Source organism: Pteronotus mesoamericanus, unplaced genomic scaffold (assembly GCF_021234165.1).
Source record: "Pteronotus mesoamericanus isolate MK-2021 breed Mesoamerican mustached bat unplaced genomic scaffold, CSHL_Meso_final contig_25, whole genome shotgun sequence".
Classification (NCBI taxonomy): domain Eukaryota; kingdom Metazoa; phylum Chordata; class Mammalia; order Chiroptera; family Mormoopidae; genus Pteronotus; species Pteronotus mesoamericanus.
In genome coordinates this window covers 19,490,062-19,617,149 of record NW_026555105.1, presented here as the reverse complement: position 1 = coordinate 19,617,149, position 127,088 = coordinate 19,490,062, and the positions used below count along the sequence as shown (strand labels likewise).

General features: G+C 45.8%; 3 protein-coding genes and 1 non-coding gene across 5 annotated transcripts; 3 read left to right on the top strand and 1 right to left on the bottom strand.

Annotated features, from left to right (window-relative positions):
• Positions 1–11,460: 11,460 nt before the first annotated feature.
• Positions 11,461–49,602, top strand: DNMT3B (DNA methyltransferase 3 beta). Of its 2 annotated transcripts, XM_054573437.1 has the most exons (23): positions 11,461–11,535; positions 26,368–26,530; positions 27,515–27,576; positions 29,104–29,208; positions 30,143–30,268; positions 30,950–31,159; positions 32,142–32,300; positions 34,119–34,226; positions 35,090–35,234; positions 35,770–35,829; positions 36,925–37,053; positions 37,205–37,249; positions 38,388–38,467; positions 38,804–38,916; positions 39,376–39,559; positions 40,105–40,189; positions 41,333–41,478; positions 41,713–41,803; positions 42,138–42,286; positions 43,140–43,225; positions 46,376–46,445; positions 47,172–47,290; positions 49,461–49,602. In XM_054573437.1, exons 2-23 carry the CDS (start codon positions 26,374–26,376, stop codon positions 49,600–49,602), a joined length of 2,571 nt encoding a protein of 856 aa, XP_054429412.1. In that variant the 5' UTR covers positions 11,461–11,535; positions 26,368–26,373. The 2 variants fall into 2 exon arrangements, with proteins under 2 accessions (XP_054429412.1, XP_054429413.1); XM_054573438.1 differs by lacking the exons at positions 11,461–11,535; positions 35,770–35,829 and adding an exon at positions 26,142–26,171.
• On the bottom strand, positions 41,149–41,272 carry LOC129071043 (small nucleolar RNA SNORA3/SNORA45 family). Its single transcript, XR_008529203.1, has one exon. It is a non-coding gene; the product is annotated as a small nucleolar RNA SNORA3/SNORA45 family (small nucleolar RNA).
• Positions 49,603–58,654: 9,052 nt separating the features above from the next.
• Positions 58,655–90,301, top strand: MAPRE1 (microtubule associated protein RP/EB family member 1). Its single transcript, XM_054573891.1, has 7 exons — positions 58,655–58,747; positions 63,227–63,350; positions 75,999–76,144; positions 78,335–78,542; positions 80,845–80,966; positions 86,108–86,260; positions 88,201–90,301. Exons 2-7 carry the CDS (start codon positions 63,230–63,232, stop codon positions 88,255–88,257), a joined length of 807 nt encoding a protein of 268 aa, XP_054429866.1. The 5' UTR covers positions 58,655–58,747; positions 63,227–63,229; the 3' UTR covers positions 88,258–90,301.
• Positions 90,302–98,871: 8,570 nt separating this feature from the next.
• EFCAB8 (EF-hand calcium binding domain 8) lies at positions 98,872–108,708 on the top strand. Its single transcript, XM_054574155.1, is given in 4 exon segments — positions 98,872–98,940; positions 101,381–101,547; positions 106,798–106,944; positions 108,597–108,708. Coding segments are annotated over 4 exon segments (495 nt in total).
• The last annotated feature ends 18,380 nt before the right edge of the window (positions 108,709–127,088 follow it).

Genomic DNA, 127,088 nt, shown 5'->3' with positions numbered 1-127,088 from the left:
AGGCCCTTTGCTAGGCGCTAGGGACATGGCAGTGAACAACTCAGACTACTGCACCTCCCCCATGCAGCTCACAATCTAAAGTGGGGGGATAGACTGTATCTGAAGTACCTCAACGATATCACAAAGGGATAAATGTGAGGAAGGAGAGTGGGGGGTTGTGAGTAGGTTCAAATCCTTGGCGGGGGGTGGGGGGTGGGGGGAGGGGCGGCAGGAGAGGAAGCCAGGTGTAAGTAGACCTAAAAGATGATTGAAAGTCCAGAAGAATGGTCAGGCCCTGGACAAAAGAATATAACAATCGAGAGGGAAGCCCTGGGATCTTGGGCCTGTCATCCTGCTTTCTGCTATTACTCCTCAGGTCAACATAACTCAGTACAGTAGTTCCCATTTATTCATGGCTTTGCTTTCTGCAGTTTCAGTTGCCCGTGGTCAACCACGGTCTGAAAATATTAAATGGAAAATTCCAGAAATAACCAATTCATAAGTTTTCAATTGTGCACCATTTTGAGTAGCCTGATGAAATCTCGCGCCATCCTACCCAAAGTGTGAATCATCGCTTTCCCCGGAGTCTCTCTAGGCTGTGTATGCTCCCCCCCACCCCCACCCCCACCTTAGTCACTCAGTAGCCATCCCTGCCATGCTTCTGTTCACATAACATTTATTTTACTTAATAATGGCCTCAAAGCACAAAAATAGCGATGCCGGTCACTCGGATATGCCAAAGAGTCGCCATAAGGGCTTTTTTCTTTTTTCTTTTTGAAAAGGTGAAAGACCTTGACTTAATAGAGAATGAAAAAAATCATGCTGAGGTTGCTAAGATCTATGGTACGTATAAATTTTCTATCTGTGAAATTGTGAAGGAAAAAGAAACTTGTGATAGTTTTGCTATTGCACCTCAAACTTCAAAGTTATAACACTGCATAATAAATGCTTAGTTAAGACGGAAAAGACATTAAATTTGTGGGTGGAGGACATGAACAGACAACATGTTTCTATTGATGGCAACGTGTTGTGCCAGAAAGCACTTGAGCCTGTATGAAGACTTCAGCAAGAGATACCCTGAAACAAGTGACATGAAGCTACAGAAGAGTGAGTACAGGACAAGATACTTTGAGAGAGAGAAAGAGACGACATTCACGTAACTTTTATCACAGTATATTATTATAATTGATCTATTTTATTTTTAGTGTGGTTAATCTCTTACTGTGTCTAATTTATAAGTTAAACTTTATCATGAAGTGTGTATGTATAGGAAAAAATGTAGTACAATGCAGTTCAGTACTATCGGAGATTTCAGGCATCTACCGGGAGTATTGGAATGTATCCCCCAGGAATAAAGGCAGGGCGTGGGGAACTACTCTAATAATCACTTTCCAAAGCCTGGCCTGCAGGCAGGGTTATCAGCATGCTGTGTATATGGACTTCCTGAAGCTTTTGGGGGAGAGGGCCTGCCCAGAGGAGATAAGGACAGGTCTGGACAAGGTGGTTCATCCCCTGTGTTTTATCCAAAACAAAAGAGGAGGTGGAGTCTGGGTTCACAGCAAATCTAGGAAGTAGAATCCGTCCTTCCAGCCCCTCAACAAAAATGACAGTAGTTATTACTACGTATCAGACATTGTGTTAAGCACTTTCCACATGGCTTCTTATTTAAAACTTGCAATAAACTTCTGAAGCAGATACTAGTAGGGTCAGGGAATTTGAGTGACCTTTCCAAGGTCACACAGATGTCAGGAGCCAATGTCCTAAGCCATAGGACCTCTTCACCTTCAACATCTGAGCAGCATTTCAAAACATGTATTTCCATGTACCATGTAACTTTTCATAACAACACAATGAAGAAAACATTGGGAGCCCCCTTTTAAGGAAGGAATCCAAGCCTTAGAGAAGATAAGTGCTATAGGTATGTTCCCTGACTCACCAACAAATATTTACTGAGCACTTACTATGAGCTAGGCCCTATTCTAGGTGCCCAATAAACAACACATAGCTGTGGTCAAACAGATAAATCATCCGTCTCTCATAGAGCATATTCTTGTCAGGTAGACAATAATAAGTAAGTAAATACATATTGGATAAGGATAAGCGAAAGGACGATGGGGAGTACTGGAAGAGGAATGTAGAAGTTTGCTATTTTACTTATTTATTATTAGTTTGTTGATTTTTAGAGAGAGAGGATGGGGAGAGAGAAAAGGAAACACTGGCTTGTTGTTCCACTTATTTATTCATTCACTGGTTGATGCTTGTATGTGCCCGAACTGGGGATCAAACCTGCAACCTTGGCATAGCCAGAGGATGTGCTAACCAACTGAGCTGCTTGGTTGGGGCCATTGGTTGATGTGTCATGACCAGGGATCGAACCCACATGATGCTCTAACCAACTGAGCTACCTGGCCAGGGCAAGGCTTACTATTTTAATAGGGAGGTGAGAAAAGACATCTTTAATAAAATGACATTTGAGCAAAGACCTGAAGCAAATGAAGAAATAAGACATGTACTCTTCAGGAAGAATTCCAGGCAGAAGGGGCAGTAATTGCAAAGCCCCTAAGGTTGGACCGTGCTTAGTGTATTCAAGTAAAAGCAAAGGGGCTGGTGTGGTGAGAGCCGAGGATGGAGGAGGGGACTGGGTGAAGACCATGAGGACTATTGTGAGCCAGTCCTCTGAGCGAGATGGGGAGCCATGGGAAGGCTTTCAATAGAGATGAGGCACAGCTGAAGGGCTACAAAGACTCTTCCGACTGCACTGGAAGAGGAAACCCTAAGGGACAAGGATAGAAGCCAGGAGTCCAAGAAGGAGGCTGGTGCAGTACTCCAGTCGAGTGAGGAAAGTGATCGCTGGCAATGGTGGTGGCAGTGGAAGGGGGTTGAGGATGAGATTTTGGATCTGATTTGAAGGAAGAACTGTCAGATTTGCTGATGGCTCTTCGGTAGAAGCATGAGAGAAAGGAGTCAAGAATGAAACTGAAGTTTGGAGCCCCATCCCACCCTATATCATGGGCCTCATTTGACAGTGGAAGCAGGTTACTGGACACCTGTATTTCTCTGTCACCATCACTACCACTGTCCTGGTTAATGTTATTTCAGGGAGAACTCCAGGCTGCGATCTTGCCAGTGTGCCTGAAGATGTTCATGATCCCTTTCAACCGTCACCAGACCTCATTTTACAGATAGAGAAAGTGACGCTAAGACAGGTGAGGGAGTCCAGGTAACAGGTGGTGAAAGCAAGGCTTTTTCAAATAGCTTCCTAAAACTAGAAACCTGTCAAGTGTGGGTGAATTAAAGTGTTACCTCGCTTTATGATCATGAAATTGGGAGGGGCCATAGGACATTTCTCTAAAGAGTAAGTCATGCCATCTTTTTGAAGGCTTAGGATGGCAAAAACAATCAGTGGTTCAGCCTGAACCTCAAGCCACAAGGACATCACAGACTTTATTCTGTGGTGGGGCCTCTTCCCACAAGGGCAACGGGCAGAGAGGCTGTGTTTCCTTAATCATGTCTTATACCTTTTAAAATGATTTTCTTGGGCAATTCAGGAGAGGCAGATTAGGAGTAATATCATTATTACTACTCTCACTAATAACAATAATAAATAACTCCAGCATTTATTCATTGGACGTATTGAGAAACGGGGATAAAATGTTATCTACAGATATAGAAACTATTGCAGAATGAAGGGAGGGCTTCCCTGCCTTCTTACTAGCCATCATTGTGCCAGGCCCTGGGCTAAAAGCTTTACTCCTATCTGATCACCTTACCAACCTGCCTGCTGGAGACCCTCCAATGATTCCATTTCCTAAGGTCTGCGTGGCATGGCTCCTGCCTCCTTCACCAGATTCCATCTTCCTTTCCAGCTGTGTGCCCCAGTCACACGCACCTCCTCTCAGGTCTTGTGTGGGCAATGCTAGTGGGCTCACAGGTCTCTAGCAAGTGCTGTTCCCACGGCCCAGAACACACTTCCCCTCACCCCAGCAGTCCTAACTGCTGCCTCCCTTAGGACTTCTCCTTGACCATCACTTTCTCAGGAATGTTTTCTTAGGTCTTGTGACTTAATTAATTTTTCCTCTTATGACACCGTGTCCTTCTCTCCTTAGCATTTAATACAATTGCAACCTTACAGTTCTTAAATTAGTGTCTGTTTCCTCTATTCGATTGTAGGCTCCAGGAAGGAAGAACCGGGACTGAGTCTGTTTTTGTTCTCTGCTTTCTCCCCAGTCCTTACCACAGCACCTGGCACGTGGTTTAGTAAAGTCAATATGCCCTTGCCAGCAGCTCAGTTGGTTAAGAACATAGTCCCAATATGCCAAGGTTGCGGGTTGGATTCCCCATCAGCACACATACAAGAATCAACCAATGAGTGCATGGATAGGTGGAACAACGAATCAATAACACTCTCTCTCAAATAAGTCAATTAAAAAATAATAAAAAAAATCCACACCCCTCTTCCACTAAGCCATTCTCTTCAGGGAGGGCAATAAGGAAAGAATTTCCATGCTGGTTTTGCAGATGATGGAGAGAGTGGGGTGCCAGCACAGGGAGCAAGGGTATCCTACGCCCCCACCCCCACCCCCACTCCAGGGACTTCTCTCTTTTGGAGGAGGGCAAGGAGGAAGAGATGGGAGATGCCAGGAGCAAAGCTTCAGGATAGAGTTTTCTTTGTTCAGAAGATGGAGCAGATTCCCCTGCCCAAGCTAAGGACAGTGGGTAGGGCTGTGAAATTAGCAAAGGGCGCTGGGACTTGGGGAGACTTATGTCCTCTAGTGACTTGTTGTGTGACCTTGGGCAAACTACTGCTCCTTTCTGGGCCTCAGTTTCTAACATAAGACCTCCTCCTATTCAGTGATGATAATACTAACAACAGCTAATATTTAATGAGTACTTACCAGGCTAAGTGCTAAACCTTTTATGAGAGAGCACAGTGGTTGAGACCACAGCTTGATTTTTTTTTTTTAAAGATTGTATTCATTTATTTTTAAAGAGGGGAAAGGAAGGAGAAAGAGAGGGAGAGAAACACTGGCCTGAAACCCAGGCATGCACCCTGACTGGGGACTGAACCCGCAATCTTTTGGTTCACAGACCGACATTCAATCCACTGAGCCATACCAGCCAGAGCCACTACAGCTTGATTTTTAATCCCAGCAGGGGGCCCACTTACTAGGAGTATGACTTTGGACAATTACTCTACCCCTGTGGGCCTAAGTTTCCCTATGTGTAAAATGAAGATAATATTCCTTCCTACCTCATTAGACTGCCTTAAGGCTCAATGTGTAATATCTGTAAAACACCCATCCTTGGGACCTGGCACATGGTATCCTCTCAATAGCTACTACTAACACATGTACTTTAATAACTAATGAATAATACCTGGCTAGACTCTGTGTACTTGTTTAGGCAGATGTATTTAAAGCAAATATTTTAATGGCTCACTTTTGGGTTTAAAAAAGCAGAAAAGAGCTGTGGTGGAGTAGCTCAGTTTAGAGCATGGCCCCAATACCCCAGAGTTGTGGGCTCTACCCCAGGCCAGGGCACATACAGGAATCAACCAATGAATGCATCTCTCAAATCAGTAAGCCAAGCCCTGGCCGGTGCGGTTCAGTTGGTGGGGCATCATCCCTTAATTTGAAAGGTCATGGGTTGGATTGCTGGTTCAGGACATATGCCTGGGTTATGGGATTGGTTCTCCAATGAGGCAACCAATCCATACATCTCCCTTACAATGATGATGTTTCTTTCCTGGTCTCTCCCCCTTCCTTCCCCTCTCTCTAAAATCAGTAAGCATGTCCTTGGGTGAGGAAAATAAATTAAAAAAAAAAAAAAAAAGGCAGAAAAGAATTCCTTCTAATGGGCAACTGGGCCAGAAAGAAGTCTGGGGGTTCCTGTGGAAAATGAAAGGTGAGGAACCTACTTTGCAAATGAACATGGGCTCTAATGACACTGTAATTAAGACTGAGTACTTTACAATGAGGTTCTTTCACATACTTGTGCTCTGTGAATCCCTCAGTCATCCTGGGAAGTAGGCATTATGAGATTATTATTATTATTCCAATTAGATGGGGAGATGACTGCGGCTCAGGCTCCTTAGCATAGCACACTGCGGTGGGGGTGGCGGCAGGGAGTGGCTGGAGCTGGGAATCTAGACCCAGCTTTACCCCCAACCTGCTGTGGCTTTCAGGCAAACTGCCTCTCCCATCACTGAGCCTGTTTCCTCAGCCATAATATGACACTGGACACTGCTTGTAGACCTAGAGGTGAACTGGGCTTGTTTTGGCATCTGGGAGCCCAAGGCACAGGGTTATGTGACATTGGGGAGGCAGGGAAAGCACATCTCCAAACCTGCCAAAAGCTGAGACAGCCAGGAGAGAGGAGCAGCATGTTTAGCAACAACTGTGTGTGTGTGTGTGTGTGTGTGTGTGTGTGTGTGTGTGTGTATTTTAATGTATATATATTATTATATATGTATATATTTTATTTGTAAAAATATATATTTTTAAAGATTTTATTTATTTATTTTTAGAGAGAGAGTGAGGGAGGGAGGGAGAAAGAGAAGGAGAGAAACATCAATGTGTGAGAGAAACATCAACAGGACCTGGTCCCGCAACCCAGGCATACACCCTGACAGGGAATCAAGCCAATGATCTTTTGGTTCCTAGGCCAGTGTTCAATCCACTGAATCACACCAATCAGGGCCACAATGTATATTTATAACTTAACAAGCACTTTTATGCTATTTTCCACATGCCAGGAACTGTTCAAAATGCCTTACATGTATTAACTCATATAATTCTCACAATTCTATAAAGTCAGTGCTGCTATTATCTCCATTTTACAAATGAAGAAATAGAGGCACAGAGAAATGAAGTCACTTGCTCATAAAAATACTTACCATATATGAAACACCTTTTATGCATCAGGTATTGTGCTAAGTGTTTTGCATGTGTTATTAAAAATCTATAGCTGCTCTAAGAGCTGCAAACATGATGGTATATTCCAACACAAATATAATGTTTAACCACAAGATAGGTTCAAGTCCACCAATGTTTTGATTTATTGTCAAGAAGGTTGGTAAAAGAGTACACCCGACTCAATCAGGCAACTGAGGACAAGCAGTAGGCACTCCAGCAGTTCAACGAGGCCAGGCATAGCTTGTGCATTGGTGCTGCCTCCTCCTATTCCTGCTAAAAGGACCACCTCCACCTGGGACCATCTTTACTCGACTGTGGGGGACATTTGCTCAAAACACTGGTCATTTAGACACCCTCCTGGTTTCTCTTCCTTTTTCAATGACTTAATCTCTTCTGGAAAATATAGCCAATTTTTATAATTTTATGTACAGCTATTTTTCACTGTTGGCCTTGTAGTGTATCTAATCATCTCCTGAGTAAAGTGATAATATTGAGTCTTAAAAAACAAAATAAGAAAAACAAAAATGTTTTAACATTAATTTTTTAGGAAGGGGCACCTTTTTACTCAATATGTTCTCTAATTTATGGAAGAGTTATTAAGAATAGTATAAGGAACTCATGAATGTCTTTTTAACCAGATTCTTCATTTATATACTTTTTCCACATTTACTTTATATTCTCCCTCTTCTATATATATGCATCTTATTGTTTTTGAATCATTTGATGGCAAATTGGTGATATTATGCCCCTTTACCCCTAAATACTTCAGTGTTTATTTCCTAAGAGCAAGAACATTCTCTGATCTGTTTTCGTTTTGTGTTTTTTTTTTTTTTGGATGATGAAACAAATGACCTTTAATCACAGAATTTTTGGTCTTTATAAACATTGATTCCCACCACAATTACAATGATTGTGATGTTACAATAAATTTTTATGTAAACACTTTTGCACTTGTATGCAACCAGAGGAGTACCTGAAATCAGTCTAGAAACAAAAGTTCTTCCTAACTTTCCATGTTCTCTTCTGCCTTTGTGTGCGTAGTAACATCTTTTAAATATTAAGAGGCAAAATCTTAGGGGGTGTAGAAATAAAAGCAAAATCTTTCCTTTAAATTTTTTTCAATTACAGAAAAAGAAAATCTTTCATAAAAATATTTCTTTGTGGGGGCCAGGGCCTGGCTGCCTGAGGGGGTAATCCAGCATCAGTGTTTTCATTTAAATTCATTCAATCGTCCCAGCAGGAATTCTGTGAAGGATTCTCTTCTGTTGGCTGAGGAAACTGAGACTCGGAGAGGCCAGGTGATTTATCAGATTCAGGTGACCTTAGAGGTTGGATTCATACCACAGTGTCTGATAAAATGTCACCGCTAGGACATGGGGTCAGCCCCCGTGAGAATGCATGCTGGGGGGAGGGTGTGGTGTGAGAGCCGTATATGGCATGTCCTACCACCCAGACAGTGAGGAACACTAGAAAAGAGGCAGGGGACTTGGGGGAAAGCCCAGCACAGTGTGAGTGTGAATCCGCATTCACATTCACAGGGCCAGGTCAGACCTGCTGAACTCTCCCCCAAACCCACATTCTGGGAGCCTTCCTCATTTAGTCAATAAATCTCCCTTCTCTGTGCTCAATCTAAATGACCTTTGATAGCAGGAGTCATCCTTAGGGCCACTCCCTTTACCCCCGGGAGTCATCAGCACCAGTGGTTCAATCTCCACAATCTATCCTAAATCCAGTCACTTTTTTCAGTGTCCCCTGTTCCCATTGTAATCCAGGCCACCATCCTCAGTCTTCCAGATCCGGTACCAGCCTCCTCCCCATCCACCTCCCTACGTGGGTCTGTTTTAAGTATCTGTGTCAGATCATGGTTCAAATGGTGACATCCAAAGTCCAAAGTCACCAAAGCTTATTAGTCCCCGCAAGATCTGAGCCCCCACCCCTTGCAGTTATTTATCCCCTCCTCTCCCCCTGTGCTGTGGTCTCACTGGCATTTAGGCTGCCCTTCCCACATGCCAAGCTGGATCTTGACCTGGGTCAGGCTGAATCACTCCAGTCTCCATTTTACCTTCTTCCCAGATTTATCCATTTCTGACATAGTCTTATTTGTTCATGTTTATTGTCTGATACTTCCCAACCAGCAGGTAAGCCCTGGACCTCCCTGTCTGAATTCATAGTCAGGTTCATGCCACATAGCAAGTACTCAGTCAAGATCAGGCTGCGTGGCTAACTTACTTGGCACGAGTCCTTCTCCTCTCTGGACCTCAGCCCCCTCATTTGAAATGGAGCCCTCAACTCTCCTTGCCCTGACTCCTCCTGGAGTGGTGGTGAAGCTCAGATGAGGGGTGAATGTGACTACCTTTTTTTTTTTTTTTTTTTTAATTAAAAAGTTCTGTGCCCTGGGGAGATGTCATGCCATTTTTCTTTCACAGTCCTCCTGGCACTCACTGACCTTTCCCAACAACAAGACTGAGACAACTGACCTATTTAGACCCCCTATTTTTTTTTCTTCTGGGACTTAGATGGTCTACTGTCCCCAGAAATGTTCGCCATGTCCTAGTAAACCCAACCTTTTGGCATCTTAATTAGGTCTTCCAGGCATTCCTTGGTGGTGCACAGATATCCTTGGCCATATAACAGGTCTTGGCTTATGATAAGAAAAAAGAGGCCCAGCAGCCCTCCCACAGGCCCACCAGCTCATATATGTTTTCTTTCCTCTAAAGATATACCTCTTCTTCCTGTACCAAACTGACTGGAATCCAAATTCGGATGTTTGTGCCAGAGGCCCAGGAGTTCCTGTTGCCCATTCACATGAGTCTCCACTGGTCAATGAGAGTGTTTCACTTCTATAGCTCCTTAGCCTTTCTCCAGGTTCCTAGGTTGAACAAAAGCAAGTAAGTTTAGAAATGTTTGCAGCTTCCAGAGAATTTGCCATTTACTTATTTGCAAATACCTGGTAAGAGGTGAACGAAGAAAGCTGTGGTTTTACTTAGAGAACTGGAGCCCTGGAGGCAGGAAACCTGTGCTCACTCATTCAGTCATCAGACTTGTATTGAACTCCTCCTGTAGGCACTGGAAATACAGCTTGAACATCATAGACAGGTGTTTTCTTCCTTCATGAAATAGAGTTGATAATGTGTGTTTGTGTGTGTAACAAGAAAAAGAAAACAAAGATGTAAATAAGGACTACTGCAAAATGATTTGAAGAGCTATATGTGCTACAAAGAGAATGAAATAGAATAGGAGTGATAGAAAGGGTAGACCGTTCAGGTGGGGTGGTCAGGAAAAGTCTCTCTAGAATGTGAACTTTGGGGAAAGAACCAAATGGTGAGAAGCCGGCCATGCAAAGATATGGGCAAAGAATGTTCAGGAACATGACTAATGTGTTTGAGGAATAGCAAAGAGGTGAAAAGGTTAGAGTGATATGAGGGAGGGGAAACGGTAGGAGATGCCTGGAAAGGCAGGCAGGAGCCAACTAGAGGGACTTGGAGGCCATCATGTCATCATTCATTTGTTCTCTCATTCATTCAACATATATTTATTGAGCATATGTGTGCTTAGACACACTGAGACCTGGCCTTCACAGTCTAATACATGGAGACACACATAAGCAGGCAAACAAACTAATATGTAAGTATAAATACCAGGTATCACAAGTATTAGGAAGTGCGGTTTTCTAATAGTTCAGTGCCCCTTTAAGGGTAGAGGAAGTTGAGAACTTGTAACAGAATGAGGCTTCTCCTTCTGCCCGGGATGCAAAGCAGTACTCAAGAACCCAGGAAGCCGGGGACCTGACTGCCTTTCCTTCCTCTGCTCTCCCTCCCCTCCCCTCAAGATGCCTGACCTCAGTGGAAGAAAGGACTAGTCTGAGGGTCCAGAGCCGGATGGCTGACCGGCAGGGGCATCGCAGCGCCCAGGTGATATTGCAGCTGGAGGTGGGGGTAAAGAGAGACGTGTTTGCTGTGTGACTCCAATGGGAACGCTTCCCTCTCTGGGCCACCGCATCCAGAGCGGTGTGCATGTGTCCGGGATCGGGGTTGGGGGCAGAGAAGAGGGGGTCCCAGAGTGGGTCTCCACTATTAGGGCATGGTCTGCAAGCTCTCCTTACTAAGTCTTCGTATCCCGGTGGGTGATTTAACAGGCCTTGGGACGAAAGGCGGTGCCTGTGGAGGAGGGGCGGAGGGGAGGCTCCGGAGTGATTTCAAATTTCCCTCATCCCCTCCCCGCACTCCCCCCAGCCCTGGAGGCCCGCTCTGAGTGGCTGCGGCGGGGGCGCCCCCGGGGGGGGGCGGGGCGAATGCCCGGCCGGGGCTACAAGGGGACTCAGCACCGCCCCCTGCCCACCCTTTCACTCTGCCGTGTCCGGCCCGCGCTGCTTCCTCGCAGCAGCTGCCCCTCCCGGCCGCAGCCCGCGTGGACGCTCCGAGCGTCCCCGACCTACGCCACCGGCCCACTGGCAGGCCGACGAGGGAGCGGCCGCGCCCGGCCGGCAGCGCGGGGGTTAAGTGGCCCAAGTAAACGCAGCTCGGCGATCGGCTCCGGAGATTCGCGAGCCGAGCGCTCTGCACGGCCGCCCGCCGGCCTCGCGCTAGCCTGTCCGGACCCGCGGCTCGACCGCGGAGCCGCGTCCGAGTCAGGCTCTCGGCAGGTGAGCGCCCCGTGGTCCGGGGGAGGCTCGCCCGTCCCGGGACTCCGGGGGCTAATGGGGGAGGGGACAGCGGAACGGGGCTGGGACTGCGCGGAGGGACCCTGTCCCAGCTACCTCCTGGGGAAGGCGGCTCCCATCCGGCTGGAGACCAGGCATGCTAGGGGAGTTGAGGTCGGTCCCCTGACCCTAATTGGGGGAAGCAGACAAGAAAGATAAAAATGGGAGGGGGGCGGGGGAATATGCCTTCCAGGGTTTCTAGTGGAAGATCTACCCTTGCTATATTTCAAGATCCCGGTGAGGAGAGACGTTCACCCCAAGGGAGGGAGAGTGGGCGTCCTTCCTGGGGTCTAGAGTTGAGGGGAGGAGGTGTCCCTCTGAAGATAAGGGGACCTCAGTGGGAGGAGGTATCCTTACCTGGCCTCGGCTTGAGAGGGAGCCTCCTTGGGGAGGGGGGCGGAATAGAAGAGGGAAATTCTGCCAAGAAGGTGGGCGTCCGGCATCCGTTCCTTCTGACTTGGACCTGGGGGTTCAGGTGAGAGAACTTAATTTTATTTCCTACCAGGGGTAGAAAAGAACCAGTAGTGTGGATGCGGGCGAGCAGGTGGGCGGAGGGGTGCGCGCATGTCGGGGGCGCGTGCCAGAGGGGCGGACTCCTGGGGTCCTCTCTAGATGAGGGACCGAGGGCGAGGCGCAGCGGGGCTGCGGGGATGCCCTCGGGAGGAGCTGCGCTCTCCCAGTGCACACCTGGCTGGGAGGAGCCGGCCCGGGGGCGGCGCTTCCTTGCTCCGCCACTCTTACCTGCCCTGGGGCTCACTTTCATTTTTTTCCTTCTTCCGGGGTGAGGCTGGTCCCACTTCCCAAACTTGTAAGTTGAGGCTTCAAAACTGCTAGCTAGCACCACCTCCTAGAAGACAGCCTTCCTTGCCCATGTGTTTGGCGAGGGAGGGTGGATGTGGAGTCCCACTTCGAGGCGAGAAAGCGGAAGACAGAGGGCGGACAGAGCAAGTTAGCAACAAGGACTTGGTCTTGGGTCCGGCTCTTCCTCTTGCAGTCACTCACCTGCGGCAGGGAAAGGGTGCAGAACTTCTGGGCCCAGCCCAAGGCCTGGTACTTCAGCCTGCCTCTTTCCTTTACCCCCTGGGCTGAGAGAGGCAGGCTGGGCCTTTGTGCTCCCTCCTCCCCCACTTGCCCCTCCGCCCTCCCGCAAAAGCCAAGAGGTGCATGAATTAAGCAGAATTAAAGACAGAGTATAAAGCTTGAACCACCTTCTGATTTTTGGAACTGTGGGTTTTGGCCAACTGGTGGCAATTGTTTTTGGGAGGCAGATCCTGCTGGGGCTCTCACTTAAAGTGCCCAGGAGGCTTACCTGCCTCTGCCCTCTAGGAGGTCTGCTTTGCTGCTTTCCTGGAGGCCATTGAACTCCCCAGGTGCAGACTTGATTTTTTTCCAGAGTCGAGATGATGATACCTATTTTATGGAAATGGCATACTGTAATTCCTGAAGAAAAATTTGTCACTTACATGGCATTACCTAGCACCTGGGCTAAGCAGGTTGCCCTCTTTAGGGGGATCCATGAATCTTTGGACGATGTTTAAGTCTGTCCCAGGAAGCCCATTGCTTCCCATGTCTTAGTTATTACATCTGTGAAATGGGAATATACCTAACAACTCCAGGTTGTGTAAGAATGAAACCAGTTTATGAGATTTAACCTCTAACCCTTCATGTTCCTCAGATATGTAATGGGTGTGATGGCTCCTAACACATACCGCATCAGGCTGGGGTGGGGACTCAATGGGATAGTGCTTGACATAGCAGGTGGTGAATGTTGACATCTGTATTAATTAACCAATAGCTCCTCTCTTTAGGGTAGCTGTTAATAAGACTTGGGGATGAAGGGAGGCACACCCCTGGCTGGCCCTTCCTTTCCTGCCTTCCTCCATCAAGGTGCTATTCCTGTCAGCTAGGAAAGCTTTTCCAAATAATTGTACTCAATTTGGGAGTTGGCAGAAAATAGTGCCTTTGTTCCTTTTTGAAAGGAACTGTGGTTTTCTCTTATGGGTTGGGGCCATTTTCACCCCCACCCCCACCCCACCCCCACCCTCCACCCTCCACCCAGGTTTGGGGCCTACCTTGAATCCCTAATTTCAGAGTTAAGCAAGATACTTTACCTTTCTCATTTGGGGTAGAGAGGGTTGAGACAAAGGGGCTAGGTGTGGGGCTGGCTGCATCCTGCTCCTTAAAGCCATAGGCATAACCCCCATCCGTTGCAAATGTTGGAAGGTGGGGGAGCATCTGGGAGCTGCAGGGGGTGAAGGGGAGGAGCTAGGGAGGTGAGATTGGGGGAGGGTGCTTTCCTTCCCTTCCTCCTGCCACGTGGGGCCTATGACCCAGAAGTGCCTGTGGCCCCTCATTATTGCAGCCCCAGGGACTTGCTTCCTATGTGGGGTTTGGGCAAGTTCTTCCGGGAACACTTACCTTTAGATTGAATCCTTTGTCTCACACTAGCTCTCATGCCAGCTGTTCAGCCTCCAGGCCCAGACACCTTTTCCAATTTCATCTGACATGATCTTTGGGTCCTACTCTATGGCAAAGTGCCCCCTCCCCCTAGCCCTTGATAGGTACAGGACCTCATCATCTCAGACATGCCCTTGTGTTGAGCAAGTTTTTAAAAGTCATGAATTCAGAGTGAGGGGAATTTTCAGTTTCTTGGTGGACTGGGGCCGGAGGAATACGGAATACCTCATTTTCCTTGCAGTTTGCCCTCTTTACAAAATGATAGATGGACTTTTCTCTCTTCTTAGCGGGTACTGTTTCCACTGGGCCCCTTTTGCAGCTGATGGAACTGAGGTTCTGGAATATCTAGTCACTTCCATACCTTAGTGGTTAGTTCTTTTCAGAACACTTTCACATCACATCTGCCACTATCTCAGGACAGAGTTGTCATTCCAGCTGGGAAGAAGCCCAGTGCTGGTGTTCAGGTGTGTCTGCCTGTAGCTGGAGGAAATGGCCTGGTAAATGGCAGAGGAGGCCCGCATGTAGGGTTGCTGTATGTATCCTGTTCCTTAAAGCCATAGACAGAACCCCAACTCCTTTTCTGATTTTTGTTCCTATCTGTGAAATGGGTACAAGTACACACCTACCCAGTAGAGTTGCTAGGAGGACTAATTGGAATCCAGGGGCCTTTTAGCTTAAGTTATTTAGTTGCTAAGTTAGGTGAGGGGCAGGGGCCCTAAATATTGTAAAAGTCTGTTATTTGTTGGTTCATGTTATTTGTCTGAGGCAATAGACTAAAGAGGTTTGGGCTATGGAATCAAATCTGAATTTATATTCCTATTTGCTCCATTTATAACCTGGTCACCTGAGCCTCAGGTGTTCAGTCTGTAAACTATGGATGCATTGTTGGCCAATCCCAGGGGATGTTGAAATATTTGGGGTTTTTAAAAAAAGATTTTATTTATTTTCAGAGAGAGGAAAGGTGGGAGAAAGGGGGAGAGAAACTTCTATCCGTTGCTTCTTGAACGCCCCCAACCAGGGGTGACCCAGTCATGTGCTCTGACCAGGAGTTGAACTGGTGACCTTTTGGTTCACAGGCTGGCTCTCAATCCATTGAGCCATACCAGCCAGGGCTGAAGTTTTTTAATTAAAATTTTATTTTATTTTTAGGGAGAAGGGAAGGGAGGGAGAAAGAGAGGGAGAGAAACGTCAAATTGGGGCCAGAACCCACAACCCAGGAATCTGAACTCGTGACCTTCCATTTTGCAGGACAATGCCCATTCAACTGAGCCACACCAGTCAAGGCAGGTGTTGAAGTTTAAATAAATCGAGTCATTACAAATTAAAAAATGCATGCTGAGTGTTCATTAAATGTTGCAGTTTATGTAGTAAAGATTCAAATATTGATAAAATGGTTATGATTTACTTCTGAAAGAAATGCAGTCCTGATTAGCATTCCTGAGTTTTTCCAGGGAATAAGCAAAGAATTGGGAGACTACTTTGTATAGGGAATTTGAATATTTCAAAAAATGAGCCCTGGCTGGTGTGGCTCAGTAGATTGAGTGCTGGCCTGCAAACCAAACGCTCACTGGTTTGATTCCTGGTTTCATTCCCAGGCAGGGAACAAGCCTGGGTTGCCAGGCCAGGCCCCGGTTAGGGGCCTGTAACAAGCAACCAACTGACATCTCTTACATCAATGTTTTCCTCCTTTTCTTTCTCCTCCCTTCCCCTCTCTCTAAAAATAAATAAGTAAAATCATCTTTAAAAAATGATGTTCCCTGTATTTGATACAAATGAAGATAAAATTTACCTTCTGATGCTAAGAAAAAACTAATCCACCTGTAAACTCAGTCCCAAGGTTACCTGTACTTTCTTCCATTTTGGGGCCTCACTTTCTTCTAGGAAGAGAGAAGAATGTAGTCAAGACTAGGAGCCGAAGGGACAAGAACCCAAGGAAAAGATAGAGTGCTGAGGAAACATGAAGTCTTAAATTGAGAGACACTGGTGTCACCATGGGCCTGGTTTCACAAGCAGATGGAGGACAGTTTTGGGTAACAATGGGAAGAGATTCTTTGGAATCTGCAACCAACTGACTTCTGTTCTTGTTCTTTGACCAGGTTGCCTGACCAAGTTGCTTAAATCACTTCACCCACAGAGATTTTTATTCACTTCATCCATTCATTCATTTAGTCAGTGTGGTCTAATGCCTTTGCCCCCAGTCAACCCCTGCCTGTCTCCCTCCTCCAACGCCTCTGCTTTTTAGTTTTGTGATTCTAGGGTTGAACTTAAATTTTCCAGAAAATGGTCTTTTACAGTCTGAAATTTGTGGGAGGGCGCAATAGCCCTTGCAAAGGTTATGAGCAGGAAATTAGAAATGCATTTCCAAAAATGACTGAGAGTGAATGGATAGGAGACAGGTACACAGTTGTCAATGAGAAAAGGTTCTGAACCAATGAATTTCCTTATGGGGACAGGTAGATGCTGAGCAGGTGTATGGGAGGGGTGCAGGGGGAAGAGGGCCCGATCCGGCTGGGCTCCTATCCCAAGGTGGAGGAAATGCATTTCCTTGGATCTTTACTTCCCGAGTGTGTTTTTCCCCCCTGCTCATCCTGTAACTCTTGAATCAGATGTTGAGCCTCCTGGCCTGGTAGAATTTTCTGTGACCATTTGTCCATAATGTTTTATTTCCTGGGTGATATCCTTAGCTGCCAACCCCCTATTTGAACATTTGTCTTGTGCTTTGAAGAGTTCTTGTTTTACAAATTCCATTTGTAATTTCATCTTGTTTTTAATCTCCCTGAGAATATTAATTTTAGTGTTTAGTGCTCCCTCTAATATTTATTTCTAAATAGTACTTTTTACTGTTTTTATTTTTATTTTATTTTATTTATTTTTAAAGAGTGGAAGGGCAGGAGAAAGTGAGAGAGAAACATCCATGGGTTGCCTCTCGCATACCCCCAACCAGGCGACCTGGACCACAGTAGAGGTGTGTGCCCTTATCAGGATTTGAACTGGCGACCTTTTGGTTTGCAAGACAACACCCAGTCCTTTGAGTAACACCAGTCAGGGCACTCTTTTCATTTTTAATATTTAAGCTTTGAACTTTCTCTCCATATTTGAGAGGGACCAAAATTGTCTCTGGGGCTTGAAAACTGAAGTTTCTTGGTGAGATAACAATTTGAACTTGTCTTTTGGTCCCCCAAAATCTGAAGGAAGTTCTTTGCTGCTGGATCTGTCTTACTCTCCTGAGCAGAGGAATCTTCTGGCACCCTCCCTGGGAGGTACAGACCCTCTGTAGGGAGAGGGTACTGCAGGCGAAGTCTCAGTCTGCCCTCCTCAGTCCATCCCCTCTCCTTCTCCCTCTGTCAGGTCTCCTCTGTTGCAAGTTGGGTAGAGGACTAGTTGCCTCTAGAACAGGCTGAGGAAGGGGTTGGGGAGAGTACCTAGCTATTTCTTTTTCATCCTTCCCTGCAGCCCCACCTTCTGAGGTTAATTGGGCCTCTTCCTAAGCAGCATTTGTTTCTAGCTGCATTTGCTTCCTATTGCAAGTGGACATGCTTTGGGCCAACACTGGAGCTGACGCCCAGGCCTCCAATGACCTCTAGTTCCTGGAGAAGGAATACTGCCTTTTGGTCAATATTCCCAGAAGCCAGCAGAGTGCTGGGCCCCTGACCCCTTGGCTCTATGACCACGTGCTGTGACTTAGCTTAAAGCAGCAAAAGTAGGCATTGGTCTACCTGAGTGTCATGCAGCTGCAGCACTGGAACCCTGGGGAGACATTGAGAGTGAGTGGCAGGAAACCAGCTCACCTGGGATGTGGTGAGAAATGGGGTGTTAACTAGGTTGGATGCCTAAACAGGCAGGTGCTGGTGACAGATTGTCTGGGTTGTTTTGGGTTCCATCGGAGACAGTGTGCAACTGGTGACGGAATTTGGAAAATTCTGAGCAAATGTGTATAGAGGTGTTGGCGGAATCTTGTCTTCTTGAGCTCTTGGCAAAACGATATCTGTAGTGTAAGAGCAGTGTAGGTTTTGGGGTGAACCAACCTTATTTTTTTAGCTGTCTCCCAGCTTTCTTTTCCCTACCGTCCTCTCTGAACCCACTGGCATCTGCATGAGGCAGGGGCTGTGTCTGACCTTTCCCCTTTATTCTCAGTGCTGAGCACGCTTCCGGAAGCACAGCAAGAACTCCTCTCTGATGAATGGGTAAGAATAGCCTTTCCTAGTGTCTCGAACTGTCCTAGGATGTTATAGGTTGAACTATAAGCCCAGCACAGAGTAACTGCTTGATATTAAATATGATTGTCACCATTACCTAAGGCCACACAGCTAGTAAGGAGTGGAATCTGGATTGAAATGCTATTAAATGTCTAAAAAATTTTTTTTATTAATTTAAGAGAAACAGCGATTTGTTCCACTTATTTATGCCTTTTTTTTGTTGATCCTTGTGTGTGACCTGACCGGGGATCGAACCTATAACCTTGGGGTATCAGAATAATTCTCTAGCCATCTGAGCTACCCAGCCAGGATCAAAGTGCTGTTAAATTTCTTTGGGATCTTTGTCTCCACTTGGCTTGAACCCACAGACCTGGCAGGATGCACAGATGTGTTGGGTTAAGATGCTCTCTGTCTGCAGGCCTGCTGCACCATTGTGCTGAGATGGGTAGACATGAAACCCTCCAGTTCCATTTATTTTAACCTCACATAGTTACAGGGTTTTTTTCTTGCAATGAGAACTTTTAAGATCTACACTCTTAGCAACTCTCAAATATACAATATAGCTTTAACTATGGTTACCATGCTGCATATTATCTCCCCAGGACTTGTTTTATCTTATAACTGGAGGTTTGTACCTTCTGACCACCTTTACCCACTCCCCCTACCTCCAACCTCTTAGTTTTCCTTTGTATGGTGAAAATTTTGTCTTTTTTAAAAATAAGTAATAGCCCTGGCTGGTGTGGCTCAGTGGATTGAGCTCTGGCCTGTGAACCAAAAGGTTACTGGTTTGATTCCCAGTCAGGGCACATGCGTGGATTGTGGACTGGGTCCTAGTTTGGTGGTGTAGAGGCATAGGCAACTGATCAATGTTTCTCTCCCTCTCTTTCTCCCTCCCTTCCCCCCTCTCTAAAAATAAGTAAATAAAACCTTTACAAAAAATTGAAATTATTAAAAAAAATACAAAAATAAAAAAATAAGTAATACACAAGAACTTATTCTCTGATTATGGTATAGGTAATCCGTAAGTCCTCCCATATTAAAACAACTAGAAATGCTGTCTAAATATTTTTGCATGCAGAGCTATGCTCCGTAGAAAAGAAATCTAGGGGCCAACAGAGGGAACTAGAAATAAGAAAACACAAACTCCAGGACATTCAAGACCTTTAAGGAGAAAATTGACAAAACTTTTCAATAAGGTGGTCAGGCTTGCCCTAGCAGGTACACGCACTTATAAAGCTATGATTACTGAAAGGGGTGGCAAGGGATAAATAACAAGGAAAGGGAGCTCAGAAATAGGCTCTGTATATAGGGGGACTTATAAAGAGGTGGAGTTGGGACATAGTTGTTATTATAGGTGTCTTACTTTGTAGGAAAAAATGAGATTCCCACCTCATACCATACGCAAATAATTTTAGGTTGCCTAAACTTGAATGACCATTTTCAAAGGAAGAAATGTTTCTTGGTGTTGGCCGTGTTGCTCAGTTGGTTGGAGAGGCATCCCATGCCTCAAAAAGGTGTCAGTTCTATTCCTGGTCAGGGTGTGCGCAGGAGGTAACCCTCTCACATCGATGTTTCCCCTCCCGCCCCCCCACCTAAAATCAAAGTCAATAAATCAGGTGAAGATTTAAAAAAAAAAAAAGTTTCTAGGACAGCAGTGTTTTAAAGTTGGTTTTCTTTCTTTTTCTTAAATTTTTATTTATTGATTTTAGAGACATCAGTTTGTTGTTCCACCTACTTAGCATTCGTTGGTGCTTCTTGTGCGTGTCCTGACCATGCCCTCAGCAGAGATCGCACCTCCAATGTTGCCTTACTGGGATGATGCTCTAAAGAACGGAGCCACCCAGCCAGGGCTAAGTCTGCTTTCTGACTGTGAAAGTACCTGGGGGAGTCAGTTTCTCCACAAGTACCTTCCCGAGAGATCAGACTTTTTACAGTTAGAGAAAAAAAAAATGCTGGAGGAACATGGTTTAATGCCTATGACAACAAATTAACAAATGGGACTGTACTGTTACACAGACTTTTTCTCTTTATGTGGCTTCATTTAACAATAGTTACCTCATTCTTGACCTCTCAGTAGTATCCTCCAGTTTAGCTGCTTATAATTTGGCCAATCTCCTTTTGGTCATTTGTTGCAGCTTTTGCTATGGACCAACGGGGCTGGCAGTGACCATCTTTGCATGTAGGTCTTGGTGAGAGTTTTGGGTTGGGTCAATTTCTAGCAGTAGAATCCTGTGTTGTAACAGGGTAAGGACAGTTGGCATTTTAGATCATTCTTTCAGATGGCCACTAGGTAGGCTTAATCAATATCTCCCCTGTCAGTTTATAGAATGTTGAGATTTAAGGCATTGGCTGTAGCAGTGGGTGCAGCCAGCCCGCTGTGAGGGGCGGGGCCAAGGTGGTCTTCCAGAATATCCGTCTCCTTTTCTCCCTTACCTCCCTGGGAGAGGGCAGAGGGCTCTTTGACTCTGTTTTTTGTCAAGGGGCACACATGACCACAGGAGTGGACATGGCAGCTCCCAGAATCCTCTGCTCCTTATGCTGCCACCCATCATTCTCCACGTTACTCTTGGCTTCCTTCTCCATGTGAACACCCTTCCAAGGGTTTCCCAAATAAACTGCAGGGGAAGGAGGCTGGTTGCTTGCATTTTGTCTATATAGGGGAAAACATTTTGACAATAAACTAGTTTAAGTTGGCATGTCTGTTCAGATGTTTGTTTCTTTTTTTTTCCTGTGAATTGTCTAAAAGGTAATGATGCATAATTTTATCCCAAATCCAAATCCATTGACAAACATCTAGGTGTTCGTTAGTATTTTGCTATTATGAGCAATGCTGCAAGGAACATCCTCATATAGCCAATATTTTGCACTTGTCCAATTTAACCCCTACTGGGATCAATTCTTTTGATAATTCTGATAAATATGCCAAGGCCCAGCTTTTACTGTATGAAGACAGTGGTGCATGTAGCCAATGACCTAGAGGCACAGCAATTCTCAGAAGCCTTCTGAATCATCAGGGAGGAAGGGATGCTTTGCCTCGTTGAGGCATAGCTGGGAAGTCTGGTACAGTGACACGACAATGCGTAATTTCCACGTCTCAGGTTTTGTCATCTACTTTGGGATCCTGAGCCCTAACCACCCAGGGAATCAATTAGGCAGGGTCACCCCAGTTTTACAGATGATAAAACTGGGGTTTGAGAAAAAACACTGAAGGCTTTTGCTTTCCTGCTTTCCTGTGACTCTGATCTTTTCTGGAATTTAGTGGAGATTTCTTATTAGGCAAAGGCAATGAACTGGGACCTTGTGCTCTGCTACCCCCCAGCTGGGCAGCCTGTTCCAGGCCCCTTTGCCTTTGTACTCACCCTCCTCCCTGCTTGGTGTTCCCTGCCTTTCCACTCACCTGGGTGGTGTTCCTCTCTGGGCTTAACTTTTACAACTATGTTTACCACACTGTTTTTGAGGTGTTTTCAGGATCTGTCCCCTGGATTAAGCCGGAATCTCCCATCATTTAATTGCTGGGTGAGCCTGGGCAGGGGGGCTGCTGATCTGCTTTCTCTGAGTTTCAGTTTCTTCATCTGCAAAGTGGGGCAATCATGAGTCGCTTGTTTTTCGGTGAGGTACATAGTAATTGCTCCTTCTCAGCTATTTTGGAATCTTTGGACAGTGGGAACAGCTAAGAAAGACTTGAACCCTTCAAGGGAAAGATTCAGAAGTCTAGATTTCCCTCCCACAGGCTGTGGAAAAGGCATTTTTAAATAGGGGAGGTGCAAACATCTTAACCTCTCTCTTTTTATTTCATTGACTCTCTAATCCCTGGGGGACTGATGGTGGGGCAGGGATGCCCAAGTGGCCCCCCTCCCAACCACTTCCTGGTCATACCCTTCAACCCCCCTTCCTGCATTGTGAGTTTAATTAATGCAATTAACATTTACAAGGTGCTGTGAAATGGCTCTGTTGCTGGTGCCAGCCTGGAGGAAATGAATGAAATCACTTCTGAGCCTTATGGGTGGTTAGCGGGAGGGGGTGTTCCACAGCCACCTCCCTGAGTCTAATTGGGGGTGCCATTCACTTTTCTGTCTGCCACATTGCATTTGGACACACCTGACCTGGTTCAGTCTGAACAGAAGCGCCCTTCACTAATGAGGCAGGGCCTTGCAGGGAGAACCTTGAGGGTGATCCCTCCTTGCACTGCTGCCCACTCGTCCATCACGTGCTGAACCCCAGCCTCTGGGAAAAGGTCAGAGTTCACCCTGCAGCAGGAAGTTAGAACACCACCTCCTGTCAAGGTAAACACTCTGCTGGTATATCACATCCCTCAGCCAAAAAACCGTAGCCCCTGGGATGGAGGATGGGTTGTTACAACTTTATAATTCTCGCCAGCCTTGTCTCCTGTAGCTCCGGGTACGTGCCCTGGACTGCCTGGGCATGAGTCTTGGTGCTGCCACTTTGTTGGGTGACTTAATTAATTCACCTGAGCCTGTTAAGAGTAGATGGATAACAAGACCTGCCTCAGGATGAGGTGCAGGTTAAGAGATGTTTTGTTTGTTCTGCCTTGAGCTTACAGTCGGAGCTTGGGAACTGCTACTGCAAGAGCAGAGTGGCAAGGCGCAGTTCCAAACCTTGAATGCCACCTACACTGGAAAAATCCCATAGAAAGGTGGCACCTCTTTCAGAGAGGTAGCCCAGCTAGTTTATCCTCTAGCCCCGAAGTGATCGCACTAGAAGAAGCAAGTGGCTTGTGTTGGGGACCCACATTAGCTGGGAAATGCCAGCCTTGGATCACTAGGATCACAAATTTCTTCCTTTTGCCAAGAGCATGTAGTTAAATTTGTGTGTTCTTACTTAACTTCCTGGACTCCAGCCCTTCAAGTCACATTGATGAAGTATGTATTGTGTTACTTAATCTATCTGTCTCAGTTTGCCCATCTGTAAAATAAGGACAATAGTATTTACCACCTTTCAGGATTGAGTGAGTTAATACAGGGGAAGCAGAGAAGGGTGCCTAGCATCTAGTAAACACAGAAAAAATTACTATATTATCGGGTGAGATGATTTGTATATTTACTTGAGGAGGGGCAGATGGTTATTCTGTGAAGCAGAGGCCTGTGGTAGAAACCTTCCTGGCTTTTGAGATGTGGTTTTTGAAATCTGAGTAATAAGGAGGCAAGTGGTAGGGAGATGGGAGGGCTTCCAGGCCGAGGGAGCAGCAGCCGTACACGCCTGGGGGCTGGCTTCATTCGTCTCCGTGTAGAGTGTGGATGGGGTAGAGGAACTGAGCTGGGCATCTTTCAGTCATGGGTGCAGATTCTGCATGCTGCTGTTTGTTGTGACAGTAAGGCAGCCAAGGTAGTTAATGTCATCACAAAAACCTAGAGTAATGAAAACTATAGAGAAGGATATTCTATGAATTCACATTGAATTATGCAACTGGAAAGAGTGTTTTACCTGCCCAGCTCACCACACAGCACCTGGGTGGCTGGCGACACAGAGATGGTTTGTTCCCCCCGCCCTGAATCTTCCTCCAGGGCCCAGGGATCTGGTTCTAGAGGCAGATTTTCCCTGAATGTTGAGATCCGACTTTGGGAAGGTGCTCTGCTCACATGTCCCTCAGGCAGGCTGGCAGCACAAGCTGGCACTGCCGAGGCCTTGGGGGATGGCCTGCGGTAGTTAATCATTGTCAGCTCTGGGCTGCAGGCTTACCTGGGCCTGACTAGCTGATTGACCCAGTTAGAGGCTGTCTGAGGGAAGTCTGGGTCTCCCAGATGAGACGGAAGCCATGCCCTTTGACTCAGCATCTGACCTGATGCCAGCTCCTGATTAAAAACCTCATCTACCCCTCCCCAGAGCTCCCCATGGATCTCCTGGTGTCTTGCACCTTGTAGCCCAACTTCCCACCTTGTGCCAGGCCATCCAGGTTACTTAGTTCACTGGTTTGGCCTGGAGTGAAATGTAGGAAATTAATTATTACTTTGAACCACACTCCAGCAGTTTTCCTGGGATTCTGGCTGCTCGGTCTCACCAGAGCTGGCCATACGTCAGCTAGCCAGTTCTCCCAGGCCAGGGCTTGGCAATGAAAGGAGCTGGGGCTGGTGAGTGAGATTCAGTAACAGGTGTGAGAGAAAACAGATGAGGAGCTGTGAGCCTTCACAGCCTAGACCCCACGGGGTAAATACCACGGTTGTCCTCTCTATAAGTTTATACATTTATAACCAGAACAGTGCTTCTTTAATTTGCATATTAATCAGCCAGGGATCTTGTGAAAATGTCTATTCTGATTTAGCAGGTCTAGGATGGTACCAGAGATTGTTTGGTTCTAACCAGTTCCTAGGTGATTGAAAGGGTACTGGTCCTTGGGCCATATGGAGAATGGAAGAGGTCTAGTTGCCCTGTCTGTGCAGAGGATGGAATAGGGACACCCCTCTGCCCCGACATTGGGAATTCATTTGAGAGCGTTTTAGGCCCCTTTAGGCAGAGTCCCACAGCGCCCCCTGGTGGGCACGGCACCAGCGTCACTGCTGCAGCCGTGCAGTCCAGATGAATGCTTCTAGAAGCTACCCTGGGGGGCTAGTGTGGGTAGTGTGGCCCTGCAGGTCTTCTGGCACTGCGGTTCAGCTGGCACCTGGCATCGTGCGTAATCTGTCACCACATGGTAAGTCCGTAAGACGGGGCTCAGGGACCGAGAGTGCTCAGTGCCCATAGGGCAGCCTTTTGCTGGGGAAGGTTTCCCAAGCTGGACTCCAGGCCATGAAGGTGTGGTGCCAAATACCTCTTGTGCTGTTTTGGGGAAACTAGGATATAGGAGCCTGGGGCTTCACCCTGTACCTAGGCTCTAATTTTGCCTTGGCCCCACTCCTTAAATGGGATTTTGAGCCCTGGCTGGTGTGGTTCAGTGGATTGAATGCCTGACTGTGAACCAAAAGGTCACCAGTTTGATTTCCAGTCAAGGCACATGCCTGGGTTTGCAGGCCAGGTCCCCAGTAGGGGGGGTGGGGGGCTGTGTGAGGCGCAACCACACATTGATGTTTCTCTCCCTCTTCCCCCCCCCCGTCCCCCCCCCCCCCGGTCTAAAAGTAAAGGAATAAAATCTTTAAAAGAAAAGTGGGATTTTAACTGAACAGTAGTAAGGTTTGTGTGTCAGTTTTTGTCTTCTATAAAATGGGCCCACAATGATATTAGGAGGAGTAAATGAGAGAAAGGTGCAGGTTCTGGCTACCAACAAATGCAGGCAGTGGGCCAGGTCGAAGTTCACATAGCCCTTGAACCCATTTGTGAAGGCCTGGCCTGGGTCGGTCTTCGCTGAATTGCCTAGCGATGATGCAGCGACCAGGAGGGGCAGCAGTGGGGAAATGAGGCCCAGAGTGGGGTGAGGCTGGAGCAGATCGGGGGCATACCCCTTGTTAACTGCCCCAGTGCTGTGCCTGTGCCTTCTCCATCCCTTCCCTTCTTGGGAACTTGGGACTCCCGAGCCCCAGCTGGTGAGGGAGGAGAGGAGAGAGTGACAGGCAAGCAGACCAATGGGCCCCCGAGGTTGGGATGAGGCGGGGCTTGTGCTGCCATGGAGAAGAGAGAAGCTGTTCTGTGGGGAAGGAGGGGGCGGTGGGAAGAGGACCTGGAGATTGAGGGGAAGGGAGAGAGCAAACAAAGGGGTCAGGAGGGAAAATAATGCACTGGCTTCCTGAGGCCCTGCAGAGACTGGGCAGGGAGAAGGGGCCAGGGGCAGTGGGGACCAAGACTGGCCGCAGGCAGGCCTGGGCAGGCTGGGGCAGGCGGGTCCTAAATGGCATTGTTTGAAGTGGCCGGCTAATTGCACAGAGCAGCCTGACTGATCCTCAGACCAAGGCCCAGCCTCTTCCTCTGTCCTGGGTGCTGGCTTCTGAGCCTTCTGGGCTGCCTGGCCACATGGAACCAAGTCCTGAGCCTCCGAGTTTGGTGAGGGGGGTTGGCTATGGGGGGGCAGCCTGGGCGGTGGGGTCCCTGGAAGGGGTATCGCCCTGAGAATATGTCCTAGGGCCTCTTTTGACCTAAGGACATAGAGCCATAGGTGGGAAGTTTGGGGTTTTGGGGCTGTGCTGCCCCTTCGAGCCCTTGTGTCACTGCTACCCTATCCATTCTGACCGTCCCACAGGAAACAATGAAGGGAGACACCAGACAACTCAACAGAGAGGAGGATGCCAGCGGAAGGGAGGACTCCATCATCACCAATGGGGGCTGCAGCGACCAGTCTTCTGACTCCAAGGATGCACCCTCACCCCCAATCCTGGAGGCTGTCAGCACCCCTGAGATAAGAGGTGGCCGGGCTGTGGGGAGGTGGGATGGGGCAGACACTGGACGGCAGCTGGGACGTGCGCCTCCCTTCCAGCAGTCTGCAGGCAGGTGGTGGGGAGAGGCTCTGGTCCCTGAGAACCTCCACACCTCCCAGGGAAGCAAAGAGGATGTAGCCAGGGCCACGTCCATTTCTCATCCCTGCCACAGCCCTTGACCTCCTTCCTCTCCTTTCACTGCGTCTGGGACTCTGAGGAGGTGACCCCAAGGTGATGACCCTTGTTTTTTTCTAGTCACAATGGGGTGGTCGCAGCATCGGCTGAGGTCTTAGGATCTTCTGCAGTGGGACCCCATCCCCTTGCATCTGGGACTGATGGTGGAGGAAGGAAAACACTCTGGCTGGAGGGGCTGAGGCTTGCTTCCTTCTGCCCTGCCCTCACCTCAGCAGTTCCCAGGTCTTATCACTTAGCGTCCTCCGCACTGAGATTTTCTAACACAGCTGGTTAAAAAACCCTGTGTTATTGTCCCATCCTATTGTTGACAACTCCTTGAACTGTACTGTCCAATAGAACATGCTGCGAGGGTAAAATTGTTCTATTTCTGGATTGCTCACTACAATAGCCACTAGCCACATGTGAGTACTTGCAATGTGGCTGATGTGGGAGGCATGTGATTGTTCATTTAAGTGTAGTTAGTGGCCATTGAATTGAGCAACACAGTTCTGGAAGGAATTTGATTCCTTCTCTCATGAGAACCTTTAGTATTGTTTTTGGTCCTATAATGTGCCTGGTCCTGTAAACTGTTGCCTTGTGAATACATCGAGGTGAATACGGGCCCTGAGTGTCTAGCAGTTAACCCCTGAGAATGGCAGTGAGTTTAGCGAGATCCCAGGCCGTAGCCCAGAGAGGAGGCCACAGAGGGCCGCCCGTCAGCAAACGAAGACATGGCTACTGCCCAGCCTGGCGCAAGGCACCTTCCACAAAACAGACTCCGGTTCTCTTTCTCCACAGGCCGCAGATCAAGTTCACGACTGTCCAGGAGGGAGGTCTCCAGCCTGCTAAGTTATACTCAGGTATGGACTCGACTCTGTCTTTTTCAGGATTCAGGGGAATTCCCTTTAGCTTTCATTAAATGGGGTACATATGGTCCACCTAAATTGGTGCCCACTAAATACTTGTTGATGACGAATACGAGGACTGCCAGGCACATAACATTTTGAACAAACTCATACTTAGTGTGGCATTTGCTGCAGTTATATGCCTAGTTTTCTAAAAAAATCATAAACATTTATTTTACTAATTTAAGGAGTGTTTTGACCAACTGCTTTCTTCATATTTTTTGAAATTTTTTCTCAGTCTGGATGATCAATTAATTACATTGATAAATTCCTAATGTCGTAAATTGTCCTTTTATTCCTGGAATGTGTCCAACTTCAACTTGGTCATGTTATGTTTGGAATTTGATATATTTTTTATATCATGAATGAAATGGATGTATAATTTTATTTCTTATATCTGTGTCTGGTTTCAATGCACTTTGGAAAGAACTTGCTTGGCTTGTTTTAGGGAATTTTTTAGCAATCACTACTATATCTCTTAATGTGCACTGCAGTTTCAAGGTTTCTACTTTATCGTTTTTTTCCAAGGTACCGTTTTTTCCATTAAAAAAAAAATCCTAACATTCTTTATGCCTTCTGTCTTCTTGTTAATCATCTTTGAGTTTTGTCAACTTGGTTAACTTTTTTTGAAGCATCAGTGTCAGGCGTAAAGGACAAAATCATGGATAAAAGTCGTGGGCGAATGAAAGCTCCCCCTCACACAGCTTCTGTTCGGGTGGGCACCCAGAGGGCGGGGGCCGTGGGCTGGATGAGAGGCCCAGGGCGACTGTGCTGGTGGACAGTTACTGGCAATAGGAACGATATCTCCTGTCTGAGCATTTTCTCTGTGCTGGCCTTGGGGGAAGTGTGCTTTATCTGATCCTCACTGTAACTCTGTTGTATTAGTGAGGGAAGGAACTGTTGATCCAATTTTAAAGAGAGGAATGGACTTACTCAAGGCCATCCAGTTGGCAAGTGAAAAATCAAGTTCTTAAGACTCCAGCCAGGCCGGACCTTGGGCCACATGCCACCGCTTTTGTTCCTGCCCTCAGTTTTTGTTGGATTTTGGTCTGTAGCATGGGACGTTCACTAGGGGGTTTTCATGATGGGACACAGAGTTGGTGCCATTTCCTCCTGGTCATTGTGTTAAGGAGATGCGATTTCTCCCAGACACTGAAACTGGACCAGGTCTTCCTATTAGGCAGAGCCAAATCAGTGGAAGTGGTAGACACAGAAGTCTTCAAGATGCATATGCTGTTACACCATTTCTTTGGTTTTCTGTTTCCACTGGGGTTTTGTCTTTCAATCATGTCTTGATTTCATGATCTTGTGGTGAGAGCCATTATAAAATCTTTTTGGAACAAAATGAGGTGAAAATATTTTAGGTCTCTTGGACCAATAGTAAGATTGTTTTCAATATGACTGTGTTGTTCATTTTAAAACCATTTTGGTTACATGACCTGTCAATGATACCCTGAAGCTCATAATGTTTCACTTACAAAGGATTTGACGGGCGAGGGAGATGAAGGGGAAGATGGCGATGGCGCTGACACTCCAGTGATGCCAAAACTGTTCCGGGAAACCAGAACTCGATCTGAAAGCCCTGCTGTAAGTCCCCCTACCCCGCGCCAAGACACCGCCTCCAGCCATTCAGAGTCCTGTGTGAAAAACATGTTTTGGATTTCCTGGGGTTGGGGGGCGTGGTTTGAAGAGGTAAACAGATGTTTTGAAACTAGAACAATGACAGCAAGACCCATGCACTATCATTGTGAAGGTTTTCTTTTGCATGGCAGTTTTTAAAGGCTTGAAACGCTCTTGGAAGTGCCCACGAGCGATAGAGTTGGCAGGTGGTTGGCTCAGCGCCTGTTACCTATGATAGTTGGCTCTGTAGGTGGGCTCTGTGACTTAGAGGTCTGGCAATGGGAAAACGTTTATTGCTGCTCGCAGTCAGCCAGCACGTTAGAGAGCCGGCTAACGCTTGGTGACCACTGCAGGTGCACTTTATAATCATACTCTGCTCTAGGATATGATGTGTCTCCTGCCCTTTTTTACAGATGAGAGAAGATTCTGGTAACTTACCCGTGGTTCAACAGTAACTCTTGTGTAGGATTCGAACACAGGTCTGCAGCCCCCAAGTTTGTGCCATTTTTAGGGAGCAGCCCAAGTGCTTCTCATCCATCTGGAGGATCCAGGACCTTCCTGAAGAGTGCAATAATTAATTACTCTAATGCTTTTTGGAAAAATAAATGTTTGGTTTGGAGTAAACTTGGTTTTTATTTTTCAGTTCCATTTGCAGGTGCCAGTTTCAGCTGTGACAGGCAGTGGGATCTGTTGTGGATTGTCTGTCAGCCCTGCTGGCTACCCTAACCCTTTATCACAGGAACTGGGGAAGATTCTGGGTGGGAGGTTACTAGTCTAGAGTATCTCCCCCCTTACCTACCTCATGTACTCTTGTTGACCTGAGGCTACCTCTCAGCCCCCTGCCTGAGACCTCGTGCCTGCAGTCACCAAAGGCCTCGTGCTTATCCTCTCTTGCTTCCAGGTTCGAACCCGAAATAGCACCAGTGCCTCTAGCCGAGAGAGGCACAGGCCCTCCCTACGTTCCACCCGAGGCCGGCAGGGCCGCAATCACGTGGACGAGTCCCCCGTGGAGTTCTCAGCTACCAGGGTTTGTTCCCCGGACGCTTAGACCCCCGCCCCTGTCTCTCATTGGAAGGATTTCTTCTCACTGCACCACCGAAAGCAGCCAGTGTATAACCCTAACCCGCTTCTGTTCTTCACACTCCTCTCCTTTTCAGGGTCTTGCCTTTCCTTTCTCTCCTGGGTGCTGGGTAAGCTTCTCTTAAGCCTGATGACTTCTCTCCTGGCCTGATCCTGGATGGAACTCTGGCAGGAATGCAAGAATTACCTGTTGACTGGGTTCTTGCCCCTCCTCGGAAATGAGCTCGAAACCACTGACTTCCAGAACTGTCTTGTCTCCCTGGTATCTTCATTGACTGTCTTGAGGCAGCCCCAGGGGTTACAGCAACTCACCACTCCTGTTGCAAGGTTGGGCACACAGTAAGCACTGAGGAAGTCAGTGGTCCTCTCTGAGCTTGGCTCTGTGAGCCTCCTGGCATCACTCGTCATTGTTATGCCTTTGTCCTCGATTCTCTGTTTTGGTGGAAGTGGCTTTCTCCTACCACTTAAGGGGTACTTGGTCCTGGAAAACCATTCTTAGTGGTCTCTGTACTCTTTGGCATAGGCCTTCGCTCTTTCTGCTTGCCTGGGAAGCAATTGGGGGCGCCACTGATCTCTGGTCTTCCACCTGGTTTGCTGTGGCCCCAGCTATGTGTCCCTCTGTCCACAGTCCCTGAGACGGCGGGCAGCGTCCTCGGCAGGCACACCGTGGCCGTCCCCTGACAGCTCCTACCTCACCATCGACCTCACAGATGACAGTGTGGTGCCCCAGAGCAGCAGCACCCCTTACTCCCGCCTGGCCCAGGACAGCCAGCAGGAGAACTTGGACTTCTCACAGGTGGATGCAGACGGCAGAGATGCGGATGGCACCGAGTATCAGGTACGACCAGCAAGGGCTGAGTTTAGGAGAAAAAGCAGACTTGCCCAGAGGGGACTGTTAATACAGTTTTTTCACTTTTGGCATAATGGTTGAGTTCAAGTATGTGTTTCACCTGTATCACCATCCTTTACCCTGTTTATCTCCCAGACATATCTCAAGCACCTGATTCCTGCTTTTTCTGAACATTGTATATTTATACCTGGAAACATGTGCTTCATATACATAATATATTCTGTTCATCACAGTGTATACATAATATATTATTCTGTCTATCATAGTATACATATAATTGTTGATGGTCTCTTTTCACTTATTAGGAAATAGAGTTATCTCACTTTCATGTCTGTAATTCCTTATTGTATAATCCATCTAGTGTTCATAATTAACAAACAGCTTTTCACTCAGGCATTGCTGCATATCTAGTACATATGTATGCACATATATTGCATTGAAGTCCTTTTTTCTTTTTACATTACTGCAGAGTAGATGTTACTATAAATATATTAACTTGCTTATTTTCATGGGTACTTCACATTTTATGGCAAGCTGCGTGCAAATGGCTAAAATTATTTTTTTCATTTTAATGGCTTTATGATAGCCCATCTGATGGCTTATGGTGAGAATATTCAGCTGATTGTCATTATTTTACTCTGATGTTATTTCCTGTGAGTTTTTAGTTGACATCTTTCAACCCTAGATGCTAGATGAATGGTTGCAAATCTAATGTAATAAATCCCATGTTCCTGTCAAACAACCCGTCCTGCCCATCCACTGCTCCTTATTGTTCAGCCATTCTCACTTGTAGTTTTTCAGTGTTGGAGGTGGGCAGACAATTTCCTGAGGAGGCCTCCTGGGCCCCTATAGGAGGCCCCGAGTTGGGACCCTGAGGCGGTAGCCACTGGGGTCAGTGGGCTGGGCAGGAGTTTCCCTTGGCCCAGGTAGTCTGTCTCATGAGGATTCCTTCGTGTGGTTTATCTTCCAGGATGGGAAGGAGTTTGGAATAGGGGACCTTGTGTGGGGAAAGATCAAGGGCTTCTCCTGGTGGCCTGCCATGGTGGTGTCTTGGAAGGCTACCTCCAAGCGCCAGGCCATGTCCGGGATGCGGTGGGTCCAGTGGTTTGGCGATGGCAAGTTCTCCGAGGTGAGTCCAGGGTTAGGTAGGCCCTCGTGGGCCTGCAGACCCGCAGTGTTTTCTGTCCTTTCCTTTTAGGATACCAGCCTATGACTTTCTCTTTCCAGATGGGTGAGGCTATGTTTGACTCTGTATCTAGGAGGAATGACAAATTTTCCTTGTTAATTTGTTTAAACAGACACACAGGGTCTTGTGGGTCCCAGAGCTCAGTCCACTGTTACAGGAGAGAGAGGTGGGAAGTCCTCAGGGTCCGTAGCCTGTTGGTTTTCTTTCTTTGGGACAAAAAAGAAAGGGTGGTCTCAATGTAGCCCTGGAGAGGTGGGGAGGAGGGCGGTACCTTTGGCTAGTCCTAGAGAGGGGGCTGGATTGCCTGGTGACAGTAATAAAAAACTTTGCAGAGTTGGTTATTTCAGAGTTTCTTGGTTATTGATATTAGCTATTTTAAGATCATCTTTCTTGAGAGTCTGCCTTGTAAGAGCAGTGCTAGACAAATGAATTAGGCTGTGTTGATTCTTATACCCAGTTTGAAGGCACATTCTGAAATCTGCAGGTGTTGATTAGAATGGTGTAGACAAGTTTTCCTGGGATGGTCTCTTTTGGAGGTGGTTGTCCAGTCTTCATTCAGTATACCCAGAGGTTAGGTGAGGACACAGCACAGCAAGTTGGGCCCAGATGGAGGCAGATGTGGGAATTAAGGACTGTCTAGTAAATTGTGGGATTTGACCTCAAGTTGAAGTTCTTGGTTTTCCTATGAATTGGGCTTCCTCTGGGCCATTTGCTATGAACACGTTGATGGTCCCAAAGACCAACTCTCCCTGCATGCTGATGTCCTCTTTGGCCAGCAGAGGGAGCAAAAGGACAAATAAATGTCCAGGCATCTGTTCTGTCTGAAGCATCTAAATGCTGGGATGTGGGCAATGCTTTTACGTGTATTGTTGTTACCGTTTTGGCTCAGTGAGACATAAAATGCATTTTGCAAGACTGGGTCTAATGCTAATAAGATGAAGCGTGGGACTGTCAGTGCATGGGAGGGGATTACCGTCAGTTGTGCTTAGCCTGCATATTGCATTGGGAACAACACCTGCATTTCAATGCACATCTATTGTTGAGCCAAAGTGTCTTCTCACCAAAAATGGGAACAGCCCCCTTGTGGGAGGTCAGGCCAGAGGTGCAAAATGGAGGTGAGTGTGAGCGCGTCCTGTGGAGAATGAAGCATCTCTTGTGTCTTTCTGCCTGAACAGCATCCTGGAACGCCCGGTTTCATCCCTTCCCACCGGTGGCCTAATTGGTTTCTGCATGGCCTGGGGACTTGGGACATGGAAATTTATGGCTCTTTAACCCCAATGGATATCAGCAAATCACAATAACAAAAATGTGCTTACTCTGTGCTAATCACTGTTCTCTTAACACACAATAAATAGTTCAATTAATAAAAGGCTAAGCAGTAATCACAGCTCTTTGTCTCCTTCATGAAGGAAGGAAGAACATATACAAACCCCAGTGTTGGAACATCTACAGAATTTTAAGTTGACCGGCAAGGGGCCCGTAGCAGAGACCATGTGGATCATTTGCTCTTAAAATATATAGAAATTCAGGGTGCATCTAATTAAGTCCACTTGGAGCAGCATACTTTCTCACACTGGGAGTATCATCCACCATGCTTCTGGCTATAGGGCACATCAGGAGTATATGTACCATTTCTATTTTCTCCTTTTTTCTTCTCCTGTGTTTTTGAATCTGAACTTATCCCCTGGAATAGCCCTGTGAGAGACAGGGCGCCCCAGATGCAGGCTGTAGGTAGATGCTGATGATGTCTTTCTCTTTTAGGTCTCCGCAGATAAGCTGGTGGCCTTGGGGCTATTCAGCCAGCACTTTAATCTGGCGACCTTCAATAAACTGGTCTCTTATAGGAAGGCCATGTACCACGCTCTGGAGGTAACACAGTGGTGGGTGGTGAGGACCTGGCCCCCAGAGCAGGGTTAAGACAAGACACTACAGAGGCCAGCACAGGTCACAGTGTAACCCTTAGAAGGGACAGGGCCGCCAGGCAGGAGGTGAATACAAGCATGTTGGTCTAATGGGTCAGGCTGTAGAGGGAGTGATGGGATGTGAGACTTAAGTACTACCTCCGCTTACTCCTGGTGGCTCTCTCAGTATTGCCGACTGAATGAGGCAGCAGAAAGTGGCAGACAATGTTCACAACAATGAACATGTTTTTCTAGAGCCGTCAGAACCTCCTCCCTTTAAGTGGTGCTGTTCAAGACCAACACTGGGCAGCCGCTGAGGCTTTCCCCTTGTCTGTGGGATTCAGCAGGCTCTCTCCTTTCCTTTGTCTTGAGTTGAACCTTTGTCCAGCATTTGTGGACCAGCCGTGGTTGTTAATCAGGAATTTTCATGGTGCTTTTGAAATGGGACTTAACATTTGACACCTCCCCATCTTCATTAGGGACATAAGACAAGAAAAGTAGAGCTTTCTCTTTGTTGATGATACTACTCCTATATTTAGAAGTAGCAGGGCTACTTTTGAGAAGGAGCTCACCACACAAGTTCTCTACAGGGAAGAGGTCCCTGTATTCGGTGCTTGCATGGAAAGACTTCACTCTTCCCCTGTGGCCCCCTGCCTGTCTCCCTGCACAGGCCCCTCCTCCCTGCCACATACCATACCCAGGACAGCTGCCTGGCTATGAAAAGGCCCAGTGTGAAGGGGAATGCCAAGCCCCAGCTGGGGGAATCCCTGGGTACTGCCTGGGGCGCACCCACCCCTCTTGTTCATCACAGACTCGCCTTTATCTCACCAGAAAGCCAGGGTGCGGGCTGGCAAGACCTTCCCCAACAGCCCCGGAGACTCATTGGAGGACCAGCTGAAGCCCATGTTGGAGTGGGCCCATGGGGGCTTCAAGCCCACCGGGATCGAGGGCCTTAAACCCGACAACAAGCAACCAGGTGGGAATGGGTCCCCGTGGCAGCACTGACTGCCCCTGCTGGTGGGAGCACCCTTGGGAGATGCAGCCGCCCCTGCTGCCTCTCATCCCACCCCAACTTTCTGACAACCGGTCAGTCTTAGAGACCTGCTCTTTCACCCTGTGAACACCCAGGGCGATGGGAAAACAAACCGCCCAGGCTTTTCCGGCTTCCCTGGTCTGAGATTTAGTGAACAGATCAAGATGGAAAATTCACTAGCACCTTAACGTTTAAAGGGGAAAATACGGTTAAGCTCTGCTCATTGGAGAAAAGTTTCCAAGTGTTGTAAAAAATAAATACCCCACCCCCCACAAACGTAAAAGCCACCTCCACTCAGAAAGAAGGAATCACCTGTCCTAACATTTTGACCAACAGCAATATTTCCTCCACTGTAAGGTCTGTAGTTTCACATTGATGCTTTCAGAAATCCGGGATGCCCAAAACCCAGGATCTGTCGTATGATTCATACATTTAACTTAGTGTTTTCTGTTTTGTTTTGTCTTCCCCCCATTAAAAGTGGTTAATAAGTCGAAGGTGCGTCGTGCAGGCAGTGGGAACTTAGAATCAAGGAAATACGGTATTCCCTTCCCATCTTTTGACTATGCACTATTGTCTCTGCACTTTCTTTCAATTTCTTTGCATATACAGTGGTCACTGGAAAAGAAATCTGAACCTGAACTCTTCATCCACCCCTTCTCTCAGCCGTCACAATCCCTCCGTCCAGGTTAATGTTGTTGGGTGTGCACATAATTCCAACTTTTCCTGTACACTAGTTGGATTGCTGCTTTCCTTTTATTTCTCAATATTAATTGTATAAACCCTGTCTAATGTCATTGTGTCACTAAAGAGTCCTTATGATTTTTAACGGCTGTGTAATTTTCTTTCCTAGGGGCAGAGTCAAGCTTAACCATGTCCCTTATAGATTACACTGTATAGGTTGACTACAAATACAAATGGAATTTAAAGAAATGTAAAGCATGGCCACATAATATAATTTTAAAAAGGTTCTAATAGCCATGTTGAAAAGAGTAAAAGAAATAAAGGTGCAATCCGTATTCATCATGCATTTAATTTAATCCAGTACTTCCAAACAGTCAGTATAAAAATTAAGATATTTTACATCTCCTTTTAGTACTATTTTAAAAATCTCATATTTTATGTGTTTTATAACATCTCAATTTGGATAAGAAATTTTTATTAGAAATACTTGATAATACATTTTCACTAATGTCTTACGTTCCAAACTTTCACTTGACCAAGTTCCAGTTGAACTAATTTATTGGATCGATTAGCAATTTAAAAATTCACATTAAAATTACATGCAAAATGCAGCCACACAAGTCACATTTTAAGGGCTCAGTAGCTCTGTGCGGCTGTCAGCCACTGCATTGGGCAGCATAGACAAATGTTCCAGGGTTTCAGCTGTGGATCATTTTGGCTAATGTTCTTTGTGCTGTGTCTAAACATCTAAAGCTGTTTAAAACCCTGTAAATGTGTTAGATATGAGGGGTTTTGAATTACATCCCATAGTGGGGCCGTATGACACTCAGTGTGGATCCCTGTCATGGGCCAAATGCAGCGGGCACCCGGGCCTAGCATGGTCCTGTCCCAGGTCCGTGTCCTTCCTGCACCACTCTACCAGCCATGGCTGTCATCTCCTTCCCTTTCACAGAGAACAAGACTCGAAGACGCACGGCTGACGACTCCACCGCCTCCGCTGACTACTGCCCCCCACCCAAGCGCCTCAAGACAAATTGCTATAACAATGGCAAAGACCGAGGAGAGGAGGACCAGAGTCGAGGTGAATTGTCGGGGGTGAGGAGACCGGGGGACTATTATCACCCGTTACCAGGGGGTGGGCCAGGTTGCAAGGACAGCTCAGCAACGAAGTGTGGCATAACTGACCAGTAAGAGACTCCCTGACCCCATCTCATACCTTCTTTTCTCAACAGAGCAAATGGCTTTGGACGTTGCCAACAACAAGAGTAGTCTGGAAGGTAATGCTTTCTCCCTCGTAGTCCTCACTTCCCTTTACTGCTTGTCTATCCTGCTGGGGTTTAACCCAGAGCTCTGTGCCTTGACTTCAGGTTCAGTTGTTACCTGAAGTAACAAGTATATAGTCACAGTCGTTAGTTATATTTTATAGGATGGCTTGCCTACTTTTTACTGAGACTGATTCTGCCCCTGATCTAAATGAGCAGGAAGGGCGGGCTGAGGGCAAAGTGGATACCAGGGCCCTTTGCTCAGGAGAACCCAAAACTTGAAACCATGATCTATGGCATCGTGAGCCTCCCCAAACCAGAACTGAACTGGCTTTGAGGTGAGAGGCTCACACACTTCACTGCTGTCATTCTCTCAAGCTAACGCTTGTCCCTTTGTTCCAGCTGGGAATTGCCACCGGATTCAAAACTCTGCCCAAAATGTTGTCCAATGGGATTCAGAATGTGTGAGGAAGGGTTGACTCCCTTGCCTCCTCTACCCCATGTCCTTTAGTCCAATATTTACTGAATGGTTACTCAGTGCTAGCTAGAAAAAAAATCCAGCTCCTATCCCAGACAACCACAGGGAAAGCTTGGGTATGGAGCAGCCCCTGACGGTCCTGGGAACCTTCACCCATAATTCTCCCATCCTCAAAGACTCCTTTGCCCCATCTGTCTGCTTGCTGGCTGGGAATGCTTGGACTTCGAATTTTAAAGGTCAGTGATGTGAAACAGTCCTGGCCTGCTGATATGAAGGGAAGTCAGAGTAGCCTAATAGTTAAAGACCTGGACTCTGAAATTGCAGCTATGGAAAGCTGTGTGTAGAGTGTGGTCATGGGTAAGTCCTTTCATGATATGACAGTGAGCAAATTGACATCACCACGAACTGTCCAAAGTCCCAGTCTCTAAAGAGTATCACAGATTTTTGTACCAGGCCTTCCAAGCCTGTCCCTGTGCTGGCGGGGCCTTTGTTCAGTGTTGTGCTCCACGTTTGGAGTGGGGATGGTAGCTTGGAAGCTTCGAAAAGAATAAAGCATGAAGGGTCATTGGTTTATTGCTAGTGTGGAGTGTATGTTCAAGAACATTAGGCCCAGGGTTTCAGCAGCTGGTATTGGGTCCCGAACTGTCACAAGCTGCATGCATGTCTTTGTTACAGACAGCTGTTTGTCCTGTGGTAGGAAAAACCCTGTGTCCTTCCACCCTCTCTTTGAGGGTGGGCTCTGCCAGACGTGCCGGGTAAGTCCTTTCCCCACCCTTGACTTCCCTGCCCCTTCCCTCCTCCGTGACTTCTCTGTACTTCCCAGAGAAAAGCACCTGCATGTAGCCATTAGGGAAGGTTCCAGTAAAGCCCTGCCTGGCCCCCATCACCCCGCTCTCCACGCTGAGGGCAGGTGCTGCCACACAGGAGGCCATCTGCAGTGGCACACATACTCTGACCCCTTGTTCCTATAAAGGGCACCAAGCCACCAGTGACTTGCCCTGTAACTGCATCCTAGAGCCTCAGCCAGCAAGCAAGTGGGGCCTGGTGGTCCTTGGTGTCCGATTTCACCAGTGTTTCTCTCTGGCCACCAGGACCGGTTCCTTGAGCTGTTCTACATGTACGATGACGATGGCTATCAGTCCTACTGCACCGTGTGCTGCGAGGGCCGCGAGCTGCTCCTATGCAGCAACACGAGCTGCTGCCGGTGAGCATCCAGCGTGGGTGAGACCCAGCTGCGCCCCAAGGCTCCCAAGTCCTACCGTGATTCCTCCAACTGAAACAATCAAGCACAGGGGCTGGGAGCCAAACTGACCTGGGATGAGGCCCAGTCACTGCTCTGCAGGGGCTGTGGCTGTCATCTGTCTAAGACAGGAATGTCTGAGGGTGGGGGGCAGGGTGTGCAAGGCTTCCTGGAGATTAGCCATTTCTCTCGGGAAACATCATTCCTGTGCAGAGCCTGTGGCCTGAGGGTGCACAGGTATCGAAGGAAAATGTTAGTGTAGCCCGCATCACACCATAGGACCTTCTGGCCCTTGCGGAGGAGCAACTGGGTTCCCGAGAAGGTTTCAGGCTGTGCATTGCCATCTACCTGGGGAAGTAGGGTGGGTACGTAGGAGGAAGACCTGATGCCAAAGGCCTCCGTTCTCTCTGCTCCCGGGCACAGGTGCTTCTGTGTGGAGTGCCTGGAGGTGCTGGTGGGCACAGGCACAGCAGCAGATGCCAAGTTGCAGGAGCCCTGGAGCTGCTACATGTGCCTCCCTCAGCGCTGTCATGGGGTCTTGCAGCGCCGGAAGGACTGGAATGTGCGCCTGCAGTCCTTCTTTACCAGCGACACGGGTCTCGAATATGTAAGCCACAGGCTCCTTTGCCCAGCACCACCCACTCCAGACTGTCGTGCCTGGAACGCTCTGGAAGTCTGTTGACAAGAATTCATGGAAAGTCCCATGTACAAATGACTGACTGAGCACCTCAGACCTGAGAGACCCAGCTAATTGGCACGTTCTGTGCACAGTCCTCAGGCTTCTCTAGTGCTCTTTCCTCCTCTCCCACATATTTTCAAGGGCCTGCTGAAGGAGAAGCCTGTGACTAACAATTTAATTAGCAGGAGTGGACTTTTCAGGTCTGTGTGGTGGGTCCCAGGTCATTCCTGTGCAGGGTGACATGTCCTTGCGTGTGTGTGCATTTGTCTCTTAAAGCCTCTGCCTTCCACATCTTAAGGATAGAATGGCCACTCTGTGCCAAAGCTTGTGAGGGGATCCCATCTAAGAAATGGGAGAACACAGGGTTAGAATCCATCAGAGCAAGGGCAACTCACCCCTCTCCCTGAGGCTGTCCCTCCCCTCCCCTGGCACCTTCACTTCCATGACCTCCATAACCTTCTCTAACCTGGCAGGAAGCCCCCAAGTTATACCCTGCGATTCCTGCAGCCCGAAGGCGGCCCATTCGAGTCTTGTCCCTCTTTGATGGGATTGCCACAGGTGAGTTCGGAATTCACCTTGGGCTGCTCACCTGGTCCAGGTGTCTGTCCTCAGTGCCAAGCAAGACTCTTGGGATTATCTGTCTGTTACCTGTTCTGAGAAAACCACTGGCTTCTTGTTTCTCTCCTTAAATCTCTCCACTATTTATTTCACCTACCTGGCCCTCTTGGTCCTTGTTAAAGTTATGTATATTTCATATTTCAGCTGTTTCATTTTATTTTTTTATTATGTGCAGGCACCTTGGAAAGTTTTTGTATTCCATAAGCGTAGGTATATTAGAGATTAATAGACGACTCCTCCTATTACTATCTCCATTCCCCTGGTTTCCACATTTATAGAATGAGCATATCCCACATGCATGTCATCTTTGGGAGCTTTACCTGATTGAACTCATTTAATCCTCAGAAGTGCCCTTAGATGTATTATTAGGAATACCTCCATTTTACTAGAGTGGGAAGCAGTGGAAATGAGCTACTATGTGCTTAGCCTCATGGCCTCATTGGTACTTGTATATGTCCACCTGCCTAAAACACTGACAGCTTTTAATGACCAGCTGCTTCTTTTCCCCACACTGTTGGGTCTTAAAGACCTGTGTATGCTGGCACAGGTAAAACACAGTAGAAAATGTATGTGGTCATTTTCCCCAGACTCTGAGGTAATGTAATAAACACGGGTTTGGTGAAGATCCCTGTCCTAGTATCTGTGTTCGATTATGCTGGGACATTGGCTGCAGACCTCTCAGTTTTAATAGGTCCTAACTGGGCTGTACCAGTTGATAACGACATATGTTCTTCACAAACTCCTGCACCCTGGAGAGCCTGGTGTGTCCTCTGCAGTTTCTGTGCCATCTGCATGGGTCACTTGAGAGTTACCATGTCTTTGTTGGATCTAAGCTCTTATTTACTTAATTATTTACATGGTCTAAGCTCTTATTTACTTATTTATTTTTATTTTTATATGCGTGTCACTAACCTGGTGACTGACTATGCCATAGAGGGGCCGGAGTCCGTGAATAAGGTCGGCTGTTGCTCTCCGAGGACTTTAGCACACTAAGGCAATAGGTGACATGGTCTAAGTCTCGGATTGGACTTACAATCACTGAAGGCAGGATGACCCTGAGTGCATTTTCTGTCTCCCCAACAGGGTACTTGGTCCTCAGAGAACTGGGCATCAAAGTAGAAAAGTACGTCGCTTCTGAAGTATGTGAAGAGTCCATTGCTGTTGGCACTGTTAAGCACGAAGGCAATATCAAATATGTGAATGACGTCAGGAACATCACAAAAAAAAATGTGAGTGCAGCCTGCACCCCTGGGACTCTGTGACACCCTCGCCTCCGCCAGGCCCCGAGCCCCACGCGTCCTGGCAGCTGTGCCCGCCCCTTCTGTGGGCCCAGGGGCGTGGGGAAACAGAACCTGTGGTCACATCAGGCACCCTTTCTTGACAGGTTACCTGGAACCCAGGCTGTCAGTTCCTCCATCCTTATTCCCTTCTCTTCCCTGAGATTGACTATTTTTATCTCCCAGATTGAAGAATGGGGCCCCTTTGACTTGGTGATTGGTGGAAGCCCATGTAATGATCTCTCAAATGTGAACCCTGCCAGGAAAGGCCTGTACGGTGAGTATCCCTTCATTTTGGTCTCCTAAGGAGACCACCCTATATGTCTCCTGAGTTCTGGCTGGTCTGGGAGTGGCCGCGAAGGAGCTCTTTGCTTCTGGCCACTGTCACCTGTTGTCCCCGTCCATGCTGCATCGTGAATCCTCCATCCTCAGAGGTACTTAATAATACTGCACTGCTTGGTGCCTGTGTCCGTAGTTTGGAGGACTGCCCGTGGAGGGGCTCCAGGGTGCCCCCTCAGTCATGCGATTGCCGGGAACCCGTTTGTTTCAGCGTGGAGAGGGGTGGGCTGATGGGTGTGACCCCAGCCATCCATCTTCTTTTGTGGGCTCAGAGGGCACAGGCCGACTTTTCTTCGAGTTCTACCACCTGCTGAATTACTCACGCCCCAAGGAGGGTGAGGACCGACCCTTCTTCTGGATGTTTGAGAATGTGGTAGCCATGAAGGTTGGCGACAAGAGGGACATCTCTCGGTTCCTGGAGGTGAGGGGATCTAGGGTCCCAGTTGTCAAGACTACACGGTGGGGGAAGGGTTGGCAGGTGTTTCCATGCGGGGAATAATTGCTGGGTTTTTGACAGGGTTGGCTAGATCCGAGAGTAATGGAGTCAGGCGTGTTGATTCTCTTTTGTTCAGTCTCTTTTAGTTCAAATATTTTCGAAAAAAGATTTGATCTCTAAGTTCACCCTGAACCCACTGAAGTCAGATCATGCAACCATCACTTAGTTTTAGAGGCTTCATGAGATTTGACTAAGCATTTTCACTCTGGGGAATTTTTTCTCGTCCTTGGCCCAAGAACTGCTTCTTTAGGGCCACAGGCAAGCTCATTATCCACTTCTTAATGTGCATCAAGCATTGTAGTAAATACTTTTTATACACGTTCCTTATTTAATTTTCCCCAAAGCTTTACAGCTTAAGTTCTGCTAGAGAGGTTATAGAGCTGGCCAGTTCTCTCATGTTGTGTGAACCTGGCAGATGGGTGGCACATTTTTTGTCACCCATCTGCCAGGGCATATTTTGCCAACACTATTCCCACAACCTGGAGCTTGACTTGCTGGATTGTGTTTTGAGCTGTTTTTGCCACCTGTACGTTCTGTAACAATCTGGCATGCCCCAGGGCATACCTTCTCAGAACTACAGGTCTGATCTGGTCTCTTTCCTCAACACTAATATGGAAATTGATCCCTTGGCTGGACCCCCAGCCAGATCTTACTGGGAATCTGCTTTCTGTAGCAGGGAGCAGCCCTGTCCCCTGCCCAGGTTAAGTCCCTCTCTCTGGCTGCTGCCTGGATTCTGATGTGGGTTCCCAGCAGCCAGCTGTTTTCTCTCTCTCTGCAGTGTAATCCAGTGATGATTGATGCCATCAAAGTGTCTGCTGCTCATCGGGCCCGCTACTTCTGGGGCAACCTGCCTGGGATGAACAGGTAACAAGGGACTCCGAGTGGGGCAGGTAACAGCCAAGTGAAATGCAGCTAACGGTGTGAGCCCTGATAGGTTTACTCTTGTGAGACAGATACGGGCTCAGGTCTCCTAGGAGCTGGCTCTGCCGAGAAATGGCCCCACCCTGGGCTTCAGACCAACCCCTGGTGTTATGGATTGACATCTGTTAAGATGTACAACCACCTGGGAATCTCAGGCCAAGATGCCTCCATCTGCTCCAACTGGTTTCCTGCTCTGCCCAGGGTCCTGGTTCTTACGATGCCTTGTGCTGGAGTAGATGGCTTTCTTCTCAGCCAGAGATGCTGATCCTCTATAGCCCACCTCTTCTCCCAGTTGCTTGTCCTGTTTTGAGATGGAAGGAGATTGTTGACATGCCTTTCTCCCTGAGATGAAGTAACCCCCGGACCAGCCTGTGGCGACCAAGCAGTTGGCAGGGCTGAGATGACCGTTGGTCACCCAAAGCCTGTCTCCCTTGCTCTTTCTTAACTGAGGGCTTTTCCCAATTTTTCATCAAAGCAAGTTCCAGAGGATTAATTACCTTCTCTACATGGTTTCAGGGATGTGTGGTATGCTAATTAAGATCCAAAATGTGATGGTAATGTGACATTCCAGACTTGCAAATGAGTTAAGTTAAAAATATTCTCCTTTAGCAGGAAGTTTTTCAAGCATTAATTCTGACATTTAGCAAAATGTAGACAGAGGCAAGAAGGTACTGGAGTAGCTTGGAGGATTTTGTTTGTTTGTTTGTTTGGTTTCTTGCATTTTAATTTGGCTAATTACTCAGTCAAATGGTGCGGTGCCATGTTCAGGGTGAAACGGGTTCATTCAGTCAACACTTGAGCTCTCACTCGGTGGCTGTCCCCATCGTACCTGCTCCCAGTTTAGTGGTTAACACATCAGATTTACATCTTGTCTCATGGAGTTGACATCCTAATGGGGATGCGTAGAGAAGACAGTAAATGATTTCAGGGTCATGCCTGGAGAGGGTGCATTGGGAGAGTTGATGGGAAGGCTTCTCATTCCAGCAAGGACCTGAATGTAGGAATGAACCACAGTTATTTCAGAGAACATTCTAGGAAAAAAGAAGAGGAGAGGGTAAGGGCCCTGACTGGGTGGCTCGGCTGGAGTGTCATCCCACACACCAAAAGGTTGCAGGTTTGATCCCTGGTCAGACATGTATGCGAGGCAACTGATTGCTGTTTCTCTTATGTCGATGTCTGTCTGTCTGTGTGTCTGTCTCCCTCTCTCTCTCCAAAATCAATAAAAAACCATATCCTCAGATGAGGATTTAAAAAAAAAAAAAAGAGGGTAAGAGAGTGTGGCAGGGAATTTATAGACCAGTTCAGGGAACAGTGTACCTTATTAGGGGAAGGCTGGGAGGGGAGGACAGAACGCAGAATATGGACCAAGTTATGGAGGGTCTATGGGTCATGGTACCACTTAGATTTACTTGAATTCACAGGACATTGAAGCTGATGAGTCTTCTCCTAAATTCATGGTAGTTTCTGGTAGAATAGATGATGGTGGGATGAGGGCAGAAATGGAGAGAAACATGAGATGGTGGTTCAGAGGACAGAGCTGACTGATTATTGTGTGGTGCCCCAGTGGGTACCATTTGTATACACAATGCATCCCAGGGGCTTGCAACTCCAGGGAGTTCTGTGGAACTTAGCGGGAGAGATCAGATTCTAGATAATGTGATTGTTGGACTTACAGGATTCGCTGATGCATAGAAAGTGCTGTGGTGTTAAGATGAAAAGAAGACTCAGCAAAGATGCCACAAAGTTTTCTGCCTGCGTTGTGATAAGAACCAAGCTGTAGCACTGTAGCCGGCTCTGCAGGGTTCTAGAGTATTGACTCAGCATGAACCAGGGGCCACAGAGGCTAGTCCAGCCTATAGGTGAAAAGCCTTAGTTTGTTTAGATCTAAATCCTAGAATCAGCATAGGTAGGTCTAGGCTGTGTCCTTTTCCCCAGGCCCCTCGGCTCCCTTGGGTTCACAGGAAGATCTGGGAATGGAGATGTGGAAGGTAAGGTCAAGGAAAACTCTGAACCTAAGGCAGGGATTTTCAACCAGTGCGCCATAAGAAGCACACTGGAGTGCTTGCAAGAATTTATAAAACATGCCATACACCTGACTTTTATCAGGGGCACTGACCTCTTCTTCCTAAGATTGTAAAAAAAAAAAAAAAAAAATGACAACAGCCAACACAACAGTATTCATATGGTGTGAATGAATTAAAATAATGCCTTTTTTGGGGAGGGTCAGATTGGTAAAAAATATACTTTGTGGTGTGCTGCAGAATTTTAGCATTTAGTTTATATGTGCCACGAAATGAAAAAGGTTGATAATCACTGATCTGCGGAATGTTTGGTATGATTCAATGGGCCTTCTTAGGGGCACCGTTTCCATTATTAGGTCTGGTTTGTTTGTGACCTTGAAGTTCCTTACCCAAGAGCTGCCCGGTATTGATCAACTGCATTCAGAGCTCTTCATGGTTTCTGCTCTGTAGCTGCTCAACCATTCTTTTTCTAAAGTTCTTTCCCCCTTCTGGGCACTGGTTTGCTCTCTGCATTTGCAGGTTTGATGGTGAAAGTTACAAGGGTAATTAGGGCTTTGTGAACCACCTCCTATCCTTCCTCCCTGCACCCACTATTTTTTAGTCCTCGGCCTCCTGTGGCTCCATCCCCAGCAGTAAGCCATCAAGTGGTGGCTTTGAAATGCTCATTGTTGCAGGTAGTCCCACAAAGATCTAATCCAAGCTCCTGAGACACATTGTCCAGTGTAACTTGCCCAAGGTCCTCACTCAGCAGTGCGGCTGGGATGCTGACTCTTCAGTGTGCTTTCCCCATTCTGCCCTACTCACTGGGAATCTGGTTTTGAGAAATATTAAAATTTGGGACAGGGGAGCATTCATTTTTAGACACTAGGCTTGCCCCTTCAAGGGTCTAGTCTGTCCTTAGCTTTGGCACCCAGCGCTGTGCTCATGCCGAGATGATTTTCATTGTGTATTTGTAGCAAGTCCATTGCCAGAGCGCATTTTGCAGCCTTAGGCCCTCCCTCCCACCTTGAGAGGTGCCTAGCTGAGGCCCATTAACAGGCGGTAGAAAGTAATGGGTTTTGGCTGTTCCCAGGCCTGTGATAGCATCAAAGAATGATAAACTCGAGCTGCAGGACTGCTTGGAGTTCAATAGGACAGCAAAGGTAAGATGTGGTCACAGTGGGGACTTGACCTGGGTGTCAGTTGTTCCTGCCTCTCCCCCCATGTGATTCCCTGGTGCTGGGCTTCTTTCCTTACATAATTGTTCTGTCCTCTCTCAAGAACAGAGTAGGAGAAATCCTTGATAAACAAATAATCACCATATGAGAAAAGGCAACTAGATTTTCCAATTGTGAATGCACACACCATAGAGACACAGACAATTTCAGCTGGTCCTCCCAAGAAATGAGTAAATGCCTTTGCCAAAGGAAAAAATTGTCTTGCTGGCAAGTCATAGATAATTATATTAACATGTCCATAAACTTAATTCTAAATGTTTACAATTAGCTAAGCTTCATCAAAACCCTGGTTTGGTTGACCATTCTCCATAATCTTGGGTGGATTTTTACACTTGGCTTAACCTTGCTTGATCAGTAATTCTGGTGTTCTCTTTGGCACCCATGTGATCTCATTCTCGATCACATTTTTATCTCTTGTTCTCTCTGAGGCTGGTCCTTCCTGTGCCTTAACTTCTTGGTGTTTGTGGGAAGCACAAAATGTTCTTATCCTTCCAACTCTCCTTTTCTTATTCCTTCTGGGAGCCCAGACCTGCCACCTTCTCTCCCCACCGTCGCACGCCCGCCCCCATCTTTCCTAGGTGCGTCTGAGCCTTGACTCAACCCAGAACCCTTCATTCTGTGCTCACTCCATGATGTCATTTTGTTCTCCAGTTAAAGAAAGTACAGACAATAACCACCAAGTCGAACTCGATCAGACAGGGGAAAAACCAACTTTTCCCTGTTGTCATGAATGGCAAAGAAGATGTTTTGTGGTGCACTGAGCTAGAAAGGTGAGCGAGGCTGCATGTGGAGAGGGAAACAATGCAGACAGAGAAAGGGAAGAAATGTGGTTAAGGCCAGCAGCACAAATGGGCTTCTTGCCTCATTCTACATGGGCCCGCTGACCTTCTGTGTTAGTAGGGCTGGGAGTAATACCTCTTCAGAGTTTGTCCTTATTTCTTAACAGATATGGCAGAAGGGTGGTGGTGAGGAGGAATCTGAAATATGAGGTCATTAGATAGCACCATCTGTCTATGGGCTGCACTGGCCTGATGTCTGCCTGCCCCAACATGCTGGGACTGTAGGATGTAAGAGCAACGAGCTAAAGAAAACCCCACTGACATGCCATTGCTCTTTCTCAGAAGATTCCTTCTGCCAAGTTACTCTTCTGTAGCTGCTTCCTGCTTAGCCACAGTGTGCCTTCTCTGTTTGGCTAAGTTGGTAGCTTATCGATTTTGATTCAGAAGACCAGCTCTTACATTTCAGTTTTCCTACTCTGGTTTCAATTTTTTTTTCCCATTCCTTTTGTTTTTCTTGTTAATTTTGTTCTTATTTTTGTTAGAATATTTTTGTTAAAAATGTAAGAAGGGCTTTGAGTATTCCTCTCTACATTTTTTGGCTATGTCTTGCAGGATTTGATACTGAGTGTTTTCATTCCTGATATTTCAGTTCTACAACTAGTTTTATTCTTTACTAAACAGTAGTTTTCTCAGTATAGAAGTTCTAATTAGTAGAAACAAACTGGGAAACTGTGCCCACTTGTGCTGTGGATTATTCTGTACAGTGGACCTTGAACAACACAGGTATGAACTTTATGGGCCCACTTGTATGCGGATTTTTTTCAATAAGTATTTTGGAAAATTTTCTGGAGATTTGTGACAATAGGAAAAAGCTCACAGATGAATCATGTAGTCTAGAAATATTGAAAAGATTAAGAAAAAGTTACATATGCCATAAGTGAATAAAGTTTATGTAGATCCTTGTGTTATTTTATCACTTACTACCACCAAATAAACAAATCAGCTGTTCATGTTATCAGTCATGCTTCTGGTTAACAGAATCCTACCAGTAGTTATATTCTGGGAGACTCAAAGTTATGCTTGGATTTTTGACTGCATGGAGGTGGGGGGTGGTTCAGCATCCCTAACCCTCATGTGGTTCCTGGATTAACTGTGTTTTGAGACTCAAGCCTAACGTGCTGGGCCAGCCCTGTGACACACGTGTTGGAGCAGATGGCTATCATTATGTAGACAAATTAAGACAGAGCCCTGAGGTGTTGCAGATTCGCCTGTTTCTTAATACCCACTCAGCATTGGCCCATTGGTGTCATTTTTAGTGTCAGATGGCAAACCTGCGTAAGACTAAGGTCCAGTGTATCTGTAACCTCTTACCAGGCCTGGTAAACATCCCACACAGGAGGGTCTTGGTATATTTGGTTGCCATCTGCCATTAACTAAGAGTCCAGCCTGGCTCTTGATCCAGCAACTGGGTTTGAAAAGAGAAAGAGAATGCAGGATGGATGCTTCATTCAGTATGCTTAGGCAAATTGCCTGAGCATCCAGTGATTGAAAATAAGGTTCATTTTTGCAGGTGTCTTTGTTCCTAATAACGAAATTGTCCAAGTTCTCACATCTTGTGGTTTGAAGACAGGTACACCTTTGTCTTCTAGCTGGCTGTCTTGGCACTCATTCCTTTGTTCATTCATTCATTTGAGAAAGGTCCGCTGAGCACCACCTATGTGCCAGGAGCATGGCAGTACTGCTGGGAAGCACTTAACAGGTGCCCTCATGGAGGAGCCATGCCCTCATTGGTAACATCTGTGTTCTGAAGAACTGCGTATAGCTGTCCTCTGGGGTAGGGAGAGGGCTCACATACAAATGATAAGGAAATGGGGTAAAATGTTGCCAATCAATGAATCTGAGTAAGGGGTGCATAAGTATTCTTTGTTCTACTTTATTTTTGTCACTTTTCTAGAAGTTTGAAATTAATGACAATAAAAATTAAGTAGGGGAAAAAAATAGTGCCTTCCCCCAAAAAGAGGCCTCCCCTGGAGGCCCGGTGGGCCTGGACGAAGGGCAGAAAGCAGTGCTGCGCTGGCCGCGGTGAGGGTCTCCCAGAGGCGCTGAGCACGCTGGACGTGGCGCTTCTGACTCCCTGTCTTTTTACTCTGGTGCCCCCCAGGATCTTCGGCTTTCCCGTACACTACACGGACGTGTCCAACATGGGCCGTGGGGCCCGCCAGAAGCTGCTCGGGAGGTCCTGGAGTGTGCCTGTCATCCGACACCTCTTCGCCCCCTTGAAGGACTACTTTGCCTGTGAATAGTCCCCTATTCATGGGGGTGTATAGGGCAGAGCCAAAACCCAGGAGGTGCAACCCAGGCTCTGCCCTTCCTCAGCTCAACTGTGTGGGGTCACACCATGTACCTCGCCAGAGCCACCTGACGCCCTCTTGGCAGGGGGAGCCCAAGGTGTCACCTTCTTGCGCACAATTCAACCTGGCTGCTTGGAGTGGCCAAACATGGTGCTCATTTTGTCTTCTCCTAAAACTTTGAAACTTGAAGTAGTTAGTAAAGATGGCTTTTTTTCCCCCTCCTGGGTTTACCGCTCAGAAACAATGGCTAATATACCAAAACCACAGTGCCAACAGCTCTCCAATACTCAGGTTAAGGCTGAAAAGTCACCCGAGACAGTTACTGCAAGACTTTTTTTTTTCAAATGTCTGTGGCAACTTGTTTCCAGGAGTGTGCAGTGTTTGACATGTAGCTAAGGGACATTTTAAGGGGCCAGGACACTTTTTTCCTAGGGCAGAAGAGGAAATGATGTCTCTGTTATGCTTGAATTTTTACCCAGCAGGTTCCCCTGGCCTCAGTATAAAGGGCTGGGTTTGGCTGCTGGGGACCCACTGAGTATTTTCCACACTAATGATAATTTCAGCAGGGATGACCTTATCACATTTAGGGTTATTTCTTCCCACAGACCCAAAGGCAGGGCCAGCCTTCGCTAAATCCCTCCCGGTGACTGCAATAGAACCCTCCTGGGAGCTCAGGAAGGGGGTGGGTTGGGTTGTAAGCTGACATATTATAAAGGCAGGTATGGCGTCTTGCTGTCTCTTTCCATGTGGGGACAAAAAAGGGAGGCTTAGGTAAGAACCCCCCCCCCCCCCCCGCCAGCCAAAGTGCATCCTCCAGACTTCCGCAGATACAGTGCCCCCAGATGAGAGGTATGACCCCAATTCCTCAGCCTTTCTCTAAACTCAGAAGCAGTGAAAGCCAGGGCAGAAGCACATTCCCCTCCTCTTAGAGATTGCAGGGGGAAATTGCAATAAAAACTCGACCCTCCCTCCAGAGGTTTTAAAGTCTTTTTATTCCATGATAAATCGTTTTAGGGATAACAGGAGGTCGGACAAGCTGCATTTCAGAAATGCCATTGTAATGGTTTTTAACACCTTTTAGTCTTACTGGTGCTATTTTGTAGAATAAGGAATAACTTTGACAGGTCTTGTGGGAATTTTTTAATAACACTTTTTTAAAAAAAAACAATCTGACTTCTATTTTTGTTTTACCATTTTCATAAAATTTTTTTTTTGTAACTGGAGCCACATAACAAGAATGGGGAGAAATTGTGCCTTGTTTCAACAGTTTTGCTAATTTTTAGGCTGAAAGATGCCTAGAGTTTACTTTATGTTGAATTAAAATCAGTATTTCTATATAACAGTCTGGTGTCCCTTTTGTTCTTTTGCAGGTCAGATGGGTGGGGCATGGGAGGGCCTGGCTAAGGTGAAAAGGTGGGTGGTTGGAGTAGGTCATCCAGTCATTCAACAAGCATGGTGCTGAATACCCTGGTGACGCCAAGCAGGCAAAGTCTAGGGCCCTGGTATCCAAACTCCAGTGTATATCAGCATTTCCTGGGTGGCTTGTTCAAAGGAGATTTCTGGGTCCCACCTCGAGTTTTCAGTTAAGTGGAGCGGGGGCTGAGAATTCCATGCCTCTGGTCCAGCAGCCATAATGGGCTAGTAAGTGGGTTTCTTCTAAACCTTGGTTCCCAAAATGGGTGCCTGGAGTGTTTAAGTTCATTTAAAATCTTGATGTCTAGAACAGCCATCTCCAGGCAATTTCTTGCACCTCTTGGGTAGCTGGTCAAGATGATTAATGACTCAAAAATCGCGGGGCTGATTCTCCCAGTTCTTTATTCCTTTGTGGGATTCTCTAGCACCTTGTTCCATGGTTCTCAAGTTATGTTGCCACTCAGCCACATTCAGGGAAAGGACTTGGCCGCAGGGAAAGGACCAGTTGGGAGTGGCCCCATGATTGTAATTTAGCTGCCCTGGGCCTCAGCTCTTTGGGAGGAGCATGTACTTGTTGCTCTTCTAAGCTTAACATTGCATCTCCCTGAAGTAATCTTAGTTTACCTGGGATCACTGAGCCAGGTGTCCCAAGCCCACTAGGCTATAATCCTCATGTCTTGCTGCCTCTATCCTGGTCAGGGAAAAGGAGCCCATGGAGATTTGAGTACCCCTCCAGAAGTTAATGTTGGTCAGCCAGCTGACCAACGCCTGGGAGAAAGGTGTAGGAAAGGGGGGTGCACTTGTAGTGTATCAGCTGAGCATTAGTTGGACTTGGCACCTCTGAGCCTCTGTTTCTTCATATGTAAGATAGGCTATAATCCTAGATAGCCGTATGCCTTAAAGCCTAGTTGGAGTGGAGAATGAGAAGCCAGTTATGTTTTTAGGTGCTGCTGGCCTAGAACAGCCCAGGTGTGAGTTGCTATGGTGAGACAATTGGCAATTAGCAAGCGAGGCTGGCATTCCTCTCTGAGGTGCTGAGACCTCCCAGGGGCCTTTCTTGGCTTCCCTGTTAAGCCATCTTGTATACAGTGCTGCACCAAATGCCAGGACAGGATGAAGCAAAATAAACAGCCCCGGCCTCAACACCCCAAGAGAGGAGATGGACAGGACTTCCAGGTGAGGGGCCCTTGGTATCTTGGTCTGCTTGTGGGGCAGACTGGGGGAAACTTGTTCTGCGAGGCATTTCTTTTTGTGGTTTCTCAAGATGACCAGGTTGGGATCCGAGTGATTCCAGGCTCAGTGGCAAAGAGGAGAGAGAATGTAATGAACATTCCGTTCTGGGGGATGGGTTGGGCTTTGCATCACATGTAGGCCTTTTCTGAAGCAATCTTCTAGTTGCCTGTAGCTCTATCCAGTGTCTGGCATGTTGCTGGGGTCACTTTGGGCAGGTGATTCTTGGAGTGCCTTTTTTTTTTTTTTAAACTTCTAACAGGCTAAATCCTAAATCCTATCTACTTCTTATCACTCCTGTGAGCAAGGGCTCAAAGGTATGATCTGGGTAAAGCATTTTGCTTGGTGCCTGGCATGCAGCAAGTCCTCACTTGCATTGGATAGTATTGTGATAAGGCAAGCCGTTAGCGCAGTGTGAATGACTGGGTGCCAGTAGCGATGGTAACATCCAACATTTAATAATGTGTTAATAATAAAGTCTTAAAAAGGAAGGAGAGGATAGTGTCCCCCAAGTGTTTCATAGGAGCTGGGCTATAGCAATAGCAGTGTCTGGTGTTGAAGTGTCCCTCACCGTCCCCCTCGCCCCCTTGTCCCCTTGCACCTTTTTAGGGAGAGTGTATGCGGGTGGATAGGATCTTGCCTGGGGGTACAGGGACTGGCCTCTGGACAGTTCCACAGCTCTTTGACTGGGGGATGGGGTCAGCACCAAACAGACAGGGTCTCCTCCCACTGGACTTAAGTTCCTATTGTTTACTTGTCAAGTGCTGCTTCTTGAGTGATACTCCGTTCCAGGCCTAGGTTGGGCCTTGATTCCTCTCTGCAGCCAGACTGGGTGCCCATTCTGGCTTCATGCCCTGCTGACTTGTGACCTTAGGTATTATTTATAGCCTCTGTGCCTCAGTTTACCCAACTGTAAAACATGGACAATGCTATCAACTCCTTAAGGCTGATGTGTGAATCAAATGATTCAGTGTATGTGAAGTGCATGGAAGAGTGTTTGCAGGTACTAAATGCTGGGCAAATAAACTGCTTTATTGTTACTCTTAGAGATCCCTCCCAGCAGCCCTGGAGTGATGCTGTGATCACCACGATAATGGGTAGGAGAATTGAGACTGAGAGGTCCCATAACAAACGCAATGCCACGCAGTTAGTGGTAAAGGAATTGTGGGGTGGAATGTGTTGTATGAAGCCAAAGTCTATCCCTGTTTCTTCTTGGACTCACCTGCATCTATTTATTTCATTTTTAATTTTTTTTGTATGTGTATTTTTGTTTCTTGTTTTGCTGGAGTTTGAAATTACTTGCTACTCTGCAGGCTGGGGTGCAATTTGCCTATTTTTCTCACTTTATTCCCTTCTTTATTTTTAAAGATTTTTAATTACTTACTTTTAGGGGCGGGGGGAGAGAGGGAGAAAAAAGGAGAGAAACATCAATGTTGAGGTTGCTTCTCATGCACCCCCTACAGAGGGGGCCTGGCCTGCAACCCAGGCAAGTACCCTGACTGGGGATCAAACCTGCAACCCTTTGCTTTAGCAGTCCAGCACTCAATCCACTGAGCCACACCAGCCAGGACAATTCCCTTCTTACTTTCTTCCGGCTTACCTTCCCTCCTCCTCTCCATCCATTCTACCTTCTTCTTTCCTTCCTTCTTTCTGTTAACTTTATGGATTTCTTAGATTTACTTAATTTTACTCTTATTTATTTTTAATTTTTATTGAATTTATTGGGGTGTCATTGGTTAATAAAATTACATAGGTTTCAGGTGTACAATTCTGTAACACATCTCCTGTATATTGTATTGTGTATTCACCACCCAAAGTCAAGTCTATCTTTGTCACCATTTACCCCCCCTTTACCCTCTTCTACCTTCTACCTCCCCTTACTTTTCCTCTGGTAATTACCATACTGTTATACATGTCTATGAGGGGTTTTTTTGTTTGTTTGTTTTGCTTAATCCCTTCACCCTTAAAAAAAATCCTTACCCAAGGACGTTTTTTCATTGCTTTTAGAGAGAGAGAGAGAGAGAGAGAGTTGGGGGAGAGAGCAAGAAAGAAAAAAACATCAATTGGTTGCCTCCTGTACTCGCCCCAATCAAGGATCAAACCCTCAACCTAGGTATGTGCTTTGACCAGGAATCAAACCCACAAACTTTCACTGTACAGGACAATGCTGCAATCAACTTGCCAGGCAACTGATTGCCTGGCAAGGGCAATCTCTTCATCTTTTTCACCCAGCTCCCCAAACACCCTCCCCTCAAATAGCTGTCAGCCTGTTTTCTGTATCTCTGAGTCCGTTTCTACTTTGTTTATTTTGTTCATTAGGTTCCACATGTAGGTGAAATCAAGTGGTATTGGTCTTTCTCTGACTGACTTATTTCACTTAGCACAATACTCTCCAGGTCCATTCATGCTGTCGCAAAAAGCAGGGTTTCCTTCTTCTTGATAGCTGAGTAATGTTCCATTGTGTAAATGTACCACATCTTTTACCCACTCTTCTACTGACGGGCACTTGGGCTGCTTTCAAATCTTGGCTATTATAAATAACACAGCAATGAACATAGGGGTCCATATATTCAGGTTTCTACAGATATATTCCCAAAAGCAGAATCATTGGGTCATAAGGCAGTTCTGTTTTTAAGTTTTTGAGGAAATTCCATACTGGTTTCCACAGTGGCTGCACCAATTTGCATTTCTGCGAACAATGCACGAGGGTTCCCTTTTCTCCGCACCTTCACCAGCCCTTGTTGTTTGTTGATTTATTGATGATAGCCTTTCTGACAGGTGTGGGGTGATATCTCATTGTGGTTTTAATTTGCATTTCTCTGATGGTTAGTGACGTTGAGCACCTTTTCATGTCTATTGGCCATCTGTTTGTCCTCTTGGGAGAAGTGCCTATTTAGACTCTGCATTTTTTAATTAGATTATTTATTTTTTTGGTGTTAAATTGTATGAGTTCTTAAAAATTTTTGGATGTTATTTCCTTATCAGATATATCAATGGCAAATAAACATTCAGTAGGTTGTCTTTTCATTTTGTTGGTGCAAAACCTTTTTAGTTTGATGTAGTCTCATTTGAGAGGATGACAAAACAAATGTGGCAAAATGTTAACATTTGAGGAATTTAGGTGATGGGTAGTTTTTCTGAACCACCTGAGATATTACATTGCAGACATGATCTCTCTTTACCCTTAAATCCTTCATTGTATATTTCCCAAAGACCAGAACATTGTTTTACATAACTATAGTACATTTATCACAATCAGGTAATGTACATTCATTCATTCCTTTATCGTCTATCCACCTTATTTACATTTTGCCAACTGCTCCAATAATGCCTTTATAGGGGAAGAGAAATAAATAATAAATATAATAAATAAATTAACATATTTTGACTGGTATCCTTTCCCAAATCTCACATTTCACTTGGGTTTGTTTTTTAAACTTTTGATTAATTGTGAAATAGACAAACAGCAGTGTATATATAAATTCTAGTGCTTCAGGCCTTAAAACTTACCTTTGCTCTCTGGCCTTTGGTTCACCCTGAGCTCTCTGCATTGCAGAAACAAAACAGTGATTGGCATTACTAGAGTTGGTTACTGCTTACTCTGAGTCTTTACACATGCTGTTCTCTGGCTGGAACAGCCTTCTCCCCTTTGCCTGACTAGTCCTGTGGTTCTCACCTCTTTCAGGAAGACTTCTTGGCCCCCATTCTGAAGCAGGATTAGGAGCCATTCCCTAATTTGAGCCCTCCTTCCCTGTGGATAGATGGAGGACTAGATCTTACCACAAGGCTCTCTGTATTAAAATTCCTTATTTTTGTAGTTGTCTCCTTCATGAGCCTGAGGTCCTCAAAGCAGTTGAGACCTTCCAACACCATTTTTGAGTTCAAGGAACTTGTTGTAGCCCTGGCCAGGTGGCTTAGTTGGTTGGAGCACTTGTCCTGTACACCAAAAAATAAAAAATAAAAAAAAAAAAGGTTGCTGGTTTGATCCCCAGTCAGGGCACATGCCTAAGTTACGGGTTTGATCCCTAGTTAGGCTGCTATCAATGTTTCTCTCTTCCTTCCTCTCTCTCTCAAATCAATAAACATATCTTCAGGTGAGGATTTAAAAAATAAAAAGGAAACTTGTCATACATTTGGAAAACTCAGGCCTTGAAGTCATAGTGTTTTGTTTCATTTTTGGAGAGGAGACTCACATTTTCTGTGATAATGAGATGACTTTACATATTAAAAAGTTGCTTAAAGATGCATATTTTTCATTTTACCCTCTGACCCTTTGGAGGCAAGTCTTAATATGACCCAGACAGCGCTGATTAGCCACCTTCTCAGGGACAAGAATGTGCTCTGAGCAGACCCCGTGCCCCTCTCTCGCTTCTCTGGGAGCTGTCCCTTGGGAGGGAGATGAACTTTATTTTGGGGGCCTTTGCTCAGAAACCTCCTGTGATGCACTGTGTCTCCAGAACCTGGCCCAAACTCCTACTCTGGCCCTTGATGCTTTTCTTGACTTGGGTTTCTCCACTGATCTCATCTGCCACACTAATATCCTGCCCCCCCAGCCAAAATGGCCTTTAGGTAATGCTGACAATAATTGACATTAATTAAATATTGACATAAATCAAAAGGAGCTCAGAAATCACTCACATGTATTAAGCACATGCTAGTATGCTAGGAGTGGTGAAGAACTTTACACGTCTTAGCCCTAGTCAGGTAGTACAGTTGGTTACAGAGTCTTCCCAGTACGCCGTGGTTGTGGTTTCCATCCCTGGTCAGGGCACGTACGCATGCATAAATAAGTGGAACAACAAATTGATGTTTCTCTCTCCCTTTCTTTAAAATCAATAAATAAAAATTAAGAAAAGAACTTTACACATCTCATTTAATTCTAACTCCTAGCAGTATCAGGATTTGAACCCGGATCTGCTGGCTTTGCTACTGACAACATTCACTTAGCCTGCTGGAAACGGAATGTCCTGTTGGAAACTTAATGTCCTCCTGCATCAAACGAGGGTAACACATTTTGATATGCAGCATGAATAATGGAGTAAAGATACTCCTAAGTGCTTTTGAAAATCTTTTCTTGATTATCCATGCTTCCTATCAATTCACTAAATGCTAATGTTACTACTACTGCTATAATCATTTGGGCACAGAACTCTTGCTATATCCTCCTCTTTGCCCTTTCTTACACTAACCTTTTTGCCAGGTTGACATTTCATCTTTTAGGGCAAGTGTTAGCTCTGGGAAGCCTTCCTACAGTATTCAGGTGAGGTCAGGTCTTAATATGATGTACTCTTGGAGCACTACATACCAGAGAGACAACCAGCAGTACTTATATTTTAAATATTGAAATGCCTCCAGACTGACTGGTAAACAGTTCCTCAGGCTTCAGCAACTAACTGGGTGAGGCCTGGCCCAGAAGTGGTCTCCAGGACCCTACTCCATGCATTGAGGTGCCATCACTCTCGCTGAAAACTGCCCCTGCTTAGCAGTATGTCTGGTTTGTAATTAAACAGTGACTTGTACCCTTATGATTTGTGCCTCCCCCGCCGGACTGGAACCTTTAAGAGCTCAGAGGCTCTCTGGTTTTTGCTCACCATCAAATCCCTAGGACCTGATTGACCAGGGAATATAAATATTTGTTGAACACATGAATCAATGTTATCTAGACCAGGAAACTATCTTGAAACCTGGACCAGCCTCTGATATTGAGCCAGTCAGTCAATTAACCTCAGTGAGCCTCAGTTTCCTCTCCTGTAAAGTGGGGGTAATTTGTTCTTTCAGCAAATCTCTTAAGAATCCATATATATATAGGACACTAGGACACAGGTGGAACAGGACTGAGAAGAGTTTTGCTTCCGTGAAACTTACGAAAAGGCATACAAAAAGGCATAAACAAACAAGATGATTTCATACTGAGAAAATAAATGGATGGAGATGATAGGGTTACAGAACCTGTCTCTGAAATGAGATTTTTAAGTCTTGCCTCAAAGCCCCTATCAAGTATCTTTATTTAATAACCCATTTTTGTAGAAATTCATTGTAAAACCAAATTTTTTTTTTTTTTTAGCTACCGGGGGAGAATTTGTAAACTGGATCCCACCTCCTAGGCAGTCACACCCGGCCCCGGGCAGAATCTCATTGACTGTGGCAGACCACGTGGCCGCAGCCCCCGCCACCCCCCGCCACCCCCCGCCACCGCCCCTCCCCCGGCTCCCCCCGCCTTCGGTTCTTCGTGCCTTAGGCGTCTCAGCTGTCGATCAAAGACAGGACTCCGCCCTCAGAGGGCGCCGAGTCTCTATAAAAGGAGCCGGCGGGCGATGACGAGCCTTTACGTAGTCGCGTAACGGGGGGTGCGTGTGAGGTCATCGCGCGGGCGGGCGGGGTCGGACGGTTTGAACGAGACGAAGACGGAACCGGAGCCGGACACGGGCAGTGGACGGGGTTCCGTCGAGAGCCGGTGAGCCAGCTACCGGGCACGGGGCGGTGGTTAGGGGTCGGCCGGGTGGGCCTCGACCGGGGAGACGCAAGCGGGCCTCGCGTGCGGTGCGCGGGTCGCTTCTCACGGCGGTACTGTTCGGGCCGGGTGGGGGGAAGGGCGGGGCCTTGACCCGGCGCGCGCGGGCTGGGCTTGGGGGTAGCGCGTTCCTTTCTCCCGGGGGGAGGGGGCGGGGCTTCGGGCCGGAAGCGGGGGTTGCCCCACGGCGCATGGAGGCTTCTAGGCCGTGGCTGAGTTGTGGAACCCAGACAGAAGTGGAGGGAGGTTCGGGGGTAGCCGGATCGGGTAGGGGGTATGTGTGGTTGAAGTGGGTCCTGCTGGGAGCTTTGAGGACCCCCACAGTAGGAGGCGGCGTTGCTTGATGGTTAAGAGGTCAGGGTTTGATTCAAACCTGGGTTCGATTCCCCTGCTATGCGACTTTGGGCAGGTGCTTTAAGCTCTCTAGGCATCAATTTCCTCATCTGTGAAATGGGGACAGTGATGATACTATGTACTGATAGTTCTAACACAGTGAGTGACAGAAACCACGCCAACCCAGTGGACTTACTTCTTCGCTGGGTGTTTTTTGAGCGCTTGCTAGGTGCTAAGCATTGTGCTAAGTGCTGGGCTACCCACTCAGCAGCAGGAGGGCAAAGGCCTGTGCCCCAGAAGTCAATTACATTGTGGTGGGGAGACAGGAAATGAGAAAATGTATACATGGACAAGATAATTTCATGTAACTACTAGGAAGACAATATGTGAACAGTGCTTTTCCAGTTCCTGCCTCACAGTTGCTCTGGGGTGCTACAGGGCAGAGCTTGGCCTCTGCCCAATATGGGGGGTGAGGATCCTGAGGCCCATTGAAGGAAGGTACAGTAGGCCTGGCATCCACCTCTAATGGTATGGCTCTAAGAGTAGTTAGTAATAATTATTTGCTAATTGGGTACTTGGTGTGTATCAGGCATTGTATTAAGGGCTGATGGGGCATTATGTCATTTAATACAGCACTCTGTCTCTTAAGAGATAGTATCTTCATTTTATAAATGAAGGGGCTTAGAGTCTTAGAGGAGTGATTTGCTTTATGATGTCCAGCAAGTGGCAGAACTCACATCTGTGATTCCTGATCCCAAGCTCTTAACCTCCGTGTTATGCTGCCCCTCTGAAGTCCAGAACTAGAGAGTGTGTGTCATACCAGTGTGTCCTTTGTCATGGTATGTCAGACTGACTAGCACAGTTTCTGGCATTAGGGAGCGTAGGACATGATGTAGTTTTCACTGAAGTGTTTTCACTTAGATTCTCATTTAATCCTTATTGCCACATTGTGCAGAAGATACTGTTCACCTTTTACAGGCGTGCCATTTGTGATCCAGAAAGATGAGGATGTTTATCCAGGGGCACATTGCTTTTTTTCTGGTGGCATCTCCCTCCCCAGCTTTCTATAGTGCTCAGTGCAGTGTCTTGAAAGTAATAGGGTGCTTATCAGCTAGCATTGAATCAAAATGAGTTTGGGAGTCTTCTAGGAGAACTGCTAAAGGAAGAGAGCTGACTGGGGAGGCCCAAGGAAGCTTTTTCAAGGCAATTGGAAGTCTGGTTGAAGGAGTCATTTAAGGGTGGGGTTTGCAGGTCATCATGGGGTCTTCCATTGAGGCCAAACAATGGAATCATTCTGTAGGAAGTGTGAGCTTCCTCCGAAACAGATTGGACTCTGTTTTGATTGCCTGGAAGGGCTAATTAATTGGTTAAGTCAGTGGATGTTTATTGCACATCCACAGGGTGCCTAACCCCGTGTATTAGTGGATGCAGAGCTTGCGGAACACATGGGACCAGGTATTAGTGTACTGGTAATGAAAGAGGCTTGAATTATATGATGATGAAAGGCCATAACGTTTTCAGAACTGGGGTGTGGTCAGGAGACACATGTGGCTTAACAAGCTGCTTACATTTTTTGGTAGCATGACATACATGATACCTGATGTATGTACGAATGTTGCCAAAACAGATTACAAATGCTCAGTCTGGGACCATGTTTTTTGTTTAACCGTGTCTCTCCTTGGTATCTGATAATAGCATTTTGTACACAGTGTGCATGTCATTTATTCGTTTATTCAGGGATTTTAAACAGGGAGATACTTGATCTGATTTATGATTCAGAAAATTGACTGCTTTGTAAAAACAGATTGAGACAATGAGACTAATTTGAACGCTGTGGCAGTGGGTCCAGATGAGAGATGGTGGTGGCAGGTCTCTGTTTTGGGCCCTGGAGGTAGGAGGATGAGGTAGACAAGGTCCCTCCCTGCCCTGGACCCAATACCTGTTCTGTGTTAGATAGCATGCCAAGTATTTTATGTATCTTACCTCACTTAAACCTTACCTTACCCTTTACAGATTAGTGGCATGAACTTATAACTGCAGTGCATTGAAGTTAAGTAACTTGCCCAAAGTCATACAACTAATGAATGACATCCTCAAGTTCAAATCCAGGTCTTCCTTGCTTGAAATCCTCATCTCTTTTCATACAGCACATTGCCTTCTGGCCCAAATCTGGTCCTGGAATCATTCAGAAATGAAGAGATAATGACAGTACAGTATGATAATGCCTATCATAGAGGTTTGAATGAAGAACTGTGGTAATGTGGGGGATTAATTTCCCAGTGGTGTCAGGACCTAGAGTGCTGGCTTCATGTATAATAACACAATTTTATTATTTGAATTTAAGATTTTAAAAGTGTTAAAGGTTTACTTTCTGAAAGAAGTTTACATCGATACATTTTTTTCTAACACTGTCCTGCCAACCTGAAAACAAGTAGCATTTACTGAGCGCTCATTGTATGCAAGGCACTCTGCCAAGTGCTGTGTGGGGTGTGAGGACGCAGAATGAAGTGCCACAAGACAGCATGAGGTCTTATGATGGTTCCTGATTTGCAAAGTCCCCCCACCCCCCACATTGGTAATAATTGGTGTCTCATGAAATGCAGAAAATTGTAAGTGTCAAGGTCACTATGAAATCCAGTGTTTCATAATTGTGTGTCCTCATGGTAATTGCCCCAGGTTTCATTTAGATCTGGATTGGCCTGTCCTTATCTCATATTGCCTAAATCTTCCACAGTCTGTTTTCTGCCAGCAGCCGGGGTGATCTTTTTCAAACTTAAAGGAGAGTTTGAGTCTACCTGACAACACTTAACAGAGGCTAAAATCCAAACTTCTTACCGTGGCCTGCAGAATCCTAACATGATCTGGCTTTGCTTCTTTTCCCACTTTTATTCCTGCTCTTCCTTCTTCTTGCTCACTGGGCTATAGCCCCCGTTCTTCCAGATCTTTCTTCTGATTCTTAAGCTCAAATGTCTGTCAGAGAGGCTTTCCGTGATGATATTCCCTCCACCCCTGTTGCCTCAGTGGTCAGTATGAAATGACATTTGTTTTGTGTATTTGGTCCGTGCTAGACTTTTCACTACTAGAATATGAACTCTGCAGACAAGCCATTTGTCTTTCCTGCTTATCCTGTGTCCTGGTCCCTAGGACAGTGCTTGGTAAACATTTGCAGACTGAATGAGGATGATGATGGCATCCACATTTAATAGCATTTTAGGTTAATGTGTTTCTTCTGTGTGTGTGTGTGTGTGTGTGTGTGTGTGTGTGTGTGTGTTATGAATTTCAAAGCCTGACAGAAGGGTGAGGGGTAGCATATTCTGTCTGGGCCAGGGGAAGGAATGTGGATGATGAGGCTGGGCAGGCTTGGTTGCCAGTTTGTAGGGTTTTTATGTTGCAATTCTCCTCATCTATAAAATGAGAATCAAGTGAACCTTGCAGAGAGTTGTCAGGGTTAAGTGACAAGTGTTTGTCACACTCCTGGGGCTTGGTAGGCTCTCAGGTGCCCTCCTGTTTCCAGGTGGCCCAACAGAGAATTAATAACAAGGATTCCTCACTATAAGGTCATTTGCCACCACCTTGTAATACTTAGGTTATTGAAAAGTTTACTTTTGATTATAAAAGTAGATATGGTCCTTAAAGAAGATTTGGAAAATAGTGAAACTATAAAGAGGAATTAATAAAAAGCCCACCATTGGAAGAATACTGCTGTAAACATTGTAATGTTAATAAATAAGCTTGAACTGATGTTTTCTAAACGGACAACATTCTTGTTTGTGCATCAGCCTCCCTTCATAACGCATTTAACCTTCCCTTTACTTAGTGTTCATTGTAGCTTAAAATTTTATACCAATTACATTAAAATGGGATGTAGATTTTAGGCTGGCTGTTGTTGGGCAATTCATTTCAGGTCATGTTTATCCAGTTTCATGGCTGGAGTTCTGGTGTCTCTGATTTGGCCTCTTGGGAAAGAAGATGAGGGTTAAAAATTGAGCGTTTCCACAAGTCTGCTGTGGGTTACTCTAGGAAGGAAATGATTGCGCTTCCTTGCATACTTAATAACGCAAACCCTTCTCTTTTCCTTACATGCTGTAGAAGATGGCAGTGAATGTATATTCAACATCAGTCACCAGCGATAACCTAAGTCGACATGACATGCTGGCCTGGATTAATGAGTCACTGCAGCTGAATCTGACAAAGATCGAACAGTTGTGCTCAGGTAAGAGAAGTTCACTAGAATTTTTCCCAGGAAAGCCTGCAGGTCCTTCAGGAATGTGCAGGTCTGTAACTGACTGCAAAGCCACAGGTTCAGACTATATGTTAGGGCTACCCCATTTCTTCTCAGCCTTGCCCTGGTTTTACTTCTGAAAGGAACTGTGCTTAGAAAGAGCACACATCTGCCTGCAAGTTCATCATCTCCCACCATAGCGACTGCATATGGAGGCCTGCAGTCCCCATTCACGCTCTTTGGCATTTAGATTTGGAGTGTTTTCTTTGAGGACAATCATTATAATTGTTCTAGTTCTGTATTAGTTTATCAGTGGCATTTCTTATTCCAAGACCAAAGTCAAGCAAATGCCATTTCAGCCGCAGTTTTATTAAACAGAAATTTTTTAAATTTAAACAATGATTTTTAAAAAAACACAAAGATGTTCTGTTTTTATGTATACTAATAGTATAACATTTAGAAAACTAGAAAGAAGAAAAATACTAGTAGTTCAGAGAAAACCACTGTCTGGTGGTTTTCTTTTACTTTTCTGTGCAGTCTTTCAACTTAACCTCGTATTGTAGATATCCTTCCGTGTCAGTCACTCTCTTGGAATTACTCAGTACTTATTTGTAATGGCTGTATACTGTTGCTTTCTATGGCTATGCCAGAGTTGTTTACTATCTTCCCAATTTTTGGACATTTAGGTTTATAATTTTTACATTGTGACTATGGCTAGGTTGACTGTCCTTTAACATCAACCATAATCTGTGTTTATTTCCTCAGTGATTCCTAAAAACGGAATGACTAGTTCAAAGGATATGAACTTTAGGTTCTTGGTAATTGTTTTTCATAAAGGTGTTAATCAGCTTCTGCTTTCTCTGAAGACTCCTTTCTTATCTTTTGAGACTTCAGCTGTCTACCCTTGACTGTCCTCACATAGGGAATATGTCCAGTTATCAAAACTGGATTTACCACAAAGGTCAAGAATTTGCCAGAGAAAGATAAGACATGTGTATATATTCTGCTACTTAAATTTTTATATTGTTTGTGGGGTAATTAGAATCCTCAGAGTCTCCTCATAATGATAGTAATATTATGTAAATGCTTTTCAAATAATAAATGCTCTTCATTTAATTCTCAACATACCTCCACAAGGTAGGGATGTGTATTAACCCCATTTTACAGAGGGGGAAATGGGCTTAGGTAAATTGATTAACAAGTCTAGGATCGTATAGCCAAGAACAGAATTGAGACTTGAACCTTTGTTTAAATCAACAGCCCATGCTCCACAACCCCTGTACCCTACTCATTCTGTAGTCTCTTCCTTTACCAACTGCTGCCATTTGGATCAATATAAAATTATTGCTCTCATATATATTATTTTTAAAAAGTTTACTGATTTTTAGAGAGAGAGGAAGGTGTGGGGGAGGAGAACAAGAGAAACATTGATTTGTTGTTCCACTTGTTTTATGCGTTTATTGGTTGATTCCTGTATGTGCCCTGACCAGGGATGGAACCCACAACCCTGGTGCATTGGGATGCTGCTCCAGCCACCTGAGCTACCTGGCCTGGGCTATATGATTTTTTAAAAAACAAATTCAGCTTTTAGTTCCTTATTTTATAGCTTTGTCCTAGTCTTGGTCTTAGTTTCATTTGCTCGTCTTGTTATTTCTCCTGTGAAGCTAAATCTCAATTTTACAGATGGTCAGAGAGAAGCTTTATATGAATTGTTCACTGAAAAACTGGTGCTCAAGAGTCATGCTGATTAAAACATGAGTCACTTTGTTAGTCAGAGGTATAGATTCTTAGCCTTAGATCTGGGCTGCCTTTCGCCCATTTTCTGTTAGTTTCCTTAGTTTCATTACCACATCCCTATTTGTTTGAGGCTTTTAAAGCACTTGTTGACCTGTGATTTATGACTAATGTAGGGATGAGGTCATTCTAGTTTTCATTGGAGCTGGCTTTTTCAATAGTAATTTTTCCCTAAAATTTACCTCTTTCAATAAGTATACTTGAAAGTATATTTCACTTAGTTAATTAGAAAAAGAGATCTCTTCATGTGTGGATAAGTTGTACATGTGCTGATCTGGCTCCAGATTTATCTCAGACAGGAAGTTGCCATGATAGGACGAGGACTCAGTCTGCTCTGAGCCACGTGACTTTGGAGTCCTTTACTGTTCTGGTTCCTCATTTGTAAACTGGAGTAGTAGGACCTGGCCCACATGTAAAAACAGCTGTCTGATATTGATTCTCTAGCAGACCCTGGAGGTGAGTGTAGATCTCTTGGTGAGGAGACTGCCCACCGGGCATAGCTCATGCATTGCAGAGCCTGGCTTTGAATTGAGATTTTTCTCCCATCCAAGTACTAACCAGGCCTGATCCTGCTTAGCTTCCAAGATCAGACGAGATCGGGCGCGTTCAGCGTGGTATGGCCGTAGATGTGAACTGAGATTTTTCTGACCGCACAGCCCACACCCTCTCTCTTGTATACATGTTACATCTTTTTAAAAGAAGCATTTGGCTCTGGCTGGGTAGCTCCATTGGAGTGTCATCCTCATAGGCCAAGGTTGTGGGTTCAATCCCTGGTTATGGCACATACAACAAATAACCAGTAAATGGATGAGTAAGTGGAACAACAAAGTGATATTTCTCTCACCCTTCTTTAGTTCCCCTCTCTCTAAAAATCAATAAATAATAATAAAAGTGTTTTAAAAACTGTATACAAAAATAAAAGAAGCATTTTGAAGGGTTAAATGTTAATTCCATGTAATTGATTACAATGTTATTGTCCCATTAAAAATCTGTGAAGAATTTCAACTTCGCCTACTGGCTGCTACTTCCCTTGCCCTGAATAAAACACTTTTCTCCAGTAGAAAATGGTTAAGTGCAGGATACTTAAACTACGATTTGTAAACAAACTTTTATTCGTTCATAACTAGTTCTCCTCTTGAGAGCCCTGTAGGGCTTCTGTTAGAGCATGTAGATGGTTGCATTGTTCTTCATGTTCACGTTTAGAAAACATGGTCTCAGCTTCCAGTGTGAGACCAGACAGGATGAGCCGCAGACACTGTCCTTGAAGAAGGCCTGCTGCCAGGGCATTGGAGTCACAGGGAAAGTGAGGCTCCTCAGATCCTTGTGTTTCCTGAGGCCAAGGCAGGGTCCCATAGTCTTTCACTCTGGTGCCTGGTGTCTCCTCTTCTGAGCTCAGATGAGAAGTGGATCAAACATTAAAATTCTCTACCAAACACAAGCTTTAAAAGGTAGGAATAGGTTTTCTCTTCAGAGAGCATGGTTCTGAGGTCCTACACTATTAATGTGCTGGCCGCCTGTGGAAAGGCCACGTTTTGTCAGCATTGTGGGCTGTCCCCCCCTGCCGCCCACGCCCCCTCCCCTCGGAAGTGAAATGAGCCTCTGCTTGGCTCTTGTAGTGAGATAAGGTGAGGATAACTTTCAGTGACATAGTTGGTAGGTTGTTCACAATTCATTACATTCTGTAGTCTCCCTGTTTTGGAGAGCTGGTCATCAAGAAAACAAACCTGATCACAGAGAAGGACTTTGAAGAGGGATTGCTTGTGTTTAAGGGGTATACTGGTTGCCTTTTGTAACCCATTTGTTTCCTCAGTTCCATTTCATATTTAGGCCCCTCTGCACTTTTCCAGGGGCCCAGCATGGAGCTTTGAACCTGTCAGGTGGTCCTCAGAATGTTCTTGACTCCCCTTTCTCTTCTCCTTTTCTCTCCTCCGGCCTGGCCTCCTCCGTTGTATCTGTGCTGCACAGAATAGTAGAAGTGTTCACGTGCTCCCAGGCAAATGCTCATGGGGACCCCCTAGCCCTTGAGCTTCTATAAAACAGCTTGTCTTGCCCATTTCTCTCTGAGGGTGTGTGACCCTGCAAAGCATCTGAATCTGACAAAGTTCTATATGTCTTCTGAAGGGTGTTTAGAATCCAGCCTCTTTTGGTTTTTTTTAATTTTTTTTTTTTTTTAAAGCTCTTGCCTGAGGATACATTTATTGATTTTTAGAGAGAGGAAAAAGAGAGTAGGGGGAGAAACATCTATCAGTTGCCTCCCGTACATGCCCCAGCCGGGAACAAACCAGCAACCCGGGCATGTGCCCTGCTGGAGGATTGAACCCGTGACCTTTTGGTGCACAGAACAATACTTTAACCAACAGAGCCACACTAGCCAGGTCCAGCCCCTCTCAGTTTGCTCACTGCTGCCACAGTGGCCCCTGCCTGGGCCCTAGATTCCTTCGGGGTTTCCTCACTCCCACTCTCTTGTTCTACCACAGTAGTTTGCAGCTCTTCTGAGACCATTTTTATTGACTCACTCCTGTGCTCAAAGAAGTATAGCTTCACACTTCTTTGCCTAAGTCTTCAAGCACCTTCTTGGTTTTTCTTTGCCTTAATTAAAACAAAACAAAACAAAACAAAAACAAGAAACTTACTTTCTTTTGACTATAAGTGATTAAGTCTTGTTAGTGAAACATGAAGAAAACCATAGTCCCCTGTAATGTCAGAAGTTAATGATAGTCATTGTTAGTTTTTAGCTGTACTTTTTTTCTTAATTATGGCTTTATTGAGTGCTTATAGACCAGGCACGTTCCAAAGTGCTTTACATACGTAACCTGGAATGTCAGGACTATCACCATCATTTTACAGATAGGGAAGTGAAGCACTGAGATGTTAACGACTTGCCCAAGCTTACTTATTTTACCTGTACTCAATTGACATACTGTATATATGGTTTTTATTTTTAAATGATTTCTTTCTTAAATTTTAAAGAAGAAGGAAGGGAGAAACAGATTTGTTGTTCCACTTATTTATGCATTCACCGGTTGACACCTGTGTGTGCCTTGCCTAGGGATTGAACCTGCGACTTCGGTGTGTCAGGACGATGCTCTAACCAGCTGAGCTACTCTGCCAGGGCTGTATGTATGGTTTTTATTTTTTGAGTTACTGAAGGTCTCAAAATACTTTAAAATTCAGAAGGAACAGAAGGATGAAAGAGTGATAACTCTCCCTCTTAACTGGTGTCTAGCAGCTACCCAGTTCCCCTCTGCAGAGGAAACGCAGTGTTATCAGCGCGGTAGCCTCCAAGTAGAGTGAGTGTGTACATACAGACAGAAACATCTGTCTATCCATATTCTGTGTATGGGTTTGTGTGCACGTGCTCTTTTCTCCCCTTTTACGTAATGGTAGTATGTTTAATCACAGTGTATATTCTGGAGGGTGTTCATTATCCTATGTCATCAGATGCCATGTTATTTTTCTTCATGGCTGTGTATACTGTAATTTCCTTGGATCACTCTCATGTTACTGGACATTTTGTTTCCATTCTGTTCATATTAGAGATTGTTACGGTAACATTATACAAACATGTTGTACAGTTTTGTTTCCTACTTTTAAAATTATGATTATGTTTCCCATGTTAAATTTCTTTTTTTTCCCTATGAAAATGAGTACTTTTTTTTATTTGTGGAACTTAAAAGTCTAAAAGCACAGAACACATTTTCAGAAGACCAGTACTACCCATTTATGGTAATTGCAATGTTAAAACATACTTAGGTAATGTATAGTTAAGTAAATCAAATCTAATAAGGAATTCAGAAGCAACTGGTCTTGAGTTATTCATAGCATACATTAGAAATTTTGAGGAAGGAGAACATGCATTAACAGAAAGAACACTGGCAAGCTCAAATGCTGGTTTGTATGTTGAGTATTTTTAAAGATTTAAGAAGGATGCTCAATTAGCATACAGCTTTTTCTCACTTATATAACAGATGCATTTCTATCTGCTTGTGTACAACAGAGGGTTAGAATCTTAATCAGCTTATGACTTCAGATATATGCTATTTAAAAAATGTATTCCATGAAATTTACTTCACTGTATCTAGCACTGATTCTTCAAATAAGCAAAGTACAGGGGGCCTCCCCTTTAAACTGCTTTTAGGTAGAAACCTAGAATTTTCTGGTACAATGCTGGGACTTAGTCTTATTTAATATAGGAATTGAATATGCAATAGAAAATTTATCATTTTCTTTATCCTGAAGAGGGAAGGAGGGATGGAAATATGGTTGCAGTATTTAAAAGCTGAGTAGGAGAACAGTGAGTCTTTCATAATACCAATAACACTACTATGCAAAACAACCATGGATCTCATCAATTTTATACTTCATGCTTGATGAAAAACTTAGGTTCCCCTCTGTGTATCTCAATTAATTCAGACCTTGTACTCTCTCCAAATACAAACTCAGTTGGTATTTCCTAAGTAGAAGACCAAACATCAAAGGAAATCACTCCTTTCAACATCTTTTGATATGGTAAAATTTCCCCAAAGTAGAAATCTAATATTTAAATATGAAATCTCTTAGCCAAGTAGAAAACTGCAGCTGTTATGGGTATTACCCTACATAGTCATTATAGGCATTACATATGAAGTTAAACCCAGCATTGAATATGCTTGCACAGTTACGCTGTGAATGATAGCGGTGATGCTGCCAGTGAAAAAGGACTATCTTTAGCCCAAAGAGTAAAGGGGGGGGGGGGTGTAAAAACAAATAGAAGGCTGACAAAGAGCTGGGTATTTTCAGGCCAGGAGAGATAATTTTAAACATAGAGGTATAAAAAGAAAAGTATTTCCTTATGTCCCCTTTGTGGAAATAACATGAAATATTTATTATTTATTTTATATATCATATAAGAACAGAGATAAGTAATTCAGCTCTAGTGCAGCATTATAAAAATCATCTCTTTACCACAGTGTAAGGTTTAAATGCATCTGTACAAGGGTACATGCTATTTAAAATGTAGTAAGATTGTTGTTGCCCTACCACCATGTTAAATTTCTTGAGGATGATTTTTGATGCCTGTATTAATGACTCCTCACAGCCCTCTATTTCCAAATTTTACTCATTCTGTAAGATGACTCAAGCCACATCTACCCCCTAAAGCATGAACCCTCTTACATTTAGTTGGTGGAGCATGTCTCCTGTGTATTTGAGTTAAAACACTGGAGTTTTCTGATATGGGAGCATCCATTTTTGTAGTGTTGACTGCAGTTTTCATCTAATTCTCCAAGGGACCCCTGAACCAAAAGGGCTGAGAGCCATTGCATTTGAGATGCTGTAAGCTTTTGGAACAGGGGCCGCAGAGCGCCCTTGCTTTGTGTTCTCACTTTGCAGCACAGCTCCTGGTAGGGTGGGGCTCGGTGGTTAGACTTGGTAGTTGATGCCATGACATAGCTGGTCCTACCCTAGGCCTCTCTGCATCCTTAAGCACCAAATTATGTGGGCCTGTTCTGTTGCATATTGTTGGGACAGTGGCCATTTAAGAGTGTCCCCTGTTTGGGTTGCCAGCCTTTGCTATTAAGGCAGAGCCGGAAGGAAGGCCCTTTCTAACTTGTTCTGTGCTGAGTGGAGACATTTATAAGCCAGGACTTTTCAGCTCTTCTGTATAAAGCAGCTGATATATTGTACTTTTTTTTCTTACAAACATTTGTCTTTTTTTTTTTAAGTGTTCTAATTATACCATATTTGCCATAGTATATAATTAAATATTTAAAAAATAGAATGCATTTAGTACCACCCCTCAGATATGGCCAGTATTCAATAAGTTTTTATCTATAAAACAATTTTGTATGGTTTAACCTAATGTATTCCATTTTCAAGTTTTTTTATATGCATATATATCAAGATGGATATTACATACATGAAGATATAGACGTTTTTATATCTTGCTTTTTCTTTTAATATTAAATCTTGAGCTTTTTCTAAAGAAGTAAAAAAAATATGTTTTGAATGCCTGCATAATTTTCTGTCAGGCAGATGGTACGCTAAAAATTTATGTAATTGATCGCAACTACTGTGGGAGATATAGGTTGCTTCCATTTTTTTTCTTGTTCTTTCATACGTATGTATTTTTAAAACACCTACAAGAGTATAAGCATATAAAATTCTAACATTGAGTACAACGTCAGATGTGAAATTTAACAATCTCAACAACTAAACTGTTGAATGATTTTCAGCTTCTCTCTGGAATCTGATGTGTAAAATGGCTTTTGACATATTCCACATTTTCTAAAAATGTTTGGGAAAATTTACAGAGAAGCAGACCAAAGTCCCATGTGTCTTGGGCTTGGGTTTCTTCAGCCAAGAGTTCAGGAAGCCTTTTTATGCGAAGTGGTATGTTCTGTGGCTCTCTGCATGTCTTAAAAACTGGAATTTCACACCCTGTGAGCCTAGGAGGTGCATGCTGGTCCAGAGGTACACCTCATCTCTGTCTGCAGAGGAATTGAGCAAGCGGGGACACCAGGGGCTGACAATGCACGGTTATCACCAAACCAGGGCCAGTTAAGGTGCTCCTGGAAGCATAACCATTTAGTTAACTTCCTTCTGACCTTCTGCGTGTCTACACGTGTCAGGGTTACCACTCAAAGAGTTTACCTGAGAATTCTAGACCTCAGGTTGGGCATCTCCTGTGCTGTTGTCCAATGGGGGAGGGCAGGCCTGAGCATAAGAAAGCCCAACCTGACAGCAGTCTGCAGGGGTGTTTGCCTTCCTGGAAGCTGTGCAGTGGGCAGAATGGTCTTCCAGGGCATGGCAGCAGTGGGGCACCCTGAATGCAGGTGAGGGTTGGGCAAGTGGAGCTAGAGATGGCAGGGCTCTGTGTTCTAAGCCAGGCAGAGGCTCCTAGGTACCTACTAGAATGTTTGGGCCAGTCCCAGTCCTTAGGATCTGCAACAGTCCCATGTGAAACTTACCAGAGGAAATTGTGCAGGGTGCTTCTTACCCGTCCTCTGGCAGAGGGAGATGCTAGTCTACAGGGGGTTCTGCCTTGGGGGTTTCTGTGCAGCCTGGACTCTCAAATGCCCACTCTTAACAGGGGACCGCTGTGCCTCAGCACTCCTGCATTCCTCCCATTCGCGGCAGGGGTCCAGGCTGCATTGCCGTTGTTTGCTGTGGAGGTCACAGTGCAGGAAGTGCTGTGCTAGGCTTCGCAGGGGCCCGTCGGCCCTGGCAAGGCTAGCGCTGGTTGCTTCCTTTTTTTACTTCATGATAACCAGTTTCATGAGTAGGTTCCCCCTTCCCCTTTTTTAGAATCCTCATTCAAGGATGTTTATTGATTTTGGGGTGGGGACACAGAAAGAGAGAAGGAGAAACGATGTGAGAGAGGAACATCGATCCATTGTCTCCCGTATGTGCCCAGAAGGAGGATGGAGCCCGCAACCTTTTGGTGTACAGGCCAGCACTCCAGCCAACTCAGCCACCTGGTCAGGGCTGCCATGCTTTTAAAAAATTACTTTCTTAGGCTGGATCCCCATGTGTTCATTGGACATTTACATTTCTTTTGTGAATTGTCCACCTGCTTTGTCCATTTTTACTGGGGTCTTAATTTTTTAAAGATTATTTATTTATTGTTTTTAGACAGAGGGGAAGGGAGGGAGAAAGAGAGGAGAGAAACATCAATGTGTGGTTGCTTCTTACGCACCCCATACTGGGGACCTGGCCTGCAACCCAGCCATGTGCCCTGACTAGGAATTGAACTGGCTACCCTTTGGTTCGCAGGCCAGCACTCAATCCATTGAGCCACACCAGCCAGGGCTTAATTTAATAAATAAATGAGAGAGAGAGAGAGAGAGAGAGAGAAAATGTGTGTGAGAATTCTCTTTCAGTCAGTCAGAATATAGCAGCATGACATATCTCTTTTTTTCCCTTCTAATCCAGAAGTGTTTTTTTTATTCAACTGTAGGGTGTTCTAAGAGGGTATATAATGATGTCATGCAAAAGAGCATTGTATAGGGAGTTCAGGATACCTGAGGTATGGTCCTGAGCTTGGTCTTTGGCCTCTGTGTGGTTTTGGGCCACTGTTTTTGGTTCTCATTTTTTAAATTTAAGGCTCTAAGGCTTTTTCTAGCTGTACAGTAAAAAACCTGATAGTTCTTCAAGCAGGCTTTTCTGAGAAGCAGATGGCTGCTGCTTTTAAGTAGTTTTGGTTGACTTGATCTGGAAGTCCTATGGATGGCTTACAAATACTGTGCATTTAGTAAAAGACATTATTTTGTTTCAGAAAAATATTTTTTTATGTATAAAGCAGTGCTACAGATATACTTAATAAGTTATATATGTATTTATTTTTATTAAAGTTTATTTGTATACATCAGGATCCAAATAAGCTCTATACATTGCACTTGGTAAATAGTGACTTTTAAATCTTTTATTATTTTTTTATTTTTAAATCTTAAAAATTAAATTTATTGGGTGGGGTTACATTGTTAATATTGATAAATCTCATTGGTTAAATCTCTTGAAATATAACAATTACTAGAGTTTTTTAAATGTAAATACCTAGAAATAAAGTTCACACACACACACACACACACACACAAACATAAAAGTTACTCTTCTTTATGCTGTTAGTTTGTTGAAGACACTGGGTCGTTGTCCTCTAGAATTTAGGATGCTGTTAGTGTCCGTATTTTTAAAAATATAAATATTGCTAATGCATTGCCCACTACATAGAATGCCTTCAGTATATTTTTTCTTGGATGAATAATAAATCAGCCACTTCAAAAAAATCAGGCTTTTACTTTCTGATACTCCTTTCTACTAAGAATGTCACTCTGGTCACTGAAGTGTTTTGTTCTCATTGCATCTTCTTTCCAAAAATAATGACAGTGACACTCTTTATGCTAGTACTGGCAGGGAGCCATTTTGGCCTGATTTAAAATAAGTTGATTATACATACAGTGGCAGTCTCGAGTTCTGCAGAACATCTATTGCCTGCCTAGTCACTAGATTTATTGCCTCCTTCCCTGTCTTGTTTCTTTGGTGAATTAGCCCTGGCCAGGCAGTAGGGCACAATGAAGCCTGCCCTGTGTTAGGAGAGTGCAGTTGGTAGGCATTAGAGAAAAATGGGCAAGTGGGGGAAGGAATGAAATTGGAGAGCAAATGGGATGAAATACCTACAATAATTTCTTTTTTTTTTTCATTTTTATTTTTTGTTCAAATACATTTTTCTCCACCTTCCCACCCCCACTTTCCCCTGCCCCCCTCCCCCACCTCCTTTCCTCAATCTTTTCCCCACTTTCAATAATTTCTTATAGTGGCCTTTACAAATTTTTTTTTCTTCAAAAGATTTTATTTATTTATTTGTAGAGAATGGGGAAGTGGGGGAGAAAGAGAGGGAGAGAAAAATCAGAGTGGGAGAGAAACATTGATTGATTGCCTCTTGCATGCCCCCAGCACTCCTGAACAGGGACCTGGCCCGCAACCCAGGCATGTGCCCTGACTAGGAATCGAACAGGCTGTCTTTTGGTTTGCAGGATGACGCCCAACCCACTGAGCTACACCAGTCAGGGCAATTGGTTGATTCTTGTATGTGCTCTGGCTGGGGATCAGATGGAACCCAATCATGCTTTAACCAACTGAGCTACCCAGCCAGGGCCTGACTGGGTAATGTATTGTATATATTGAGTTGGCCAAAAAGTCCATATGGTTTTTCTGTAAAATAAAAGACACGTTTTCATTTTCACCAATAACTTTATTGATTTGGATATTTTGAGTATGTTGGGTATCTTCCTGCATGGTGTAATGTTGATTGTTTTCAGTTAATGTCTTGATTTGATCCTTACCAATTTCAGCTGGTCTACCCAACTGTGGAGCATCATCCAGTGAGAAATCTCCAGCACAAAACTTTGCAAACCACTTTTGACATGTTTGATCAGTCACCAGTACCTTCTCCATACACTGTACAAACCTTTTTTTGCATTTCAGTTGGGTTTTTACCTTTCATGAAACAATAAAGCATGATATGCTGAAATTGTTGCTTATTTTCTTCCATCGTCAATATTAAAATGGCTAAACAAAAATTCGCCAGTTTTTTTTTAAAACACACATTGATATGACAGCTGTCACAGTCTAACAAAATTGTTTCAAATGAAGCTAAAGACTATTAGAGACATCTTATGGAAAAAACCAAATGAACTTTTTGTCCAACCCAGTGTGTACCACATCTTTAGTCAGTTGTCTATTGATGAAGACCTAGGTTGCTGCTATATCTTAGCCTTTGTAAATAATGCTGCAGTGAACATAGTTACATTTACATAGACATGAAAAGTTCAGGAAGGACATACATCTTTAAAAAAAATTTTTTTTTTACCCTACGTCAGGGGATGGATCTTTGAAATACTTGGGAAATCCCTCCTGTTGCTTATGAGGGGGAGGGTATGTTCTTGCGAAAAATCAGAAAATGTCATCTGTTTCCATTTTTCTGTTCTATGCATTTTTTGCAGTGGTCATTTTATTGTTATGTTAGCTTCTAATAAAGAGTAGTTTTAAAATTTCATAGAAATACTCCTTTTCTCCTCATAGTCTTCCAAGTTACAAATGTGCTGTAGAACCTACCAGGTAAAACCACAGTCTAGTTACAGATTTTGGTTCACAGGCCAGCACTCAGTCCACTGTACCACACCAGCCAGGGCTTTGTTACAGATTTTAAAAATGACTTTGAAGTCAAGTGGTATTTAAGTTTTTGGGCTTTGTAGGTCCACTGTACAACTTTTAAAACTGTACCTGGGTTAAGTGGGTTTGGGGTAAAGTTCACCCTGCTTCATTTAATGACTTATTGTGTATTTTATTCTTCTGTTGTTGTTCATTCAGGGGCTGCCTATTGCCAGTTTATGGACATGCTGTTCCCTGGCTCCATTGCCTTGAAGAAAGTGAAATTCCAAGCTAAACTAGAACATGAATACATCCAGAACTTCAAAATACTGCAAGCAGGTTTTAAGAGAATGGGTGTTGACAAAGTAGGTAAATTTTATTCTTCCATTTAGGTTGTTTCTTGACTAGTGATTGTTACTAAGGAGGCAGATGCCGCCCCATGACTTTGAACATTTTCTTTTTCCCAATTTATATCGTAACCTTTTTCCCAGTTAGCATAGAGTTTACTGGGTGCAAAATTTCCCTCTATCTTCCTACCCCCTTTTCCCTTCCTGTCTTCTTTCTTCATAGTGAAGTTATATATTACTGTCTGTAGGAGTCAACCTGTTTAATCTCTATTAGTCTGAGATCTAACTTTGTAATCCTTGGATTTACCTTAGTAAAGCATACCATACGGTACAGTGAGTAGTTCTAACAGAAGATCCTAGAAATAACTTGGTTTGTAAAAGTAAGGTACAAGGAAGATCCCTTTGTGTTGGGAATTTCCGTCTTGCCCCCAAGCTTATTTGAAGGTACCAGAAACACTGTCTGCCAGGCTTCGTTAGGACAAAGATTATCTCTGTTTTAGTAGGTAATATTAATAGATTATAGTCGTGAGCCACATAATGTTTTGGTCAGCAAAGGACCACCTATCCTATCACCCTGTGACGTCATAGCATCGAAGCACAGTGCACTCAGTGTCTTTGGTGATGCTGGTGTAAGTAAACCTAATGCTCTGTCAGTTGTATAAAGGTTTAGTATATAGTACAAGTAATTATTTTATATAAGTACATAATACTTGATGAACGACTATGTTACTAGTTTATGTATTTACTATACAATACTTTTTAATTGTTATTTTAGAGCCTGCTCTTCCTACTTAAAAGGTTTGCTGTAAAACGGTATGCTGTGTCATGCCAGCAGCAGCCTCGCCCAGCCCACCTGTTGCATCATTTGGTCTTGCGCTTGATTTAATCTTGTGAGATGTTGGACAGTTACATTCTGTATAGGCTTACAGTGAGGAGCGGTAGGCTATTACATGTAGCCTAGGTGTGTAGTAGTCTATACTGTCTAGGTTTGTGTGTCTATGATGTGTGCACAGTGACAAAATTGCCTAACAATGCATTTCTCAAAACAGATCCCCATTGTTAAGCAGTGTGTTATCTATTACAAAATTAAGCAGTTTCTCCCTTACCCATCAGAAGGGTTTATCCTTTTAAACTATTTTTGGGGGGAAACCTTTTTTTTTTTTTTTTTTTAGTAAAGCTTAAAGTTTATAAATTTGTCAGGTTTTTATTTACTTTGAAATCAGTCTTTATTTTAGTTTTGTCTCTGCAATATATAAAATACGTACGTGTATTATAAGAATATCATTTAGTTACCAGGTATAGTTTAAACTAGGTGCAGCGTGTTATATACAGTAATTTTTCTTTTGTATAGAATTCAGTATTTTTAAATAAGGTAAATTTCTAAAGTAAACGGAAGTCGAGAGTGTAGTCCAGTGAGGGCCCGTGTGCCCCCCAGTTGCCGGCTCGTGTCCAGCTTTGTTTCATGTTACACCTCTGCCCCATCATGTGTATGCCCGGGTTATTTTGGAATTCCAGGTATAATGTTTGCAAATGTTTCAGTATCAAACAAAGCAGTTTTATATTTATTTGTTTATAGGGGTGGGTATAATTCAGATTATTACATGCATTTTTTATAAAAATGCCATTGCACCTGGAATTCCTGAAGATAGTTAAACTCTGGCCAATAGTTCAATGAAGGAATATCTGATAACACAGCATTCTTGTATAAGAACAAAACTTAGAGCCCTTAAAGTATATTTTAACAGGATTGGAATTACTGTAAAAACAACATTTTATAGAAATCTATCCTTGACCTATTTTTAAAATTTTTTTAAAACACGATTTATTGTAGATACCTACGTGCGTGCTCTGGGTTCTGTACTTTGTGACAAGCACTGTGACCATGCATGTTATGCAGACTTACTCCTGACAGTGGAATGTCATACATTAGAATGTGCTTGGGATTGTGGATGTGACTTACATGTGATACTTGTTCCTTTTGCATTTCTGATTCCTTTTGATGGGCTTGGAGGGGGCTTGGTAGGTAGACTTATTCTGTGAAAGGCAAACTGGATGAAACTTGCTTTAAAACTTTCAGGGGTTTATTTTGTACTAAGTTCTTGCCTCTGAACTATTTTAGAGCTTTATATCCATTTGATGCATGGGCACGCTTGGTGTTTGCCAAAAGCCTCTTGCTTTGGGCTAAATAGTCTTGATGTTTCTCTGCAGATAATTCCTGTGGACAAATTAGTAAAAGGAAAATTTCAGGACAATTTTGAATTCGTTCAGTGGTTTAAGAAGTTTTTTGATGCAAACTATGATGGAAAAGACTATGACCCTGTAGCTGCCAGACAAGGTCAAGAAACTGCAGTGGCTCCCTCCCTTGTTGCTCCAGCTCTGAACAAACCGAAGAAACCTCTCAGCTCTAGCAGTGCAGGTAAAGAAACCAAACAAATACCATTTCCAGATAATAGTTTTCCAGGTATTCATTCATTCATTCATTCAACATTTAACCAGATTTTTTTGAGTAGCATAGGCTTAAGGAGTTTAAGGAGCCTAATCCCAGCCATGTGGCAGGAGCATGTAGTATGGCATCAGGCAGACCTGTTTTTATGGTTTTTAGGTCTCTGTAGCCCTGTGTAAGCAAGCCACTTTACCTCTGCCCTACAGTTTCCTCCTATATAAAATGGGAATTCGAATATGTGTCCCAGAGGATTGCTTTTGAGGCCTGAATGAGTTACTGTGTGCAGTTTTGCCAGGGCCCTTTAGTTCTATGGAATAGAAACCGCTGATGTTAGCTCACATGAAAGAGAACTTCAATTTGAACACAGGGACATTACACAGAGCTCCGTTACAACCAGACCTGAGCTCCCAGGAACTTAAGGAGCTTTCTAGGTCGCTCAGGGACTGTTCCTGGCTCTCTGCATCATCATCCTGTCTGCAGACCAGCTTCCTGTACTTTTACAGCTTCCTTGCCCTCCCCAGAACTTTAGCTGTTAAGTGGCTTTGGCTTGCTTTGAGGCCAGCAGAGTCTGGGCGGGTGGGCGGGGGGCAGGGGCTGGTGTTAGAGGCCTTCTCTAAGAAGTCTTGGCCTGCAGGTTTCCCAAAATGTGTTTGCAGTAGTATATATATATAGAATATACTTATACTTTGGGGCAAGGTGAATGTTGTACAGATGCTAACTCCTCCTTTTCTAGAAGGTGGCAAAAATATGAGTTAAGGTCCCATTGTGCCTTGAGAAAGAGGCTGCTCCATCTGGTAGGAAGAGAGGGACATTGAATAGTTTTTAATTTTTATATGACCTCATATAAATGGGATTATACAATGTGTGTCTTTGTGCCTGGCTTTTTTATTTAGCATGTTTTCAGCATTTATCCATGTTGTAGCATGTATCAGTACTTTATTCCTTTTTATGGGTGAATAATATTCCATTGTATGACTACATATTTATTCATCAGTCGATCATTTGTGATTTTACTTTTTAGCTATTACGAATAATGCTGCTGTGAACATTCCTATCCAAGTTTCTTTGTGGGCATGTTTTCATTTTTCTTGGGCATATATCTTAGAGTATATACTCCTGGATCATAATCCTTGGCTTGTATGGCAACTCTGTTTAACCTTTTGCAGAAATACCTGACTGTTCTCCAAAGTGGCTGAACCACTTTGCATTACCGTCAGTAGAGTATATAAGGGCTCCAGTTTCTCCAAATATTGAGTACTTTTATTTCTTAGCTACTTAGAACGGGGAAGTGCATAGGTAACTATGTGCATTTCATATTTCAGACGTGGCTAATAGGCAAGCAGAGACTTGCATTAAGCATTTAGTCTTTGGGATAAACTTATTAGAGATAAACACACTAGAGATGATACTATAGAGATCATGCAGAGGAAATGCCTGTTACTGTATGTAGGTGACAGGCTTTATGGTTATTGAATAATATGGGGGTGTCAGGAAAATCAGGTATTTCTAATCCTGACATAATATATAAGCTTTACAAAATGATTACTGAATGAATAAAATCATAAATGATATATTTGCTTTGAGGTAGCCCGGTCTTGATTATTTTAATTTATAGATGGGTGTTCCCCTTTATTACTTTTTCCTTGTCTTTGTCTGTTGACTATTACTACTGAGAATTTGCAAATCCTGCTCAATCTGCTGCATTTCTCTCCTAACCCTTCTAAACACCTTCTAAACGGTGAGCAAGATAGCGGTTTTGAAGTAATCAGTTGTCAGAGCAGTCTCTACCACCCTGCCCTTCCCAATCCAAGGAATCTCAGTTTCTGAGCTAGGAAGTATCTTACTTTCCAGATGGGGAACTGTGTGTACACAGCAGTAGCTGGGACTGTGAACTCACTCCTGGTGAGAAATTTGCCTTTATGCCATGAAGCTCCTCCGCTGGTGGATTTGGTAGGAAGTGAGTTGCGGTAGAGCAACTGTACGTGCCTCTTTCAGATAATAGTTCTATTCACCCCAGTGGCAAAAGGACCTCACAGAAGAACTAACTCTCGTCACAAGAGATTGTGGCTGAAATTGGTGCTTAACTTTGCTGCCAGGATTAAAAAACCACTTTGGGCAAACTTGGGGGTGTTGTCATGTATGCCAAGCTCTCAACATTGAGTTCCTTTACTGCTTTACTCTGGAAGGCAGTTGGTCACAGCCTCTTCTTGTTGTCTGTTGGGTTCTTTTTGTTTTGAAGTTTCTGCCCTTAAAAAGACATCTGCTCCTCTCTCAGCTCCACAGAGGCCCATGGCAACACACAGAACTACTGCAACCCCTAAGGCTGGCCCAGGTGTGGTGCGGAAGAATCCTGGTGTGGGCAACGGGGATGATGAAGCAGCTGAACTGATGCAGCAGGTAGGTCCCTCCTGTGTTCCAGACTGGAGTCACATCAGGAGAAAGGATGCTTGCTGCACTGACCCGAGGAGGCTTGCTTGTGTCCTTGTAGGAAGACCTGCGTTGTCTGCTGAAACAGTCCTCCTCGTGACATGTGTGAGCGAGCCAGGTGCTGCTTGGGGAGCGTGAGCGTGGAGATGGGGGTGGAAGTGGAAGGGGGGTCAGGCGCCTCTGAGATCTGTTAGTGTGATAGCCACCAAGGTCTTAGTTTGGAAACCCACCTACACAGTAGAGCTCTGTTGATGTCCCTGGAATGATGCTAGGGCTCTGTGGAACTCAGAGTGTCTCTTGAATTTTGGCTCTGACAAAAGATAAAGGAGAGTTTCTTTCTGCATAATTTTCAAAAGAAGGATTTCACAGTTTCTTTTCTGAAATCCAAGTTCAGAGTGGAACTGGTATGAAAAGCTTACTGTTCCGTTCTTAATAGGTCAGTGATTTGAAATGTCTTTTTTAGGATTAATTAACATCCTGAAGGTACCTGTCAGAGGTCTATGGATCAGAACAAATTGTAGACTTTTAAACATTTTCTCACTAATCCTTGTAGTTATTTTGTTCGCTTTTCGTTGATTCTCTTGATTAATCCCAGTCTTAAAATCAGGATGCTTTGTTATCCCAGTGAGTTTGAGACTGGACTCTTTTCCTTTCCTAAAAGCCAAGTCCTAAAACCTGGGGGACACCGCCTTATTTTAATCTAGAACCTCTTGCGACCCAGGTGCCGGACAGAAAAGCCTGCCGAAAGATCATGTTTTGTTTTTTTAATTCTCTGATTTGTGTGTGAGCCATGGTCCTAGGAGCCTCAGGAGTGTCAAGGCGATCGGGTCATCACCCCCATGGGGGCGGTTGCCTTGAGCGTTCTCTGGGTGCTGTCACTGAAGTATTGAAGTTCTGGAGGGTAAGGAGACTTCGCTCTTTTGTTTTCCGGGCCTGGGTGTGCTCCTATGTATTTTGGGGCTCATCCTTTGAGCTGATGTTACGGGAAGCGCCTGGAGTGGTGTTGGGATAAACGAAGTAATGGCAGTTGATAAAAGATACTTGTGGTTATTATGGTTCCTGTCCATTGTCTTAATAGAGAGAGATAGGACCGAAAGTATTTTTTTAAAAGTTCACAGCAGTAAACTTTTTGTGTATGAAACATGTACACGAGTGTTAATAATGTGTATGAGCTATGTGAACGTTAATAACAAAAATAGCTAACATTTTTAGAGTGTGTGCCATTATGTTATTAAGCATTTTAATTTCACTTTTGCATTAGCCCTATGAGGTTTTATGGATAAGGGTAATGTGGCTTGGAGAGGTTAAGCTTCCTGAGCTGGGACTTGAACCCAGCTCATACACAGCTTGTTCAGCCTTGTCTCAGAAGTACTTTGGCTTGCATGGAGTTTTAATTTTTTTTTTTTTAATATGAGAGATTGTAGCTTCTCTCCAGGTTGCCAGAGTTTTTTACCACACCCTGTTACTCACTTCCTTGGCTCATTGTATGATCTTTCTGGTCCCTGGAAGTACTTTAATCTGTGGCCCTGACAAAGGTGTGGAGGTCTGGGGGTTATGACTAATAAGAGAAATAGAACCAGATGGGCTCATTAGGCTAAGAGAAGAAGCGTTTATTCTGTACAAATAACCTTGTAGTGTTTAACAACCTTGGGAGATCTGTAGCACTTAAATGTGGAGAAATTTGTTTTAGTTGAATTTAGTCTGGAACAACACTTTTCAATAGAAATAGAATGTGAACCAGAAATGTGAGGCACATATATAACTTGAACATTTTTAGTAGCCACATTAAAGAAAAGTAAAAAGAAAAGATTAAATTAACTCTAATAACACATTAACGCAATACAGTGGTACCTCCGTACTCGTTAATTCATTCCGGAACTCGTGACGATGAGTGCCAAAACTGATGGGTGCCGAGTGACGAAGCATTTTCCCTTGCGGGGTGGTGTCATGACAAGTTCTGGCAAGTGTGACAGGTCCTGAGCAAGTGCTGAGTGCTGAAATGTTTTTTTCTTGTCAAAATGCGATGAGTACAGGGTTTGACGAGTTCTGAAGTCGACAAATACTGAGGTATGACTGTATATCCAAAATATGACCATTTTGACATGTAATCAATACAAATAATTATTGAGATACTCTACATTTGGAGGCCCTTAGGAGGTCTTTGAGATCCAGTGTGTATTTAGTGTATACAACCCATCTCAGTTGCACTAGCCACATTTCAAGGGCTCAGGTAGCCACGAATGGCTCATAGCTGCCGGATTGGCCAGTGCAGGTCCTAAGCGTTCTTCTTGGGCTTCTTAGGTTATAGCTATTACTTTACTACAAGAGAAGGTTCTAGGAGTGATACTGATTAGTAGCCACAATTTTTTTTTTCATTTTAGAAAAAACTTTTAATGCCAAATTGCAAACATATATAAAAGTGGACAAAATATTGCATTAACTTCAGCCGTCAACTCATGGCCAATCTTGTTATACCTCTACTTCTACCCACATTCCTTCACCAACTGGTTTATTTTGAAACACATCCAGGGGATATCCCATTATTTCAGAAAAATTCACAATTACTTAACTTGAAGTTTACTGTCTTCCTGTCTGTGAAGTGTTTAGTAAGTTGCTCCAAATAAGAACGCAATTGTTTTAATCAAAAATTCCTAGAGTCAAAACTCAGCCCTTTTTTCCAATGAGGAAACTGAGCCTAGGTAAGGAAAGGTCGTGGCCTAGGACCCAATGCCCCCAGGCCCACCCGCGCCAAGGCCCGGCCTCGGAGGCAGTGCGACGCACACCCAAGCAGCTGTGAGAAGAGGCGTTTCTGTAACCTCGCAGAAGACCTCCTGCTCGGCTTCCATCCAGGCCCCTTAGGCTATGCCCAGGGCTCCAACGAGGAGCCTAGGGCAAGGGGCTCACCCAAGTGCACGTGCTCAGCTGCTCTGCCTCAGCTTGGGAAGCCCAGTAGCCTCAAATTTTTAATAACCTCATAAAGAAGCAGAAAGAGGAGTGCCAGGTGAAAGCCAGTGACTTAATTTGTACTTACTGAGTGTTCCTTGTAGATATATGGTTATTGACTGGTAGGAGGAAGACTGCCTTGTCTGTATAGGTGGGGCCGAGAAGGCTGGGTTCTAGTGTTGTGGATGATGCTTAGGCCAGAGAAGGTTCTAATGGGTTTGTGAGGGAGGCGTTAGTGAAATGTGAGTATACATAGTTGGACTCTAAGCTAGCGTAACTTTCTAAGCTGTTTTGGTTTTCTTTTCCTTCTTGGTCACTAATGTGATTAGAATGCCTTTTCCCAGGCTTTTGGATCTGAGCTGAGGATTCAAGGCAGCTTCCTATTGCTGGAATTGGTCAACTCTTGCCCTTCTATCCCCTTTTGTACTGCATTTTTGGGGCTGATATTTAAGCAAAGATAATTGCAGCAATTAAAGTAGGGGTGAGAGAATGGGGGGAAATTGACAGTTTTGTTTTGCTGGCTACTAGGTGATGGTAGTACCTTAATGAAACTTGCAATAATACTTTTTTCTTAAAGATTTTATTTTCAGAGAAAAGGAGGAAAGAGGGAGAGAAACATCAATGTGTGGTTGCCTCTTGCGCAACCCCCCAACTGGGGACCTGGCCCACAACCTAGGCATGTGCCCTGACTGGGAATCAAACTGGTGACCCTTTGGTTCGCAGGCCAGCGCTCAATCCACTGAGCCACACCAGCCAGTGCTCAATAATGTTTAAAAGTGATTTTTGTGGTTGGAATAGAACCTCGATTCTTCTGGTTTGGTCTGTTCAGGCCTTTGATGATTAGCATGACATGGCTTTGATAGAATGGTCCTGCTCGTTCCAGTCACCTGCTCCACATCTCTGGGTGCTTCTTGACTGCAGATTATGAACGGTGAGCTTCTTTCCACCTGGCACAGTATTTGATCCCTTTGGTTGTGTCTGGCTTCTTCATCAGGCTCTGGGGAAGCCAGATCGGCTGTTCGCTTCAGTGTTTGCACCTTTAAGTTCAGAAGGTCTGACTAGATTTCATTGGTGCCTTCTGGCTCTCGTAGTCTCTGTTACCCAAATTGTTTGCGGCCTGCTTTTCCTTTGATTTCCTGGCTTGGTTTTCCATGTGGCCCTAGCCTGTATGTCCTGTGAGGATTTTATGCTGCTTGGTATGCCTTGTAATTTACATTCAGTGAAAGTTAAAGTGAATTCACTTCACGTTTCATAGATTTGAATATACAGGAATGAGGATGCACCATGCTTAAAATCCATCAAGGACTGGAAGAGTTGTTACGACATTTATTACTCTTGGCTAGGCAGAGTCCGGGCCTGAGCACTGAGATTGCTTTCTCCATTGCCCCTCTGTGGAAATGAGAGCCCCTCAGTGGAGCTCCCGCAGGCTCCTGCAGCATGTGTGGTGACTGATGCGATGCGCAGTGGCGGGAGCCAGCAGTGGGATGTTTGTTCCCTACCTGCGCTGTCTCCTGTCCCTTTTCAGACTCTCTTTGGGGAAATACAGGTGCAAGGACTCTCATCTTAGAAGATGCTTTTCTTCTGAGTCAAGGATTGCCCCCTTTTCCCAATATACGGGGGGGTGGCGGGGAAAAAACCCGTTGAGTTTTCTGTGCCCAGGCCTCCTGCGGCCCTAGCTTGCTTTGGCTAGCATGAGCCAGCTTCAGCTAGTCTTCCTCCACTAGCTCTCCACTTCTACCCTGCTGCCCTGGACTAGAGCCTCTCTTGCCATTGACCTCCACATGCAGAAAGATCTGGACTTGATTGACCAGTGGTAAGGACTCAATATATGATTGTCAGCTGCCCTCCTTGGCTGGATTTTACTTTTATATTTATCTCAGGCTTTCATAGTTTTTTCCTCCTAGACCTTGACCCAATCCCCAAGAAGTTCCTGAATGTTTCATGGTGCTGTCTGCCCTTTCCTAAGAGTTATTATAGTTAAGGTGGACAAGAACAGGCCCATGTTATCTATATGGGGCTGAAGAAAATTTACATTATACTAAAGTGAGTTTTATCCATGTTAGAGAGTTTGATGAAAGACCACATCTCCTTTTGGGTTAGACGTTTGTCTGATATGTTATTGGTACATGAATGCCAGGTGTCTCACCCTCTTTTAATGTTTTGTGCAGGTCAATGTATTGAAACTTACCGTCGAAGACTTGGAGAAAGAAAGAGACTTCTACTTTGGAAAGCTAAGGAACATTGAATTGATTTGCCAGGAGAATGAAGGGGAAAATAACCCTGTATTACAGAGGATTGTGGACATTCTCTATGCCACAGATGTACGTGTTGACATGAGGATATTTGCCATTTTGCTGCCTAAGAGAAAATGAATTTTATCTCGTTGGTTTTGGCAAACTCAGTGCTGATGGCTTGTTGTGTTCCCATTTAGCATTCATCAAAGGACTTCACCTTTGACCTCTCAAAGTCAGCCAGGGGGCACTTTTGTCCAGCTGCAGCCTTTGCCTTGAGGTCTGTGAACCCTTGAGCGGCAGGAATAGGAAGAAGTAGGTGCTGGTTTGCCCTACTTCTGTAGTTTGTGGCCACTGATAGGTGGTAAGTGCCACAAAATGCTCTTAGCCTCTCCATCCCCTCTCCATACTCTGCAGCTTGGAATCCGAGGCCTGAGTCGATGCCTCCATTTTATTGGCGCCCCATGCATGCCCCGGGGAGCCAGGCCCGTGCTCCCTTTTTGATTTTGCTGCCCACAGCCATCAAGAGTGCACCTTAGCTCCTCCCTCCCTGGAGCGCGCCCGGTTCTCATTTCCTCAGAGTGCTTTGTGGTCAGGTTTCTTGGGATCCAGGTGTATGACACAGCCTAATCTGCTGATATTAATCATGACATTAGCTGATCAGGAAAGTTCCTGAGGCAGATATCCTAAAACTGGTGTTGGCCAAAGACTGATTTTTCCTAGATTTAGGTTTTGGTACCTTGCTCTGTCCACTGTTAAATGGCTGTACTTAAAATTTTTCTGCATTCCTAGCAAGGACTGTAGGATCAAATTATAGTATATGCCTAAGTAATTTGTAGTATGTATGTAGTATGCAGCTATAAGGTAAAATATTCATGCTGTTATTAACACTGTCCTCTAAATCTATTAAGCAAATTTGAGGGATTTAAGACAGATGACTTAAAAATCGATAATTTGGTAAATAAATCCTTTTTTCAGGCTTGCTCTGTACCAGAGAATGAAAGCAAAGATGAGAAGCATATAAGGAATCCTTGGTCTAGCCTGAGTATTATTTTAGTGGAGTCATATTTTAGTGGAGTCGAAGTAAATTCAGCCGTAGAGATTTGTTAGAAAAAAAAAAAATAGATGGTGGTTGAAAGGGAAATCTAATTTTTATGTTAGTGTAGCCATTAGTAAGTTCCAGAGTGCCCTGGAAATCTGCTAATTTCCCATGCCATTTGTGTTGGATCAGTGTTGCAGCTATTTTTACACAGGCATTGTTTATGTTTAAACGCTTAGAGCACCCACAACACTCGTAAATAGCAGGCATGATTCCTAAATGCAGTCACAGGAATGTGTAAAGGGAAAGCTGGCTGTAGACAATGTATTAAAAGGAGATGGTATGGTACTGAACTTTATGGTGACCTCAGGGATTATTGAGGGTAACCTTTTTTTTTCTTTTTTTTCTCCTTGAACTTTCCTGCCCTTTTTTTAAAAAAAAGATTTTATTTTATTTTTAGAAAGAGGGAAAGGGAGGGAGAAAGAGAAACAGAAACATCGTTGTGTGAGGGAAACATACATTGTTGACTGCCTCTTACAGGCTTCCAACCTGGGACGTGGCTCGCAACCCAGTCATGTGCCCTGACTGAGAATCGAACTGGCAGCTTTTGGTTTGTGGAACAAGGCACAATCCACTGAGCCACACTAGCCAGGGCTCCTTTCTCAAACAATCTTATTGACGTAGAATTGACATAATGAACTGCATGTATTTAAGTACAACTTGATGATATGAAATCATCATCATCACTATAATCAAGATGATGTATACACATCCCTCACCATTTGATTGTGCTCAGTTTTTGTCTTTTGTGAGATGGATCCCACTGCCTAAATAATCAAATAGTGGTCCCCTAGCCTTGTGCCATTAAATGCCAAGTGTGGGAGAGAGACAGGAAGAACTGCTGACTTTGAATATAGGAAAGCAAACTCAGAGTAGAAACTGATCATTCGTTGTTGAGTAATAGCATTCCCTTCTCATTCTCCCATTGTAGGAAGGTTTTGTGATACCTGATGAAGGGGGACCACAGGAGGAACAAGAAGAGTATTAAAAGCCTGGACCAGCAGAGCAGCATCTGAATTCTTCACTCCAAATCATGTGCTTAACTGTAAAATACTCCCTTTTATTATTCTTAGAGGACTCACTGGTTTCTTTTTCATAAGCAAAAAGTACCTCTTCTTAAAGTGCACTTTGCAGAAGTTTCACTCCTTTTCCAATAAGTTTGAGTTAGGAGCTTTTACCTTGTAGCAGAGCAGTATTAACATCTAGTGGGTTCACCTGGGAAACAAAGAGGCCGACCATGGGCTCACCATGTGGATGCTGGTAACACTGATTGCTGGAGAGGATGTTTTTATGCGATAACGCTGACGTTTTTATGTGATACGCGGAGGTAAAGACTGATTTGAATTTTAAGCTAATGTGAAATCTCGGCAGAGAACGTTTTAATAAATAAATAAATGCCTTAAGAGTATTTAAGATATGCTTCCATGTTTCAAAATATGAAATGTAACCTTACCGGAGAGTTTGTGTGTTGCCCTTGTGTCTGGGAAAGAAGGACCAGACCTTGGAACTTTGGAATCTGCTGTTCACAGGCCTTGCAGGGCTGCCTGAATCTTCATAGGCCTAACCTTGGCCCAGAAGGAAAGTTTAAAAAGTTGCTTTGTAAAGCCGTTTGGTGTCCTTGACCAATTGCATCTCTGCTAAGAAGCAAGAGGCATTGTTAGCTGAATGAATAGAGGGTGTGTTTCAACCCTGAAATGTTTGAGTTGAATAGCTTGATTTGCATTGAGCATTTCTCTGACGATTTTTCCAATTACCCTTGAAATTTCTATGTATAGTGTTTTTTGGGAAATGAGGTGTGTTCAGTTTTTAAATCTAACAACTGCTTTTGGGGACTTGCCCACATCTCTGGGATTTGAATGGGGGTTGTGTCCCATTTTACTGTCTTTTAAGTTTATATTTAACATATTCCTCTGTTTCCCTTGCCCACTGGGGACTCCTTTTTGGCTCCTTAAAGTTTGCTGCTTAGAGTGAAAGTTCAGCCGGCAGGTGATCCTGCTGCAAGTTCTTTTTGGACCTCTGACAAAGGGAGTGATCAGTGAAGGCCATTGCTACCTTGGGATCTGCAAGGCTGGGTGTTTTTGGTACCTGCTGTCTACAGCCCTCCACTGTTAACAGAATACTTTGCCAGTGCACTAATCTCTTTGGAGATAAAATTCGTTAGCGTGTTATTAAATGTTACTTTTTTTTTTTTGCAGAAAATACAGTACCATGTCTGAATTAATTATTAATATTTAAAATATTTCATTCCTTAACACTTCCTCATTTGCTTTGCTGATGGCCTATTCAGTTCCTTTGTTTGGCAGAATTCTGCAAACTGTATGTCACCCACTACTGAGATTGTTCAGCCCCTGATGTATTTGTATTGATTTGTTTCTGGTGGTAGTTTGTCCTAAAATGTGTGTAGAAAGCAGGTGTTTTATGATAAATTGTTGTGTAGTGCATGCTCTGTGTGGAATTCAGAGGAAAACCCAGATTCATTGATTAACAATGCCAAAAATGCAAGTAACTAGCCATTGTTCAAATAACAGTGGTGCTATTTCTCTTTTGTGGCCTTTTAGACTTTTGTTGCCCTAAAATTCCATTTTATTGGGAACCCATTTTCCACCTGGTCTTTCCTGACAGGGTTTTTTTCTACTTTTAAACAGTTTCTAAATAAAATTCTGTATTTCAAGAGTGTCACGTCTTTTGCAATTTGTCTTGCCCTGGGTATGTTCTTTTAGGTTCAAATGATAAGGTACTGATGCTTCTTTCTTAAATTAGGACTGATCTTTCTAAAATCCTTCACTGTTTTTTCAAATGTGCTAATTTCTAAGCCTGTTCCGTTTTTCCCCTTTATTCATATTACATTTCTCAGCCTCATGCTGTTTTATATTTTCATACTACTGTGAGCAGTGGTTCAGAAGTCCAGGGCTTGGCCTCGCTCCTGGGATGCCTTTTTAGTCTGTTTCCTCCTCAGATATACATCCGGACAATGAGGAGATACTTTTTTTTTCTTTCTTGAAAGTATTTTCAAAGGCAGTGAACACAATCTTAGTGTATAACATAAACCTGAAATTTTCATTATTTTCTTCCTTTTTAAAATTCTTTGCTGTAAGAAAGGAGTTCAAAAGGAGACTTGGTTCCACTTTCAATATGAAATAAAGTTTAAATGGGTAGAAGGCAGTTTTTTTGTATGATCTTTAGAGTACCTACCGCAATTACCGATGCTCTATAAACCCAAATTGACGATTTTGACTATGGTTACACCCACATTACTTCCTCTAGAAGTTAATGGTGCGACACCATCCTTGAAATGCTTTGTACCTTCAAGGAATTTGACACCCTGTGTGTTGGTAATCTCTAAGAAGACACCTCCAGAAGGGCATGGAGTTTGTGAAGATGCTTTGGGTAATGTTAACTGAGAAGTTACCTTGGAAAGAGTGAAGCTGATAACTGTGTATACCTCTGACCTAAGTCCATTGACCTGTCTCTTGAGGCTGAGGCACATAAAGTCTTTTGATGTGACTAACTCAGGTCACTGGTACAGGAAGTTTGAATAAGCAGCTTGGTGTGCTTATTCTGTGTTGCATGAAGGATAGGTAAACAAATGGGTTTTCTGGCTGGATTTGGATGTAAGGTTCTCTCATGCTGGTGGTCCTCAAACCGATGGGTGTCAGGATCACCTGGGGAACTTGGTCGTCATTTCTAAAGTCCATCCCTAGAAATTGCAAGTCAGGAGGTTGAAAATCAGGATTTTACTATGAAACTTAGGTGACCTGTGCTTGATGTAGCCCTGAGACCTGTACTTTGCCCTTACACATATGCCTGCAAATTCAAGTCTAAGCCTGGTGCGGGGCGGTGAGTCGGCAGGGGGACTAGGCCTTCTAGGTCCCTCCTAGCTTTGTGACTTTCGAGGTCATTGACCTCTTCCTGTTCTGACCTGCAAAAACAGAGATGTCGACGTTGGCTGAAGTGCCTCCCTCAACGATCACAGTGAGCTGACAGCAGCCATGTCATCAGATGGCCCTGCGTGGGTTCCTCAGATCCAGTCTGAAGTTTTGTTTCTAGGTCAGAAAAGCTTAGGGCAGGGTTTTGTATCGTGAGAAATCAGGAGGGCATTCCTTAAGGGAGGCTTTGAGTGTTTTGTAAAATGAGCAGTAAGATTTTTTCAGTGTATCTTTTTCAGCTTGGTGGTATTGATGAGCCCAGCTCCTTTCAGTTTTCAAACTATGACTTCACTGTTTTTTAATGAAATCGAGGTCTAAACACACCACCATTTTTTATGAAGATTCAGTGATTCAGTAATTCAGATTCACTGACTTAAAAAATTGTATTTTCTTCAAGAATATAATATGATGTTCAAAAGGAAACTTTTTCTTTTGCTATAACCAGAGAGACTTGGAGAAGTTTTTCTTTAAGGATTGTTTTCTAAGACTTGGTATTGGGGGCTCCTTTTGTAATGTTCACCATAGTTTTCCATAGTCCGCCAACAAAACCTAGACATGAAGCCTGCTCGGCCTGATCAGATCAGCTTGCGAGTGTGTGAGCGACCCAGATCTGACTGCTGTCAGCAGAGTGAGAATAATTGCTCTGAACCCGGCTGAACCCGAGCCTGCCTGTGGTCAGGGTTCTTGAATGACCATTCATTTTGCTGGTCTGACACTGTTGCTGTTGATTTAAAATTAGGAGTATGTTATACTTCTGATTTCACACATTCCACTTACAAAATTTTAAAACCAGATGCATTCATATTTATTTCTGATGCTTGGTCCTTTTTTCCTCACAATTTTCTCATAGGATATAAACGAGTACGCAGAGTCCTTTTCCAAAAGAAAGCCCATTGATACCTTTACACTTAGAACCATAAAGATGGAAGACTTGAGCCAGATTGCAACACAGTTACAACTTGTGAAGGTCTGATTTGGAAAGTAATATTAATCTGAATTGGAAAGTAATACCTTAGTCCTCGGAGCACAGAAACTTTCTGTTGAGGTTTTAGTCAGGTATAGCTTCATTAATTTGGTTTCCCAGGTAAGCAGGCCTAGCCTTGTAGGATATCTAGGCCCCTTAGTCCAGGACCTTAAATTATATATATATATATATATATAAATTAAAATTTAAATAGTCTGTATTTTCTTTATATTGAAGACTCTGAGATTCTGAAATGTTAAATGAAAACAGCCATCACAGGTGTGTTTTTGCAGGTGGGGAGAGGCCTGTCTTCGTGCTGTGACCATTCAGAAGCAAACCAGGGTAGCCACAGAGCCTAGGATTTCGCATTGAGATAGATGTAGAATTTCAGAGTGGTCTGTCAGCAGTTTGGAATTCTGCAAAATGTCTTAACTCAGACACTAAAAAATAAAATTCTCCCTTAACTTTTTCCTGGTTTACTTTGAATGATTTTCACAGCCTGCAGGAATTATTGGAGAGGATAGGATAGATGTGGGTATAAGGAAGAGCAGGAAGAATAATTTATTCTATTTATTGATATCTTAAAAAAAAATCATTTTAGACAGAGGGAGGGAGAGAAACATAGATTTGTCCCAATTATTTATGCATTCATTGATTGATTTTCATATGTGCCCTGACTAGGGATTGAACCCGCAACCTTGATGTATCAGGACACTGCTTTAACCAATTTAGCTACTTACTGCTGTCTTTAACTTTCAGTTTTGGTGGTAGAATGAGATTTGGGAAGCTGGTAGGTGAGATTTAGTCCATTGGGGAAAGTCTTAACAAGGCTGACTTTATGGATCTTAACAGGTTTCCGGTGGGAATAGAGATGAGTTTCTGAGATTCAGCCTTAATGAATGATTCACAGCTTGTAATGTAGACTATCAGAGTTAAGTCCAAGGTTAAACAAGTGTGCAAGTGGGTGGATAGAATATTTAAAGGGAGTGTATGGCTAGAGCCCTTCTCTGACTTTTACCAAAATAAATGAGGGAGACTTCTGTGGTTAGGAGGTCAAGGACCAGGAGTTGAGATCACTTCTGGGCCAGAAAAAGTTACTTAGGTCTCTAAAAGCCAATAGGATAGTAGAGCAGGGGAGAGTGGGGGCAGGGAGGGGGGGTGCGGAGCCCAGTTCTGGCAGCTGTTGCCTTTAGAGACCAGTTTTCATCAATTGAGGGAAAATTTGGTTCAAAGAAAAGTACTATGTTTTTCAGCGTTAGCTACACACATTTTATATGAGAAATTTTGAAAAAAACTCTTGACAATGAAATTGTAAAGTGTGTAATTTTTTGTTTTTAATAAAAGTCTTGACTCTGAAAGGAAGAGGCTTTGACAGGAGATGTAACAAATGTCTTGGGCATGTCTTCTGCAGGCTTCATTCAGCAAGCTGCAGGGAGAGCCTCCCCGATACCTCCATCCCCGCACTGCCATTCAGTGCGAGAGTCCAGGTGCACGGTACCCCGGTCATGGTTTATCCTCGTCGCAGCTTGAGCGACCGTCAGATTTCCTTGCTCTCTTGCTTGCTTCACAGCTGTTTTATCATGTTGCTGTTTATGTTTCTCATAAAGTGGCCCATGTATGTATTTTCAGATCCAGCATACCTCAAGGTCACCTGGATTTCAGCATTCCAAAGGTTTCTAACCTGATACCGCCATTATTTGGGGGTATTTTATGTTTTTTTCTACAAAATATTGTGAGAGTTAACCATGTGTGATTATACACAACTGCTGTTTTTACTTACTTTAAATGCTGCTTGGAAAAATGGGATAAACTATTGGTGTGTTTTATAGGTAGTTACAGACTGTGTGCACCCCTCCCTCCCTATTAATTTTACAGGCTGAAAATAATTCGATGTTGAATGAAAGAATTGTTTAAAAAATTTTTCCTGTGGATTTTTAACTCTCTGACTTAATATTTACCCCTCCCCTTTTTTCTTTTTTTGGGGGAGGAGATGGGTGAGTAACCACATTGAGAATCTGCCTTTTTTCTTGAATTATGGCATTTTGAAATCTGTCTCATTTATTTGTGTTTGAAAAGGAAAAAGCCTCTCTTCTTGGCTGACGTGCATTTGCTTGAGAGCAAAGGCTGTGCAGGAGAGCGTCTCTCACCCACTCCCAGGGCGGCTTTACCTGCCTTTGGCCTTCAGTCGTCTGCCCCCACAGATTCTTACAAACTCATTATTCAGCAAAGCAAGTTGCATCTTGAAAATTTTTGAAAATTTTATAAAAGCTGAGGATGCAAGCTTGTATTTTTAAAATTTTACTGAGGTATAACTGACATATAATTGTATATTAGAATACAGGTTTTGACGTGGTAGAACTGGCAGTGGTAAAGCCGGGAAGGACAACATTGGCGTTGTGCTGAGCTGGAGTGGAGGCGGCCTCCTCGGAGCAGTGTGCTGTGTCTATCACTGCAGCCCTGGCAGGACCCCATGTCCCCTGTTAGGGGCACAATCACCTTAAGATTGGCAGGTGACGTGGGAACTAGTCTCAAGTGGGACTTTGAACCGTTTTTCAGAATCATTTTTGTGGAAAGGTTTATCTAGGAGATTTTTTCTTTCAAATATCCTCCCTTCTACCTCTGTTTTATTTTTTTAACCTGAGTTATTGATAGATTATGTTTTTACTCTTTGGCGGGAAGTTTTCTGAATCTTCCCTTACCTAAAAGAATGTATCTTAATATTTCTCCTTTTTCTTCATATTTCTTCCCAGGGAAGGAAAAGTATATTGTGACAGAATTTAGTCTGTATAAAAATATTGACAAATGCAGAACCTACTGTGCATAGAAACGGTAACATTGGATTGGAAATGAAAGCACTGGGCCAAAGCAGAAAAACCCCAAAACAAAACACTGGGAAACAGTCAAATGTAGGGCCATCAGCCGTGTGCACGCATGCGTGCGTGCGTGCGTGTGTGTGTGTGTGTGTGTGTGTGTAATAAACCCTCCTAGCTTATTAAGACCTAGTTTAATAAAACTGATTTAAAAGACCTGTATATTTTATGACATTTTATTAACCCACTCTACTAATGTTCTACAATGTGACAAAATCTTTTCTTTATTACTGGTGAAATGGGAGCAGAAATTCTGTACGTATGTGTCCTCTTTGTGGTGTAGGTCTGAGGGGTGTCTTACGTGGTGGTCAGTTACATTTTGGTTACACGTAGGTCATCATGAAATGTAATTTAGCCGGGTATTTTTAAATGTGAACCCGTCCCTGGTTGAAATTCCCCGAGAGCCCTGCCTGTGGCCAGCTCGTCCCACTGCCTTGTGTCGCGGAGCCGGTTGAGCAGTGCCGCACCGAGTCCATGCCTGCTTGGGAGCCTGGGCACGCGAGTCCCCCAGCTCCCAGACAGCGCTCCTGGGGCCTCTTTTCAAGGAATAGGAGCTCATACAGAGGACGTGTTAAGAAGCAGGTGCTGTGCCTTTCATGTCCCAACTGTGGGGGCCAGTTGGCCTTTCGGTTTTGGCGAGTCCCGCGTTCCCACACGGCTCCCTGGCATTTTCCACAGTTTCCGTGAGAGGGGGGCATCTGTGCTGTGTTTGTCCTGTGGGTCGTTCTGTACTCACTCGTGGCCCGGCGATGTGTGCTGTCGCTCCTGTCACTGTCTGCTGTCAGGTCAACGTCAATAAAAAGATTGTCTCAAATTGGATGAAAAATGGCTGCGTTGTTTCGGTTTGTGGGATGGGTTCTGCTGTTCCGTGTTGTGTTCTGCACGTGGAATTCTGTCTCATTTCCTGGTTCTCGGCTGACTGCAGTTAGGTGGAAGCCCCCGGCATTCCACAGCAGCTTCATAGAGGAGCTACTTTGGACGCAGGACAGCTGCCAAGGTACCTCACTTGAGAGGGACGTTGAAAGCCAGTAAGCTACTGTCAGATGTGGCTATGCAGCGAGGTTCGCTGGGGCGATCAGATTGGGCCGGGCTGAGTGAGGGTTTGGGGATAAAGTCATTTTCAAAAGAGTGGACACCTGGGCCCTAGCATACATTTACCTGAGATCAGAGGCTGCGCAGGGCAGCGTGTCTCACCGTTTCCGGGACAGCTGTACCTGCCTGAGCCTTAACTCATCTGCCCCCACAGATCCTTACAAACTCATTATTCAGCAATCCAGTTACTCCTGTTTCCCCCCTAGCGTGTGCCACTTCTGGCTGTTCCAAGGTCCACTCCTGTCCCCAGGTCTGTACAGTTCTGGACCCTTGCCCCCAGAGCATGTCACTAGGGAATAGATGGAGGCCAGTGGGTGTAGTTCCCCCTGCTCTTACTTGTTCTGTATTCTAAATACAAATTTAATTCTGCATCTGAAGTTTTCCGTCTCGCCGGTGTTGGAGGACCGGTACTCTCTGTCTGCTTCTTACTCTTTTCCTTAGTATCTCTTGGGTATGTCTGTTGCCCTCCACCAATTTCCCCCCCGCCCCGCCCCACTTGTTACCTCAGTCCATGAATGTACACAGTTCTCTCTCTTCTGGTTAAACACATTTCTTAGAAAATTTTGAGTTTTGAAATAATTAAATTTTTCTAAGTAGTTGTAAGTAGTGTAAAGAATTCCCCTTTGCCCAGATTGACTAATTGTGCACATTTTGCCACATTATTGTATGTGTTTATTGGACCATTTGAAAATAAATTGCAGACATTACGCCAACAGCACAGTAGTCAGAAGCAGGGAATGTTAATTCAGTGTTACCTGAGGATGTAGAGTCCCTGTTCAACTGTCACCAATGGTCCTAATGGTGCTTAGAGCTTTTTTATTTTTCCCTAGTCTGGGGTCCAGTTCAGAATCCTGCATTGCCTTTGGTTGCTGGCTCTCTTTAGTCACCTTTAACCTGGAACAGTGTCTTAGCCTTTCTTTGTTTTCCATGACACACATTTTTAGAGTAAAAGCAAAACATGCCCATTTTCTTTAAACATACCCATGTTTTCCTGCTTTATATAGATGTGATGATACATGTGCCTTTGGTTAGTGCGGACTTTTTTGTATTCCTTTATTCTTTGCCCACCTTTTGCCACATTAGCCCCCAACTACCCATAACCCGTATCAACACCCTAGTGTGTGTCCTTAACGTGACAGAGCAGGACAGAGGGTGCGGTTTTCCCACTGGTGACCTTTAACTGCCATGTTCAGTGTCCTTTTCATTTTTTTTTTTTAAAGATTTTATTTTTAGAGATAGGGAAAGGGAGGGATAAAGAGAAACATCATGTGTGTGTTGCCTCTTGTGCGTCCCCTAGCGGGGACCTGGCCTGCACCCCAGGCCTGTGCCCTGACCGGGAATGGAGCCAGCAGCCCTTGGTTTGCAGGCCGGCGCTCAGTCCGCTGCGCCACGCCAGCCGGGGCCCTTTCCTTTTCCTTCTTACTTGGTCCCCTCTGAAGCACCCTGTCCTAGCTGACCCATCCTGGATTTTCTGTGTTTCCCCTCCTCTTTATCTTCTAAATGTAGCCACTCCTCAAGTGTCAGTCCCTATAGTTCCAGGTATTTGTTTTTTCTTCCTTTTTTAAAAAATGTCTTTATTGTATTTTTTCCATGTTTTTTTTTTTTTTTCCTTTCCTCTTACAATTGGACAGTTCAGCGTAACACGGATCAGGTCACTGTCCCTCTTTGCTCCCTTCTCTAGACATGTTTCTGGCATTCCCCTCGGTTACCCTGGTTCTTGGTTTCCAGAGCTCCTTTCCTTTGGCTCATCTCCCTCCTTCGGTCCTTACATCTGAGCTGCTGCCGAGACACGGAGGTTAGGACACAGTTGGCTAGTCTTCTGTCTTCCTCCGCTCTCCCTCCATCTTACGCTGGTGAATGGTCGTAACTGCCCTTCATCTAGTCAGCCTCCCTGGGCAGGCAATTTAAAATTCTACTTCCAGTTTTCTTCTCCCTCTTCTCTCCTGCTCTTCCCTGCTCTCCCCTCCCCCAGGAGCCCTTTGTGGAGCCAAGCTGGCTCATTTGCTCTGCCCACGGAACATGCGTGGGGCTTGACTCCTTCCTGGCCACTTCCCTGCCATCCCCAAGTCCTACCCTCTCCATTTTTGCCGGTGGGACTCGCTGTCTCCGCCTTCTTTGGAGACGCCACTGACCCAGTGTATGCAAACGTGTCCTTTGTATTCTTGGGGCAGAGATCCAGGGAACAGAGCTCTCCCCCATGGTCTCCCCTGACCCTTAGGTAGGGTCAGGAGGGTTCTGTCACCTCTCTCAAAGATGTCCTGTCTCCAGGAGCATTGGAGGGCGGATGGGAGGGTGTACGAAGTGGAAAGTTGGGCCCATCCTGCCACCCTCTGGTGCATGTCTTTGACCCCTTTGGACACAGGCCTGCTCCTGGACCTTATTTTCCTAATCTGTGGATTGTAATTGGGCCACTTCCTGGCCTCCTAAGCCCTTCCTAATTCTGTAAAAAGGGTGACCCCCTTTAGGAAGCCTCTGGCATTAAGCGAGGAGTATAGTAACTTGCGAAGCTCCAGGGCTTGGGTAGGACAACTCTTTCCTAATAGGGGAAAGAAAACTCAAAAGTGCAAGCCTGGAAAAGCTACCTGCTGGAGAAGCCCCTGTGGGAAGAGGGATGCTCACAGGTGTGTGTGGAGTGTCCACGGGCACGGGACAGCCACCCCTGATGCATCCTGCCTGACTGTTCACCTTCCTGTGACCCAGCTACAGGAGCCTCCCACATGGTCCTTACAAAGACTGTAGTTCACGTGACTATGATTCCCTGTTCTAGGTCAAGACCAGTATCTTCTGAGGACTTGAGAGAGACTCCTCAACTTCAAAAGGTAAGAAAACCATCAGCCCTGGCTAATGCGGCTCAGTGGATTGAGCGCTGGCCTGCGAACTGAAAGGTTGCTGGTTCGATTCCCGGTCAGGGCAGGTGCCTGGGTTGCGGGCTGAGTGCCCGGGGTGGGGGTGTGCAAGAAGCAAGTCATCAATGTATGTTTCCCTCTCTTTCTCTCTCCCTTCCCCTCTGTCTAAAAGTAAATAAATAAAAAAATCTTTAAAACCAAAACACCATCACTTGATGGCAGGAGGGGGTGTTCTGGAGCCATCCAGGCATCGCTTGTCAGCACAGAAGTTTATATCAGTTACCAGTCTCTCACCAGGGCTTGCAAATGCAGATGTTTACAAAGCCAGAAAGGACACTGAAGTGTGTGCAGAGGCAGGCCAGTTCTTCCTTTCAAAACACTGCATGGGCCAAGTACAGCAAATCTGAGGCTACCCGGTTTCAGTCTCGCTGTGGACTATACTTAATTCCCTTCCGCCCAGTTGTGGTAATGGTGTGATGGGCTGTACAAATTACTATCGAGGGAGATAACTATTCAGTGTCTATTTATGCTTGGGGCTGGGGAATTATAATTAGTATAAATTAATTTAAGATTAAGATAAATCTGTCCTTGCTTTCAAAAAACTCACTGTGAGAGGAGTAACAACAGGAGCCGTCATTTATTGTGTGATTGCAGTTTGCTGGGGCTTCTCATGTGTTCAGGTGTCATTTAAATCTTACCATAGCCCTGCGAGGTGGGTATTGTGGATCTTTTTTGCTGACGAAGACACTTGTGGCTCAGAGAAGTGATGGGATATGCCCAAGATAATTAGCTGGGAAGTAGGGAGCCAGGCATACTTCTAGCCCAGCGCTCTGGGACTCTGCATCTGTGTGTACCCCATCACGCAGGTATGGACAGGCGCACGAGAATCACACATGCATGGGAGGTATGAGCAAAGAGTTTGGGAGCACAGAGGTGGCAGAGATGACTCCTGCCTGAGAGTTACAGAAAATCTCCTTGGAGGAGGTGCCATTTGAGCCAGACTTTGAAGAATGGGTAGGAGTTCACCTCTGGGCGAGACGGTCTGTACTACCGAGACGGAACGATGTGAGTAAAAGTGGAATGCTTGCGGTATCTGGGGGCGTTGGGGAGCTCTTGGTGTGCCTGGGCCCTCGTGTGTACATGGGAACTAGAAAGACAGCTCAGGGCTACTTTGCAAAGGGCTTTGAATGCCACACTCAGTAGCGGTGGTGGTGGACTAGCTTGGAAAGTGACAGAGCCAATCAGATTCGCCTTCCAGAGAGATGATAGGTGCCAGGGTTGGGAGGTGAATTGGGAGGGAATGGCCAGACTGTTTCCCGGTTAGGGGAGGCCACTGTACTTGTCCCAGCGAAACGCCAGGGTTCGGGGTGGGGCAGGATGTGCAAGAGGACAGTTTAGGTATAGGTGATGGATCACAGCAAAGCTAATAGAAGGGACGGTAAGAAAGCATAGGAGGAAGAGGGAAGAGTGAAAGATGGTGCTCAGCTTTCTCATCTGAGGGTTTGTGTGGCTGGTGAGAGCATTAACCAGCTCTTCTGCCTGGCTCCGTGGAGACCGGCCTCCAGCTTGGTTCACTTGTGTGTCACTCAGCCAGTGTGTGTGTAGACCATGAGTGAATGGATGAAAGTTTGCAGAAGAGGAGCATTTTGATTGGTTGGTGGGGCTGGGGTTTCCCAAAGCCCAGAGCAGCGTGTCTCAGGGAGCAGCGTTCAGCGGTCGTCACACCACATCCTACACCTGCCATCTTTTGGGAGAGGCAGACTTTGAGGATCTGAACCTTTAGTAACCTGAAGCATTGTGCTCAGTGTCCAAATGAGAAGTGTAGGAGCTAAAGAGAGGAAACATTGTTGATTGTTGAGGGGCGAAGGGGTGGGTATGGCTTATGGGAGGATGAGGGGAGGCGAGGAGGAGAAGTGGAAGCTGTGAGCCCCTGATGGGTGGGGTGTACATGAGCTTTGGCGTGTGTGCAGGTGACCTGATCTGACCCGGGGGTGGGAGGTGTGTGGGCTAGTCAGGGCCATATCAAGTTGTCTGGGGAACATGGAGCTGGATTCTTTGGGGTCTTGAATTCTGACCACTGGAGATTTGAAATAATATAATTACTGAACTGAAGCACCTTATAAATAAGAGTCCTGTTATGTGTGAGGTGGGACCTTGGCAGTGTCCACGAACCTCACTGAGCCTCAGCTGTGGTAAAAGGAGAACTTGCCGAAGTCATGAGAAGCAGTCTGTCTAGGTATGTCTTGGTCTTCCTAGGTCCGAAAGCAGCCAAGACTTGTTTGCATCATTTAGTAACACATCATACCCTGTCCTTCCCCAAAGGGTCTCTCTTTCAGTAAGATGTGCTTTAAAACGTTCAGTGCAGGGAATTAGCCTTTTTAGTCCCTGGTTCTTGTAGTCATATTTTTTCCAGCCATCCACCCCAGCTAGATTCTAGAAGAGCAAGGAGGTCCTTAGCTCCCTGACACCATCTGCCACCCTTAGCCAGATGCCCAACTTCCAACGTGAGGCTCAGCCGTTTCCCGAGCTACACCTGGCCAAGGTGGAGAAACTGTTTGAGGATGACGTAAGCTCAGCTGGAGATAATGCACTGTGGGCTCAGTCTCTTGGCTTTTGCACAGGGCGGGACCCTGTACCTGCAGTGTGCGGAGGGGTCAGACTTGACAAAATTTTTGTGTCCAGCATCTCCTTTTAAAACTTTTTATTGTTATGTATGTATTGTAAGCATATTGGAGGCTGTTTGGGACCTAGAAAGAAAAATATCCCTAATCCAAACACTGAAATGTAACCACTGTCAGTATTTTGGTATATTTCCTTCCAAACAATTTCTTATGTATGGCTTATTATCTATTGCTACGTAACAATATTCCCACAAACTTCCTGACTTAGATGGTAGCTGGGGTTGTGGTGTCATCTGGGGTTTGGCTGAGGAAGGATCCACTTCTGAGCTCATTCAAGTGTTGGCAGAATCCAGTTCCTTGCAGCTGCAGGCCCGAGGCCCTCTGTTTCTTTCTGACTCTTGGCTGGAAGCCGCCTCCAGCTCCTAGAACTGCCTCCTGTTCCTGGCCATGTGCGATTCTCCAACATGGCTGATTCCCAGGCTCAAGACAGCCAGGGAGATGGAAACTCCACCAAGACGGGTGCTACAGCCTGATAACATAGTCATGTAATCGTGTTCACATGGTCTTGTACATCCCATCGCCTTTGCCATAGTGGTTAAAAGTGAGCCGCGTGTCCTGCCACAGTCAAGGAGGAGGGATCACAGGAGGGCATGAACGCCAGGGGCTGGGCACCCCCAGGCCTCTGCCACATACGGCTATGTGTGTTTTTACATGTCTGTAATTGTACTATATATGTAACTCCAGACCCTCCTTTTCCTCATAATGTTGATACCTTACAGACTTTTCATATTGTTACGTGGTCTTCCAAACCATTACTACTAATGAATGCAAGTGTTCTACTGATTGACCAAGCCATTCCTTTATTTTTAGATATTTAGGTTTCATTGAGTTTAACATTGTGAAGAACATCCTTTGTGCATCAGACATTTTTCTCTCCTTAGACATTGGTTTTTCCCATTAGGATGATATGCATAAAGTTAAACAGTAGGCGTAATGAAAGGCATTTTTGTTTATAGACACTAAACTATGAACACCAATGCTGGGGCCCCGTCTGCTCACCCCATCAATTTCTCTTGAGTTTTACAGTCACACTGTGATGTGGGCAGGGAAAGATAACAAGTCCCCAGTTTACAAATAAACAAAGCGAGGCTGCGGAGGGACCATTTGTGTCTGACCTGAAGAGATGATTCCTAATTGGAGTTCTTCTGTGTTTGTGTTTGGCAACCAGGAGTTGCCACCATTGTGTCTTGGAGGACCCTGATAGTGCCAGCTTTGGCCACAGTTTTGACTGTGTTTGTGTTTGTTTTGAATAGGCGATACAGTCATGTGGTTCAAATTTCAAAACGCACTTTCCCTTGACACCTTTTTGGCATATGGAGAAATGTCGCCCTCTGCTGGACAAGCACGGAAGTGGGTATAGTCACTTCCCCCTGGGCGTAGGGAACTACTATCCACACTGTTCTACTCCTTGCTGTTGTTTCCCCAGCTTTTTTCCCTTGCTCTTTTTCCCTCCCTGGTGTAATTGACAAATAAAATCATAATACATTTAAAGTGTACAACATGATGATTTGATACCAGTATACATTGTAAAAGAATCTCTGCAATTGTCTGCTCCTTGCTTTTTTAAAAAAATACTTTTTACCAAAGTTTTTCCTCTTGCTTTTTTACCTAATATGTCTTAGTAATCTTTTCATATCAGTGTAAAAGAGTGGTTCCTCATTAAAAAAGAAACAACTGGTCGTGGTTTTAAAAGGAGGAAAGGAAAATTCACCTTTAGCTGATGAACAATAAAGGAAAATAAGGCCAATTTTCTCTTTCAAAAGTCTTTGAAACAGATGGATTCTGAGCATGGGCTTGATGCTGTTTCTTGGGAGCCCTGACCGACTGTGCCTGCCTCGGAGGCCAAGGGAGCGGACAGAGCTCTCCTTCCTCTTCTGCTAGTTCACGTTCCCGGCCTTCATTTTCTGTTGGTTGAACCGGGATCTTTGAGGTGGGCACGTGGTTCTTTAAGAGAAGTTCCCTCCTATCTTTGGGAGGTTTTGAAAGTGTCCATGTGCCCACAGCCCAACGCGCCTGGGGGCCTGCCTAGGGGAGCCTGCAGGCTGCTCAGGGGTTGAGGGATTAGCCGGGGGCCCTGCAGCTCCACGTGGGGAGCCAATGTGGACTTTACTTTCTGTGCAGGTGCTTCTGGGTGGACACCAGTGGCACAGTGTCCCCAACAGATATTTTACCCAGCACTGCCAGGCTTGAGAAAAATCAGCATCAGAAGGGGGTTTATGGGTTACAAAGCCCTCTGTTGGATTTTGTTGCGCTCTCAGGGAAGCTCCACAGAGCTGGCCGGCGTCCTGGCTGTGTACATGAGGAGCCTGGGGCCTTTGCTCACCTGAATCAGCAAGAAGCCCGAATGGAGTGGCCCAGGGCCTTGGACACCAAGCCTGTGCTTTTTGGGTGCCCCACACCATGTGCAGTGCCCCACACAGCAGAGTAAATGAAGGAGGGAGTGTGAGCACACAGCACAGGGCCGGATTCTGTGGTGGTGGGTGTGGGCGCATTTCCCTGAAGGCAGAGGGGAGGCTTGGAAACATTTTTTCCTTGAATATTTTTAATATAGTTTGTATTTTAAAAAGTGCTCATAAGTATATGAAAATAGTCGATAATTCTATGTCTCGACATTACAAAGAAAGACAGAGGAGGAGAAAGGGGTGGGGCCGGAGGTGGGGCACTGGGGTGTGGAAGTGCCTGTGGTTAGAAACCTGCCCGGAAAGGTAGGGGTTTCCCAGGACGTGCGGAGGAGGGCAGTTCCAGGAAGGCAGTGGCAGAGGAGGGGTGCAGGGGGTGCTGTGCTAGAAGGAGGGGGTGTTCTAGGGCAAGGCGGGGAGAAGGGAGGCCGGGGTGGGGGGCAACTCAGGTCAGGAGGGGCCCTGAATGCTAGCAGTGGGGCTGACGGAGTAGCGTGGAGGTGACACAGCTAGGCCTGTTTGAGAAAGGCAAGGAGGCTGGGTGGGTGTGGGGGGGCTTGGCTGCGAGGGCCCCGTTCCTGCTGCCCTCTGTCGGTGAGTGGAGGTTCTGACGGAGAGGAGGGAAGGATTCGGTTTCACATCCTGGCCCTGCCACTGTGTGTCCTTGGGCAAGTCCCCGAGCTCTTCGGTCCTCTGAGGCCTCGCCTCTGTGTCAGGGAGAATGGCAGTGCCTGCATTCTAGCATCAAAGGATTCTTAGGAGGATTTAGGAGGGAGGACATTAAAACCCCCTCAGGTTTTCAGCCTGTGTAACGGGGGAGAGGCAACACCATTAGCAAAGAAGACAAATGCAGGAAAAGGGAGCAAGTTTTGGAATAAACATTAAGTTGGATTGTAAACATGAGTTGGAGGGGTGGGGCGGGAGGGACACTTGGAAACAGAGTCAGGGACGTGGGAGAGAAATTCTCTCCTGAGATAGAGAGATGGGTAATAGACGGGGTCACTCAAGAGAGCCTCACAGGGTAAAGCAAAGGACAGTGATGAGGCGAGGCAGACAGAGTGACAGGGCAGGGCAGGGAACAGGAAGCTGGAGGGGACACAGCTGCCCAGGGGGCGGCAGTCGCCAGTGGGGTCTCTGCTCAAGGGGAGGAGGCCCCAAGGCAAAGACAGACACTGGCAGGTGTGGTTCAAGGTCACTGGTGGCTCGGGCGTGGGCTGGCAGCAGTCAGGGAGTCTGATTTTGGGAGACTCTATGGGAAGAAGCATATTAAAATAATACAACAGTGAACAAATAAATATGGTTTCTTAACCACTGAAAAGACTCAATCCCTAGAATGAGGGGTTTGTTCATTACATGCTTTGATGCCCCCCATCTCCCGAGGGAGAAAGGCTGCCTGCTCACGGACTGTCATCTGATGTCCGCGTTATACATGAAGGACCACGAAGTGCCACTCAAAGTGCGGAAGCCTCTTGGCTGTAGCTTCAGATAAATAGGATAGGTCCTTCTTTAGGCAGGACAGGTTTCGTTCAGCCTTTCACTTGTTCCTCAGTCTAGCAGTAGGATGATGATAACCGCGGCTGTGGCACTGCGCCGGGTGTTCCATGAGGAGCACAGAGCGGGGGCGCAGCCGGGCCTCGGGGGCCAGGTTGCAGGGGCAGCCGCGGGCTCCACCACGCGCGGCGCGGCCTAGGGCGCGGCGCCTCGCCTCTCTGTGCCACGGTTTCCTCACGGCCCCCTCATTACGTGGTCAGTGAGTAAACGCAGGTGAAACTGGCACCCAGTATCATCGCCATTCCAGTGCCTGCAGAAACACTCGGGGGACCCAGTCATGGGGGGACGGGCTCAGCCCTGCACTCCCAGAGCGCAGGGCTGGGGTGGAGATGATGTCAGGGGGACAGCAGAGCCAGATATGGCGGCGGGGGCCTCCTTAACGAGTCCCCGGGAAGGCTTCCCGGTGCGGGGCACCAGACAGTGCAAAGGCCCTCGGGTGGAAGTGTGCTTGGTGCTGTGAGAAACGGTGCGGGGACTCCCTGGGGCCGGAGCGGAGAATGCAGGGGCGGCGCGGGAGGGGGAGGTGGGCGAGGCGGGAAAACGTACGGCCTTCAGGTCATGGCGAGGCCTCCAGATACTTGGAGGGGGCTTTGGAAACACGTTGTAAATATGTGCTGTAATTATTAAAAAAAAAAAATCTAGACAAAAGTTATTGACCCATTTGCAGGCAGGGTCCCATAGGGCCACAAAACCCAGCAGAGGAGATATTTTATCTCTGCTCTCGTCCTCTCCCCTCCCCATCTTTCCCTCCAGCCAAATTTGTATTTGAATTGCCTTTATATTATATATATTCATAAAATCACCTCTCCCTCTCTATGTTTTAATTTATGTCTCTTTGTTGCCATTATTTACTTCTGCCTGTCTTTATTTCTCTCTCTCTCTCTTTCTCTTCCCCCCTCCCTCTCTTTCTTTCTTTCATCAGTTTTCTTTGTCTTGATGCCTGGTCTGTCTTATTTGTTGAGAAGTGGGATCTGATCTTTCTCAGCACACTTCCCCTCCCCCCAGCAGTGGGGCCAGCAGAGTGCTTGGAAGGTGTGCAGCCAGTATCTGTGGGTGATTGAATGTTGAACAGGCGATGCAACAGATAACCTGGCAAATGCGATCCCCTGTGTGTCCCCGTTCAGCACCAAGACACGCAAGAACGTTGTGGCTGGTGATGGGTTGTGATGAAGTGGATGATACTCTTTCTTCTCTCTTGAAGTCCTGGGCATGGAGGGTTTCACTAAGGCCATGAAGAAGAACTTGAGTAATGTGTCAAATGAGAGGCTAGAGGTGCTGTCTTTGAAGGTGGACATAGACTGTAATGGCTTCATCACCCGGGAGAGGAGGCCCCCCTGCCGCCTCAGGTAGCTGGAGGGAGGCTGGAGGGAGGCCGGAGGGAGGCTGGAGGGTCCAGGCCTTGGCCAGCAGCGAAGCACATGGAAGGTTGACGATGGGGGCGGAATCCACATCAGAAAGCCTCCTGTGGATCCCAGGGTGCATGCTGAATAGAGGGAACCCTCGGAGCCTTTGAGGGCGGCTCTCCTGAGACTTTTGTGGGCTCATCACAGCTCATTCCCCTCCTGGGGTCAGGAGGGTACATGAGAAACATCGGTGGCCTGTGCATGACCTGGATGGAGCGCACAGCAGTGAGCGGCTCGCCAGCCTCCCCACCAGCTTAGGGGACTTCAGCCGGTGCCACAACCGTCTCATGGCCTTTTATGGTCACTCAGGAACAGGCAACTCTGTGCCTGTTAAATCCAAAAATGTCAGGGATTTAGAACATATTAATAATAATGCTCTTGTTATTTTTGATTCTAAATGTTCTACGGTGAGCGTATACTGCATTTAAGAATACACAAAAGAACCAAAAAATAGTCTGTCATATTGATGTCGTGATGATGACAGTGATAGCTAGCATTTACACTGGGCATTGTGCTTAGACTTTATGTGTCATTTTACTTAAACCTCACAGGAATCCCGTGGGGTAGGTGCTTTTGTTTACCTCCACTTGACAGGTTGGGAAACTGAGGCACAGAGAAGTTAAGAACCTTGCGCAGGGCTACAGAGCGAGTTAGCAGGTGAGCTCATGTCAGACCCAGGGAGCTTGTGTTAACTGCTCTATCATGTCCCCCTCCTTGGGCTTAGGGTGCTTCTGGTGTTTTCTTCTTGCTTTCATTTCCCTTAATATTGTATAATAAACACATGTCCAGCATTCTCTGCCATTGACACAATGATGTTTCTTAATAACTCCCTGTTTCTTGGCATTGCTTCACCTGGTGGCCGGTTTTGGCCTTGGCCATGTTTTCACGAGGCAGGTCAGCAGAGTCTAGAGTTGCCCTGGTGGCCTGGCTTATGGGTCCTCCCCTGCCGTTAACTTAGAGAGGAGCTGTGGCAACTCATCTATACTTACATGGGCACAGTCTTATTGTCCATAAAGTAGGGTGAATAAACAGACTCGGATAAGACACCGGATGTGGAAGTGATGTGAAGATGCGTCTAGCACAGCGATTTTCAACTGATGTGCCTCAAGAATTTCTAAAACATGCAATACTTGACTATTTAGTCCGGGGCACTGACCTCTTTTCCCTTAGACTGTCAAATGAGAAATGACAACAGCCGACACAACAATAGCCATCCAGTATGAATGAATCAAAATTATACCTATTTTTTGGTCTGATTGGCAAAAAATATACTTTTGGGTGTGCTGCAGAGTTTTAGTCATTAGTGTATGTGTGCCATGCGATGCAAAAGCCTGAAAATCGCTGCTCTAACATTACAGAAATGCTTTGAAGAGGTGGACACTGCTACGCTGTCTTCACAAATATACTTGCCAATAGGCCTTTTACCCAGTTCAGATCCAAGAACAGCTCTGTTGCTAGGCTACTTCCCTGGGCCAGCCTGGGGGTGGGGGCTCCCAGAGCCCCTGGGAAGGGACTGGCAGCCGGGCCTGGGTTCCCAAAGCCCAGTAGTCAGACCACTGGGCCAACACCCTCCCAGCGCTGCATTTCTTCCCGAGGCAATTGAACGAGGTGTATTGTGTGATGCGCGAGTTCCAGGGAAAGGAGTTGATGAGCAAGAGCCAGTACCACCTGCGCTTCCACTGGCCCATGCGGATCATCCCCCTGTAAGGAGCCTCTCACTGGGCTGAAAGGTTGGGTCCGAACAAGGCTGTGCCGGCCCTGCAGCTGGTGCCCTTCCTCCGTCTCTGAGCCGCACTCTGAGGGGGCCACCAAAGGCCTGGCACCAGGCCTGGTGCTTGGTGTCCTTCAGCTCCTTTCAGCCTCACAGCTGGGCAGGTGGGCATGAGCATTAGGTAGGGGATTTGTCCCCATTTGACAGATGAGGAAACTGAGGCTCAGAGACATCAAATGGAAGGGGCGGAGTTGCTCTGTTTGCCCCTCGCAGTCCTTAGTCCCACAACATGGCCCCTCCTGCTTCCTTCTGGGGCCCGGGCTGGGTGGGGCTAGCAGTTTCCTCCACAGGACACAGAGGCCAGGGCTGTCCCGAGGTGACAGGGAGTGAGAGCCACTGCAGGAAACTGCTCCTTTAGCCGGCCCCAGACCTCAGGAGTGGCCTCCCTGTCTGCCCTGGCGCGTGCAGCTCTGTCCCTGCCATGACGGCCTCCTGACCCTGCCTGCTCGCTCCTCCGGTGACTCCTCCCCGCTGCGCCTGCTGGGCCTTCTTATCCTGTCTGTGCTGTAGCCCCGTCTGCCCCCACCCCCCAAAGCCCTCCCACGAGTGAGAAGCTCTCCAGGGGCTTGGCCTGCTGGGCTGCCCGTGGGCCGCCGGTTCCCTTCCCAGAGCCCACCTTGGGCTGGAGCACCGACCACCCGCTGCAGGTGCCTGGGGCTAGGAGTTGGGTCCTGTGGTACAAGGTGTGGCAACCCACGTTGGTGGCCTGGCGAGGGGGGACGGTGGTGGGTCTGTCCTCAGGGGACCACACCCAGAGCAGGCCATGGGGAGGCCACCAACTAGAAAGGCAGCCTCTGCCCTCAGTGACCTGGAGGTTAGTAGAGAAGACGATTTACGTGAAAAGCAGAAAGGGTACCTTAAAAAATTTTGGTCAAGGTTTAATTGAGGAATAGCCTATAAATATAAATGATGAGAGGTTTTATAATTTTAGATTTTGACATGGAAACTGCTTGATGTAGCCAAGTCTTCAATGGCCTATTTCCTTGGGACATTTGAATTCCCAAGGGTGGTTAGAAGGCCTGAATCAAAAATGTCAAGAAGTTTGCCCCTCTCTTCCCCTGTTTATATGTTTAACCTATGGACCTAGAGAACGTTCAGGCTCAGTGGAGAAAATAGCCAAATGATATTGAATTACCTTCATGAAAGGGTAGCCTTTAAAGGTTGGCTGGCCCGTTCTGAGCTTGGGTCCAGCTCACCAAACACACTGTCTCCTTGATCCCACGGCAGCCCTGGGGGCATAGGCGCTATCTGATCGTGTAGATGACAAAACCAAGGTTTCATGAGGTGACAGTTCCTAGGGCTCTCAGCACTTTGTAGCCCTTACCTGTCATGTCTGTTCCTCGCAGTCTCTACCCAATGGAAGAGGCAACAGTGGAGGTGACAGCTAGAGAGGTGACTGAGAATATTTACTAGGATCTGGACAGAGCTATGGGCTGAGAGCAGGAGAGCGAGCTCAGCCTTGTCCAGAAACACATCTCCCTTTCTCTTCTGCAGAGGTTGCAACAAAGTAGAATTTCAGCGTCTAGGTTATTTTTAAGTCACCTGTTGCATCACTTGGGAAGGGCTGTGGCTGGAGCAGGGATCAAGGTGTCTGGGTTCTAGTTCCAGGACATAACTCCCAGCACATGGTTATCCTCTGGGTCCCTGTAAGGTGAGCTAACATTACCTGCCTTGCTGGGGCCCAGAGGTGTGGGCACATCAAATAGGAGAGTGTGTGCTGTGTCGGCAAGGCAAAACGGTGGTGCCCTTTAGTTGCCAGATAGCTGGCTTAGCCAGCTTTGGGACAGGAAAGAAGCCACCACCGGCGGGCAGCTCTGACGCTTGCTGCGAAGGCCGAACGCGGCTGCCTGCGAGACCAGGCCCGGCCCGGGAGCTGCCTGCTGTGCTCAGGGCATGTCGTTGGAGAGGAAGAGCTGTGCGCATGGCGCCCCGACTTCTCATGGCTCCCTTGTCCACTCCTCTCTCATTCTTGGGTTCTAGTCCCCTTTCCACCCTGGAGCGCTTGAGCAGTTGCTAGAATCAGTGTTATTACACAGTTTTCAGTCACCAAGCCCTACTCTACTCGCCTTCTGTGGGCCATTTTTCTAGTAAAAGCTTTGCAAAAACCTTTTCTCTGTCCCACCTGCCCCATGCCATCATGAGAACGCTGACTGGCGTCCTCATCAGGGGATGGGTCGCTTTTCCTTTGGGCCACTGTTGCTAATGGCAGCAATGTGTTTGTAGGGGGCAGAGTCTCACCTTGCATGGGGCCTGCTGGAGTTTCTCAGCGTGTGTGGGCGAAGCCCCCCCCAGCCCCCGCTAGTATTCTCCCTCCTCCTCCTCTGTGTCTTTGTTCTGTTTTTGTTTGGGCTCTTTCTCATTACCTCCCACAGGAATCACGGGTGTGACTGTGAAGGGGGAGTTTTTAATCCAGCGGTTCAAGAGGACTGGGCATTTCCTGACTGTCACCAAGGACGGGATCCTGCGGCTCCGGTCGGAGTCCTTCTCGCTGATCCGCTCCTTTAGGGTGAGGGGCCCATACGTGGAGCACGGATCGGATCGGGTGGTCAGAGATGCGCTGCCTTCCCACCCGGGGCCCAGAGTGGGCTCCTTCTCGGGGTTTGGCCCCTAGGCAGCCCGCACTTGCAGTCACAGCTCCTGGGTCCAGGGTCTGGCTTCCCCGTGGGGCCGTGAGCCTCCTATTTCTCCTTTGTGAGCAAGATTCCACCCAGATGTTCATTTTACTTCAACGTCCAACAGATGCCTCTAACCCAGTTTGTCCAAACTGAGCGTCGCTGTAGCTCTGCCCGCCCACCAGGCTTCTCCTGTGCCGCCACCTCAGAGGAAGGTTTCTGTGCTGGAAATCAGCCCCCTTTCCTTTCTTTGTTACTCCCGCTCCACCACCACGTCCTGCTGATTCAGAGCCCTTGCCTGGACCAGGCAGGAGATCACAGTGGTTGTGAGCCTGGCTGCTGGACCGTGGCCACCCCGCTTAGAACCCCAACGTACCACCTCCCCGCTCTGTGACCTGGGACCAGTTACTATCGAGTTCTCTGTGCCGCATGTTCCTCATCTGTCAAATGGGACAGGGCAGCTGGGAGGATTTAATACATAACACGTACATGGTGCCTGGAAGGCACACGGCAAGTACCTGATGAACAGCAGCTGCTGCCATCATTGTTTGTGCCGTCAGTCCCTGGCCAAGCACAGTGAGCGATAAAACACTCAGGCAAACCCACTGTGGACTTGTGTTTCCAGGCCAGGCTAGAACCCTCCAGCCAATGAGGAAGGCACAACTCCTGGGGAATAGAGGCTTGCTGAGACGCTGCCAGCAGCGTGAGGGCTTGTCTCAGCCTTATGTAACTGCAGAGGGCTTTACGGTTGCCTCAGGGGTTATGCCTTGGGGCAGGGCGTTCTGGATGGTCTCCCCACAACCGCCTTCCAGCTGCCTAGGGAACTAAGGCCTGGGGAGGCCCGGCGGCTCTCCTCGCTGCCCTTGGTAGCCCAGGACCCAGGGGGAATTCATACCGTGTCCTGAAGCTGGAGTTTCTGGCACAGTCCACCCATTATTTTCTTTTTCTCTGTGTGTTTACTGGGGGAGGGGACACATCGTGGCCTGAGCTCCTGGTTGTAGCTGCTACACAGTCACCTCAGCGCCCCCAAGGACCAAAGCCCAGGAGGTCTGAGGAGGACAGAGGCAGGCTCTCCTGGATCATCAGCTGCACGCCGATGGTCACGCAGATGGAGGGCCCTGGAGCTTGGGGCAGGGTCTGGGCATCACCTACTAGCTGTGCGACCTCAGGCAGGTTACTGAAACTCTCTAGGGCTCCCAGCCTCTCATCTGAACACAGGGTGACAGGTGTTACTGTCACCTCCCTCGTGTGTAGGTTAGACCCCAGCCCTGGGCAAGAGAGGGGCCTCCGCGGGACCCTGGTCCGTCATCCTCACTGCCCCAGCCATTAGCGCAGGCCTCTGCTCCCGGTGCTCTGACTTCTGTTGGATCATTCTGCTTCCTGTCTCTGCCTTCGCCATCCCTCCTGAATATCCACCTGCAGGAAGTGCCTTGAATGCCCCTCCCTCCTTCTTCCAGGTGGAACCCCTCTCTTCTTTCTTCAGTTCAGAGCCTGTGTTGTAACCCAGAGAGTCGCTGGCCGCCCCTGAGCCATCTCCCATCTTCTCCCACCCAAGCCTGTCAGGCCGGCCTCCGCTTTTCCCTGGACGTAGCAGTTTATTTCTGCTGACAGGCCTTTGCTCGTGGCGTCCCCTGCCTGGAGTGCCAGGTCAAATCCTGTCTGCATAAGTGCTAAGGGAGGCTGGCACCAGAGCGTGGAAGGACACCCTTGCGTGCCCGGCTCCCACCAAGCGCAGGGCAGTGCACTACATGCTTTAGCTCCCACCATTCCATTCATTCCTCACAGCCTCGCAGGTCGGCTTCTGAGTGAGACACGCTGACCAGGTGACACCAGCAGGTGGTAAAGCAGGTGGTAAACCAGATCAGACAAATACAATGTTATAGGCCAATTATATCTCAATAAAAAGATGGGGAACAAGACTGAGGCATACAGTCTAAGTGGCATGTCAGTCGTCCCCCAGAGCCTACTTCCTCTCCCTGGAGGCAGCTGCTCTGACCAGTTTTGGGGTGCTCTTCGTGGATAGCCTATACATACGTCACCCCCTTTCTTTTTAAGAACACAAATGGTAGCACATTATAATGCTGCTTTTCTCCTTGCTTTTTTGACTTCATGATATATCTTGGCAACTATTCTTTACTGGTATGTACACAGCTCCTTCACTGGTAATGCCTGGGTGGTGTCCGTTGCATGTACTTCTCTGTGAGTGCATGCAAACACATCCGTAGATGCGTCCAGGAAATGGATTTGGCGGTCGCCAACTATGCATACTTAAAACTTTGATATGTTTTTCAAACTTCTCTAAAAGGGGATTGTAAATATATTGGTTCTTTAAACCCATTTTACAGATAGGGAAACTGAGACTCAGCTTAGGGAGTTTATCCAAGGCTCCATCATTAGTAGATGGTGGTCATGCTAAGCTCTATGACCAGGTCTCTGCCTGGGTCCAGGGCCTTGGGTGGCAGGGGAGGCTTCACGGGGACCTTGTGCTCCTGGTGTGCTCTCCTGGGGAAGCCTCCCCGGCCCAGGTCTCCTCTGCTCTTCCCCTGGCCAGTTCAGCTGCTCCACAACCAGCAGACGTGGATCATCAACATGGTGTGTCTCCACAACATGAACCTAGTTGCAATTGTGTCTACTGACCAGAAGATCAGTGAGTCCTGGCAGCTGCCCCAGCCTGCTCTTGGCCTTTGGGACTCATGCATTTGCTCTTGAAGATATCTGTCGCTGAGACAACCTTGAGCATGGATTAAAATCCTCTGGGGGTATTGCTGGGTGGTGAGCAGTGACTGTTCATCGTCACCAGAGACCCCGAGGCCTGGGATGTAGCTTTGGGTTCTATGCGTGCCTCTCCTCTCTCTCTTCCCAGAGCCCTTTGATATTAGTAACTGCACATGTGTCCGGGCTTCACCTTCAGCGATCTGGAGAGCTGTGTCCTGGTCATGATCTACTGGTGAGTCTCACAGGAGACTGGTGCTGGGTCTTGGCAGCGGCCACATCACTCGGTGGGGCTGGGCCCCCCGAAAGCCTCTCAGGAAACAGCCCTGGAAAGATTCCCATCCCATGTGCCTGTGTTCTCTCCTCCTCAAGCTGCTTCTCTCTTGGGGTTACCTTTCACCGTCACTCAGACCACAGAGTCATCCTTGGCTCCTCTCCCTCTCCGTCCCCTACCAAGTCAGCCATCAAAGTCAGGCAGAGGCTTGTCCCACTGTGGGTGAGGACTCTGTGAATGTCACAGTCTATTAGTAGGGATGACTTGACAAAGAGCAGTTGAAGGACCAAGGATTCATTTATTTTGGTTTAAAAAAAAATACTGATTTCTTTTGGACCTGGTTCATCGATGCTCTGGCTCTGGGCAGCTGGCCCCATGTTTGTCAGCCATTGAGAGCACTAACTGCCCCTGAGCCCTAGACGGACAAAGGCATCGGAGCCCTGGGAGGGGGTGGAGGACCACAGCTGGGTGCGCCCAGCTCGCTCCATGGTCTCTTCTGTTTCCGCCTTTTCCAGGTCTGACTGTCACAGAGGTGTGTTCTGCTTTGGAGACACCACAGGCAACGTCATTGTCTTCACCTCTAACAATGTGGCCAATGGGCTGTTCAATCCCCAAATTCTCTCCAGGACCCTCAAGTGGGGTAGCTAACATGTTGGGGAATGGGGGGCAATGGCTCTGCCCTGGGAGGCTCTTCCCTCTCCCCGCCTCCCTGCTCAAGAGCCCATGGCTCCTTTGGAGGCTTGGAGCAGCCTGTGGGAGGTGAGATGGGGTGGCAGCAGGAGACAGGGGAGGGCTGAGGAGGTGGGCAATCTGGCTGAAGGTGGGAGGTGAAGGGCCAACGGAGAGGGGCTTCAGGACCCTTCTAATCCCAAGAAGAATGAACCCACGCCAGTTGTGTGACCTTGGGGAAGTCACTCACCTGCTCTGGGCCTTACACCCCACTTTGTCCTCCCGTCACTGCTGCCCCCACCCATCTATGTCAAGCTGTGCAGCTGGCACCAGGGGCCTGGGGGAGCTTCTCCAGAAGGGAGGTTCCCAGACCAGGAGACTCTAAGCCCCATGAGGGCAGGGCTCTGCCTAGTGTGGTCGTTCCTGGTGTGCTCGGTGTACAACGCATGCGCACAACTTCTTGGAATTTGTGTTTTCTGGACACGGGGGCATGTAGTTTGAAGCACGATGGCAAACTCCCAAATGATTATTTTCAGAGTGCCTAGAGGCAAGGACCTCAATTCATTTTTTCCTTCAGCAAAGTTGGAGCGGCCTAACACGATCAGCTTGTTTAGGTTGTAGGTTGGGGAGAGTGGGGAGCCCGGAAACCTGGCGGCTGCTCTGCCATGACCTGGCGGGGCACTCGAGGCAACAGTGTTAACCTGCTGCGCCTCTTTTCTGGGTGTTGAGTTCACCCCACTGAACTCATCAGGACACAGAGAGGTTTGAATGAGTGTTTGGATGGAAAAGGCTTTTGAGACGTACAGGAATCGCAAACAGACCCCCGGTGTCTTCTGAGGTCTTGCTCATCTGGCAAAGGGGGAGAACTGGTGACCTGGACCTCGTTTTTCTCCCCTAACAGATCATGGGACCAGTGTTTCCATGCAGAAGCCCTTAAATGTGAAATCCCCTTTGTATAGAAGTTACTGACTCAAGATAAATTGTAGCTTTCCTTGGCTTCTTATTATGGTAATTATTTGTACATGCACCCTTCAAAAATCAATGCAGAGAGTGGATTTGCCCCCCGGGTTACATCTTAGGTCGTGGGGCTTGCTGTCTAGGAACGAGGTGGAGACAGCTGTTGGGGTCCTACCAGTTCTTTCTGCATCCCAGACATGGCGGTCTCTCATCGCCTTCATTGATCAGCCCTGGTCCCCACAGACACTGCCTCTCTCCTGGACGGCTGCAGTGACTACTAGCTGCTCCCCCATGTCCCTTCTCCACTCAGTGCTTCCTCCCACAGTCAGGTGAATTATGAAATAAAAATACAGCCATGTCACTCCTTGGCTCAAACTCCCCCAGTAGCTTCTCTCTGAAATGAACTGAGCCCTTCCCCCCTCAGGGCCTGGGCACAGGCTGTTCTTCAGGCTGCCGTGCACCCCTTGTGCACCCCGCGGGGTACTTGCATGCTTGCCTCTCTGTCTCCTTCGAAGCACTAACCAACCTGCCTGGAGGAGCCCTGCTGCCTGCCTCTGTCTTTATGTCTTCACCCTGCAGCTCATGTAGGATTCTGACACCAACTACAGTGTGTGTGTGTGTGTGTGTGTGTGTGTGTGTGTGTGTGTGTGTGTTTCCATATCACCATGCAATTCTCCAACACCAGCTGGGTGTCCTACTGTTCTGCACAGATAGCGTCCGATCCCACAGGTTAAGTAAAGTCAGTCCCTCAAGGCTGCCCTCCTCTTCGGATGCGTCATAAGTCCAGGTTGTTGTTACCTGTGCTTCTGACTGGCTGGCTACAGAAAGGAGGTTCCCATGCTCCCCTCCCTCCTTGGCTTTGGTTCATTTGCTAGAGTGGCTCGCAGAACTCAGAGAAACATCATACTTACTAGATTATTGATTATATTATAAAAGGATATAACTCAGGAACAGCCAGATGGAAGAGGTTCATAGATCAAAGATTATGGGAAGGCACTTGGAGCTTCCGTGCCCTCTGAGAGCACCACTCTCCCCAAATCTCCATGTGTTTGAAACTAGAAAAGTCAGCTCCCTGTCACTACAAAACCAATAAGCAGAGACAGGGATTGAATCTTGATGGGCGCTTTATTCAGATGGCAGGTGATCTGAGAAGATGGTGGGTTATGTACCCTAACAGACTGTCATACATTTCCTTTCAAGCCGTTCTTCTTTATAAGGAGGAAAAAGTGTAGGTTAGGGATTTGGAATTCAAGGGGGAAAAAGGTATAGGTAAGGGATTTGGAATTCAGGAAAGAGGTTCATCAGATAAAAGCTGCAGTCCAGTGAGTTCCGCAGCATTCTTTCATCCTTTGACCAGTGATTTTCTATCTGTGTCCTGTCTCCGGTGCCCTGGGTGATTTTCTTTATCTGTGTCCTGGGTGTGGGGGATATCTCTCCCTGGAACACAATGGCTCAGATACCATCTTGATGGCTTATTGTCTTTTCTGGAGCACAAAGGTCAAATCGCTTGTGGTCTCCTGGAGTCAGCGTGGGCTGTACCTTCAGTTCCTGAAATAATAGCTTTTTGCATGCATTAACTACCAAGCTTATTAACTATGACCTAAACCTAAACTTTTCCAACTCTTGAGTTCCCCTGTCATGTTCATCAGCCTGGAAACTCTCTGAACTTTTTATGGAGCCTTCATCACACTGGCCTGATTGATTAAATCATTGGTTATTTTTTATTGAATTCGACCTCCAGCTGCTCTCCTCTCGCTGGAACTAAAATCTCCACTCACATGGTTGGTTCCCCTGGCAACTAGCCCCCATCCTTAGGTGCCTTCCAAAAGTCACCTCCCTAACCTGAACTCTGGTGTGGTTGGAAGGGGCTTGTTATATCAAGAGAACTTTACAGCTCTTACTACTTAGGAAATTCCCAGAGTTTTAGGAGCTCTGCGCCAGAATCAGGGACAAAGACCAAATATATGTATTTCTCATTATAAATCACCATATTACATCTCACCACCTCTTACCTTTGTATTGTCCTTCCATTGTCCTGCCACTCTCATGAGGGTGACAGCTGCTTGAGGTCAGCCACTTAGCTTGTTCTGTTCTCTGTTCTGTCTCTAGTGCCCGGGGCTTAGTGGGCCCTCAGTACATTTGGTAAACAAATAAATGAATAAATCTGACACCCAGGGAAGTCTGCGTTGGGTGGTCCAGGGCTCCTAGATGCTTATTTTTGAGTGTTCAGGCCCTGGAAGCCTCTCAGAAAGTCACGCCCTAGCACATCTTCTGTGGGAATCTTATCTTGGGCTTGGTTTCCCTTTGAGCTGCTAAGTGACCCAGGTTCCATTCAGTGCCTTGGATTTGATGCCTTCACTGTGGTAGATACTCAGTGAGAAAGACATGCAAAACCACATTCAGAGACAGACGACCCCTCTAACTCACTTCCTCTGTTCTTTTCCTGGGAAGGTAGATGTCTGTGTTGGGAGGCCAAGCGCTGGGTGTGACCACAGGGCTGGAGCCAGAGAATTTGGAGCCTGTCCAGCCAGGCCACCTGCTTGACTTGTGAGTCTCAGCCTTCTGTTGGCCAAGGTGCACCAGATGATGTTCTCGTGTATCCCATGCCATGTCTTACCTCGCCCGGAGGGCAGTGGCGGGGCCAGGAAGCAGAGGCTAACGTGTGGCGGGGCTCCTGTGGAGAGCAGGGACCGTGGACTCCCAGGCTCGACTCCACCCTCTCTCCTGCCTTGGCAGGGGGTGACAGACAGTATTAGTATGGGCCCAACTTGCCCATCCTCTACATTATAAATAAGAGTTCACACGACAGCAGCCTTTTCACTGGCAAGTGATGGCCACACACCCTTGGTCACAGGACCTGGGCTAGGGCTGCAGGCCATATCACTTTGTCAGAGCTGGGGGCACTAGATGGGCACTGGACTCGGTGATCTCTGGGCACCTCCAGCCCCCAACACCTGCCACGTTCTGGGGGCTGGGCCTGAAAGGCTGTCCCTGGAAGGCTGTCCCTGGGTCGGGTCTCCCACCACTGCTGCTCTCTTCCCAGGCTCTCCAGCCCAGCTAGTGCCAGCAGGGCCGGTTCATTCCCCGTATGGACCTGGTGGCCTCCTGTTCAGCCATCGAAAGTTCTCTCTAGTGCTGGCAATATTGCTGTCCAAGGCCTCCGAGAACCTCGGGTAAGAAGCACCTTTCTCCAGGCTAAGGCGATGGGGCAGGGTGGGTGGGGTGGATAGGGGCTTCACTTCATGCCAAAGGGGCCATCCCTGCCGAGGGTGGGCCCTCCTCCAGGACAGTGGTATTGCCTGTGGGTAGCACAGCGTCCTAGGAATCACACCAGGTCCAAGGGCTGACGGTAGGCTATGGTGGTTAGAACGTGGGCTTTGGGGTCTTTTTTTTTTTTTTTTAAATTGAGACATAATTGACATAACATTATATTTCAGGTGTATAACATAATGATTCAACATCTATATATATTGCCAAATGATTACCACAATATGTCTAATTAACATCTGTTACCACACATAGTTATACATTTTTTTCTCCATGAAAATATTTTCTGACTGAAGGAATGAATGTGAGTTGCTTCACTTCTGTGGGCCTCAGTTTCCTCGTCTGTAAAAGGTGATAACCGCACTTCACTCACCTCAGGGACTATTCTAATGAATGCAGTTTGTGGTATATGTTTAAGGCCTGGCAGCACTTATGTTTTTGGAGAGTGTTCTAATCTATTTCCTTCATTCTAGATTCTTCTGCCCCAGAGAGAAATATTTCCTTCCTCCCTCCCTTCACCCTTCCTTTCCTCCCTCTCTTCCTTCCTTCCTTCCTTCCTTCCTTCCTTTAAAGTCAGCTGTTAGTCACACAAGTATATGTATATACATTGTCCTTGTAAAAAATCAAAACATTATTAAGAAAGCCGGAATCCTGTGCCACCCTCCTTATCCAATCCCATTGTCTCACCCCATTTTCAAAGGCCCCGGTTCTATGGTTTTAGCGTCTACCTTTCCCTCTGCGCTTCACGGCAGGGACCTTCTCCTGAGGGTTCTCTGAGCTGGGTTTCCCTGCCTCTGCAGCTTTCTGGTTGCCCCAGCTCTTCACACCCTGGAGCCTTTGGGTCTGTGACATCTTGCTCCTGAGTTGCAGCCCCCTTGTCTTGGGGGAGTGGCAGGAGGTTTGAGGCTTGTGTTGGGGGCACAGCTGGGTGAGGTACAGTGGGGGAGACTGAGGGCCCTTTAGGTCCCGTCTCTGTCTGTCCCCTCTTGGCCTGGTTGTTTCCCAGGGGCAAGTTCAGTCCTAAGGTGGTAGAGCTGATTCAGGTCCAGTTCCTCATTTACAGTTTGGAAACAGGAGGCTTAGGCGGGGAGGTGGCTGGCTTGGAGCTCACTGTAAGTCCAATGTCTGCTACCCCGAGTAGCCTGCGCGCATTCCCACTCGAGTCCTGGAACTAACTGCAGGCTGGAGGAGCGGCCCTGGGAGAACGTCTGATGCCGAGCTGAAGTTTCAGCCTTGGCTTCGGTCAGTGCTCTTCATGGGGCAGCATGGTGGGATTTCACCTGGGGCTGATTTGCTGAGATTCATCTGTACTTCGGTGGTAGTTTTACCTCACGTCTGAGATACAAGTTTCATTCAGCTCCTTGTTTTATTGGGCATCGACAGCGGGAGGCTATCAGGAGGATCGCCTCTCTGGGGCCTGGCCCTGCCGCCTTCCCGATCGCACCTCTTCCACCTTTCCACTGCGACCACACTGCCCCCTTGTGGTTTGGGCATGCTCCTGCCCCAAGGACTTTGTATTGCTCTGGGATGACCTTTTTTTTTTTTTAAATAGTTTTTGTCTTTAAACATTTTTCATGATGAAAAAAATTAAAACACACACAAAAGTAGAGACAATAGTATAATACTTTAATAACACTAGTACCTAGTGTAAGTTAATCTTTCCTCAGGCATCTCAAAGATACCTTTTTACAATTATTTGGAATCTGATATAAACAGCGCTCTAAAGTGGATTGAGCAGAGGAATGGTGTGATCTGACTGCAGGAGCGTTTTCTGGCCATTCTGATACAAGGATGCGCCTGTGGGCAGGAGCGGCGAAGGGGGCACCAGTGAGGAGGCCGCTGCACAATTCAGGGCACGTGTGGCCGCGGCTGGGGCCTCAGTGAATAAGAGAGACGAAAACCCTGTGCCCTAATGGAGCTGACATTCTAGTTAAGTGAGTAAAATAAATGACAACTCACAAGGTGAGCCAGTACGGTGGAGAACAACAAAACTCGGAGGAGGGTAGGGAGAAGGGCCTGGAAGGTGGAGAGGACACTGATGGTTTTTCATTTGATTTTTTTTTTTTAAGGTTTATTTTATTCTCATTAGAGAAATAGCGGAAGTTGGGGGCAGGGGGAGAGACATTGGGAGGCAACATTGGTTGCTTTCTGCATGCGTCCCGACGGGATTGAACCTGTAGCCTATGTACCCTGATTGGGAATCGAACCGGTGACCTTTCAGTTACAAGATGGCACTCAACCAACTGAGCCACACCAGCCAGAGAGACAATGCTGTTTTAATAGGGTGGTCAGGGATGGCCTCACAGAGGAGGTGGACATTAGCCTTTAATTTTTGCTAGTCTGGTAGGTAGAAAATAGCATTTTGGGGAGGATATTTCTGTGATTATTTGTGACATTGAGCTTTTTGCTTATTTGTCACATATTTGTATTTCTTCAAAGAAATAAATGTCTATTCATATGCTTTTTGATTCTTTTTTGTAATAATTTCTTGAAGCTCTATATATGCTCTGGAAATGAATCCTTTTTATAAATATTTCTGCCTCTGCCTTTGTGGTATCACACTGAAGTTTTAATTTTTATCTAGCTATCTTAGTTATTTTCTTTTATGACAAAAGAGAAAGGGACTGGTTATCTGAGAATCACAGAAAAATTTGTTATATTTTTTATAGATTTTTTTGATTTTATATATTTTTTAGACAGCTTTTTTTGTTTTATGTAGGTAACTTTGTGTATGATGTGATGTATGAATCTAGTTGTTCTTTTTTTCTAAATTGGTAGCCAGCTGTTCAAAAACCATTTATTGAATAGTTTATCTTTTCTCCACTGTCTTGAAATTCTATCATTATTCTATATGATAGTCTTCTACAATCTATTTCTGGACCCTCTCTATTGTTCCATTCATATATTTGTCTATTCTTGAATGTATATTTCATTTTAAAAGATATGATAAAGTCTTGATAGAAAATGCAATTAGAAAAAAGCTGGAAGGAAATGCATTAAAATCTTAATGGTGACTATTTCTGATTATTGGGATCCTGTGGGTGATTTTTTTTTTTTTCTTATCTGCCTGTGCTCTTAGTATTTTGTACAATGCACAAGCACACTTGCAAAAATGGGGAAATGCCTGCCTTTGTCTTTGGGGTAGGGACTCCTGGTTTTGTGACCTGGCACCTGGACCAATGGGAAACGGGTTGAGCATTTTGTTTTGGACCTTTATGACAAAAATAAACGAGGTTTTTGCTGCTGTTGGAGACATGTTTTGGGAACCCACAAGCCACCACACTGTAATATCTGACCTGGCACATGTGGGGAAGCCTCCAGCTTCCCTGGCCTGGCCTGATTGGCTTTATCCCACTGACTGCGCTCTCTTGGTGTGAGACGAGGCGCTCTCTTCACGTGCCCCCATGCAAGGTAACTTCCCACTGTGGTCCCACGTGAGCCACAGAAGTGACATGTAAGGTGAGCGCAGGGAGGAATTAGCAAAGGACGTGATCCAAACAAGGCTTGAAGAACAGTTTGGTTAAAATGATTTTTGGTGATTGGCTGGAAAATAGAAACGTTTGACTGTAGTGATGTATGAAGGGAAATGAAACTCATCCTCCAAATCGCTTTGAGTTGAGTTACACGTCTTAGAAAGTCTTGTTTGAGCCTTAGGACAAGCCAAACTTGTATGTCTTCATTCAACCACCATTCATGGATCATGGATCATGTGTCAGGCACCATTGGCAGTTGCTGAGGATAAAGTCATGAATAAATAAAGACACAGATCCTTGCCCTCAAGGAGCTCGTAACTCAGCAAAATGGTCCTGGTCACCAGATAGGTCAGAAGGGCGGTGTCCCATCACCATTCTCACTGGGCATCTAGGGAACTGGGGACCAGGTCGGTGTGGTGGCTTGCTTGGCGGCCCCTCCGCGCCATGTGACAGCCGCCAGCGGAGAGGGACCACCTCTCCTGCAGAGATCATCTTCCTGCGGAGCCCGCCTCGCCTGCTGCACGGGGCGCCCAGCTGAGCAGCTGCGTTGACGGCTACGTCTATGCCTGACCCGTTTGCGGGAACAGAGGCCTGCTGGGGAGGTTCCCAGTGATTCAAAGACAACGGGGACGTGGTCGTGGGTGCCATGGCCACTGACAAAAATTACTGCACCCTTGTCACAGGGGATAGTAAATGATGCATCAAGGTGAGGAACTAGCAATGAGATTGAGGGGCTGGCGTCATCCAAACTCTACCACCTCTTTGCAGCAGGTGGTTCTAGACTAGTCCCTACTCCTTCTGGGCATGGTTTCATTTGTGAAACAGTGAGACATAGGGTGAGTTACCTTAGAAGTCCTCTCCTGCTCTGGTGTGCCCAGTGAAATGAGGGAGGGTTTGGTTCAAAAGGCCCCTCCAAGAAGCCTTCCCTAGTGAATCCTGTGCTCCATCACTGGCTCCCTGCAACTTCCTCATCCCCCAGGCATGTAGCTAATCTGTGATCAGTTGTCTCAGGGACTGATTTCATGCGTTGTGGTGAGACCCAAGGCAAGCGTGTCTTTGCCCTTGGGCCAGTCTCGCCCTCTCTGCACGCCAGCTAAGGGGTCTGACCTAGAAGATTACTTGGGCCCCTTCTGGCCCTGAGCCCCGCTCAGGTATCTACGAGGTGTAAGAACTGCCCTGCTAAAATGAAGAGAAGCGGTCTGAAAGAGGTCCACAGAGTGAGTTGGTGCTGGGGTGAAGCGGTGCTGGGCCGCTAACTGACACTTTGTGCCTAGATCTGGGACATCAAGGATTACTGCACAGTCGCTGATGGAAGGTCATCTCAGCCTAGTGGGACAAACAAGTTCCAGTTCTTAATTCCTAAGCCAATCCAGATCAATCCCCTATACTACATCTGCTTGGAGGAGAAGGAGGCAGGCAGGATATTGGATAATTGCACAAAAAAGTACCTTCGAGCTCCACTAACAAGCTGGGACCATGGTTCTGGTACTGGAGCTCTGAGTCGATCATGTTTCCTGTTTAAGGTAGTTGATGTGGAAAAGTTTTTGTTAACCAGAAGTCACCATTAACTAGTAAAACACAAGTATGCACACAAACACACCCACACGCACATGCATGCACATGTGTATACACACACCGATATCTTCCATGGGCTTTGATTGTTGCAGTGAGGGCCTTGGAGCCATGCAGTCTTTTTAAAAAATAATTTAAAAATGTATGGCCCTGGCTGGTGTGGCTCAGTGGATTGAGCACCAGCCTGCGAGCTGAAGGGTTGTTGGTTCAATTCCCAGTCAGGGCACATGCCAGGGCATATGTGGGCCAGGTCCCCAGTAGGGGGCATGTGAGAGGCAACCACACAGCGATGTTTCTCTCCTCTTTCTCCTTCCCTTCCCCCTCTCTAAAAATAAATAAAATCTTTTAAAAAATTATGTATTTTCTTGGGCAGGTATTACATACATTTACATAATTCAAAAATTGATATTTTCCTGATGACTAATGAAGTTGAACACCTTTTCATTATGATCAGGGAAATGCAAATTAAAGCCACAATGCAATACCACTACACGGACACTGAAATGACTAAAACTAAAAAGACAGGCAATCCAAAATGTTGGCAAATACATATCAACTGGAATTTTCACTGCTGGTAGGAATGTAAATTGGTATAGTCACTTTGGGGAACTGTAGCTACTAAAGTGGGATGTGCCTATATTGCTGAATATTCTTTAATCCAGCAATTCTACTCCTAGGTTTATACCCAAGAGAAATCTATGCTCGAAGAAATGTGAGTTAGAATGTTGATAGGATTACTATTTGTAATAGCTTCACATTTGAAACAACCCAAATGCTCATCAGTGTAGACGGGAAGAATAAATTGTGACATATACACTGCACAGAAAAATATCCGACTTTGGAAATGAGTGGTTTGCTACAAAATGGGGAGTTCTCCAAACACTTAAAGAGAAAAGAGTCAGACACAAGAGAGTGTATATTGAATGTTCCATTTATGCAAAATGCAAAAACAGACAAAATGAACCCGTTCTGTGAGAAGTGATGGTCCTTGTGGGGGGAGTGCAGTGGCCCCCGGAAGTCATGAGAGGCACCGCTGAGGGGCTGGCAGGGCTCTGCCGCATCGTCTGGGTCTGATCGTGCAGTCCTGTTCAGTTTGTAAAAATGTATGATGTCTGCACTTTCCTGTGTGTATATTACGCATCAATAAAAAGTTAAAAAATCAGACAATACAAAAAAAGCTTAAAATGAGGAGACTAGTCTCCTCTTCTGTTCCTTCCCCCAAAAGTTCTTGTTCCTTGAGGTGTCCACTTCTATTGATTTTGGTGGTTCTTACAGTAATTTTTTACACAAACACATGTGTAAAGTCATTTCCTCCTCATTTTTACATAAAGGTAGCATGTCATACACACTGGTATTCACCTTATTTTTCTTACTTCATAATACATCTTGGAGGTCTTTGCATATCAATACATTACTTTTATAACTATGTAGTAAGCTGTAGGAATATTATCGATATAGATTCCTTTGAAGGGGAATTGAAGTTATTTTCAATCTTTTGTTCTTAACCCAAAGTGAGTAATGAATATGTTATTTTACATCTATGAAAAATAACAGATAAATTCCTGGAAATGGGATTGCTAGGTCAAAGGGTTCTATGCATTTATAATTTTGACAGCCATCTTAGGTGCCTTTGTGAGTTTTTACACAAATATATTATGTCCAGTCTAGTTTTAGTTAGAAGAAAATTTCACTGCATTAAAATCTGTTGGGAATCAGTCACCCATGGATTCAGTCCATGAGGAATTTATAATGTTAATACAATCATTATAATAACAATGATAAGAGTAATTTATTTACTCCTTTGTTTCAGGGAGGGTGTACGTGCTTTTATGTACCCTCTCACTGAGTCTTCAAAATGACGCTGAAGGAGATGATCTTTCAGATGAGGAAGATGAAACCGAAGAGCTGGTGGGACATGTCTGCGCTCACACAGCTGCCAGTATTGGATTAGGGAGTAAACCCGAGTCTGTCCGACTCTAGAATCTGTGCTCCTGATCATCTGCTCTTGTTTTTTTTTTTTTAATTTTAAATTATTTATTTATTTTTAGAGACAGGGGAAGGGAGGGAGAAAGAGAGGGAGAGAAACATCAATGTGTGGTTGCCTCTTGTGCCCCCTCCTACTGGGGACCTGGCCCACAACCCAGGCATGTGCCCTGACTGGGAATCAAACTGGTGACTCTTTGGTTCACAGGCTGGTGCTCAATCCACTGAACCACACCAGCCAGGGCTGCTCTTAGTTTTCTAATGATATAGTGATATATTTTAAACAAATTGGGATTATAGTCTATGTAACTAGAATTTCCTACATTATCATATATTTTTGAAAATCAAACTTTCTAATGATTAATATTTTACTTTATAGAGGTATAGTCCTTTAGTTAACTTGTTATCTATTGCTGGACATAAGGACAGTTTCTAATTTTTCACTATCAAAAATGATAGAAAATAGACAATTTCTTAGAAAGATATAAACTGTGGAAACAGCTCAAGAAGAAACAGAAAATCTGAAGAAATAGAAAATCTAAATATAGCAAGTAAAGAAATTGAATTAGTGATAAAATTTTCAACAAAGAAAAGACCAGATACAGATAGATTTACTGGTGATTTCTACCAAATATTTAAAAAAGAATTAACACCAACTCTTAAAAAAATCTTTCAAAAAAAACTTCCATACTGAAGTTCTTATGATTTTGATACCAAAACCAGACAAAGACATCACAAGGAAATAATACTACAGGCCAATACCTCTTAGAAATATAGAGGCAACTATCCTCAACAAA

Excerpts from the sequence above, each read along its gene's own strand:
- DNMT3B (XM_054573437.1), top strand. The coding sequence starts at position 26,374 with ATGAAGGGAGACACCAGACAACTCAACAGAGAGGAGGATGCCAGCGGA. Across the intron at positions 27,577-29,103 it reads GCCTGCTAAGTTATACTCAG|GATTTGACGGGCGAGGGAGA; the intron begins GTATGGACTCGA and ends TCACTTACAAAG. Across the intron at positions 46,446-47,171 it reads AGTTCAATAGGACAGCAAAG|TTAAAGAAAGTACAGACAAT; the intron begins GTAAGATGTGGT and ends TTTGTTCTCCAG.
- MAPRE1 (XM_054573891.1), top strand. The coding sequence starts at position 63,230 with ATGGCAGTGAATGTATATTCAACATCAGTCACCAGCGATAACCTAAGT. Across the intron at positions 63,351-75,998 it reads GATCGAACAGTTGTGCTCAG|GGGCTGCCTATTGCCAGTTT; the intron begins GTAAGAGAAGTT and ends TTGTTCATTCAG. Across the intron at positions 86,261-88,200 it reads ACATTCTCTATGCCACAGAT|GAAGGTTTTGTGATACCTGA; the intron begins GTACGTGTTGAC and ends CTCCCATTGTAG.